The 144,179-nt window shown below is 37.1% G+C and overlaps 1 protein-coding gene, 1 long non-coding RNA gene and 1 other non-coding gene across 5 annotated transcripts; 2 read left to right on the top strand and 1 right to left on the bottom strand.

The window, feature by feature from the left end:
- The first annotated feature begins 32,567 nt into the window (after positions 1 to 32,567).
- On the top strand, positions 32,568 to 90,056 carry LOC134793431 (uncharacterized). 3 transcript variants are annotated; one of them, XM_063765000.1, is made up of 11 exons: positions 32,568 to 32,631; positions 60,671 to 60,829; positions 63,308 to 63,506; positions 79,587 to 79,725; positions 82,038 to 82,154; positions 83,746 to 83,994; positions 85,005 to 85,109; positions 86,492 to 86,716; positions 87,115 to 87,274; positions 87,845 to 87,998; positions 89,131 to 90,056. In XM_063765000.1, exons 2-11 carry the CDS (start codon positions 60,820 to 60,822, stop codon positions 89,144 to 89,146), a joined length of 1,374 nt encoding a protein of 457 aa, XP_063621070.1. In that variant the 5' UTR covers positions 32,568 to 32,631; positions 60,671 to 60,819; the 3' UTR covers positions 89,147 to 90,056. The 3 variants fall into 3 exon arrangements, with proteins under 3 accessions (XP_063621070.1, XP_063621068.1, XP_063621069.1); XM_063764998.1 differs by having other exon boundaries at positions 87,845 to 87,981; positions 89,077 to 90,056; XM_063764999.1 differs by having other exon boundaries at positions 87,845 to 87,981; positions 89,131 to 90,055.
- On the top strand, positions 76,751 to 76,822 carry Trnaa-ggc (transfer RNA alanine (anticodon GGC)). Its single transcript has one exon. It is a non-coding gene; the product is annotated as a tRNA-Ala (tRNA).
- Positions 90,057 to 103,147: 13,091 nt separating the features above from the next.
- LOC134793980 (uncharacterized) lies at positions 103,148 to 104,059 on the bottom strand. The gene is made up of 2 exons (XR_010144604.1): positions 103,385 to 104,059; positions 103,148 to 103,191 (listed from the first exon to the last, which is right to left on the bottom strand). It is a non-coding gene; the product is annotated as an uncharacterized LOC134793980 (long non-coding RNA).
- Positions 104,060 to 144,179: the final 40,120 nt, after the last annotated feature.

Here is a 144,179-nt window from a genome sequence, read left to right on the forward strand (position 1 = left end):
ACTATGATTATTGATTATTTTGTGCATAAACTAATTTACCAAATTAATCAAATACATTCCCTATTCAAATGCCCGCACATCACACTGCCAAAATGATTAAAAGCGGAATTGTGCCAATTATTGTAGATCGCCGCTAATGAAACGCGACCAATGTAAACCGGTGACGATTAATCAGCACTAGTAATTAGTCAGTCTAATGACTACTACTTGTATGTATTTACATTTTACAGTTCCTGTGATTTTGCAAAATTCCTTTACTTTTATAGGTACCTACTCGGTAAAGAGCTGCACATATTTAAAATAAAGTGATTTTTAGGGTTCCGTACCCAAAAGGTAAAACGGGACCCTATTACTAAGACTTCGCTGTCCGTCCGTCCGTCCGTCCGTCCGTCTGTCTGTCACCAGGCTGTATCTCACGAACCGTAATAGCTAGACAGTTGAAATTTTCACAGATGATGTATTTCTGTTGCCGCTATAACAACAAATACTAAAAGCAGAATTAAATAAAGATTTAAATGGGGCTCCCATACAACAAACGTGATTTTTGACCAAAGTTAAGCAACGTCGGGCGCGGGCGTGGTCAGTACTTGGATGGGTGACCGTTTTTTTTTGCATTTTTTTCCGTTTTTTTTTTTTCATTATGGTACGGAACCCTTCGTGCGCGAGTCCGACTCGCACTTGCCCGGTTTTATTTTTAAAAGTTCACGCACGTCGATGACATTTTCTTACATAAGTTAAATTGTGTTAAAAGTATCCGTTTTAGGATTCTGGATTTTTACACCACAATGGTGTATAAGAATTATTATTAGTATGTAAAAATAACTAATTTCGAAGCCGAAGCCAGTAAAATATTAAATAGAACCTGGAATAGAATATAATATAATCTTTGTTGGTCCTACACTACTAAATGAAAAAAGTTTTCAACTGAAACAGCTTCAAATATTTTTTTTGTTTTTTTTTTATTACTTACTGAGAATTTTCAACTTGCTGAGGATAAATTAAATTGACTACATTACCTAAATGCAAAGAAGGTTTCAATTTGGTCGGCTAGTATTTAGATTTAGATCAAGGAGTACAAATAGGTACTAGAATACAATGCTACCATAACGTAGTCATCAGACGACTGAAACAATATCTAAAATTAACAAATTTTGTCGAGCTAATTACCGCATGGCACCGTATTAACGTTTCAGATCAATGCAAAATATTTTAGTTGCTGAATCAGAGCATTAAAATTGTAGTCAAACTGAATAATAGAAGAGATTTGTTTTGGAAATGAGCTAAATTATTTAATTGCGGTTAGGCGCAGGTGCCAAATGGCTCTGCTATTAATTTTCCTATTGTGATTTCATTTATTTGAATGGTCGTATGTGTAATATAATTCTGTCGCATTAAAACCTTTTTTAAGTGGCTGAATAGAATTGGTAACAAATGCTAGCTCTATCCATTCCACGGATATTTAATGAATTTTAGTCCAATGGTATTAATGCGGTTCAGTTTAATGGTAACTTATACATACAAATGAGCCCGAATATTACGCGACAATTTGTTAAATAATTGAATTTGTGTTTGAAATTTAATAGACTGCGAAATTGTATTCCACAGATAGGATCACTAGCATGTACTTATATTTCGACTATACATATACAAGATGTAACAAAAATGGTGAGAATCAGTGTAAGGGTATATTCAGTATCGTGTTCTGGTTAGGAAAACGTAGAAGAAAGCTTTTTTGACGCGTCATCCGTCATAAGATTCAGATTGTAGAGCTTGCCAAAGAATTAGACACACATACATAACATACGCCTTAAAAACCTACCCTCCTTAGGCAGTTGGCCGAAAAGGTAGAGTCGTAAAGTCGTAATCTGTAATCCTTAATGCTGTAGGCAATTCATTAAACACGACCAAAACCAAGCCTAACCATCATAAAACGAACCATTTGATGACGCCGGTTGGAAGCCTTCAATGGTATAAATTGAGTTTGTTGAGCCTTTGCCCTGGCTATAAAAAGAACAGCCAATCGTATGAAGAAACACGCAAAATAGAGGGTTCCGTTCCGTACCCCTTTATGCTATTAAAAAGACAAACGTTTCTTTTATAAAGACTATGTGGTTTGTGTTGTTACAGCAGCAATAAACCTATTTTGTTAAAATTTTAATTTTAGTGACTATATACCTAACTAACCTAACCTAACGTTCCAAAACATACAAACACTGAGAAACTGAAAACTCAAAATATAATTGCAACATACTTAAAGTACCTATGTATTCTGTAACGCACTAAAGGCACTAAAGAAAATATCAGTTACCTCCTCGCTCGTGAGAGAATGCCGAGAGGAGCTCAACTTGATAGGCAAGCAAAGAAGTGTCACGGTGGCATGGGTACCAGGACACCAGGGAGTAACGGGAAACGAGAAAGCAGACGAGCTGGCGAGGATAGGGGCGGAGACGGAATACATAGGTCCGGAACCGGCTCTGCCTATGTCAGCTGATGTCACGAAGGGAGTCATAGAGAAGGTAAAAGAGATGAAAGCACAGAGAGAATGGGAAGAAGAGACTGGATGCAGACAGTCGAAGATGATGATCAAAGGTATAGACCACAGGAGAACCAGGTATCTTTTGAAACTAGGTAAGAGCAGTCTGAGACTACTGACAGGTATCATTACAGGTCACAATACTCTCAACAGACACGTTAAGATAATGGAAATCAGTAGAGACGCCTCCTGTCCACATTGTGGAAAGGAGGAGACCAGCTTACACTTACTAGCAGAATGTACTATGTACGCGGCACCGCGATATAATACATTCGGTAGAGACACACTAGAAGAAAACGAACTAAAGGACGTCGAACTCAAAGATGTCCTTCTGTTCTGCAGGAAAACAAGAAGATTTGAGGAGAATAGTGTGGGAATGCCGCCGGGACAGTAACCTGCAGCTCCAACTCCAGGGAACTGGGCTGAATGAACGCGACAAGCGATCGACAGCCCGCCTGCTTCCGGCCGGGCGTCCCTACACTACATCTACATCTACATGTATTCTGTAAAGATTTAGGGCTAGTTGCACCAAACAATTGACGAAATTATGAAGACTTTAGCAAAGATTTTACTAATTTGATTAAGCCTTGCGATATAAAATTTATTACTACTTTGATAGTCGGCTTGGTGCAACCGACTATGTATACCGACGAATTTACGAAATGCATTCAGACAGATGAACGTTACAGCTGTATAGTTAGTAAGAGGGTTCCATCTGACACTGAACCCTAAAGAACAAACTGTTTGTATCGAGCCATTTAGAAGACCAATTTCCAGCTTAAGCAACCTTTTGTGGGCGCATAAAAAGCGTTCCGTTTAGACAGTTAAACTACGAAAACGATAAAATGGCGGCAAAAAAGTATTTGCGTTGGATTGTCATTTAGATTCAAATTTGAGTAAACTTGGTGAAACAATTCCACGGAGTTTCGTAAAATTATCATAATAATACTATAAACGTGAATGCTTGCGCCGACGCCAATCGCAAAAGTTAATGAACGGATTTCTATGAAATTTTCCAGTAATTGACATGGCATTTCCAGGCTTGTTCAATGTAATTCGAGCATTGAAAGTTTTTCATATGCATTTGTTCCTGTCATTAGTTATGGCAATTTTTATTAAAACTTGTTTATTAATTATGAATGAATGAAAAAAATATTATTAACTATTTGCCCATAGATACCTTACCTTATGAGGGAAGTACATATAGCTACTGACAAAAGGTACTTTTTTCATTTTACCTATAAGTCTCGCAAAAAAAATTTTAATTGCAAATTTTAAAAATAAGAAAAACCTATAAACGTAAAAGTTTTTCACTATGTCAATAACATACAAAAAAATCATGGAAAATAGTAAGAAGTGGAAAAACGTTTTGTCTTTTTGTATGGACGATCACGTGCTATACTCGTAGGTTATATACTTCCCTCTTAAGACTAGCATACTATGTTTAAGTCACTTCGCTTGACAAGGTCTCCATATTCAGCGCTGTTGTAAACACCGCTGAATGTGTAATTATAGTTATAATAAAAATAATATGCAAAACGTAACTTTTTACATGCAGACATGTTTAACTAGATCCTTCAGGGAGCTCGCACTTGACCTGTTTAAAACAACACCGACCGTCCCCCGGTGTGTGAATTTCACGTGAATTCAGTTGAAGCAGTAAAAATATTTACGACCGTGCTTGTTTCAGCATGATTAATTCTTCGACTGAGTGAAAATATGCGGTGAACTCAAGATTTTAGTAACGATTTATAGGTAATAATAAAATAGGTGGCGCCATCTCTTGACAAGTTTGGGTACTACACCGTTATACAGATCTAATATGATGAATGATAATTGTTGTCCTTCGCGGCCTGATTTAGACGGCGCGCAAACTCGCATGCGATTTTAGTTACATTGCGGACTGTTGGTTACGTCGTTACGTCCAAATCAACCGACCGATCAAAACCCGCAATGTAATGAAACTCGCATGCGAGTTCTCGCATCGTCTAAATGAGCCCTATTTCTCGGAAACGTTCATATTTGTCATGCTACTTCAATCAACCTCAGTACATTTTGCACCGTAACTGACTGAAAAGTTAATACACGTTAGTACGTTTCCGTAAAAATACGAAGGAAAATAATTATGCTGTACATGTACCTACCTATATTAGGTGCTCTCAGTAAATATAATAAATATTCCTTTTTGATTTACTTATGAGATCGGATTCATGATAATCTAATAGACCTTCTCGAATTATAAATGCACACACAGAGTGATTGAAGTGTGAAGTGAGGGTCTATTATGACTGATATTTCGCTGGTACAGTCAACTGTAAAAATATGGGTGTAGCCAACTTATTAAAAAATATGTCCCATAGTTCTTAATTCGCTGACAATATAAGAGCTATGGGACATATTTTTGAGATGATTTGTGCACCCATATTTTTACAGTTGACTGTACTTACCATACAACATAGGTAAAATGTAGCATTTCCAATTTCAAGTGCATAATAAAGTAGAATCAAAGAGTACCGCGGTGTTGCCTGAAGTATTTTAATCTAACTTCCTAGTGAAGTTGATAAACTATTTATTGCTCGAACTTCGTAGACTGATCGCAGTTGCCGAACCCTAAAAATAACGGCAATATTGCCAGATACGATTGTTTACTTTGAAAATATTTCTAAGATACATTGTGTGGTAAGTATATTGTTATATTTTCTTTGGCACACGCGGCATTGGGTATAAAGTTTGTTATTTTCAATTAATCGTTGTGGCTGGAGTTTATTTCCGTTTATTCCTTATTTTCCTTTTTTTTATATATTACCGCTGTTTGGTCATATATTGTTTTAAAAAGGTGCTTGAAAAGTATACGTACGTAATGGGGTTGACATCTGTCAAATGTCAAAGGTTTGCATAGATGGCGCCATCATACTAGCTTTCCCCCGTCTCAAGTTTTTTATGAGATTTGGCTTAAAAGGCTGGCATTCAGGGCATAAAATACTTTGACTAGTCAATCCCATTTGAAAACCGCTTTAAGCTTTAACAAACTTCATTCATTGCTTTTTTATGAGAGTTAGCTATAGTCAAACGCTTTGAATGGAGCCATAGGTACCGATCACAATTAAAAACAGCTTCTGGTGATCAACAATATTTAAAAATAGGTCATTTCTGGATTGAGTTTTAAAACATACAGGCTGAACAGCCTGTATGCTCAAAAAACCGGTTCTAAAATTTATTTACTGCTGCATATTGTTGTTAATTTTCACAAAAGTATGCGACTATGCGTTTGTGTATCCTCTACAAAGACAATCCTTTTTTAAGTTAAATGCTTTAATTTAATTGTCTAGCCTATGTAAGTTGTTTAAAATCTTATTTTATTTATACTGTTAATAGTGATGTAACTGTCAAACACAATCTGCGTAGAGTCAGACCAAGAATAGTCTGCAGCGGATTTGATAGCCCACGCAGTGAAAGTGTTATTTTAAACGTCAAACTTCTATGAAAATATGACGTATAAATGACACTTGCACTGCGTGGGCTGTCAAATCCGCTGCAGACTTTTTTTGGTCCGACTCTAGCCGTTTATGAAATTCTATTTTTGTTCCGAACCAACATACCTACTTTCGTTGCATACACTGCATACACACATTTTGTTTGAAGTACTAAAACCTACGGGAGGTTTTTAACGTACGGTACGGATTTGTTCTGGTTGGATCTGAATTTGTTCTTAGTTTGTTGAAACTGTATTTTTTTATTTAAATCAAAGAAGAACAACTTAATACCTACATTATCATCGGACGCAATATACGATTCTATATACGATTATATATAGATACGACGCAATATTCTTGAATTAAAAATTAAAAATAATCTGAGTTACTTACCTACTTATTTAGAAAATTACGGTGATTTGAACTACTTTACTCTAAAATTTTACCGACGCAAAAGTTTATTGAGAAAGTACAGTATTTGAGAGAACACGATCTTATATTAGGTTCAGTTATCTATTCTTGTAGTTGCACTGTTGTTTGTACAAAAGAATTCTTACAATACAGCTCTAAGTCACGTAAAACTTATTGAAGAGCATCTTATAAGAACTCCAACTACTTGCTTTGTTAGGTTGAACGTGAAAGGTGGTCGCTATTGAATGTTTTTTAGAAGCCAGCACTAGATTTACATATGATTAAGTAGCTGGGAAATGCAGGAATAGCTGTGATTTCATCAATGATCATATCACGCAGGATGTCAAAATGGCCGCTCGATTTTATCAATGTTGTAGAAAAATCCCGTTGGATCAATTCCCTGAATCATTAAAATGAAAAATTTGCCAAATCAATGAACTCGCTATATTATTTCACTAGACCGGTTAGGTCTATTGATCAAATCCCTGAACCGCGTCAGCGAGTTCACAAAATGAGTTCGATAGGTAATTTGTTTTGCCGTTTCACTGCACATGCTTAGGAAAAGGAAAAATCACAATTCATGCATGGGCTTAAATGCTTCAGTGATTTTATCAAATTTCTGATCTGGTTCTGTGAAAAAACTCCTCAAATACACAAATATTGACAACAAATAATTGGAACACATAGACATATTATCAGCGTTAGAAGATACAAAAAAATCAGGACTATGAAATCTCGCCGCTTCACAGCTGGATCAAATGATTTAAAGCGATGGCGATCTCACGTATTCATGAGGGCCAACTTGGAGCTGCATGCATGATAAGGAGACCATCAAAACGTGCCGCCAATAAAACTTAGTGACAGCAACTATGTCTCTTAGATAACCTAGATTTACTGGGGAGATACTGAATAAAAATCTAACGACGTGGTTTAGACTAGAATCAAACCATTTTAATTACCTTGAATTGACTTTAAAAAGAGTAATTTTCCAAGATCGTATATCCTTGATTTTAGCAGGTGGATGAAAGGATTTAATAAATAATAACTCAAGGATCATTCCCGGCGGTGGTGGCCGAGTGGATATAATGTCCGACTTTCAATCAGGAGGTCGCGGGTTCAAATCCAGGCTCGTACCAATGAGCTTTTCGGAACTTATGTACGAAATATCATTCGATGTTTACTAGCTTTTCGGTGAAGGAAAACATCGTGAGGAAGCCTGCACATATCTGCGAAGAAATTAAAAAGGTGTATGTGAAGTTCCCGATCCGCATTGGGCTAGCGTGGGGACTATAGGCCAAGTCCTCTCACGCATGAGAGGAGGTAGGCTCCTAAAATGATTTCGGTACATTTTTTATAATAAAATTTCTCGGAAATCACAGACCGAAATGCCTAATCATGACTTTCAGTGCATCTCATGCCCAACAGTTGCGAGCGATATCATGTCATAGCAATAAAAAAAACCGCTCCTTTTATAATTAGCTACAAAATAACTGGGTGGCATCACATCATAGCTACAAAACAATCATTCATCCATTAGATCAGGCCATTAGCTATAAATAACATGACTTGGGCTTCACACGAATTTACCCTTATAAAAAGGTTCGACATCGAATCATGTAAGATTCCAAACATCTGACGTGTCTGATCTTGGTTGCGGTTTGCGGTTCTCTCGGGCCAGACCCTTTGAGTACGTGACTGAGTGAAGTGTCGGCGTGGCACAGGCTACACTGTAATCTTGCATTTAATTCTTATACTTGAAACACTGACTTAGTGCATGTGCCATTGACATACTTATCGTATCGGGCCATACCTACTTATATTAAGTTTGTGTTTAGTTCTTTCGGATCGCGTTCGACTAGTTTTTGATAGTGATAAGTGAATTCTAATTCGTATATTTTAATTAAAGCAGGCGTGATCCGACACGAACTTGGCCGGTTATTTATACCACATATTCACATGTCAAAAAAGATAGGCTACCGACAATCTTTTCAATGATTTTAACACGTCTAATAAAGGTCCGGTTTCGGCCGAAATTGAGTCAAAACCGACCAAAAATCCGGTATCGATCGGACACTAGATTTAACCCTGTTAATGCAACTTACAGAAAATCGAAGTTTGATAGCAAGATCACGAATAATACTCATGAAAGTATTTTATGTAAAAAACTATGTAAGCAGTGTACGCCTGTGCGGCATCCATTAGACCGCACGCGTGCTTCTGAAGTTATCTCAAATTCGTGATTGGCCCGGCCTCCCAAATAACCAACTCGTTCCTTATTCTTAAAGCTAAGTGCTGGATGGCTTGCATTACTTACTTAAAAAACCTATTCTTAAGGCTTTTTTGTTATGGTTAGGTACATTAAGTTACATTTTCGAAATATGCTTTAACCCTTAAACAGGCCTGACGCATTTTTTACTTTTGTTTACTGATCCGGATAGGTAAAAGCTTTTACTATCACTAATTCAATAAAAAAAACCCGGTGGTTTTTATATGCCCACTGCCCGTTACCAATAGTGCTACGAGGTCTTTATATGGCCACTGCAGCACTGCCTTGTTAGCCATACAGAGTAGTTTTAAGGGTAAGTCACGTGCACATCACATTTACACTTGCGACACAAAATGCTCTAACTGCGAGTACTTGCTTGGCTCGCGCGGATGTCGTGACTCGTAAGATTGACCGTTGAATAAATATTTAATTTAAAAACCAAAGGAAAATATATTACTTTTGTACTATGAGGGTTCATTCATACTAATAAATCTTAGCCTTAAATGTCACGCAAACTCCCTGCAGGGCAGTGTCTACTTAGATACTACTTGAACGTGCCCCAAACGGGCAGAGTGTTCATACGAACCACAAACTTTTAGAGCGAATATTTTATCAGAAAACAATAACTAAGTTAAATTATGACTTACTACACTTACATTATCTAATAATCTACCAAAAAAATACAACACAAAATACTTACAGTATTTTTTCACGGCGTAGCAAACTTTTATAGCGAGAGAAACGTACAAAAACTGCCATTTTTTGTCGATTTGAACTTGACAACTAAAATATCAAAGAAATTTGTTTTGACACCTCCCATTTTTTGCGTTCGGAAATCACAAACTTAATAGACTTTACGGCAATGACATTTTGCGGTCGTTGTATTTACTCTGCTCGTCAAAAAAATCATTTGTTATGTGGTACTTATAGATACACTACCTACCTGTTTAAGGGTTAAACCAAAGACATACTTCAACCAAATCAAAATGCGTGAACGAAATAGGTAGGTACATGTTTATAGTTATAAGCTGTAATGTGTGAATATCTGTCTGTAGGGCTAAGATTGTCGGTTTTTTATCATCTGTCATCATGGCTGTCACATTCTAACAAGTATGTAAGTGCGAAAGTGACGCTTAACATGACAAGTGTTAAAGTGCGACCATGATAACGCCGCTGCATGGTCATTAGTTAGAGTTAGACCAAGAAAAGTTTGCAGCGATTTTGATAGCCCACGCAGTGCAAGTGTCATTTATACGTCATAATTTCATAGAAGTTTGACGTTTAAAATAACACTTGCACTGCGTGGGCTATCAAAATCTCTGCAGGCTTTTCTTGGTCTAACTTTATTTACTATAAACTTCTAAACGTAATATAATTATTTACGATACAAGTGCGGAAAAGAGGTAATCCGAAACGAGTGGCGAAAAATTAAAACACGACCGAAAGGAGTGTTTTAAATCGACACGAGTTGCGAATTACCTATTCGCACGTGTATCGTACAACGTTTTACAGTACATATGGCCCTTTAAACTTTTGACATTCGCACGGAAAGTGCTCTTTCCCGCACTAGTGCGGGAAAGTAGGACCATATGTACTGTAAAAATCCTAAGTTGATACCTACTGTAAATAAAAAGTCACATACAGCAGTAACAGACCATCAGTCTCCGATTTCTAAGCGTCTATTCTTTACTAGAATTTTAACAAGGTAAGCCCTATAGAGCCCATGTTTAGGTGTTTGCCTATAATAATTATTGGCTACAAATATAATGACCACCAAAAAATACTTTGGTACCCTAAATAAAAAAATCATGCTTACCAAAAAAAAATACTGAACACCAAAAAAATAAGGCCTAAAAATACAAAAGTACCACCACTTTAATTACGACTGCACTTCAAATTGTATTCAAATACCAAATATATTGAATGATCACCAAAAATCATTAATGATCACCAAATCTTGAAGACCAAATTAATGCGATATTTTCACCTAAATAAACCACTATGATTACCAAAAAATGTATATATATTACCAAATAAAGTAAACTGATGCCAAAATTACTAGCCCCTCCCGCTCAACCCCCCGTAGCCCGCACCGCATACCTACCTAACCTAATCTACTTTCTCTAGTATCATTTCGTTATGCTACTAGAAAAGTAAGTTAAACTGCTATCAGTTAAGTGGGTTAGGTTAGGTTAGCACTGCGACCCTTACAGAAACGAAATGGTACTAGAAAAGTAGGTTAGGTTAAGTTTCACCTGCTACCCATACAGATACGAAACGCTACTAGAAAAGTGGGTTAGGTTAGGTTTGAACTGCGACCCTTACAGAAAAGAAATGCTACTAGAAAAGTGGGTTAGGTTAGGTTTGAACTGCGACCCATACAGAAACGAAATGCTACTAGAAAAGTGGGTTAGGTTAGGTTTGAACTGCGACCCTTACAGAAACAAAATGCTACTCGAAAAGTGGGTTAGGTTAGGTTAGAACTGCGACTGTTACAGAAATAAAATGCTACTAGAAAAAGGTGACGAAGTGGATTAATTAATTTAATAGGATAACGATATATTAAATGTTTGCACATTTTTAATTAAAATGTGGTTACAATTTTTGTGATCATTTACTATTTTTGCGTTTACAATGATTATTTTGGAGCCATTTGCTTTAATAGGATAGCAAGATTTAAAAATTTGGTTATCATTTTACATTAAAATGGAGTTCTAATTTTGGTGGTCATTTACTATTTTTGGGTTTACAATGATTATTTTGGTGTCATTTTCTTTAATAGGATAGCAAGATGTAAAAATTGGGTTATCATTTCACATTAAAACGGGGTTTTAAATTTGGTAATCATTGACTATTTTTGGGTTAATAATGATTAGTTTGGTGTCATTTCCTTTAAAAGGATAGTAAAATGTAATAAAATTGGTAATCATTTCACATTAAAATGGTGTTATAATTTTGGTGATCATTCATGATTTTAGGGTGGTAAAATAGATTTTTTTGGTATTAAATTTTACTAAATCTGGTGATCAGTTAAATAGCAGCCATAATTATTGTGTACAAACGCAAAACTGCGAACAATATAATAGAGCAACGACACCCGTTTTCCTAAGAGCGGTTTCGCACTACGTCCGATCCGAATCCGATCCGAACCCGTGAAAATATGGTCCGTAGTAGCCGTAGAATTATTTATATGGTAAGTTACGCACCGCATACGTTGAATGACGGAAAGAAATCGGATGACGGAGATCGGATCTAGTGCGTAACTTACCATAGAAATAGTTCTACGGCTACTACGGACCATATTTCACGGGTTCGGATCGGATTCGGATCGGACGTAGTGCGAAACCGCTCTAAATAGTTTGCCGGCGCATCTGTTCCCAACCATTAGAGGCACAATAACCGTATATCATGACATTATTAACAAGACCGATAATAGTCACATTGTTATGTTAATTTGCTATTGGGTAGATATTTTGATTCCAGAATAAAGAGTCCTGCGGCATCAAGAAATAAGTAATACAAGAGTGAACTAGTATGAAGGACTCAGTTAAAAATCTATATATGGCCATGGGTCATTCGTGCTTCAAGCTCCCGGCTTAACAAGAAGGTTGATAAAATAAGAGAAGAGTGTGTTATTGAAAGAAATACGTATCTTTTTGATTGTTTATGGAATTGTGAGGAATGCAGCCATTAAGAAAACTTTAAAATCTGTCAATTCTTGTTCTTTTTTTAAAAGAATATGCGGTAATTTCCAAGCTTGTATGTCTATAATTGCTTTTCCTAGATTCTTTTCAGGGTGCCTTGCCAACGTGCCAATCGTTTACGCTGCTCCGTAGCGAACGAAACACACCTGTCTCTGCCACACTAAACGATTCAGAGTGATATGAAATAACTACGCTACGCTACGGAGCGTAAACGATTGGCACCCAGGGCTTATGCTCTGGTTTCCTAGGATAGCGGTGCCGTCATATAGCGGCCGTCTCCATACAAATACTTCGACATTCATATTTAGCCGTATTATTTAGTATGAAGACGGACGCTATATGACGGTACCGCTATCCTAGGAAAACCGATCTTTAGATCCAATAAATACTAAACTGGCTGCTACTACACAATTTGCTACAAATCATTAGCAAAATGTCAAAATAAGTAGGTACTTGTATTTTACATTTTACTCGAAATAAACCTTAGAACTTCTAATAAGTATTTCTTATCACGTTCAAAGCTTTTGGAAGTACTTAAGGTTAACGGCTCATTATGAATATACGATGTAGGCTAGTCAGGTACTTACATAAATAAATCTTGTAATGCGTATTCGAAGAATTTCTTAATAATGTTTGAGATATTGAGGGGTTACCAAGATATAATTAATTAGATATAATTTCACTTTAGTATTTTATATAAAAAAAACTCGTAGGCTGGGCTTACTAAATTTAGTAGGTACCTACAGTAGGGGTCTACGTTGAAACAATTTGAAAATTATAGTATTAGCTAAAAATTTTAATAACAAAACTTCCGTGAGACACAGACATATTAAATATATTAAAAACGGGTCACTCGCGTATTTTAAGTCGAAAAAACGCTCGACATGTTTCACTCCGTACCGAGGAGTGCCATCAGAAGCTTGCGTTTACAGTGACGGACCGGCGCAGTCACGGAGTGAAACATGTCGAGCGTTTTTCGAATTAAAATACGTGAGTGACCCGTTTTTAATATATTTAATATATTAGCTAAAAACTTACAGATTTTAAGTGCGTTCATTTTCTTTATGATTTTCGGGCGAATATGTGTTGTTTGATTGCACAAGTATATCCTAAACAGGAAAGGACAACTGACAAAAACATTTTTTTCAGTTAAAGCATCACTTCGCTACTTTCTTCTATTTATAAGTCTTGAAGTAATAGTCGTAAACTTAAATTTTTACAACCAAACTTTTACATGATTTTACTGGTTTGGGGTAAAACATAGTCTCATACTATGTCCTTTATTAAATAAATAATACAATACAAACCTTCCTCAAGAATCAGTCTATTCATAGGTGAAAACAGACAGACGCGGCGGGGGACTTTGTTTTATAAGGTGTAGAGATTTAAAATTATGCATTAGGAGGAATAGCTTCTACTAATATTGCAACGTTACAGGTTGAAGATACAGAAATCGATGGGGAATAGCTTCTACTAATATTGCAACATTACAGGTTGAAGATACAGAAATCGATTAAAAAATCTCACTTGTCGAGTTTACTTAGTTTCTATACACCTTAGTAGCCCTGCCTAAAATCTCAGCGACTCTCTCCGAGATACCTAATAAATATTCCGAAATCTATTTGCCTTATCCACTCATTTGCATTTCATTTGACTCGTCCAATTTTTTATTAAATTTCGATCAAAAGATGGAAGGTGCCAGACGTTATGCAAATTGGATAAATACAATATTTATTTGATTTGGATATACTCATTTTGGTCTTATTAATGTTGTCTGTAATAAATGGTCTGTAATAGACATATTTCAAAATAATCATCGGAATACTTTGTTAAACATTACTAATATTCGGATTAAGCGAAAACTGATTTCCATCAATTTTCCCATCTTACTTTAATGCTAAGTTATGGTCACTTGAGTAACTTATATAGCTCCGATTCAGTTTAGGTCCTAAACAGAATCGCAATTTTAAGGACATCATGGTAAGGCCCCAGAACTGTTTTCCTACCTAAATTTTGACAGTTCCGAACAACTGACAGGCCGATACGTGCCGATACCGTCCGGCGGACTGTTAATCAGTGGGCCCCTTAAGCTGAGTTAGGATACGAATGAGGTCACAATTAATGTGGCCTGATCGTTAAACTTTGTACGACGTAGGGCTGCCACCACTGAATTACCTAGGTACTAGGTACTCGGCGGAGAGTAATTGCTGTCTGAATAAACATGAGCAAAATTCCGAAATTCTTGTAAAAAAATCGAATTCATAATAGGTTAAACTAAAACATTACTGAAATTCGTATATGTATTTTAAAATAACAATATTATACTTGGTCAAGCAAATCTTGTCAGTAGAAAAAGGCGCGAAATTCAAATTTTCTATGAGAAGCTATGCCTTCGCGCCTACATTTTTCAAATTTGCCGCCTTTTTCTACTGACAAGATCTGCTTGACCAAGTATATATGCTATAGAAAGAAAACGATGGTTAACGTTACTTATATCTATTTTAATCAATTTCATTTTCGCGTTGTCCTGTTTCATGAATGTAAATTAAGAGAAGAAGAGATTATTATAAATCATTCTATTCTTATAAAAATAATGTTTCTAATCTTGTACCCCGGAACTGCCAGGGTTTCTTCAAGGGACCACAGCATGTTCTCCAAAGAAGAAGTGCGAAGTGCTATACTTGAAAAAGATTAAAACGGCATTTTTTCAAATATTTCATAATGTTAATACTCATTATTTTCGGTAAACACGGCTCCTTAAAATATTACTCCGCATTACATCCTCGTCCATAATTTACCATGCCTACTTAAGAGTCCCCAGCAAGCTCGGTGCTCCATACAAACGTAGATTCGCTCTCATTATAAAACGAGTAGCTAAATTACACTGAAACTTTGTACTTACAATAGGATAAGGTATATCTAGTTTTGTATTAGTTTATGTAGCTTCAGATACCATAGTTAAAAAAATACAGCGAATTTAAGATTTTCGTACTAAACTTGTTTTTGCTCTATTTCGTTTGTTTTATAAACTGGAGCTATATAAACTAATTACAGAACTAGATATACCTCATGTCATTCAATCCGGAGGTCGCGGGTTCAAACCCCGGCTCGTATCAATGAGTTTTTCGGAACTTATGTACGAAATATCATTTGATATTTATCAGTTGCTTTTCGGTGAGGGAAAACATCGTGAGGAAACCGAACTAATCCCAATAAGGCCTAGTTTCCCCTCTGGATTGGAAGGTCAGATGGCAGTCGCTTTCGTAAAAACCAGTGCCTACGTCAAATCATGTCATGGGATTAGTTGTCAAGCGGATCCCAGGCTCCCATGAGCCGTAGCAAAATGCCGGGATAACGCAAGGAAGAAGAAGATATACCTCATGTCATTGTATGTGCAAAGTTTCATTACAATCGAACATGTAGTTTTAAAATGAGAACGAAACTTCGTTTGTATCGGAAGGTGAAATTTGGCCGAGCTTGCTGCGGACTCTTTAAAAAAGATTCTTTTTTTCAGACACGTTAATATATCGCCGAGCGTCCCGGAAGTTCCTTAGCGGCGTTTATTGCTCGAGAAATTTATCGCATGAAATAGATGGGCGGTGTTCTATGCGTAAACGGTGTTCATTCTGTGAGGCGAAAATTCGTTTAATCGCCATTGCTATATATGGGGACACAGTGTCGCGGTGGATGGGTAATGTTCGAACTCATAATCTTTATAACGGACGAGATACCTATACATACTGTCAATGTAGGTACCTAATTAACTAAATCTGAACTGATATGCTGACGTGCCTGGACCGAGGCGTCCGACATGTCATTTTATATGACGGCTAGTCGGTGATCACGTGGTGCTTTCCATAGAAAACGAAGCGCCGGAAGCTCCAACCCGGCCCCGGCCCGGTCTAACGTGAGTCATCCTTAATGCGCCCTCACGTATTTTGAGAAGCGCTATATACTGATACTAGCTTTTGCCCGCGGCTTCGCACGCACAGGAGAGTTTTTTTAATTTTGTTTTTTTTTTTTTTTTACGGACTGAACAGTGACTGACCTTAGTCTCACCTGCTGGAAAGTGATGACAAGGCCGAAGGTGTAGCTCACTATTTCAGTAAAAGCTTATTAACAGTATTCACTCTTGACTTGAAGACACCAGTACGGTTACCATCAGTTTGTCACTGACATAAACGCCGTCGAGAACGTAATTTACTTTCTATACATCTCGCTCGCACTCGCATATTAGTGCAAACGGGATATATAGAAAGTAAATTACGTTCTCGACGGCGTTTATGTCAGTGACAAACTGATGGTAACCGTACTGAATTGTAATTATGTATATCGATTAATCGAGCTCGACTTATTTAATATAATCTAATGTACGTTTTTTACCTAACACCTTTTAATTTATATTTTTTATTTATGTAGTTGTCTAGTTGTAGCCTTTTGTACCTATAGCACCTCCTTATACACTACATTAGTGGTTCTCCCTTGGATTGCTAGAGGACGATAAACATTGGGACTCAACTTTAGAGGAAGCTGCGTTGTGCGATTCTCCCTTCAAGCTGCGTGAACTTTTCATAATAATGTTAGTTTTTTGTCAACTTACTGACCCGTTAAGTCTCTGGGAAAAATATAAGGACAGTTTTTCGGACGACATTAAACGGCAACTTGAGAGAGAATTGCAAAATGGTGCGGAGTTTTACATGGATGAAGTGTATCAGTGTGTGTGATTTGCTGATACCTAGCGGAGGTGTCACGGTTTACCTCGGGGTGGGTTTGCTGATACCTAGCGGAGGTGTCACGGTTTACCTCGGGGTGGGCTTGCTGATGCTGATACCTAGCTACTGCTTCTCTGTGTACATCAGGGTTCATTTTTTGGTAATTGCTTACGGCAGCTTGGTGATCTGATGATTTGTTTTGCATATATTTATTTGCGGCAGCTTTTAGTTGTTTGTTCCGTGTAGTATTCGTGAACCTGGCACGGCGTTTTTAGTAACTGTTTTGGTAGCGGTAAGAGATAATGATGAGTCTGATTCTAAATGGGGTGGTAATCTCCTCATTCCTTCTCGTGGTAATCTTCTTGGCAACCACAGAGAGGAGTGAAGAAGGGGGCTCTGATATTGTGGGTCTTACGAGTAATTCACTGCGAATATATACGTCAAAATGACCGCTAGACAAATCACTTGAAAATCTTAGTCGGCCCACCCCGGATTACCCACAGTACCAACTCTCATATATAGCTCATTGTTGCGGTAAACTTCGAAAACCCACGGAAACAGTTGTCCTGCCGCTACCAACTCGCAGAGACTACCGTAAGTAAACGGGCGCGACATTTCAAGGCAGTATTCAACGGAGCTGGAGTAATTATCACCGTTACTGTTAATGAGACATAATAACAAACTCCTCCCAGTTGGCCACCACGTGACTAACGATTTGCTCGCGCACCTCCCTGGCCATCACCTGCGTATCATACAGAAGATAGGAGATGGCGCGAAACAGCCGGCCTAGCCAAGGTTACAATCGCTATCGCTTCGACAACGAAAAGCATTATGTCTCTCTATCACTCTTCCATATTAGCGCGACAGTGACAGTTGCGTTTCGATCGCTACGGAGAGTAAGCGATTGGCCTCTTGGCTACGCGGCCTGACAGGCTCCATCTCCAATTATAGGTACTACGGTGTGAGCCAACATGGTCCCATCAATATCCAACAATTCAACAGCCATTGCAGGTATTAGTGAAATTTTCCCTGAGCTAATAGCTAAAAAAATTTACTTTAAGGCATTGCATTCTCAAAAGTCTGGATCACGTGTGGCTGTAAATCAGCGTGTATGTTACAACCGTCTATGCTATCTTCGTAATTAGCATTCCCCACCAGGGGCCATAGTTCACGTCGGCTACGTTATATTTTAATTTTGATCCCATTTTTGTAATTAGCGTCCCACAAAACCATGGAAATGATACCCATATTGATATTTTGAAATTTCAACCCCATTGCACCCCCACCAGGGGGATGATTGTTCACTTCGGCTACGTTAATTTTAATTTTGATGCCATTTTTGTTATTAGCGTCTCAAAATACTATGAAAACGATACCCATATTGATATTTTGAGATATCAACCCTATTGGGGACTTTTCCCCCTCTTAGGGGTTAAATTTTCAAAAAACCTGAAACACGTGTTTACTCATTCATCTTTAGGAATACTCCTGTGAAATTTGGAATAAAATAGTCTAACTAATCTTGTTTCCCCATACAAACTTTGGACCCCCATTTCACTCCTTTAGGGGATGAATTTTGAAAAATCCTTTCTTAGTGGACCCCTAGACCTTATAAGGAATCTAGTTGCCAAATTTGGACTTTCTAGTCCCAGCGGTTTGGGCTGTGCGTTGATTTAAGTCAGTCAGTCAGTCAGGTCTTTCACGTTTATATATTTAGATTTAACTCGGATTGATATTGGTAGCTATACTTTTCTCAAAATTTCTTACTGTTGCTATGCCTCAACGATAGTTACACATCTTGTTCATTGATGTGATCGCAATGTGCAGAGGGTGACCTAATGTAAATGTCAAATCAACCCAATGAACCCAAAAAAAAATGTTTATAAAGTCGAATATCTTTACAAAATTAATTATTATTGGTTTAACGTTGATGGGCGTGTGTAATGAACAAACTTATACTATAGATATACTAACTTTGCACAAACTTGCCAGTAATAATGCATACATATCCCATATAAACTACATACTTAATGAAGCACTTGGCATGAAAACTTAGCGTGGTTCGACTTTGTTTATTTAAAATAGCCTCCTAAGGCCCAAGGTCCTACCTATAGTACCTCTTGAGTTCGATGAAATTGATATCCTATTCAATTGGAACAGAGTCGCTTTTGCTTTGTTTCGTTGAATTTTTCAACAACTCAAAATCAACTCTATTTCCTAATTAATAGGTTAAAATTTCAGTGGCAAATTTTGGATTTTTCATTTGTATGGCTGAGCCTTAGGAGGCTATTTAAAAAACATTCTAGGACTGGGATTGCTGTGTGTAACATTCGTTAATTAGAATTAGAATAGGCCCCTGAATTTGTGATGGCACTTAGAATTTCTTCCGCTTGGCGTTCGGTTGTGTAAAATTCTTACACGGATCCTATTATATACTCAATTAGGCCTCATTTTAGGTTTCATTAAACACAGGGGATTCGGTACTGGTAATTTATGTTCTGGTTTCACCTGTAAGAAGAAAATTCCAGTAAACGTTGTTTGTTACATAAAAATGTATTTATCATAGGAAGGATCTTAAAAATCAAGTTGCAAATATTACCTCTCCATAGATAAGACAAAATACTTCATAGACATAGACAAAAGGAAAAAAAGCACGTTTAAAAAATAAATAAACATTTTTCTTATGTAATATGCGCTACCTATTGATATATTATAAAATCTTTACAACATTAAAAAAAGTAGGAAGGTATAAAATGCAACGGAGCACATGAAACATGTATGTACACAATCCGCTTTATTTGAGCTCAAGCACCATACAATTGGCGTGATTACATTTGCTTAATCTGGACGACACAACGCTCACACTCACAGGAAGACTATTAATCTGCTTAGCATGTTGTTTGAGGAAGGTTATAGCCTATAGTACCAGTACATTTAATCTTTCACAGTATGAAATAATTATGAAGGCTTGTTAACTATCACTACATCAAAAACAAAGTCCCCCGCCGCGTCTGTCTGTTTGTGTGTTTGTTCGCGATAAACTCAAAAACTACTGAACGGAATTTCATGCAGTTTTCACCTATCAATAGAGTGATTCTTGAGGAAGGTTTAGGTGTATTTGTTAACCCGTGCGGAGCCGGAGAGGGTCGCTAGTTGGTATATACTAATAACATAGGTATCTATTGAAATTTATTCCGAAACGTTTCTTATTGATGCGGACATACCTATTAATATACAGCTACTACGACGGTCAATAGTCATAATATTATAACTCATATCAAAGAGAATAGATAGGTAGTACAGAGGGGTCCTGTCATAGTAAATTTTGTAGTCACAGTAAATTTACTGCCATCTATCGACACACGACTAAAACTCAAAATGAAAACGTATAAAATTATCAAATAAATGTATATATATGGATAAATGATTTTATTATTTTTATATCATTTTGACCCATGTTCATTCACTAATATCTATGTTTTAAAATTGTTAAATATGAAACGGTGTCGTCACGCCATCTAGCCGAGCATAGGCTAAAGGTGTGTGCGCCATCTATCCGAGAATGACTTTTTCTTGATTTCCGAGGCACGTTTTTTCCTTAGACTTTATTCATCTTATACGAAGTTACATATGTCTTTGCACATATTATCTGTTCTTCAAAATTCTACGTTTTTTATTGATGCGTCCTGCGAGCTGCGGCCATACCTACCTATTACGGGACAGCTACTACGGTCAATAGGCATAATATAACACATACTCGTACTGCCCTATTCGAACTTTAAGATACGTCAATTAATAGATCTAGAAACGATGTGGATTACTTGTGTCAGTGTCTAAAGTGACGTTTTTGTTTGATAAAACGTCACATTTGACATTGACATATCTAATCCATATCGTTTCTAGATCTATTAATCTTAAAGTTCGAATCGTGCCGGTATTATGTGTCGTCTCAATTAGGACAACGGTTATAGGCGCGATGCACTGATAATCCATTAATCACGTATGAATTGAATTGATGTCTGATGAAAGGCAGACGACATCAGTTCAAAAATTTATTAGGTAAATCAGTAGGTCGGTACATTTTATATGGGTTTGGAACATGTTGTACTTATATTAATAGATATGTTGTTCGATTTGCAGCAACTTTTAGCAAACCCAACCTCAAATATTTACATACTTCGACTTTCAAATGTAGCTCGAAATGCGGCACACTAACATTCGCAAATATCAAGAAAACGTTAAAGTTATTTCGCAATTTCTTCCACGTATTTTTGTTAGGAAAGCTGCAACGTTTTGATACTTTCGATAAGTTTCGAACTTCGCCATTTGGGAGACGGCCGGACGGTCTGCTTTGCATAGCCATTTCAACTTTGCCCTCCTTCACAAAAGGTCACATTGTAACATGAAAAGCATGGCAGTTGAGACTATCATCTAATGAAGATCACATCTTGTGTATTTAAGGATTATTTTACGCTTTTCAACTATGTAACATACTATGAAAGGGTTTGAATTTGATGTGAAGAAAATATTAGATGTAGGGTAGGATAAGATCAAATGGAATGAAATAGGAATATGTTTTACAACCTGCTTGGGAGCTGTTGATGTTTTGACCTCTCTTTGTGAGATATTGTTTGTAATAAGAGGCTTTGATCATCAGATGTTTGTATTGAAGCTTCTGACACATTCCTACTGTATTTATGCATGTTTTTGTGTTTTTGTGGGCTAGTAATAGCTATCGTGAGATAGTAATAGAAGCGTGTTCGAATAAAACCTTGGCCGCTCCGATATAGTTTATAGCGACTCTTTCATTCTTTTCTGCGTGAAAACATTGTTGGTAAACGATTTTCACGAACAATGAAACCTAACAGAATTCAAAAATAGTGTAGGTATTCCAACAGCCGTATTCGTACAATGAGATACGTCAAATACTAGATATTGAAACGATATGGATTGGATATGTCAGTGTCAAAACAAGTGTCAAAAGTGACGTTTTTGTTTGAAGAAACATCAATTTTGACACTTGTTTGACACTGACATATCCAATTTATATCGTTTCAATATCTAGTATTTGACGTATCTCATTGTTCGAATACGGCTGTAAGTGTAGCTGAATACATTTTCATATTTATATATTACATTATTCATCGTTACTTTGCTTTCTGAAGTATGTTTAGTATACATACCTATCTAAGCGCAAAGTATACTGTACACAGATTAAATTAAAAATAGGTAAGTAAATATGATACAAATTATTTCTCCCGTAATACTATCTATTATCTTATGCCTAGTTCTATTATCTAACATCTAGATAATGCCATGTCTACACTACTAATTGAAATCAATTTGCTGCTGCGCCGTGGAATCGTATTTGCTTAGCGTAAAGTAAATCTGGTTTAGCTGCTAACTACTGTGACATCCAATATGTAGACACAGCTCATACCCCGATGTATTAAGGTTAGACCAAGAAAAGTCTGCGGCGATTTTGATAGCCCACGCAGTGCAAGTGTTATTTATATTTACATCATAAATGTTTGACATTTAAAATAACACTTGCACTACGTGGACTATCAAAATCGCAGCAGACTTTTCTTGGTCGAACTCTATTAATCCCTTGTCGAGTCGAGTCGAGTTTTTTGATTAAGTTCTTACCAATTAATTCAACTATGATTGTCGGTACAATTTCATTGTAAAGTTCACACAAAAAGGCTTAAAAATTTCAATTACATTTTTAAATAGAAATACATATTCTTCAAATTGATATACATTATTATGAAAGAAGCGACCAATTTTAGATATAAAATGTTACAATCTCGCAAGCTTTGGGTAAGTACCTACTTAAAATACAATCCAATTACAAGTTTCCGGCTTAGCTCGTTAGATTCGTTAAGAAATTGGCAAAAACTTTGTATGACGTCTATCCGATAAGTCCAAACCTCAATCCTGCTAGGAACTGTACCTACCTAAGTACAGAATAGAGAATAGTAATAACTACTAGCAGAATTCTGTTTAACAAAGCGAATAACACTAAGCATGTCCGATCATGGCGCCGATGACGCGTCCTCTTTTTCGGTCACTAGAATGTGCTTTTAATGACTGCTTGGAGCAGTTAGACGATAGCATATTATCTAACTGTATTAAATCTACCTTAATTATGCAATATAACACATGTTTTCGACTTTGGTAACAAGACATAATAATTTATCAAATAAACTAGACCTGATTTTTTATTCTCGGGTACAAGGTAGGTTTAGAGGCGATATGAAAACAATTCTATACACGCGATACAGCCACAAAACTTCGAAGAGTGAGTGAACATTGCCAGATCTAAAAATAGTGACCCTCATCAGCATAGTAGGGAAACAAGAAACTAATGAGAGTTTGTTGGCCTCTGACCTAAGTTTGTTCCAGTATTATAAACCTATGAATAGGTATCTAATTAAGACACATAAGGCTTACCAAATTTAGCAATTTCCTTTTGAGTTTAGTAGCTTTGTTTAAGTAACTGTGGTTTATTATAACTAAGTGATTGGCGTTTTTGTTGCATTTCGGGGTGAATGACCTCAAATATGTTATATTTAATTTCAAATATTTTATAAATATATTACCTACCGATAATTAAATAGGTAGCATTTTTTTCGAGCTGTTTATCGTAGCTAAAAGGTATCGTTAAGGTATCGAAGCTTAAAGGCGTATGCAACTGTGCATGCATATTACTAAGTAAGTATTTCAACCTGATATACGGCCGTGTTGCATCCGAAACGCATGTTACTGTTTATAGCGCTAAGTTTGACATTATTTTATAGGCCTTCTTATAAAAAATATTGAAGAATAACACCGTTGTTACTTATTGCAGCCATAATTAAATGGTTTAGAATTTCGAAATCACCCATTTTTGGAAAATTACAAAACCAATGATAGTTTTGTTAGAATGGATAGAATATATAATTCTGTAGAATTTAAACTTTTACATAAACCTTTTAAATTTGGCAGGTAGTCAACAGGATGCGAAAATGTTTGTAGAAGCAATTTTAATCACGAGGTAATTAAAATCTTTGTTCTAACGGTATCTCGTTAATCTCCTAAAGCTCCGTATATTTAAATCCTCAAAACCTTATGAACTGACACTCCACCTTATTCAAACAAGAATAAGGTTTATTTTAGAAAAACGTTAAGGGTTATCAAGTAAATCAACTTAACGGTTAATTCTAGCGTGTGTTTGAAGCTTCGGATACCCGTTAATTGACGGTAATTTATTTATACAGGATAGATTTTCCAGGTAATCGTTCAACGCTGAGGAAAATCTTGTGGTTATATGAGAAAACCTTATATCACTAGCAAAGACATATGTAACTCCGTATAAGATGAATAAAGTCTAAGAAAAAAACGTGCCTCGGAAATCAAGAAAAAGTCATTCTCGGATAGATGGCGCACACACCTTTGGCCTATGGTCGGCTAGATGGCGTTGACGACACTGTTTCATATTTAACAATTTTAACACATAGGTATCAGTGAATGAACATGGGTCAAAATGATATAAAAATAATAAAACCATTTATCCATATATATACCTTTTTTCGATAGTTTTATACGTTTTCATTTTGAGTTGTAGTCGTGTGTCGATAGATGGCAGTAAATTTACTGTGACTACATAATTTACTATGACAGGACCCCTCTATACTATCTATTCTCTTTGATCACTAGACATAAATTATCAATTCTCATCTACTTTACCGCTGTTGAAGTCATAATCTGAATGTCACATTTAACGTGACATTGGGATGACAACGGCAGCTGCATTACTGTTGCGACATTACTGCAGCGGCGTTAATGACGCCGCTATATCAATCAATTTCCTTGATAAAACGAATGACGTTCGCCGCACAAATATCGTAAGAATAAAGGATGACTCACGTTAGCCCGGGCCATGTCCGGGCCGGAATTTCCGGCGCTTACTTTTCTATGACATGACGGGCGATCACGTGATGCTTTCCATAGAAAACGATGCACCGGAAGCTCCCGCCCGGACACGGCCCGGTCTATCGTGAGTTCATCCTTAATGCAACTGCAGTTGACACCCGACTGTCACCGTGTGCCTCATAAACACACCATGTAGCGCCGTTTTTAGCGTTCCGTACCCAAAAGGTAAAACGGGACCCTATTACTAAGACTTCGCTGTCCGTCCGTCTGTCACCAGGCTGTATCTCACGAACCGTGATAGCTAGACAGTTGAAATTTTCACAGATGATGTATTTATGTTGCCGCTATAACAACAAATACTAAAAACAGAATAAAATAAAGATTTAAATGGGGCTCTTATACAACAAACGTGATTTTTGACCAAAGTTAAGCAACGTCGGGCGTGGTCAGTACTTGGATGGGTGACCGTTTTTTTTTCTTTTTTTTTTTCATTATGGTACGGAACCCTTCGTGCGCGAGTCCGACTCGCACTTGCCCGGTTTTTATTTTTTCTAGACTTGACACCTCTTCTACAATCAATAACCAACTAAATATTCATATGAGTAATTCAATTAATTAATTCCAATAATACATACTTAAGCCAATATATGTACGTACATACCAGCCAAAGTTATTAAGTCAATTAGTACAACCACGGCACAGGGTGCTATCTACCCCATCGCATTAGCCAAGCCCTTGAGCCGCTAACCGCGACACAACTAACAACTACATGTTCACTATTAGTTTAGTAGTTTACCAAATTCCCTAACTAATTTTCATATTTCGAAGTAAGTACCTAGTTTAACAAGCTTCTGTTGAAAGTTAAGGTTTTGACAATTGATAAGACGTATAAATGGTAAATCTCACACACATGCTATGTACTAAAGTACATAGGTATAACTATTTTGTATGGATATTAGAAATTCTAAATCAAAAATAGGGCTGACAGTTTTACTTTTTTTTATATTCATTAATCATTATAGATGTGTAAAGCTGATGTAGATGTCGCTGTACAGCTTCATACATAATGCGGTAGTTCACTGGGTAGTTCTGGTTGTCGAAAGTTTACGTTTGTCACTGTTACATTAGAATACCTGAAATACTTCTCCAAATATAGATATCTCTATATAATAGTTCGCGTTCTAAAGTATCCATTTTAATTTAACTGTTACACATATATAGAGCCACATCTCTTTTTGTTAAGCTGTTAGATAATGTTATACTTTTGACGCATCGTTTGATACGCTACTTTTAATGCTGGCTGTGTTGTTAAAAATTCATATAACAGTTAACTGAAACATCTGGCGCTAGCAGTGCTCTACTTCAAGTCTGCGGTCAGGAACTAAGTAGGAGTGAAGCATCAAGATATCCTATTCATACAGGATTTAATGAACCCTACGTACCTTTCAACACTGTTCGGACGTAGATATGGGCCAATTAGGTGGGAACAGAAGCCGTTCGAATTCTGTAAATGTAATAGATGAGATAATTCAATCTATAGGTTTATCGTTTAAAGGAGGTGGTTGATAAAAAGTTATTGGGGTTCTCTCCCGGCGCATACTTAGTGTGTAGCAGACATCGCGCTCGCTATACAGCGAGGCAACGCCAGCAAAGTTACTGGCGTTTGGCACATTTATGCCGAATACCTTTTGGGCCTAGTTTATAGTTATGTTAATTGTAAGTACATATCAATATTATTGTTAAAGACCTGTCCTTTTGAGATTGGTGTTAATTTATTTTTAGATTTAGTTTTTAAGTTTGATAGTTTAGTTAATGTTATTCATAATACTTGTAAGTATATTATGTATGGTACTTAAATAAATACATTAATGAAACAATCTCATACATTTACTTCCCCTACTTTGTCGTGTCTATATAATCGTGTGGTTACCGTGGGCGACCACGATAAAGTGTTATTAGAACGCCCAATAGCTCACAACAACAATTCCACAGAACAAGAATTTAGTAGCTGTCCGACGAGAGTTAACAATGCTGGTGCAGTAGCTACATGTAGGTAAGCTAGCTGGCTAACCGTTTTCTAGACTTATTCGTATTTACTGTAGTTACTAACTTACCATAAACATGCGGTCCCCTTTTACTCTAGAAAGCGCATTGCAATTTAAAAAGTATGATCCTGAATTCGTTTTAGTCATCTTGTTTGCTATTTTCTGCCTCACAAACGCTATAAAGTGCATTCATTACGTGAAATCCAGAGGTCAAAAGGACAAAATGTATAGTTGAATAGAACATACATACCTACCGGTTAGAGTAGGACCAAGCTAACTCATCACAGAATTTCCAATAACAGAGTGTCAATGACAATGCAGAAAATATGATTCTATTATGGCACTGCCACAATTTGTCACATAAAAATCGGTACAGAGTTAGCATAGCTCGATGGATGATGGTACGGCACATGTAGGTAATTGGATTTGTTTCTCAAAAATAAAGGTAAAATCAAATCCCTGTATATCAAACACTCTTCGCGCTCGAAATTGTGTTCTTTAAACATGATCAATTTCTCATCAACCGCCATTTACATCAATTGCTTTATTTATCATCCTCATCACTGAGACGTATCGAACTTTGGGGATTTCACCCGAAAACACTTCAAAGCATTCGCTCCAATGTTTTCAAACCCCAAGTATATAACGTTTCTTCTTTCTCCCGTTTCTGGTATATTATCCCTAATAGCATTTTCTTGTAGGGATTTTGTTGGGCCTTTGTTTACGTATTAGTTGGGCAACCGTTATATTTGGCCGTACGATTTGCTGGAGGGCCCTCGACAAAGGCCCTCCCGAAGATTCCCAACAGAGGGCCATAAGAGTAATTTTTTCGTTGGGCCTATTTAAATAAATCATACAATTATTCAACGGTGGTGGTTTTGGTTGGGCCGTGGTTGGGCCTATACACATTTGTTTGATGGTTGGTTAATTGTTACATTTGGCCGTACGATTTGCTGGAGGGCCCTCGACAAAGGCCCTCCCGAAAATTCCCAATAGAGGGCCATTAGAGTAATTTTTTCGTTGGGCCTATTTAAATAAATCATACAATTATTCAACGGTGGTGGTTTTGGTTGGGCCGTGGTTGGGCCTATACACATTTGTTTGATGGTTGGTTAATTGTTACATTTGGCCGTATGGCTTGCTGTAGGGCCAACTGCAAAAAAATAAAAAAGGGCAATTTTTTCGTTGTGCTTCTGTTTGCAAATTCAACAATTACCCAACGGCAAGTCAGGTAGGTCGGTAGGTAGTCGTGCACCAGGTTGAAGGCCCAACACAGCTTGTCCCACAAAGGGCCAACATTGTAACTTTAACGTTGGGCCTTGTGTAGGATTCTTACAATACTACCGTAGGTAAATAGTTGTGTAATTTATAGTGTGCCTACAGTCTAATTATGTAATGGGCTTTTGTTTACGAGTCCTACAGTTACCCTACGTTAAGTAAGTGGTTGTGTAATACGACGTTGGGCCTTTGCTGATAAATATTACAATTACACTACGGTAGGCATTGGTTGTATCCACATGAAGGCCCTAGGCTAGGCAGCAGTTGTTGTTAATCTTCTCTGTATCGTTCCAGTTTTAGTATATGTACTGCCGAAGCAAGTACACTTACTATACACTCTAATTTGTATATATACTAACCGCACTTCGAAACTTCGTAAGCGAGATTTATGTTTTTTGAGATTTAAATTGAGAAAATGTTGGTAAAATACAATTTTTAAAATTTATGTATAAATTTTATAGTTATAGCTATTAGATTTATAAGTTACTTTAAAAAAATATTATGATTATATCCGGAATAATCGAGAAAATAACTATAACTTCGATGTTTGGAGACAGTAACGCCATCTAGTGACGCCACAAGCAAACTCAACTGGTATCGTTGGGCATCAGTACCACAGCAAATGTTGGTAAATGCGATATTTGTGCTCACTGGGCCAACGAATGTTATCGTTGTTTAGCCACCGGTACCAAAATACACAAAGGCCCATTGTTAGGCGTCAGTGCCACAGCCAATGTTGGTAAATACGATATTTGTCATCATTGGGCCATCGGATGATATCTTTGACTAGCCAACGTTACCAAAATACACAAAGGCCCATTGTTGGGCATCCGTGCCACAGCCAATGTTGGTAAATGCGGTATTCGTCACCATTGGGCCAACGAATGTTATCGTTGTTTAGCGAACGGTAGCAAAATACACAAAGGCCCATTGTTGGGCCTCAATGCTACAGCCAATGTTGGTAAATGCGATATTTGTCGTCATTGGGCCATCGTATGATATCGTTGATTAGCCAACGTTACCAAAATAAACAAAGGCCCATTGTTGGGCATCAGTGCCACAGTCAATGTTGGTAAATGCGATATTTGTCATCATTGGGCCATCGGATGATATCGTTGATTAGCCAACGTTACCAAAATACACAAAGGACCACTGTTGGGCATCAATGCTACAGTCAATGTTGGTAAATGCGATATTTGTCGTCATTGGGCCATCGGATGATATCGTTGATTAGCCAACGTTACCAAAATAAACAAAGGCCCGTTGTTGGGCATCAATGCTACAGCCAATGTTGGTAAATGTGATATTTGTCGTCATTGGGCCATCGGATGATATCGTTGATTAGCCAACGTTACCAAAATAAACAAAGGCCCATTGTTGGGCATCAGTGCCACAGCCAATGTTGGTAAATGCGATTTTTGTCATTATTGGGCCATCGGATGATATCGTTGATTAGCCAACATTACCAAAATACACAAAGGCCCATTGGTGGGCATCAATGCTACAGCCAATGTTGGTAAATGCGATATTTGTCGTCATTGGGCCATCGGATGATATCGTCGATTAGCCAACGTTACCAAAATAAACACAGGCCCATTGTTGGGTATCAGTGCCACAGCCAATGTTGGTAAATGCGATATTTGTCATCATTGGGCCATCGGATGATATCCTTGACTAGCCAACGTTACCAAAATACACAAAGGCCCATTGTTGGGCATCCGTGCCACAGCCACTGTTGGTAAATGAGGTATTCGTCACCATTGGGCCAACGAATGTTATCGTTGTTTAGCGAACGGTAGCAAAATACACAAAGGCCCATTGTTGGGCATCACTGCCACTGCCAATGTTGGTAAATGCGATATATGTCATCATTGGGCCAACGAATATTATCGTTGTTTAGCCAACGGTACCAAAATACACAAAGGCCCATTGTTGGGCATCTGTGCCACAGCGAATGTTGGTAAATGCGATGGTGGGCCAATACAAAATTAATGTTGGCTACGGAACGAACCTCATCCCAACGTTTTCCCTACCGTTGGCACCGTGGGCCCCAACGAAAATGCTACTAGGGATGTCTATAGGAATTTATCCGCGTACTTATCTTGAGCCCAGAGCTTATAGCCGGCAATTACCCTCAATGTGTTTTTGATTCACACAGTTGGCGCGAAATAGCGAAAGCATAAGGATGGTTAGATGGAATAGGCGTTCTTTCTTATCCTGTCCAAGACAAGTGTCCGATATATATAGTCTAGTGGTCCGAACGATATATCAGCAACGTGATGCGATGCGACCCATTTATGTCAAGTATATTATGGGTAGCTGAGCAGTAGGACTAGAGTTACATTTTAGCCTAGTTTGTAGTTGTACTGTTAGTTAGAGAAGAGTCTAGCTCGCATGCGAAATTTATCATGTACTTATAAATTATAATGACAGGTGTAACTATTCCGATTCTACAAATATTTGGTTTCTATCATAATTTAGTATCTTGTAACAATACTCTGAGTGCAAGCAAGATAGCAATATTTTCCTTAACTCTGCCAATATGCCTTTTGACGACCGGTCTGGCCTAGTGGGTAGTGACCCTGCCTGTGAAGCCGATGGTCCTGGGTTCGAATCCCAGTAAGGGCATTTATTTGTGTGATGACACAGATATTTGTTCCTGAGTCATGGTTGTTTTCTATGTATTTAAGTATATATATATTATATATATTGTTGTCTGAGTACCCACAACACAAGCCTTCTTGAGCTTACTGTGGGACTCGGTCAATCTGTGTAAGAATGTCCTATAATATTTATTTATTTATTTATTTATTATGCCTCTATAATAATATGTCAATAGTATCGCTTTACGACGGTTAGACTCTCGGTAAGTTTCATTTGTGAATACTTATTTCAACTCAATAAAATATGGTGTTGCAACATAATACGTTCTTATTATGTTTTATAGTATTTTTATTAAAATATTTCATATATATCTTTGGAATATCGTTCGCAGACGTATCTGCTTCTTTAAAAATTGGTTTATATCTAACCTAAATAATATATGAAGTTATCTTGATGTATGTAGTCTATAAATAAGCACAACTATCTCAGAAATAGCTCTCCATAATTCCCCACTTTCTTCCACCATTTTTCCTTTCCATTAATCCTCGTCGGCCCGTCAACTCGTGATCTTACTTTATCGGGCCACCTATACATAAAACCCGGAGAAAATGCCCTTCGCAGGTTCACCGTTTCAGAATTTTATGTGATAATTCGCACTTCTTTATTTAGGTCCGAAGTCGTAATGTGAGCGGATTCCTCAATATGAGGCGAGGCGTCCTAATATTCGAAAACTGCAATGTATCAAAATATTCAAAATGATATCAAATATGTATTCGAACTGCGCGTTCGTTCACTCTTAATTTATATGTAACTAGATGACAAAATCAAATCACGTTGCATATTAATTTAAATTATTTAATTACGCTCATTATAATATTTGGTTTAGAATACGTTGGCAGCCGTACCATTATCAGAAATGATAAATATCGTCGAATATAGTTTATATAACTATCTCGACAGTTCGCGTTCAAAAATAACTCTTTAAGTTAAGTTAAGCTATCAGAGAATAGATAGTGCATACTTGTAACGCCTAGACTGATCCGCTACTTTTGATAGGTACTGACTGAATCCCTGCTTTACGAAAACCAATTCCAAAACTGATATTTATATAAAGGACTTCACAACTTACGCTAAGCCGCACTATCTGCAATGAAGCACCTAATCCAAATCTCAGAGAGCAAAAAGGAATCACATCCTCCAAAATAGATCGGTCTTCATGTGAGCTCATCATTCGCTAGAAGCGTCAGCGTCACGACTGTAATTAATTAGGGTCCCGCAAAAAGGTGTCGAGGTCCAGCGACTGTGACGCAGGCTCCTGCGGCAAGGCAGTATCCGCCCAAATGCCGACCTGGCCGCCCGCGTCTCTGGCCGGGCGCGCCGCCTAACCCGCGCGAGCTTACAAAAAATAACGTTCCTCTTTTAAAATTCTCTTTTAATTTTGGAAGACTTTATAGTGCCAGTTACATTTCATAGACAATTTTATTGTTTATCGGTAAAGTTAAATCATGGTTGACTTTAGTTTGTTTTAGTTAACATTTATAATTACTGCATGCCGGTTTTAAAGCTTTAGAAATCGAAGTTCAATTTTCGATCATATTATTCACGTGTCCTTATAATCAAGATTAGAGTTTTAATTACCTGAACAACGTTACTTGTTAATATTATTTTAATTTAATGGCGGCTATTGAGTAGGTATGTTAAATAATTTTAGTACATATGTTGGTATTTATATTGTAAGATTAAATGGGGTTCCTTTTTGTCTTCCGCTTAATCGGAAAACCACAAAACTATTGCGTACAATTTAATAGCAAGCCAACATTTACAGTCTTCACAAATATGTTATCTTAGAAACTAACAGACTGGAAATATACAATTTCCTGAAATAACGCTTCATTTTCTCATAGGTACTTCGTATGACGTAAGACTTGTTCAGCGAAATCTTATAACAGAAAGTGCTATAAGTGCTACAACCCTTCCTCGTGGCGAAAATGTTTATAACTATCTCTCGCCTTCAAGTGTACAAAATTTTATTTTATTAAGTACTTTGTAATTTTTAAAACCCGAACGGCTTCGAACATATAATCAAGTTTTCTCATAAATAACTTTTAAGAGTTCATCCTGTTGCTAAATATTAATGTTAAAGATAAGTAGCGTAAACAACACTTTATAACTTTAAGAAGTTAATGAGATTTAATCTTCCTAATTATTTGAGTTAGATAAGTTTACTTAGGAACTTGGCTTCGTTATGTCAGCATAACTTCAGCAGTTCACGTCAAGTTTCTACTTAGTCAACGAGTTATGCGGAGTGCATACATCTCAGTAGGTATATAAAAGAGCCAGATATATGTATCCCATCAACAAACAAGATAGCTTCAAATTATTTTAATTTTGACATAGGTAATACATTCTTAAATTCCAATCCCTAAAAAAATATAGCCTTATGTTATATAATCCTATATTTACTATTAAACGAACATATGTTCCAAGCATATAATGAGCAATTATGCTTTAATTTAATGGTATGGCTAATATACAACGACATTATCTGATATAAATATGGAATGGTATATTATTAATGAATTCTCCACCCATTTCAATCATCGATATAACTAGCGACCTGCCCCGGCTTCGCACGGGTTAACAAATTATGTAGGTATACACTTAAACCTTCCTCAAGAATCACTCTATTAATAGCTGAAAACCGCATGAAAATCCGTTTAGTAGTTTTTGAGTTTATCGCGAACAGACAGACGCGGCGGGGGACTTTGTTCTATAAGGTAGTGATATCCTTACACTGTTTTTCGTTAAATATTCAAAATAACAATGATGCATTTCTTAAAAGGTATAACTTTTTTTTTCTGACTGTGGGCCCGATTCGGATTTTGAAATAGACATCTACTTACTAGATATCTTTTAGACGTCACCAAGATACGATAACGATATGTTTAAGATCTAACCTGTCAAATTTGACATTTATGCGATTCTGGAGATACTCTTGAACGATTTCCACAAGATATGACTTAAAGATCCAATTCACTTCTAATAGATAATTATCTAACACTATCTGACGTAAAAGTGACACGGTTGCCCGAATTGAGCTGCAAAAGAGAACTAGTTGAAATCTAAACTATAACATATCTAGAATGGATCTAGTACGTGTCGTGTCTTGTGAATATCTTGAAGTTCGAATACGGCAGTGTGACAGCAGTGACAGCTAACAAGCAAAGACTCAGCCGGCCTAGCCAAGGTTACAATCGCTATCGCTTCGACAACGAAAAGCATTATGTCTCTCTATCACTCTTCCATATTAGCGCGACAGTGACAGTTGCGTTTCGATCGCTACGGAGCGTAAGCGATTGGCATCTTGGCTACGCGGCCAGAAACCTCTCAAAATGCGAGTTTATAGCTTTTTAGCATACAGCTTACAGCAAATGATGAGTCAGGCCTATAAAACGAAACGTCTTTTTAGTGATGTGTAAGCTTACTGGATAAAAGGGTGAAGTAATGTCCCTGGTTACGGCACGGATCAACAATGTAAGTTTATGTTGCAGAGGGCCTACCGCGAAACACGTTCGACGTGTTGCCTCTCTGTCGCACTTGTAAATTCGTACGTAAGTGTGACAGGGCAACACGTCGAACGTGGTTCGCGGTAGGCCTTCAGGCTTCGTATCAGAATTGAAATCTACGCAGGTAGATGACATTAACCTTTTGGACGCCAATGACTAATATATCCGCACCGCAGGTTCAACGCCAAAGACCGATTAATCGGTCACATACCACAGAGCAACATATATCTACATGTATATGCATAAAGTTCATATTCAGTTTTGACACTTGGGTGACGTGGCGTCCGAGTGACAGCTTTTGTGTTTGACACGGCGGCGAAATGGTTAACGAGGGCGGCGATATTAGTCCAGTCATTATATCCAAAAAACCGACCCTACCCGTGAATAATCAGTTCTTGGATTTTTTTTTCGTAGGTCCCTCGGGTGGGTCACTGGGAGTGTAAATTCAAAAAGTAGATAGAATCAGGCTCCTGTGTATATTCGAAAAACGGTTTTTCTTGAATAACTCGGCCATTTTTGATTTTACAGTAAAACCGTGAGGACAAAAACTGTAGGAAATTTGATTCTCTACAAGTTTGGTCCTTACAATTTTTCTTCTAGGGTCGATATTTTGGAAATTAAATTTGAAAAAAAGCGACAAATTCAAAATTTGATTCTCTACAAGTTTAGTCCTCTTCATTTATGCCGTAAAGTTGAAAATAAACGAGATGATGAAAATATTTAATCCAAAAACTGATTATTCACAGGTCAAAATCTATAGACATCGGTTACACGCTAATTCTGGCGTCAGTTCAGTCCATCAGTCTGGTCAGACTGACGGGAGAATTATCGTGTAACACGCGGACTGATGGACTGATAGTCTGAACTGATGAAAATTTAAATTATTAGATAATATTCGTCAGTCTATTTTGAATGACAGAAAACTGATAGGAGACTGATCGTGTAACCTGTTTGTGTCATTCTCGCGTCAGTTACCATATTAGACAAGACTAAATGACTGTGTTGCGTTCTGTGTCCAAACGGCGACTGTGTCGTAATTTTATCAGTCTGTTGTCAGTCTGGACTGATCGTCTAACCGTGTCCATTTTCCATCATTCTGGCATCAGTCAAAACTCGAATGGACTGATGGACTGAACTGACGCCAGAATTAGCGTGTAAACCGATGTCATAATGACTGAACTATATTTCACACAAACTTTGCGTTGTTCGTACCCCCGTGTAAATTTCTATAAGTAATTTCATTCGATAGCGTTACGTGACGTCATTTTGTATGATTTTGAGTTCCCAATACGTCCCGCTTGGCGCGCTGTACCAAATCCCATACAAACATAGACATAACGCAAACGCGAACTCTCGTTACGCTATCGAATAAAAACACTAGACGTGTACCTTTATGTATTTTACCAAAGTCCCTGCTAACTCTTTTTTTCGCATACTTAACCTAAGTATGTAGTTATTAAAAAAATTGCATATTCAAATATGAAATGTTAACGTAGCAATAAATATGATATATTTATTGCTATTTAATTATAATATTGTACCTATTATAATCTTTGACTTCATAAATGGTTGTACTTAAATACAAAAATAATGAAGCACAATAACCATAGCAAAACCATAGTAACCAAAATATAAAGTCTTGTTTTCCTGTTTAATGTAATTTATCATGTGCTTTTGTACTGTTCGTTATATAAGGAGGCAACAATACGACGCTTTTGAATAAAATTATCATCAATTTCGACCTACATCATTTCACCCCTAAATAATTCACAGACAATACCTTAGTTATATACTGCCGTATTCGAACTTCAAGATATTCACAAGAGACGACACGTACTAGATCCATTCTAGATAGGTACGTTATAGTTTAGATATCAACTAGTTCTCTTTTGCAGCGCAATTCGGGGAACCAATGTCACTTTTACGTTAGATAGAGTAAGATATCTATTAGATGTGAATTGGATCTCTAAGTCATATCCTGTGGAAATCGTTCAAGTGTATCCCAGAATCGCGCAAATGTCAAATTTGACAGGTTAGATTTTAAACACATCGTTATCGTATCTTGGTGAAATCTAAAAGATATCTAATAGATGTCTATTTCAAGAACCGAATCGGGCCCATAGTCAATGAGGTTTTAGGTAAATAATATGTCTACCATAAAACAATATTTTACACAAAGGAATGAATTTTCATATCATTCAAACATGCACGTTTTACATAAACACTAAATGGAAAAATATTTGCTTTGCATCGCAATTTCAATTAGGTATTACAAAGTCCAATATCCAAAATGTAACACAGTTAAATATTAAACACATAAATATCAAGGAAAGATTACAGAGGTATTACGGTAACTGTACAAATACTAAACTAACGTTAGTACAAAATGTCCATTTCTTAATTTAACTAAATATACCAATTTTACTCTCTAATACTACTTGAGTACTGAAACTGATGAAGTAATTTTCACGTCAATGCTACGACGTTATTATGGCAATTAGTAATCAGTTCTAGTTATTACTGTAATACATTGTGTATGTTATTGTTGTATTCATTGCTGTGTTCTTGATTGTGTACTAATTAATTACACGATAATTGTCTAATTTACTTGACAACAGTTCGGCACCACATTGGAAACATAATTGATGATAATGATGATACCTACCATTTGTGAATAATATATGTTAAATAGCATAGGGCCTAAAATTGGCCCTTGCGGTACACCTCTGCCAACCTTCAATAGATCAGACTTAGATGATCATTCACAGCCGCAATGAATATCTTTATGATCTCAACATATTGATTTCTGTTTTGCAGATAACTGCGTAGTAGACCGTAAACAAAAACCTATAATTTCAATTCATCGTACATAATCATCAGACCAAACTTTTCCTGGCAAGAGTGATTGACTAAATGAAATATCGACTTGTATGTTATAGGTATGTAGAATGTTATCTCTCTTCCACTAGAAGCTTCTTCCCTCAAAGTGGCTACTTACCTGTTAATGAGTTGTTCGTTTCCCGCTACTCAAAGGTTGTCTGGAAGAGATCGCTTTTTAGCGTTAGCTAGTTATAATTTTATTCTAAATTTCATTGCAGTTTTACATGTAAAATATATTGTTATTGGAGCAATAATACTTACATCTTACATATATATTTAGAATGTAACTTGAATGTATCCGAATAAAACACAAAAACAAGAGATTAAAACTGCTACAGAGAGATTAAAAAAAAAATACTTATTCGATTATCAGACAAATCCGTCTATCCCAACTTAAAAAGATGGCGCACTGATCCCATACAACAACAATACAAAATTGAATTCCAATATAGTCCAACGGTGCTATTAAAATATTCCTAAACCAATAATGGCAGCCAAAACTTAGGCAGATGTTTACGATGGCGTCGCGGGCTCGATTTCAGTAAGTGCCTCTCTGGAGGAGTCACGCTTTGGTGAAAGCGAGGGAGGCGGCATTCGCACTATTTCCCCTCTGCCGAGGTACAAGATTAGCGCGTCAATCTAATCTAGCGCGGGTAATAAAACTAGTTGCACTTGGATTTTTCACTAGACCGAGTCCAGACGCGCGCGTGAACACTGCTGCACAAAAATGCCTGTTTGCTCGGTTTTTTGTTATAAAAAGAGGTCGGGGACATCAAATTTACAAAAAGAAAGTGTTACATTTTACATGTAATATTTTTTTTTACATATCATACGTTTAATTACATTCAAACACAATTATTATATTTTAGTCTCATGTAATTATTGGATTTATCGATTTTGCTCGCTCAGTACAAATTGCGGATCGGTCGAGCGACAAATCCGACTACTCATCTCTCAGAATACAATAACATACTTCAACGAAAATGTGTTAGTGTGCGTGTTGTGACACTTGTCACTCGTCCGCACACAAAAAGAGATCGAGGTTTGCAAGATTTGTCTTTGACGTGTGTCATTTTCTATGTATTTGTGTCGTCATTACAGATTGGATTTTGTATGTAAGTGTGTGAGAAGTGCGACTGTGTGCACCTTTCCCCCCGCGAAAAATGGCAGAAAGATTTGTACGTTGAGATATCGCTTGGGCCCCTCCCTTCCGATCTGTCGGAAGCCGGTGTTGCTCGAAGGCGTCGTATTCATTCCTACAGGGGCCAAAGGGTCTAACAGAAACCACGTTCGACTGTGTTGCCTCTGTCGCACTTGTAAATTCGTACGTAAGTGTGACAGGGAGGCAACACGACGAACGTGGATCGCGGTAGGCCCTCAAATTCGACATGTATAACTGTCAAATTTGGCATCCACGTCAAATCAACGGTTGATTTTATTGCATGTTGATTCTATCAAGTGTTGATTCGATAATATCATTTGGTACAACCAAAACTCAACTCTGAACTCGGGGTGGTTCGGTTTGGTTTGGTTGTCACCTCTGTGGATTGCTCATATCAAATTTTGGCTTTGTACCTAATTCGAGAACTTATAATTTTTCCCACATCAACGGGAGATCAGCAACACGATACGTCAAACGTCGCTTGTCGAAGAGGGGTCCTGATTTAGTGCATAATTATTGATTTTCATCGGAAACGTTCGTATTTGTCATGCTACTTCTATCAACCTCAGTACTTTTTGTATCGAGACTGACTGGAATAGCAAGACACGTTCGTACGTTTCCGAGAAAATACGAAAGAAAATAATTATGCACTACAACTGCAGCTACATTCTGTCATTTTAAACAACTCTTGGTCCTACTGCTGAATGTATTGCATGAAGACCTACATAATCAAAAATAGTATGTTAAAACTGGAGCAGTTATTTTATATTTATGAATTTCGGAGAGGAAACTTAGAAATTCTATAAAAGCACAGCGCAACTGAATCTAATTAATGTAGATATCCTTAAAATCATCTCGACCGATAATTTGTTATTATACAAAAAGTAAAGTCGGCTATAAAGCTTGATAATAAAACGTAATTTTTGACAGAAACGCTCAATCTGCCTAATTACGCCAAACACATTTCTAGTCTAGTAACAGCCACAGCTGTTTTTTTTACTGCGATTTATAACCGTTTTTAGGGTTCCGTACCCAAAGGGTATAAACTAAGACTCCGCTGTCTGTCTGTCCGTCCGTCCGACTGTCGGTCTGTCACCAGGATGTATCTCATGAACCGTGATAGCTAGGCAGTTGAAGTTTTCACAGACGATGTGTTTCTAAATATTGCCGCTATAACAACAAATACTAAAAACAGAATATTATAATAAATAAATGGGGCTCCCATACAACGTGTTTTTTGTCGTTTTTTACGTAATGGTACGAAACCCTTCGTGCGCGAGTCCAACTCGCAGGCCGGTTTTTTTATTTTTATTTTGAAGAGTACGGAATAAATGAGAGGACATAAATTTGGTTAAAGGAACAACGCAACCACATCATGCTTCTGCTAATTTATAATTGTAATGTATAATCAAACGCTCCTTATAATATAATAGTTACACATTCCGCTTATCGTCGTTAAACAGACGTAGCCTAATACAGAGGGCGATTGAACAAAACCTTGGCAAGAGTTTGAGCGCGTCTTGCCTTCAGCGGCAATGCCCTCTAGCCTAATTACCACAATCCTTGTCTCACCTTAATCTCACCTTCACAACTACATTTTAATTACAATTTCCATGTGCTTTAAAATGAAAACAGAATATGACTGAATTTAACCTTCAACTTAACCTCGCTTTGTCTTCTTCAAAGCTTTTGAAAAATTTGCAAAACGTAAGGCTCAATTCTGTGTTTTTAAATTTATATTTGAACACGACAGTTTTTGCTCATTTATTTCTTAATTCGTTTAACACTCAAAGAAATTGGTGTTTTGTGAAGCGAATAAATATGAAGACAATGCTTTCATATTTCTTTCTACAGTTAGAATTACTAAACAATTTGAAAAGCCTTTTTCGATTCTGTAATGATATTAAGCCTAATCTTTAAAATATTAGAACTATTTTTGGTGTAAAACTGAAATACTGTGTATTACATTACTTTTTATCGCGATTGCCAACACTAGGCTAGAATGGTAATGTTTTTATACCCTTACATACGGGCTACCGCAGACCAGCAGTGTTATTTCAGTTGCTTACCGAACACGGACGACTTTGAATTACAGGCGTCTAGTATAAAATGGCCTCGTCGAAGACGTGAATTTATATCTAAAGACGTAACTTGAACTGGCGCAGAGGAACAAATTTTATTCTCGCTCGTTCTCACAACCAACGGGAATTAAGCGGTCTGATTCATAAACTTGGCTGCATTAAAGTCGTTATAAAATAAACAACAAGTAGTTTAGATACTAACCCCCATAAACGCGCTACAAACCTCAATTAGCTAATAATCATTTGTCCTTATCTGTCATTTTGACTTATGTATTTGTAAGAAAGGGATAAAACATAATATAACTAAATCAAGCCCGTAAAGGTTTATGAATAAGGGTAAGGCTTTAAAATAGTTTTTGCGTAGGACTATCACTTAAAATACATGTAAGGTAAGGTGAGACTATCACCGGGGTAAAACTATCTCTTGTATGGAATCCTCATTGTTTGTCTTGCCCCGCTCAAAATAATAGTACATTACTACAGAGGCCGGGACGAAAGGGGTTGCCGGCCGAAGACATATAGACGGCCGAGCGAAGCGAGGACGAATATAGGTCTGAGCGCGGGCACCCCCATTTCCCGCCGAGGTATGTATAGTGCTTTTCTCAAACATGCAATGAAATAAATAAAATAAAAAATCCACGAAACCCAAGTTTTATTTATAGAAAAAACTAAAAGTAAAGTACACCCAAAATATAACCAACACGTACCTATATCATTATCACGCGTCTGTTTTACACGAGTCGTGTATTTTTACTACCCGTATATTTTCATGTATCTTTGATTTTTTCGCCTTGTATCCGTCTGACTGTCGTTTTCGTCACATAAGTTTACATAGTCTTTCATGTTGATATCATGTTTCACATACATCGTTGCTTTATGCACGGAGTAAATAAGTATAATTTCCACAGTGTTGACGAATTTGTAGTTACATCCATTTAAAATATGCCACAAAACTGTTTCTAATAAACTGTAAGCCATTTTTCTTAGTTTCTCAAATAATAAAATTTCCATAAGCAACCATATACATACTTCGTCTTTGACTTGGCGGCAGAGGCAGCAAGTTATTAAAATCAATTCTGCTTACGCTGCCAATTCCAACGCCTACGATTACAATTAAATTAATTTCATTATTTCGTCGGAACTCATATTAAAGTCAAAAAATCAACAACGCACCATAAATCCAATAAAACAGAATGAATATTTTTCAACTTTACCTCCATAACAATTTAAAAAATATAACTACGCGTGTTTGAGTAGACCTTTTTACCGCTAACGTTTAGATGAAATATTTTAAATGTTTTTATTTGTGTAGTTAAATTTATGTTGATTTTATACAAATAAAACTGCAAATTATAGCAAACATTGTTTTTTGTTTTTTTTTATAGGCGTAGTGGCAGAGTGTCATTACGAACCATAAAGCAAATACTGCCTCTAATTTTTTTTAATGGATGAATGCCACGATGCTGTGTCACAAATATCTGTGAAATGAAAATTAAAAAAGAGGACTTTGCCGGCCTAGGCCTGCAATATGTGTATGAAATTCCATTAACGACCTTTTGTCCTAGCCGCACCTGAAACGTCATACTTCGCAGCCTATTATAAGGAACATAACATCAATATTTCATTGCATGTTTGAGAAAACTATGTTACTTTGTCTTACCCCACCTTACCTAGCTTAGGTGGGTACTTTTGTGTGACGACTGTAGGTACGTATTATGATACATAAAACTTTAAACATTGCCGTCACACAGTTCTGGGTGTTCGTAAGTATACACTTAAAACTTTGAATTGTTCTCAAACCTTAATAGAGGTTTTAATTGCAATAACTATACGCGTTAAATCTAGAAACACGGGAATAGTGACATTAAAACGTTAATTCTGCAATAACCAGAGTAACCAGACTTACAGGCTAATTCGAACGTACCCTAACATCAAAATGATATTTGAATCATGTTATTTAGCTATCGTGCGTCTCGCCCACTCCAATACATGTACGGACAAGTACGAGCGAAATGCACGATAACTAAATAAAATGATTCAAATATTATTCTCATTGTGTACATACATTCCAATTGGCCTGTATCTATGTATGAGTTTTCAAGCTTTACTATAAAAGTATTATAAATTATGTATAAAAGCTTTAATGCAGACAACAATGTCGTTCTTACGTGGCACTTAATTGAATTAAGTTTCCTCACGTCTTTGTATTTTTGCGAACAAAGGAACACATGAGCCTTTGTATGGAGTTTAATTGCTTATTAGCCCTTGAGACAATCCACCGAGCTGGAATAAATACAGCTTCTGCAAATAAACATTATTGTTTCTAGCAAATGATCTATGGTTAGAATTTAACAATTATATATAAAAAAAGTTTGTTATCCTTTATCAAGTAGAAGAACGGGCTCAAGCTGGCTGTGGTTATAAGCCTTTACTTATTCTTCTTTTTAAATCGTACCAACGTATTTTAAGTGGACAAACCTGGTCACACACACTTACAAACACACACTACACATACTTGGAAATAAATTCCAATCATATTTCTGGCAAACCTTAGAATTGATCTCCAAAATTAAATTAAATAATAATATTTATAACTAACAAAACAATTTAAATTTAAATACGTAATCTGAACATTACTGAAAAATAACAAATACCTACGAGAAAATACATACGTTGTCGCGTATTTTGTTTACCACATCCTAACATAAATTCTGGAGTCTGTTCTCACTTGTGTAAAGCCTCAACTCAAACAACATCTTAAAACCTCTGCCGGTACATGTAAACTCAATTAAAGTTGTGTTGAAACTGCACCTACAAGTTGTACTTAAAACTAGTGCCGCCCGAGTTTGTGATCCTGGCAACTTGAGGCTTAAACTTATCTGCCGTTGACCAGCACACGTTGCTTTGTTCTGGCCGTATTCAGAATAAAATATTCAATTTTTAACACAAATAGTACCAACTGAATATAAATCAGCGCATCACGGTTGCAAGCGTCGGTTTAGGAGTAAGTACCTAAGCTGGCGCGTTAAATACGTTTTCGATTTTATATTAAGTCACCAATACATTCATTTAACAAAATAACCTTCTCAAATGACTTATATGGCAATACAAAGTTGTGTTATCGGCACGTTTTCGGTTTAGCGTCTAATGGAATGACAACATCTGTAAATACTTTCGTATTTTGTTATTACCTACTTAAGGTCTAGTTTTACACGTCGATATAGTAATGTACTTAAATGTAACCTATCACAACAATCAATGCCTCTGTTGCATTTTGAAACTATTAATTTTAATCGAATTATGATTAAAAAGCCGTTTACAAGTGTAATCTATTACATTTTTCAATAAAAACCTTAAATAAAGACACTATGACTTCAAAACTTGTAACATTAGATTTGAAATAATGTTTTATATTATATTTGAGCCTGACATCAATTGCCTTATGCCACTGCCTTTCCAGCTCAGAAAGTAAGTGCATTTTCCTAGCAATTGTAGCATCATCTTCAGGAAGATACATTTTCCGGGATCTTTACGAGCAGTCGGATAGGTTTTATTTGCAGTGCCTAGAGTGCCGGAACTCTAGAATTATTAGTATAATTTTATAATCCAATCAATTTTTTTTTATGTCCAGCACAAGGAGTATTAAAAAAATCGAGGTGTGTAGGTATTGAGTTCGCGCGCCCTCTAAATCAGCCTTTATATTTTGATTCGAGTTCCCGCGATAAATTCGTTAAACTTTCATCACATAGGTACCTACAAATCTCGCTTGGTTTTCTTAAAGGTGACTTTCGGTTGGCAACTGCAACTGCATTTGTTGCGGCGTTCGTAGAGCTGCCGCGATTAGTAAGGGTGTCCCCAGATATCTCAGGCGCCGGCTGATGCGAGCCGAGCCGAACTACGACTTTTTGGCTCTTATTGCGCAGATATAAAGCTTTTTACTATCGGCTTTTGCCGATTGCGCGGCCATATATCTGGCGAGACCCTTAAATCCCTCACGCATTTTATCAAGAAAATTGACAGTGACAGCGCTCACGTCAAGGCCGCAGCAGTAATAATGCAACAGTAACGCAGCTGTATTGCAAAACCGAGATGTGACCTAAAAATCAGATTACTTGCGGCGCCGATTCAGACATTTGTCTGTGGATACACCACTGCACCAACCCAAATTCCAAAGTTATACTCTGTATCTTTAGACCAGGTATTTAAATAAAAGTAAATAAAATCTACCATCAAAAATGGCTCCTTAAGCCAGTTGAGGGTAGATGAAACATTACATGATCAAATAATGTACGTTAAAGTCAGGTCGTTCAGTGACCGATCCAGGCGGTTTTGTATTTGGTTGGTCAACCAATAAATGTTATAATTTAACTACCCGAGAATGTACTAATTATTTGTTTACTTTTATTTAAATACCTAAAGGTACAGAGTATAGTTAGTTACCACTGTTAACACTCAATAACCTTTAGTTTAGTTTTATAACTACAGTCAAAGCCTCCAAGAACCCATAGCAATTCCCAAAGGCAATTTTATGTGAAATTAAACTTGATTGTTACTTGAGACAACGTTTTTACGACCCCATTAAAACAGAAACCTTATTAACAACGTAAGTGTGTCCTTGTTATTTGGTCTAAAAGTGTTTAGCAGTTGTAAATAGGTTTTCTTATTCTCGTGGAATTTTACTGAGTGGATTGTTTCTACGAATTTTTCTGACATTATTGTACTTATGCAAAATATTTAGATTTAGATCTACAAAGTGACAATATTACATTCTTGTTAGCATTAAATTTCCTTATGCTGGAAGCCGAGCGAACATGCGCACCAACGAAATGTGCACAAACGCTATTTGCGCACAATTTTTCTGGCCCACTTCGTAGTGTTCGTAAGGGCCCGTCTTTACGACTAGATTGTATAAGTCAATGCCAAAATGTAAATAACTAGGAAACAAAAATATTCTGCAAGAATGGCCAACAGCCACCTGGGACTTTATTGTGCTGACTTGACATTCCCCGAAGGAATTGAGTGCTTATTTTGCTTTTCTCCTGTTCCAATTGTTGGGAATGTAACAACTTCAGCTACTTTTCATTCTTGTGGCTTTTAAATAAGAGTATGTCAAAATTCATATCGACGGTGGAAAAGTTCTGTCTTTAAGCGACACTTTGGTAGAAATCGAGTTAGATATACCTATCGTTGGACTTGGCGTCTACTGCGTCGATTAAGCTGGGTTTCATGGCGATGTAACAACAGTCGCAATAAAATATATTTATTTACTTAAATATCTACCTGCAGTGCCTATTGCTTACATCAATGAGCCAGGAGTAGCTCAGGGTGGTTCCATCTGTAAAATATATTGGTCCAATGTGTATTGCGTCTCACATTTTGCTTAATGAGAGAGTGAGACGCAATGACATTGGACAAAGAAATTAGACAGAGGTGGAATACCACCCTCACATACGACAAGTTCATTATTTGAATTTTTATTAACGTTGCGATATCTTTAAATACACTTGAAAAAAGTTATAATTTTAATAAGAAAAAAGTAACTTTAAAACGCTCTCCTGTAAAATTCACAATATGTCGCATAAAGGGTCTTTCCACCGTCGATAATAAGGGTCAGTCAAAAATACTGTTTGGGATTTTCACCTAACCTTAAAATTTATTTGCAGATTAAATCAAGGTTACACTATCACACCTGTATCATGAATTTAAAATTATCGTAGTTAGATGTCATTAATTAATATCAAAGTTAGTATCCATGGTTTGATCTCAAAGTTAATGATGATGTCAAACCGCTCGGCGGTGAGGCAGTTATCCGATTACTCAAATTGCCTGTCTAAGTTTGTCGAGAGACGTGACAAGGAAATATGTTATTAATTACGAAATTGGTTATGTTCTAAGCTAATATGTATTATCTTTAATAATTAATTGTTTAGGTTTGTTTATTATTTAGCTGAAGATAACAGTTAGGTACAATTGTTTGTACATATGATTAAATTGTTAAATTGTGTGTATATTACGGCGTTGTCCCGTCGTCGCCTTACACTACAGAGAGAACATCACGATATGTCTAATTTTACAGACCTATTTTTTCGTATTGGTTAAATACATAGTTTAACCTAGCGAAATCTCATTACTCAACCGATTTTCGTGAATTTTATCAGTAGGTTTTTATAATTACATATATGGAATTTTTAGATGATTCAGTTATTGGCAATTTTTCAAAATGGAGGAAACATGGGGCTTCGTGAGGTCTACAGCTCATATTAGAGCTACTAGTATTAATATTAACTAATTCCTGTCTGAATATAAAAATTCACTTTAAGTACTGTTAAAAGTTAATGTAACATAAACATTTACGAACCACTACATCAAACAAGATGTCACATGGGTGAAACATGCAAAACCCCGTAGTTTGAAATATGTTGGACACGCGACGCCTCTGAAATTATAATGAGCCGCCTTTCTCTCACTTCAGAGCAGGCCTTGTCCAAACTGTGGGATTAGCACGAGCACCTAAGATAGGTAATCTTTCGCGAGTGGTATAATTATAACGATTATGATTATATCAAAGACAAAGACAGTCGGGGATGTCAGGATACAGGCCAACAGACCAGCACTTGAGGCATCAATATTTTATCGCTATACAGGTTGTGTCTGACTATGGGGCTTTAAATCCAGGGCTCGATTCTACTTGCTAAACTGAGCTACTTTTATTACGGCACCAACCCCGAAATCCCGAAATTTTTTTTTACTTTTTCATACATTTTGTTTGATCAGATGGCGACGTTTTCTATGGAAAAGCCAAAAAATTTTCCCCGATTTTAGGGTTGGTCCCATAGTAAAAGTAGCTCAGTTTAGCGAGTAAAATCAAGCCCTGGATTTAAGCCCTATGGTCAGACACACCATGTAGATACTGAATTTTTTGCATGTGTTTCTAATTTATATTTCTATCTCTGTAGCTTGTGCCCTATGTTGTTTCGTAGATCTGTTACGCACAAAAGTCGCTTTCTTCGCTCAATTAGGACAACGGGTAAGGCTTTTTTTACTCTCGTCATCTTTTACAGCTTTTGTTGGGACCGCGTCGGGGCGTTTCCAACGAAGGCCAAAAAATAAAAACTTTGCCTGTCACGTTTGATTTTATTCCTGTTAGTTATAAGTTGACTTTGCTCTAGTTTTTGTCTACGTGATCGTAAAGAGGATACTTAACCTTGTAATATTTAACACTGATTATAATCCGATTGGGATGTTCATTAGTTCAAAATAATGAAAATGTAACTTTAACCTAGAACCTCTATTCGTAAAGACCCGCATTCGTTAGTTTCTTTGGTCACTTCTCGAGTCGAAACAATTACTCCATAGAGCGTCTATTGCTGCAGGGTAGAGCAAATGGAACAAGACGCGTAAAAGGCCACCTATACGATGGACTGACCAAATCAAATCTGCCATGGAAGGAACCCTGAACCCTAAAAATGGCGAGAAATCGTACGGCAAGCAAAACCTGTGTGTGTTGACCACGACACTTTGCAAAGAGTATAGCGACAAAGAAGTACTCTTCTTAATATACGGCAAATAGAGGTACTCCTCTATTTGCCGTGGGTGTTGAAGACAGTAATCCCACAGTTTGCTAGGTTCTATCGCGTATAATTTAACTAACCCATTTCTAACGCTACATTAAGCTCAATGACTCTTCGTCGAAGATCTAAATGTGGTTTCCAAGTAATTTCACGATCTGCTCGTTAAAATGTTACATTCATCATTGTAATATGCATATGGTGTTAGCGATTTGATGCATAGTAATACATAAGTACTTATATTTAATTAAATGTTTTTTTTTGTGTTTGGGTATACAAATAAAATAAACTTAAAGGATATAGTTACGAGGGATATTTGTATTCTTGTTTCATCTAATATACAACGTTGTATGAAAGATATTCATTGCACATCGGGCTCGCCTCAAGCTTGCTCGATGCTCATTGCTCGCGCATATACATTTTATTATAAAATCTATCACCACTATACGCATTAATATATACCTATGTATGTATAGCATTCGATATGCATGTGCTGAAACACACCTGCTCCATATTTATTTATTGCATATCGTTGAAAGTCCGCTCCATGCGCGTTGAAAGGCTGACTGCAATTTGTATTTCTGGATATGTTCTCCAAAACTGTCTAATAAATATGTCCTCCAGAGGCTCGCTATATTCCTGTAACATACTACATATTATATCATCCATTCAGACGGATGGTTGTTTACGGAAGCCGCATGGATGGAATACATTATTCCGTTATGTATGTTCTATTTTCTGACGAAAAGCGTGAAAAGTGTTACGGAAGTTTTGAATCTATTTTTGAGTCACCGTTCTCTTCTTACGTTGTAAGTTTGTAATTTATTACAAATAACTTCAGAACTAAAAGTAAAGCTGCAGTGTCCATAGTTTCAGAAACTCGTGAAAAATTATTAAAAACGGGACTCTTATTACTAAGACTCTGCTGTCCGTCCGTGTCTCTCTCTGTATATCACCAGGCTATATCTCATGAACCGTGATAGCTAGGCAGTTAAAATTTTCACAGATGATGTATTCCTGTTGCCGCTATGACAACAAATACTAAAAACAGAATATAATAAATATTTAAGTGGGGCTCCCTTACAACTAACGTGATTTTTTTGCCGTTTGCATAATGGTAAAACCCTTCGCGCTAGAGCTGAGCGTTTTTTTCCGTAAGTGTTTTTAAAAACACTTTCTTGTGCTGTAACGAAATAACAGTTTGTGGCAGGAACGACAAACTGTTTTTATAAAAATGATGACAAAGAGGCGGCGACTTACGATAACATAGTCGCGCATAACGGACGCAACTATCGCAAAGCAAAACGCAGCTCTTAAACTGTTTTATTCGTTTTCCGATGAGCAGGGACAGATATAGGTTATCCGCTAACGAAAGAGCGAGATAGAGATAAAAACGAAACGAAACGGATTGAGCTTTGTTCAAGTAGACGCTAGGCACGCTTTTTACCAGGCCATTATATTCAAAAACTTTAATGTTCGTTAGACAAATAAGTGCTTTATTTTCTAAGCATTAGGGTTTAAATCAAGGAATCTTTTAATGCGTAAATTTAAATCAAGTAGCGAAAGTAGCGTCAATTGAACAACATTAAAAATGATTCACGACGCTTAACGAACCCTCGCTAGCATCATGAATTGAGAGGCCATTTTATGTGTGACCTATCGATTGATCTTTATAAAGTACTGAAGTTAGGGGTCAAGTTATATTAGACATTACTGAGACGATGCAAATTAGGTTTTTTTGAAATGTGAATTGCGTATTTTACGTTTTATTACTTCAATATGCGATTTCGTTTCGTTTCGTTCGACACACACAGGGAATCCAGTTATTTTAGAAACTGTTTTTGAAAACAGTTACGTGGTTAAAAAAAACTGTTACGTTTCGTTTCACGGAAAACTCGAAACGACCCAGCTCTACTTCGCGCGCGAGTTCGACTCGCACTTGGCCGGTTTTTTAGTACTCACTTCTATATATTTTAATAACCGTTTTCCAAATTGTATTAAAGTTTCGTCTAAGTAAAAATACCTTCATTTATTCCCCAATAAGCACTCTTCTGAGCAAGTCTATTCACACAATGTGCTTAGAGGTGTAATACATTTTCGCGGTAAATTGTGAGCCCATTCTTAGTATTTTTATTGCGTCTCGTGGGCCGCTATATATTCAGGAGAGGGCCACTTAATAACGTCTGGCGGGACAAGCCGCGATACCATCAACGTCTCAACGTCAAGTAGACCTGTTATGTTGCTACACGGAAAAATGGAGGGTAAAAATAACCTTATCATCGTCGTTATTAAATTCGCATCATTGCATCACATTCTTAGCTACAAAGATTACACCAATGGTGAGCTGAAGACCTTGCATAGCTTAAAATTGAATAAATGCATGCCTCAGCCATTTTGGAAAAGACGATCAGACAAAAAAAATATTTTTAATGCTCTCATTAACCTGCTCGCTACACTTCATGAAAATCGACCGCGACCGAGCGACCTGTAGAGGAGAACATCCGGACATACGAAAGCATTTCCGAAACGGAGACCTTCGCTAAGGCTCGTTCAATAATGTAACAAAATAAAAAAACCGGGCAAGTGCGAGTCGGACTCGCGCACGACGGGTTCCGTACCATAATGCAAAAATCGGCAAAAAAATAAATAACGGTCACCCATCCAAGTACTGACCCCGCCCGACGTTGCTTATCTTCAGTCAAAAATCACGTTTGTTGTATGGGAGCCCCACTTAAATCTTTATTGTATTCTGTTTTTAGTATTTGTTGTTATAGCGGCAACAGAAATACATCATCTGTGAAAATTTCAGCTGTCTAGCTATCACAGATCACGAGATACAGCCTGGTGACAGACGGACGGACTGACGGACGGACGGACGGACAGCGGAGTCTTAGTAATAGGGTCCCGTTTTACCCTTTGGGTACGGAACCCTAAAAAACGTCATACCTAGACGTGTAACGTAGCCGGGTAGAACCAATGAAAACGAATAGTCATACATAACTTTGCATATCCCTAAGGGATAAGCAAAAATCACGTATTACCCTGGCTTCGACCCTGACCCCTTTCGCCTCATTTGCTTTCATAACTTGCTTGTGGGTTTAGGATACTCTTGACCGGCCAGAAGTACCTACGTACATGTCCTACATAACTAAATATACATTTTGTTTGGAAAGGACGCGCCTATTGTAGTAGGTAATGAAAGTGTGTTTTCTGGTAAGTTTGATGAATTTTTTGTACGTTATGATATCGGTGATCTGGTCAAAAATATAGATATTAAGTATTTTTGATCTATTTTGTACAATTATCAATTTACCATACCAGTATAGTAGTCAGACTAAAACGAAAACCAAGTAAAAGTTTTAAATTGTATGAGTGTGACACTTACTTAAACCTTATATTTATCGTTTTTTAATGAGTGAGACGTGAGAGTGAAACGAAGTGAGATTAATTAACTATAACATTTTATTATTATTATAAATACTTATTAACCATAATTCAAACCACTCAGTTTCATATCATTCCTTCTAAAAATACACAATTCCGCCAGCCCAATCGAAAACTAAGAGCTGAGCGTTACAATCCTATTTCTTATTAAGGCCGGATTACATTTATTGTGTTCCTTATTCTGGCACTGGCGTAGCGGCACAGATTGCATGACACTATAGACGATACTACACTTTTGAATAAACTCATTGTCGATTCTTTCAAAATACTTTATAGTGCAGGGGCCTTACCATGATGTCCTTATTGCGATTCTGTTTAAGACCTAAACTGCTAAGGGACGGAGTTATGCGAGTTATATAGCTCCGTCCTTTAGCAATTCAGTTTAGGTCCTGTTTGGGGCCTTAGGTTGGTATAAACAGACTACTGCTCGTTGAGCAAAGTTCCATTAAAGAGCTCCGATCTTACGGCCCGATTCTAATTTGAATATACGTCAGAAATCACGACAAGATAACGATATGTATTGGATCTGTCAGTGTCAAAGTAACGTTTCTTCAAACAATAACGTCACTAATAATTTTTGACATATATTAAAATTAGAATCAGGCCACTAGGCTGCCCTTATTTATCTGTGTAGCAGTGCATCTTGACCAGATAGCTCTTGAAACTTTTTGGTGGCCTGTAGAAAGAATTTCAAGATTTCAATCCACCTTACTTCTGTGGAAACATTTTCAAGTACACCGGACAGACTTCAATTACCAGATATGTACAATAATCATCAAAAACACTATAAATAATCACTTTTAATAAGAGTAATAGAGTATCTGCACCATCGCTATGTAATCTATAACAGTGGGAATTGCAGTGTATTTTCCGCAGTTGGGATAAATGAGCGCAGTCAAACTAGGTGATCGCGGTGGTTACCGAAAGCGAAGGATTATAGCGGGATGAATCGTAAGTAGGTACTTTGCTGGCATTGGGAGAATTTGGGAAGCGACGATAAGTACCTTAAAGCTATTTGTGGCGTAATAATGATTATTAGGGCAAGTAGAAGCAGAATCATTTTTTATAACAAGTCAGTTGTATATTTGACTCTCGCTTGATGATTAGCAGTTAGCGTAGCTTATGAATGCTTGGGATGAAAGAAGTGTTGACGACATTTAAATACTTACATTTAGTATTTTATTCAGAACTGTGAGCTGTGGTCCCTCGAAGATCCTCGTCCATCTTGTATATTATCAAACGACCAACATAATACCTAAACTTCTTATTCGATAGTAACAGCTGGGACAGATTTATTGTATTGCGGAAGTAGGTATATATTACGAGTATTAACTCACATTTATAAATGGGTCTATCGCGAATTTAGCCGTTAGGTTTAGGTAGGTGTGGTAAGCCGCGACCACGACCAGTGAAACCTGTGTCGAAACGTCGGTAAATAAAGGTAATAAAACAATGCACTCTTTTTTTGGGCAGTCGTGTAATAAATTAGCGATAGACCTGTCTATAAATGTTCAAAACGCGAAAGTTTTAGGTATATATTATAATATGCTAATCAAAATGATAATTAAACTCTACACGAACAAAGTGACTTTATTTATTTCCCGAGATGTTCTATTAAACGGTTCCCAGTTCGACTCTGCCAAACTAAACATAACTATTGGATGTGCATAAAAATCATTGAATTGTATACCCTACTCTCACGCAAAAAAAGTACAAGATCTAGTACCCTAGCGCACATACGGCAATGCTGCAGAATTTGATGAATTTCAATGAATTGAATCAGCTTTATAGTCGGCCATACTCGTAAACATCTCGAAACGACTTCACATCCTCCGATTATTGGCAGAGGTGCGAACCGCGCGTGTCCAATTTGAATAGGTACTTTGAACGGTTCGTAGCGTAGTAGCGGATATTATGGGAATTGCCTTTTCTAATTCGCCACCTCATAAACGCTAGGTAGTAGGTCCACACTTTTCGACATCGTCTCATATCATCTATCTGATCCTTTTTCACGAAGCTTGTATATATAACAATATTTGAAATCATAATTCATCCTTTGAAACTAACCGCCTAATAACTTTCTACCGAATTAAGAACTACTTAAACTAAATGGCGTTAGCATACCTATCCTAAGTTTCAATATCACCAAGGTAAAACGATTAAAATGATGTTACAATGATCACGCTATAAATACTTACTCACGTCGACTATTTCAGCCCCATTCTTGTTATTTTGTGTTATACTTTTTCAGTAGTGGATAGCAGCAGCTCACGGGCAAAATGATGAATAGCCTACAGTACAGGCTCGAGATATACTGTTATGATAGTCCACTTGGGGTTATTGCCAATCGCATTCAGTCGTATATTTTCGTGATATTCACCCCATCTCTGAATAACATTATCGGTAGGATCTAAGTTATGATTTGTTTAACGCTTCTTTATATTTTTACGGGATTCTGTTGAGATTTTATGTTTACAATTCTTCTTTCGTTTAAAAAAGTTAGTATGTCTAGTAGCTATAGTAAAGTCAGCAGCATACTTGATCCCAGCTCCATAAATATGGGTACATAGACCTGCCCGAAGGACTTTTAACTAGGTACCGGTCGAGCGCTGCGATGATTCCATGTGGTCTTAACCAGTCGGTCTACCTTGTCCATCTTACTAGGTTCGTGAAATTTTAAGAACAACATGATTGAATTTCGTTTTGTTTTCTTACCAAAATGCGAACATGTCTGGGATAATGATAAAACTTCCACATATAAGTATCCATGTGATTCGTTTGCAAGATTAAACATAGCGACTTATATTCCAAGTTTAGAGGTTTCAACTCCAAAGTGCCTGTCCACATCTGTGTACAACAAGACATAATATCTTTTACTTTTGAGATACTAATGTTGTGCCTCTGGGCCTTGCTCGAGACTTTTGGGTTCTTTCACCGGATCCTTTCATTTCCTGAGATAAATCTCCGTCCCATTTATCTTCAGCTAAACAGTTAACTTATGGATACTTAAGTAGGTACGTAAGTTTAGTTGATTGCATAAATACATTTAGCATAGCCTGATAGGCTCTTAGTTATCATATCATAGCTGCGAGATCTTACGAACAGAGTGAATTGCAAAAAAATTGTACGTAATTAAGCGCAGTTAAGAAGCTGTGCTTAGTCTTAACTTAATTGATTCATTTGAGTTACGAAATTTAACTAAGTAAATTGTATTGTATTTATTGTACTGTATATAGCATACGCTAACACACTTTCATGCATCTAACTTAAATAGAAATGGCTTAACTATAACACAATGGAATCAATTAACTTTAGACTAATTACAGGTGCTTAACTATGTACAATTTGTTTGCAATTCACTCGAAAACCTGTAAATTCACTAGGTATGTGACAACGGAACCTTAAAAAAACCCGTTAAAATATAAAAGAAATATGATACAAGTTCCATGAATTTCATATTTAATACACTTTTCAGGCCTCCTATATACACATTATACCACCAGGCAGAAATATATTACACATTAGATATTATCCCTCGGCATTTAACCGGATTCACAAAAAAGAGTACCTGCCTGCTTCATGTTAAGAAACCTTAACAATGTTTATTTTAGGTAAAATTTGGCTGTCTAGAGTTTAACACTAAGATTGTTACGAAATTAACGATTTACAATCAATTGCTTTGCCACCTGTATGTCCAAGAATACTACCTAGAATTACAGTTAAAAGAAAGAAGAAACCGGTAGTAAAATTCAGTACTAACTACAGGTTAAAAACCCTTAGCCTTTCATCTTGACCCCGATTGTCTCAGTCAAGAGTCTTGACACGTTCACGCAAGGCATTTGCCGTTCATACCGGCTAAAGTCGAAGGAGTTAAGAGGACATTCCTAATTATAATATGTTTTGAACCCTCGTATGTTCGAATGTTTTTTATTTGTAAGTATAACATCCTGAGACCCAGAAGCAATTGTTTTGTTTTTGAAATTGGAACCCTTAGTTACCTACACAATAAAAATTGTACGAAGGGACTTAGGAGGATAAGTACTAGTACGTATATTTATTCATAATTTTAGTCTGATTTTTGTTTAATAATTGTCTTACGACGTAAGATTCCCTAACTCATATATGTATTATTCATGTATTATTCCATATTTTTCCTTAGGATGGAAACGGCATTAAGGGATTATGGTGTGTGGTCGCGAATGGCAATTCGTTTTATATATAACTGTGACTTGTGACGCTCGCATTGAGAAATAAATATTGCATAAAATAAAAGATTATCGGCAATAAAATTAAACAAACGAATTAAGTACTGGTAAAAAATACAAATAATTTGATTTTATGACTTGAAAATTGCAAAAGTATCTATAAGTATCGGGGGAGTTGAATTCCAAGCAATAAACATTGCAATTCGTGAAGTTTGACACAACACGAGAAATTATCAACATTCGACTCAGCAAAAAACTAGTTCAAACGATTTATAAAGGGTATATTTGCCAAGCTATCGTGAGAGCAAATTTGCTCAGTCCGATATCAAATTGCTGACAGTATGTGTAACAGTTCCATTTATTATTTTTATATATAAGATAATCACACATACAGTAGTTTTTTGACCTAATTGTGGTTAAATTTTGTATTCAATATACAAACATTTTCGACAACCACATACGTTTCTTAGAAGAAAAAAAAAAGAATCGACAGGTTAACCATTTATCGCTCGGCGGCATTGATATTATTATGTAGTGTAGAAGTAAAGGATTAAAACTAATATTACAGATAATGTCCGATACATTATTACATAAAAATATAGGTTAAAAACAGAGAGAGAATCTTAGATTACTCCGATTTATGGCAGTAAAAAATTTGCGTGAAACTGAAACTAAACTATCGTTGAAATTAGTATGTCCATATTCTTCATTTATGACACCATGGCGCCCAAACAGGGGCCCGATTTTTGAATTTCGACCACTCGATTTCGTGTATTTCCTTCAATAATATCTCCAGTACCCGGCATTTAAATTCTACTAATAGAATTGACTCGATTTCCAATTCGCTCGTATTTCAAAAGTTAGCATTTCGCTGTTTTCCACCGATTTTCGAGTGACGAAAGCGAGCGCTCGTTTTTCAAAAATTGGCCCCCAGAAATTCTCATTCAATCAATTAGGATTTTAATTCGGGCACAAAAAGCGAAATTCTTTATACTGAGTTACAAAACAAGAGCTGTTTGTGCTAGTTTTTTGACTAAATAAACTTTACGCTCAACTATAAAAAAAAAAATTAGCAGGTGAAGATTTCTGCTAGAACTCTTTCGGTTTTCTCGTATAAGAAGCTGGCGGGTTACTAGGTCGAAGTGAGTGGAAGTCGGCGAAAATTTATTTAAGTTAAATACCTGAAAAGTTGTGTATTTTAATGTCGTTTATTTTAATTAAACGTTGTTCCCGTTTGTGGCAGTTTTTAACCGCATTAAGCCGCAATGGATTGAATTAATAATCACGAAATTGTGTTCGTTTTCTTGCAGTTTTTAATTGAATTGGTGTGTCGTTGAGTTTTAATGCAGAAGGACACATGTGACAATGACTTTGTTGTCAATTATTTTAAACTACAGTGGAAACTGGATAAGTGGAATCGCAAGGGACCGGCTGTTTAGTCCCGCTTATCCAGGTTTTCCATTTATCCAGTTTTCCACTAAACCAGGTTCAAATAAAACATTTTCTCACTTACAGAGGCTCTCGCTAACAGAGGTTGTGGATGCTAGTAATGTCGCTTATAGAGGTCACGTATGGTATGATCAAGACTTAAATAATCATCTTTTATTAAATATGTATGTAGATATGTATGTATTAACAAAAATAGGTATATAATCCTGACTTTAAAAAAAGCAATACTGTAAATAATCCACAGTACCTACTCGTATACAATTTTCAAAATTACAAAAACTAAATCACTCCTAATATTTATTTATGCACGAGAAACCAGTATGGTTAAATAAATCAATGTACCGATTGTACTTTAATGCAAAAAAAACTGAAAGATGTGTGATCTCATACAAAATACGTAGTTAAAACACGAACCATAATGAACTAAACAAACTACCCTCCTTGTGACGGTTTAATAAAAATACACATTTTATAACGCCGAGCTATTCCACTCATAGAGGTTTCGGAGACGGCTGCTTCCAGTTACAGAGGTAAAAATAAGAAATTTTCGAAAAAATGGATTCCGCTTATAGAGGTCCCAAAATTCCACTTATAGAGGTAATTGGTTGCCAAGGGACTGGAACCGAGAACTTGGGTCCACTTAAAGAGGTTTTCCACTAACCCAGGTTCCACTTATCCAGTTTCCACTGTAATAAAGAACTAGTGTGTTCAGTTAGTCTTATGTTTTAATATGTTTAGTAAAAAGTTCTCCAAAAAGTTCTTCAAAAGTCAAGAAGGGACGCGATTATTAAACCCTTATCAAAGTATCATAATACTAAGATGTCACCGAAAGTTTATGACTCCTATGTAGCTTGTAGCTTCTAGAAGGATAAGAAGCAATGTTGAGATCGTTTGCCAATCCAATCTACATTCAACACTCAAGTTTTCTATATTTATTCATTCGTGGATTGAAGACTCTCAGACCTTTATAAGGGCTACTTCTTGTAAAAATAAGTCAGGTCAATGTTTGTTTCACCTAAAAAAACATCTTTATCCTCGTGCCGCCCACCATACAAAATTATAGCCAAGGAAGTTAGAATCTTGTTGTATTTTCAATTAGGTCGAATTTAATTTCCTCGAAAATTTAACGAGATAAATGAAACTTTGTCTTTAACCCTTCAAGTGGCGCCAGCGAAAACGCGAAAAGTAGTCAAGTGGCGCCGCGGATTTGCGCAAAAGCAGTCACGTGGCGGGCCCCGATGGGTGGTCAGCGCAGATTAAGAGAATTTTACAAAATCGTCGATTAAAGCTTTTCTATGTTTTAAAGTATATTAAATCACATATTGTTAAAATCAGCGTTAAATACGCTATTTGAAAATAGGAATTAAATTATTATAATGTTTATACATTTGGCCAGACCTAATCAAACTTCGGAAGAATGACAGTTTTCCAGTTTCCTTGTTAAAAATTATTACCACCATAAGACAAATTGATGATTGGAGGTAATTGCTAGTTAATTAATTATCAATATAAGACTTTTATTTTTAAGATTAGTAAATCATTAAAAGAGACCTAACATACAATTTATTTACCAAAACCACCACTTAATAATCAAGACTGAACTCGTTGAATTAACGGGTTGACCGCCACTTGAAGGGTTAATTAAGGTAGACATTCCATCGAAACTGAGTGTACATCCTAATGTACATTGGGCGGCACGAGGTTAAAAAAATATCGACAGACTTATATTTATTATACAAGTAGGAATAAAACAATAACTACGAATTTTTATGAAAGATAATTTAAGTTTACTTTAGTTCAACATGTACAACTGGTGATGTTATGTACTTAAATATAATATTAAATGCCATTGTAATATTGTTCAATTCACCTTATTAAATACCTAAAGATCTTACCCGTTTGTTCCAGAATGCAGAGTACCTAAATAATTTTCATTTACATATATACTAATCGAGTTCCTACTTTGCCATCATAACAATCATAACAGATAAGACTATAACATTTTTGAGATGCGAGTAGGTATATTTCTTTAATATTAAGGTATAAATTAAATATAAATAAAATGCACACATTTTACCAACTATGCACACATAAAATTATTGTGCCGGTCACGCATCGCGCATTCAGTCTAAAATTATATAAAATTAAAAGAGAAACTTCATATTCAAACTGAATTCGCTCTATCCTACTTAAAATTCAGTTGGTTTAAACTTCCCCTTTATATTAAAATAACTAGACCCCTTTGTCTAAGTGGCGAGAATAAACACTACTACAGGTCTAAATGTACCTAGTAAAGAACGTTTATTTTATTTTTTGCCATTTTTAAATATTGTGATTTTTTTGCCACTTTTGTGTTATTTCTACTCAGAATCATGAGCTCTTTCAATCCTAATGGGATAAAAAAATGTCCCAGAGTTTTTTTCCTATTGTGTTACCATTTCCCCATATACTTTGTATGGCGGTAACAAAAAGGAAAGTATGAAAAATGTATAGAAATTTTAGGACACCTTTTTTCTCCTAAATATAAGGATGAAAAGGGCTCGCGATCCTGACTAGAAATAACACAAAAGTGGCAAAAAAGGTCACAATATATAAAATGGCAAAAAATAAAAGAAACGCTCTAATAAAGAGGTATTCAATGATAAATTTTACTTTTAATTCAACCATTAGGCAGATGCCTATATGCATCTTCGTACGTTACGAACATAGCTAAACCAATCGAAGACGTATTTTAACACCTGAACTGGGGGCCGATTTTTGAATTTCGACCGCTCGATTTCCTGTATTTCGTTCAATAATATCTCCACTACTAAGCATTTAAATTCTACTAATATAATTGAAAACGAGTGATAATACCACTCGATTCCAAATTTAAAAAATTAGCATGGCGCTGTTTTCTACCGATTTTTGAATAGCTCCCCAGGATACTAAATTGTCAACCACTCGCTTTAACATCAATCTATCTATATATGTAGTCTGTAGTGTATTCTGTAGATGTAAATCTGTAGATTTATTAATCTCAGGTAGGTACTTAAAATAAATTATCTCGTGATGAGACTGATGAGGTGATAGCAGATTTAAGACATACATTGCTATATAGAAAAATTGCTCAATCAATAAAACTTATAAACCGTACCTATTTTTATCGTAAGAAAAAATATTCTGGGCTTTATTTCAAAAATAAATAAACGCGCGGCTGTATGAAGCATTACACTTACACTTTAATTAGTTGCACATTTTTAATATCATTCTTTCATCGATTTCGTTTAGGAACTAGTCTACAGATAAATTTCAAAAGACTAAGAAATCAATTAATTCGTGCGAGAGTTACAAATAGATTTCAAGAAACTAAATCAGTTCGTTCCTTTACAGTGCAAAAAGTGACTGAAACAAAGTGTCGGATTGAAAAAGTGCAATGTCAGTGAAGAATTACGTGATTCGTTCTAAAGTGCAGTGGGCCGGAGGGGGGGTGCAGCTGACGGTTCGACATTGAGTGATCTGGGACCAGTGACGCCAGCAGAATGTCAGCAGGTAGGTACTTTTTGGTTATAGTATTTTTTCAAACTCGATGGGTAGAGTGTTAGGTCTCATCTCAATATATAATGTATAACCTAAAAACATAAAATCCCGCAAAATGGTATTGGAATGACACCAGCTGTAAGCGTAGGTAACCCATCGAGTTTGAAAAGCACTAGATTTTTTAACAGCACGAGTCCGGGGCGTAAAATGTCACAAATATCACAGTTTTTTTTACAGCCCATACAGGCATCCATATTAAAATGAATGTCACATAAAAGTCCTGTAAAATTAAAGAAATTACTTTCTCAATAAATATTAAAAATAACATTCTAAGTAATAGAACACTGATCTTACGAAAAGTGTTCCAAAAACATTTCTCATTTTAAGCGTTAATAAATCTCTAATTTTTCTGTCATCAATAAGTCGAACCTTCGTTATATTTTTAAGAGCAAAGTCTTGTTCTTTTACTTACCCGCATTTCATTAAATAATATAGTAACATTACGGCCCTATATGTATACGTTTGTTGACATTGCTGTCCTTATTTTTTAAAGTACCTAATGACTTAGAAGATTAATTAGATGTGCTTGAGTGTCGAAGAATAAAGGTTTAAACTAAACGTCTTTCTAGAAAATAGTAATTTTATTCAATTAGTAAAACAATAAATTAATTATGAATTGCCATGGCTAATGCAGTGAGTATAAAAAAGTATAAAAGGACTTCTTCTTTATCTGCCATGCCCTAACGGACGTCGGCGACCACCTTTGCCATCTCTCTCCTGCTCTTAGCCATTCTTGCCAGCGTGGCTGCGTTATCCATGTTCGTCCATTTTTTTATGCTGTTGTAAAAGGACTAGTATGTAGTTATATACCTACTTGATTAATGCCTATTTGGGATACACTTTGTAAAACAACGTCAACTTGTGATACACTTTTAAAATCAAACATAAAGATAACCTAGACATATTAATAATTTATTGTTATTTTAAATTCAGCAAAAGTACTATAGCTAAATTTAGCAAATGAAAGGATAGTAATTTTAATCCTATTAACCGGCCAGTCGAGCACCGGAGACCTTTGTCATTAAATGACTTTTTTTAAACAACCTGTTGTATCACCGTTTTGTTCAATTGTTGTATTGTTATATGAATGAATAAATAATAATAATATAATATTAATTAAAAATAAAATAGACCAAATATCGTCCTTATAATTAGGTACCTACTTGAATTATTAATTTTTATTTATACTCGTGCTGAGGTTAGCAACATTCTCATTTGTATTTTCCTGTATTTCATTAACATTTTCGTCTGGATTCTTCTTCTCCTTCATTCTTCAATTGTATCTATGTATAGAACTGCGTCTCATTGTGTCTCAATTGACCAATGCCAACTAAACTTTTCTAAAGATCTATATAATTTTTGAGTTTAATATTGGATCGAGTCCTAATTCCTGTTGAGTCTAACAGGCCTAAGAGAGGTTGCTGGCCTCTAACACGACGCCATCGGATTAAGAGCTCGGCCCATCATCTGTCAAGCCTAAATCGTCTACATTAGGTCGCCGCCCGCATTGACACGTCCATCCCCGCTGGACTGGAAACCACACAAAAGGAACCATCAATTTCTTGCTTTAAATGGGATACCATGGAATATGTATGTTTCATAGATGACCAGTCGGATTTATAGTCTGTGGCAGTATTTTATAAATGCTAAACCTGATGATATGTATTTGTAAAGTTTGTGGGAAATCTATTCACTAAATGAAAATTATGTAAAGTAGGTAAATTAATCATTAAAGTATGTAAGATAAAATCTGGGGCATGATTTTATACAAGAATAATTTAGAATATACTTAATATATCATTATCATTTATTACCACATAACGTAGCCGTAGCTACATAAATCCAATATGCCCAGTAACCCCTTTTCCTTATCATAAAAAAGCACACAATACATTATGCTGGCACGATATCCAGAGGCCCGAGATTAATCAGAGCGGGTCCCACCCGCCAAAAAACCGCCTGCAAAAAACGAAGGTTCGCCGAAGGGACAATTAAACTGCTCCACTGCATTGCAGTATCACGTAGAGTTTATCGTTGAGATGTGGTTGAAGATATAATCATGTTTAGGCTATAACTCTAACCCGTTTAGGCCTTGTGCTAAAAGCAACGTTACATACATTTTTGCAAATAGGGGACCAATTTGAACGAAGGTCGTTAAATTGCCACTTTATAAAAAAGAATGTAAGTCACATATAGGTAATTTGGTCTGCTTTTATCGACCAAGCAACTGTTACCGCAGTTTGCTATTGTAACGTGACACATTGAGATATTGTGAGTTTTTGTGACGAAATGGCAAAAAATGCCTCTAATTTTTCCCCCGATAGTGAAATTGTATTGAAATCACAGGTCATATTTGTGATAAAGGCCCAATAGACCCAAAAACATATAGTGACGCAAAACATTTGCAATAAATATCCATGTATTCCTCAGGATCGGCAGTGGCCATGATCGGCGCAAACCTGCGTTTCGGGTCGGCCGGTGCGACCAACTCATCCATCCTCAACCACACGCGGCACTGCCCGCCGGGCGGCGCCGCCAGCGCGGCGGCATTGCTGGCGCTGTCGGGGCTGGGAATGTCTGCCAATCTAGCGCTGATGACGGTTATACTTAGCAAGAAGCAGTTGAGGAGGTCAGTACGCCTTTGGTATCATTAGTCACACTTCAGATCTGTTTAAACTACTACCAACTCATCTTCCTTCATCCACATGTGAATCGTTCTGGAATCGATCGTTATCTATTTATGTATGCGACATATATTTCATACTTATGTATTGTGAGCAATTCTTGCCTTTTTTTGAGAGGAAAATCCGTTGTGGATACCTCCGCACCGCAGGGACAGCGCGGAGGTTATGTCGGACTTTCACCGACTAAAAACCTCTCAGTTGTCCTCCTCGGCGCATTTTGGAAAGCTCTGGCATCTCCAATGAACGCGCCAGTGCCGTCCTAGCGTTATGCCCCTTTGTGGGTCCCCTCTTTTTAGGGTTCCGTACCCAAAGGGTAGACCCTATTACTAAGAATTCGCTGTCCGTCCGTCCGTCCGTCCGTCCGTCCGTCCGTCTGTCACCAGGCTGTATCTCACGAACCGTGATAGCTAGACAGTTGAAATTTTCACAGATGATGTATTTCTGTTGCCGCTATAACAACAAATACTAAAAACAGAATAAAATAAAGATTTAAATGGGGCTCCCATACAACAAACGTGATTTTTGACCAAAGTTAAGCAACGTCGGGAGTGGTCAGTATTTGGATGAGTGACCGTTTTTTTTTTTGCTTTTTTTTTTGTTTTTTTTTTTTTGCATTATGGTACGGAACCCTTCGTGCGCGAGTCCGACTCGCACTTGCCCGGTTTTTCAGTCGCTGTCCCTAGCTGCGATCGTCTCCGACCCCGAGAACCCCTTTTAGTCGCCTTTTACGACAGGCAGGGGATACCGTAGCCGTATTCTTACGCCCGGGCTACAGGGCGCGAGCAATTCTTACCTAGTGTTTAAGTTGTAAGGTTAACTAAAAAATAAAAATACGAAGTTTATATGACAGCTAAAAACAGTTTTTAATCAACTCTGCTTAACCTTTCACCTTAACCTTTTGTACACGTTTACCTTGGTATATGACCACAATATAAAGATGGGTATAGAGAAGAGCCGATATAAATAAAATAAACAACGAACATGTAATCAATGTAATCAGTCTTACTAATCAATCAACTGTATCTCAAGGGATGATTATGATCCTGCATGATTTCACAAACTTACCTATAGGTAAATACCTATGCCAAACTGCGAACCGTAAGTGTGAAAGCTCTATTTCTCGCCTAATCATCTATTTTATCGGTCCTTCTCTCTTTTGTCGTTTGACAACAAAAGAAGGCGCAAACTTTGCTATTACGTAACAAATTGTAATACCTCCGCGGTCTCACTCATAACAGTCATAACATTTTTGCGCGGTTCGCTCCATAAATGTAAACGAGCCTTTAGTCCTTTACATACTTTCGTAGATAAAGTTATCGCACAGATTATCCCACTGAATATTGAAAACGGCAAGTTATAATAGGATCGGCGATAGATTTGAATTCTAAGTAGTATTAGGTTTAGGGCTTATAATACACAAGGTGAACTTGAGACTACCTATTAAAAAGTCTTGATATTATTCGTTGCTAGAGTCATACTGTGGCCCTGATTTGCTCTCTATAATCATTCTTCTCCTTATTGTTATTTTAAGTCGAGGTTCTTCAAATGAGTCACTGACAGTGTCAAGACTGACATAAACGCTAACGTCTACGTAAATTGCTTTCTATACATCTCGCTTCGCAACTTATGGTTCCTCTACACGATGGGCCAGCGCCGGCCACTCCAAGGGACGCAGCCATGCGGTAGAATGAGATAGCAATTTCACTTGCTCCCTCTAACGCATAAATGCGTCCCCTGGAGTGGCCGGCGCTGGCCCTTCGTGTAGAGGAGCCATTAAACCTAATATGCGTTGCTTAAACACGGGCCTCCAGTCATAGAAAAACGGCATCAGCCCAAAAATAAATGAAATAGGTAATAAAAAAACAACGAGTTGCACTCCGGGAGTGCCAACAGAAGTGAAAACTCAATGACTAGTCCTCCTTTCTATTGAAAAACTTTAGTTCCGAAATTGCTGGTTTGTGAAAGCTGAAAGTGAGTTTGTTTAAAATTCGAAATTCAAAGGAGATCGTCGATTTTCTTAGGCGTTTGGGCCCACTCGCAAATTGAACGTATACATGTAATATATATAGGAAATTAATCGTTATAATTACTAGATCATGATGATAAAAACAGAATCACGAAATATAACGGGAATTTTGAGAAATACTGCAATAAAAACTTGAACAAGACAAGAAAAACTTTTATATACAAAAGCGTATACTACTCACACTGTTCTGTAAAAGTGTTTTGACTTTTTAAAAGAAAATAGACAAAGTCTGACATGTAAATGAAACTGAAATCGTATCCGCGTTCAATAAAAAGTTATATTTTGATCTTATTCGGAAGTTCATTTTTACTTCTACGGAGAGTGAACAGATTCATTTTAAATCTTCTTTCAGTGAAGTAAGGTTTATTTAAGGTTGGCGTTACTTGAAAATATTTGACAGATTGATAAAAATGGTTGCGTTTAGTTAAATAAAAGTAGCATGATATCGTCGTATTCTGAACTCGTTTAAATCTCCAAACTATGTAACTAAATAAAAAGTCAAATGACTATATTTCTTAACTACTTATTTTAGGCATTTTTACAGTCGATTTAGAATTTAAAAGTAGGTATATATTAAATAAATCATAATGGTTACTGAGTGGGACCCACGGAACACAATAGACGGTGCAGGCCGGAGTTTAGGCAGACCGAAAAGGAGATGGCGGGACGACTTGGACGCATTATACCCCAAATGGTGGGAAAATGCCGATGACAGGGTCGAGTGGAAAAAACGAGGGGAGGCCTTTGCCCAGCAGTGGGACACCAAAGTAGGCTAGGGAAAAAAAAAATAATGAATGACACTACTGATATTTTGAATAGTATCGAAACGCACTTATGTCAACTATGACTTATGGCTACCCACCTTATAGTTTAATGCAATGAAATTTTATAACTCCTTAGTGAAAAAATCTCGGTTTGTGTGAATTTGAGCGTTATGTCAATGCTAATAAAGATGTTGACGACGGCAAGACTTTTGTTAATATATAATACATTGATTTACGGAAATGAATAATATAATGTCTTTTAATTATATATTTCTAATTCCCGTTTTATTTTTACCCAATATTATATCTTTTTTAATAATAGAATGCGTATATAATTACTGTAATAGTCTATACTATATACGTGATGGTTTACTCTGGGCCCAAAATCGACGATCTCCTTTGTAGCGTTAATTGTTTAAAATTCGAATAGAAATTGTAAAGTTACCTTGCAGACCTCGCATCTAAATATATTTGTCATGATATTTTGAGTTTTATTCACCAGTACAAGAGTTCACTTTTATTAGCAAATTCATCAAGATGTAGCTTTATTGAATTATATTTGAGCGATATAAAGTTAGAATGTAACTGTGAGGTCCTCGTATTTCAACACGTAAAAGATTAGAACCTTTTTCATGTAATGTCATTGAGTTTTTCTTTATTGATTTAAATGCCATTTAAATGAGTGGCCATCTAAACGTTACGGTCACGTGATCGCGTTACGCGTTACGCTGTCTCGAGTTTATCATTTTTTCCCCACCTCAAAAAGTGCCCAGCGCCGCTAAAGAAGTTTTCACTTCAAAAATCGGTGGCAATTTAAATATACCTACGCTAAAGAAAAACAATATCAACGCGTTATTTTGAACGTACTGTTCATACGAGTAAGCTTTTGAAAAAGCTGCGCAATTAATCGCGAGGCGGCGGCTGCAATTTGCTCTCTGCCATGTTTAACTAAGCCAGAGACGCATTGAGACCACCAACGCTGAAAAGTCATCATGGTTGAGGATTTAGCGCTTCATCATCAGCACGCCGAGTGCTTTAAGCCGGTTATTAGCTGTAGGCTATTTGATAGTCTATACCTATAATTAAATTATTTGTATTAAATAGTATCTGGTAACTTAAAAAACCGGCCAAGTGCGAGTCGGACTCGCGTTTCTAGGGTTCCGTACATAAGTCCGGCTCACGCTTGATTGCATGTTTCTAATAGGTTTTCCTGTCATCTATAGGTAAAGGACTATTTTGTGTGTTTTACCAAAATTTTAGACCCAGTAGTTTCGGAGATAAAGGGGGGGGAATGGTCATATTTTGGCTATTTTCTTAAATAACTTCGAACCTATGTATTTTAAAATTATAAAAAAAAAACAAGTCCATCTTTGGGGCACTAATTTACATATGTGTACCAAATTTCAACTTAATTGGTCCAGTAGTTTCCGAGAAAATAGGCTGTGGCAGACGGACAGACAGACAGACGCACGAGTGATCCTGAAGGGTTCCGCTTTTGAGGTACGGAACCCTAAAAAAACGACCCCTGAAAGTTCATAAGAAGGTAAATACAAACTTACTATAGGTAGAACACTGGTAGATATTATACAACGTAGACTTGAATTTCTATTTTTTCTGATCTGACACTTAATCCGGGGACTCAGTGGAACTGCAACTTAATGAAACGCACCTTGGCGTGTTACCACAGAATAACTAATAGTACTACCGTACAGAAAATTCACTCCTTCACAAAAGTCAGATTTAGGTATAAAATTATACCTATACTCGCCGCCTGCAACAAAATTGAAACTCATAATCGCGCACGAACCGTGAATCTTGTTTGCGCGAGCGCCACGTGACACGACTATCGTGCGGTCGAGCGGCAGCCCACTGCCATACGCCTGCCCTGAGTGCCCTGCCCGGGAGGTGCGCCGGCCAATGGTACCTAAACTGCGTAGTGACACCCCCCTGGTGTTACATTGTATTTCGCCAAATAGGTACTAACGCTTTCAGCACCAATTACCTATATAGTTTCGCCTAACCTAGGTATATGTATAGGTAGGTCAGTAGGTACAGACATAGGTACGTACCGTAAAACGGGGTGAGTAGGTTTCGCGGGGAGCTATGGGTTATGAATGGGGAGAGAAGGTTTGAGAGGGGGGTGAGGTGTGTTTTTAAGGCTACTGCTACAAAAATAATGTATTCCAATTTAAAATGGGGCTATAGTAATACGCATAATAAAAAAAAAACGATCCAACAATCTTCCAAAATCACCTTTGTATGAAAAACCCTCTCACCCCAAATACGAGGCACTATGGGGTGAGGTGGGTTTTCCTCTTTATCGTCAAAGTTATGAAATGGAACTACCCAAAATAAAACACAAACTAAAATACAAACGTCCGAACCACTTATTATATACCTACACCATTCAGTTTTCACATGTAAAACTTAAATTTTATCGAGGTTTGAAAGTCAAATTTCACCCAACTCACCCCATTTTACGGTAATCAATTTGACATTACCAGCGTTTCAAATTATTAAGTGCCTTACGTTTAGTGAATTACCATAAACTTTGTTTAGTGAATTACCATAAACCATATTCTTTTCACATTACATTTGTAGGTATACCTTTTTTGCCATTTTGCTAAATAACAGAGTAATATTTAATAGATAAACCAGCTCGGCGAGTCGTTTTGTAAATGCCTATGTCCAAAAACGAACATTGCCTTTACGCAAATTGAATTCGCAACGAAAAAGCCAAAGGCAAAATGAACACTTCCAAAACCGAGAGAAATATAATATTAAGGCAGGTAAGTACCATGAATCGTATTTGATAAATCCGTTTCAATGGAAGTTCTTCAGGGGCTTTCAATGAATACAATAAGGCTTTAAGGATTCATAAGCCGCTTCCAAAGGGTTAGGTATTTATTTTAAATCCTTTTAATCTTGGATTTTTCAGAATATTGAAAGTAGCATAAGAGATTTGATCAAAATTGGGACCATTAATATACCCAAGCAGCATAAGTATATTATTGGCAGCGCGTGGCTTGATATCAAAATGATATTATAATCGATATATTGCAATGTATTGTAATAGTACATTATGATACAAGTGCGAAAACTAGGAAATTCGCAAATCGATACGAGTACAAATATTTTGATATCTGTCCATGATTACAAAATTATGGACATGAGTCCAAATTAAGGGGCAGATAAAAATACAATGTAAAAAGTACTTTCTACAGGTAATAATAATATTATTTTTTGTGTAAGTATGCACCAAAATCCGCAATTGTCCAAAGGTTAAAACTTCTTGTTTTTGTTGGATTCTGTAGTATATACCTAAACAAAACACAATAATTCTTACTGTAACGAATACAAATCTTTCAGACGAGTCACTAAATGCCCTAACCTTTCTTTCAAGGATTCAGGCCGAAAGTGAATAGAAGAACGCGTAAGAAACAAATGACATAATATATTTCACTTTAGATGAGGTACCTAAATTTAGTTTACTTATCATCATCATCATTTTCATCATTCTAGCCTTCAGTCGCCCACTGCTGAGCATAGGCCTCTCTTCGTGTACGCCACTTATCCCGGTCCTGGGCTAGTCTCATCCAAAAGTGCCCCGCGATTTTCCGAATGTCATCCACCCAACGAGCTAGCGGACGCCAGGCGCTTCTTTCATCCGAAAGCGGCCACCAATCCGTCAACATTTTGGTCCACCTGCCATCACTCTGCCTAGCAACATGTCCCGCCCAACTCCATTTAAGCTTGGAGATGACGTCACCCACGTCTCGTACCTTGGTGCGGCGTCGGATTTCGACATTCTTCACTCGGTCTTGCAGTTTAATGCCGAGCTTACTTATATGTTGTGTGAACAATTGAAAATGAATAGTAATATATCGTGAGGAAACCTGCATACCTACATCCGCGAAGAAATTCAAAGGTGTATGTGAAGCCCCCAACCTGCATTGGGCCAGCGTGGGGACTACCTATAGCCCAAACCCTCTCGTGCTTGAGAGGAGGCCTGTGCCCAGCGATGGCACGTATAAAGGCTAAATTATTTATTTAATAATATATTATTATGCTAAATAAATAGACTTAGGTACCTGCTTGTAATTTATAATAACATTTCATAAAATAAAACAAATATGCAAATAAAAAAATATGCTTATTTTAAATATAATATAGCGTGATAATATCATTTATAGGTACACGATACAAAAAACAAGAGTAACGACCTAACATTGTTTTGCTTTGTCCACATACTCTAATTGAATACCTACTAGAATTGTTCGAAAAGTAGGTAATATGTATACTAACTAAAATGTATACACCGTCAATCATTTTGCCATGTATACGATAAAACCGGTATTCGGTTTCTGTAGAACTGAATGCACGTAGCCCACGTAGTACCTACCTCTTTGTGTTGTCAGAGCTTTGTTGTCAAGGACTTCCGTGTACGTACGGTGCATTGAATTAGGATTAAAGAGCTGAAGTAGAGAGTTGATTAAACTGGAGTAGGGGAACAATCCACGTTTCTGACATAGCAAAGTAGCAATGTATGTTACACCAACCTTTTGTTATAGAGTTTGAATTGTTATTTCTAGCTAAAATCGGCTAAAAAGGTTTCGAATGAATTTGGTGCTGCAATTTGGTATTCTAATGGTGATAGATTGTATGAGAGTGCCATTACCGAATTCCAAGTCGCTGGTGGCTTTCAAATTATGAATGTCACATTCTCCGCTGAATTATAAAGTCAGACACTACATTATTATCAACGTCTTTGGCTGGTCTGACACTATCGCGTGCTGGATATTAATCAAACGTACCGCTTCCGGTGCTATCCTGCACTCAAGGCAATAAAATCACGTGGGAATTTTCATTATGACACTCGTTTCGATCGCCTGCCATGGCAAAAGTGTTCAGGAGCGGCAATCAAGTAAGGAACACGCAAAAGACCAGCAATAAGATGCATGGAAGAAGAGATGGTCAGACGACTTGGTCTAGGTCCCAGAAAACTATTAGATGATGAGTTGATGACATCCCAAGAACTTTCTTCATTTGCCTAAGATAAATGTTGTAATGTCTCTGTGAGGACTTACGTGAAGTCCAACAACCCGGCCATTTTTAAACTGGAAGTTAAATATGGAAATTGAGAAAATTTTGAAGATATTATAGATATGCTCTTTGTCAACTTCCTCAACAAATACAACTTTTTGTGTCACTGTGTGAACAGCTGCAAGATCCAGTGATCCAACATTAACCTGGATAGGGTCCTGCATATAGGACTCTGCTAAGCGCCGCACACCTGTGGGCCAGGTGGCTGAGGTCATTACTGTCCGGCGGTCAGGTCTGACATCAAACAAGGATTTTCTGATTTGAGGTTCAAAGCCCATGTCTAACATTCTGTCAGCCTCATCAAGGACAATGTACGAGAAGTTTATGATGTTCAGGTGCCTAACCATTATAAGGTCATTTAGTCGTCCAGGAGTAGCAATGACAATGTCTACACCTTTGGACACTACTTCGATTTGTTCTTTACGGTCTCCCCCTCCATATAAGCACACTGACTTAATGCCTCATCATGGACATATAAAACGAAGAAAAAAAACAATTGTAAGATAGATATGAATTCCTGGTGGTTGGTTCCTGATTACTTACTAATACTTAGTAAAGGTTAATTCACACAGTCCTATTTTTACACGACTGCCCAAAAAAAAGAGTGTATTGTTGCTCTTCGTAGATATGCAATAGGCAACCAAACTTTATACCAACCTAAGCATGACAGCATTCAGACTGGAACCAGGTCAGCTGAAATTAATCAAGCCTTAATAAAGTGATTGAGTAGCAAAGTCAATTGCCTATAATTTACGAGCATTGTAATATCAATATATCTGTATGTCGATGTAAGTGTTCCGGCATCGTAAAGCTCCGTAATGTCGGATGTCATAACAACACTATAACTATTCATGACACGGAATAGTGGCAATAAATCAATACCTATTAGGTATAATAGAAATATTCACACGGATTTTAAGAAAGCAGTTTAAGGTTGAAAGTGAATCGGTTAATTCAGAATCAACCAGTCACTATGAAATTAATAACATGAAATGCATTTATTCATATGGTTGTTTTCGAATTAACCTATTCAAGTGACGATAGATAGGCAAAATGAGGTTGAGTTTAAAGGGTTGTCTATTGTTTGTCCGAACATTATATAAAATAATACTCATATGCCCGAATTTCATTTGCCCGAATTGTTTGTTTACCATAAAAATGATGTGACATACTCTTTGTTTACCCTATTATTAGATTCCAGAACGTACGAGTGCCATACGTGTTGTTGTCCATATTATTAATTGTAATAATATTATTTAAAAGAATATTTAACCTCACCTAACCCACTTTTCCAGTAGTATTTCTTTTCTGTAAGGGTCGCAGTTCAAACCTAACCTAACCCATTTTTCTAGTAACATTTGATTTCTGTAAGGGTCGCAATCCAAACCTAACCTAACTCACTTTTCTGATAGCATTTCTTTTCTGTAAGGGTCGCAGTTCAAACCTAAGCTAACCCACTTTTCCAGTAGCATTTCTTTTCTGTAAGGGTCGCAGTTCAAACCTAACCTAACCCACTTTTCCAGTAGCATTTCTTTTCTGTAAGGGTCGCAGTTCAAACCTAACCTAACCCACTTTTCCAGTAGCATTACTTTTCTGTAAGGGTCGCAGTTCAAACCTAACCTAACCCATTTTTATTATGGCTAGTGATAATTATGGCTTACAATGATGATGACAAATGATATTATTGAAATTGATTTTATGGGAAACAAAGTTTCTGGCACGTGACTAATATAGTAATCAATAAGTATTGCATATGTAATTATGGGAAACAATATAATGGCTGTTGACTATTATGGCAAATGAAATTCTGGCAAGTGGGTGTATACCAGTTTAAAGTGACCGCTTACTCGTACCACCTGAACGTTTAGTAGGTAGTTATATTCTGTCAGAGTCGCGCATCAAACACGACTTCAGTATCTTCACACAAGTATTATAATTACCCATTTCGTTCTCACGAATTAAAAATCATCGGGTTGAAAGAGAACAAAAATCTTATTACTTTCCACTTCTACCACCAAAAATACCTACCACCAATAAAGAAGCAACCCTAACGTTTAATTTCTTTTACTAGCATTTTGCAAACTTCAATCCTCCGGCTTTAAAGACAAAATAAAGCTAATTTAATTTTAAACCATCCAGACAATTAATTACATAGAGATAAACATGACATATAATAAAGATTGTCATTGGATATTTTTCAAACGCAACATGGTAATTAAAATCTAATGCGCTTGAAACAAGATTGTTTTTGATATTAACACATATGCAAATTGAATCTGCCTTGAAACAACATAAATCTATTCGTACAGCCCCAACTTAGCCCCAAGATCGGAAAACGCGATTGGTCACGATTCTATTCAGGAACACTGAATTCAACTGTTTGAATCACTCCTAAGGCTCTTATTGAAGTCCAGTTAATCTAATGATGCTGAACGATATGCGCCTCTATTCTGATTGCCTTAATCTCGTCCCAATTATAAGTATGTATTGAATAGAATAGAATAGAATAGAAACACTTTATTGACAAACTGTGTACAGAAGATGACATTTATACAAGAACATTGTCCCAACAGTTACCCGACATGGGCGTGCAATGTTTACTTACATCTACTTAATACCTATATTTACATGCAAATTATGTCTTAAACTAATTAGTTAGGTACTACCTAGAACTAATAGTTAGTTTTCGTGACTTAAAAGCTAGGTGTTATACAATATTACATATCTCTATCATATTCAAAATATTCTTTAATGTTGTAAAATGCTCTCTGTATGTTGGTGAAATCGTAGCCTAAAATTATCAGCAATAGCTAATAAACATGGACCTCTTCCAAATAAAACTGTAATAAAGCCAACAGAATGTGCCGCCATCATATAAAATAATATAACCCTATAAACATTTTATTATGCCTAAGGGTAACATACCATTTCTGACCGCAGCTGCACTACTAGTACGAACGCGTCGGTGTTATTGTCAATGTCCATAGTAAAATGAATGGTAAGGCTACTGTAGTTGGAAATGGACTGTCACCTTTACTTGGCCGACTGTCCACTTACAACAGGACGAAGATAATTTCTGTACGATAAAGTTGGTTAACAAACTTGGAAACTTTTTTTAGTTTCATGCCAACTCTGTGCTATTAAGGCAGGCCACGGAATAAAAGTTTATGAACTGAGAGATAACATTTATCTTTCATTTTAAGACGAAACAGGAGCTGAGTTTTAAATATTTTAGGTCAATATACCCGTCTCGCTAACGGAAGCGGCACCTAAAAGTAGTGCGATAAGGACAAGGCGAAAACTCCTGCGTAAAAATCTCAAAAATCGAGGTTTCGTACTCCTCTGTTTCCTCCTCCAAAACTTAACCAATCGTAACCAAATTTGGAAATCTAAATGATTATGAAATTATCTGTGTCGGACCGTTTTGCTTTTTTGGCTAATTGATATCAGTTTTGAATGCCACGCCTTTCATTGCGGCATAGTCAATTAGGCCATTTTGGCCATTTTTGAAGGTCTCTAGCGCCTAAAAAAACAAAAATATCAAAAAAAGCAAAACGGTCCGACACAGATATTGACAATATTAATCTGTGTTGAAAAAATCATTGCTCTAGCTTCAAAAACCACGGAGGAAAACGAGGAGTACGTTTGTATGGAGAAATGACCACTCCTGTTGGCTCTTAACGGTCGAACGCGAACGGCAGCGGCGAAAGATCTACAGACCTAAACTACCCCTTTGATTTTAGTCTTGCCACAAAAGAGTAAAAAGTATATTTAAAAAAACATTATAAGGCTGACTGACTAAACTTATGGCATTAAACAAACAAACAAAAATAAACTTAAGATAAGGATGAATAGCAAACTTGTTAAGTACCTATTTAAAATTTATGAAAAACGCGGTTTTTTTCCTTTGGATACTAATTTGCTATATACCTTTAAATAAAATGGTAATTTAGTCTGCAATATGCACACGTTGGAGACAAAAAGATGATTACACTTAACATTCGTAATGCGTAGCAATACTAACTAACCCGTACATAAAAGGAATAATTTAGTGCTTTCGTAGAATACTGATTAGATTAGGGTCAGGTTTATTATTCAGCATAAACTGTTTTGAGCTAATATGATACAATAACAAGATAGTCAAAGGGTTTTCAGCATTTGAATGGATAATTTAAATGGCCAATATTATATACAGTCTAACATACCTACGCGTATTCTATAGGTACACGATGGCTAAAAAAGAACTGCATTCCCGTTGCCACGGAGGTTTTGGGATTATACTGAGCAACTTTTACTATAGAACCAACCCCAAAATCGCGAAAAAAAATTTGGCTGTTTCATACATTTTCGCTGGTTCATTTTCTATGGGGGGTCATTTTTATTTTTCGCGAGATCGGGGTTGGTCCCATAGTTAAAGGTGCTCAGTATAATTCTAAAACCTCCCTGGCAACGGGAATGCAGCTATTTTTTGGCCACCGTTTATAATTTATGTTACCTAATCAAAAATATATCTATGAGTCCTTGCTGTGCACATTTTCAAAACATTCCCTCTTAAACGCTTACAATGAAACAATTGAGCCGTAGACACGGAAACTATACAGGTACCAAATTTTAGTGAACGCCCTGACCTATTTTCTGGCGAAGACAGTGAAATCGAAGATTGACAACACAAAAGGTATCAGTTTGGGAGCTCGTTATTTTCGTCTTTTATCTCCAAAGGGTATCGGGCTACACGACAACAGAATTGGAACAGATTTCCAGATTGCTCTTTTCAATCTAATTCCTTATTATTACTTGAATAAGAAGATTAGATACCGCATATTAAAATATTAAGTCGGAAATATTCCTTGATAATATGTTCCTTTTCATAACAAAGAGCTTCAACTTGCGCGAAAAATGTTTGACCCGTTTTATTAATGTAAACAAGTATTAAATCTGTGTGAGGCTCACGGAATTTATTAGATAGGTACCTCATTGTCCGATGCCATGGGGTTATTTGGAACTATAACAAGAACCATCGGTTTTCCTCAATAAACATAATTCAGAAGACAAGCATCTTCGCATGCTTAAACATCATTATCATTAAGATTGAACGAGAAAACTATTATCGTGCCCAAAGATCTTACAAAAAAAACATTTAATGGTTATCTGAAACGCATTAGGGAGCTTGTGCTGTGTAATCGTTAGGAAGAAAAAAGAATATAACTAATCCTACTCTTATTCTAATACTTAGTACTCGGTATCCTGAAAATAATAAGAAATACAAATAGTAGTTAGTATGCGTTGATTGACGGATGGTCAGCTGGCGGAATTGGTAACGCATTGGACAGGCAATCCAAGGATGTGGGTTCGAATCCCATGTTGGCCAGAATTGATATTCGTTGATTTTTTCATTGTGATTGACGTCTGTATTTACAATTTATAGATATTATGCCTACAAAGTTCGTGAAACCTTGGTATTAAAGAATTTTCTGCCATAAGAAAAAGTGAAACGATTTTAACTTACAAGAACTTAAGGCCGCCTGTAAAATAATTTGACAAAACTAATAAAACTCTCAATCGGGACCATCGTGTCAAGGTAACTTAATATTTAGCACCGCAAGTGAAGCATCATAATAGCAAAAACATTTCTCCCGGCACTTTCCTCGTCAATCACGAGGGACGATGATTAATGGATCGAGCGATAAAGTATTTCTTCTTTTAACCACTTTCGTGACGCAGTGATAGGAGGGATGACGGTAATTGGAGAGTCGTGGGCGTGATCACAGGTTGATGTCATCGCTATTTTTCGTTGAGCTTGTCAAAGTTCCTCGAGAGCTGATGTTATTATTTATTAGAACGATTTTTATCAATGGACATTGCTTCACAAGTTCACACTCTTTATAAAAGGAAACATAATGAAATACTGGCTGTTTTTCCGTACTAAATTGTTACTGAGAAGTGGAAACAAGCAATACACATGTAGATAAGTTTTATTATCACACATCACCTACATCATTAATTAATTTTTCCAGGCATGTGGAGTCAGGTTACAATTTACTTATCGTCATGTTTATTCAGTATCAATTTATTTTCACTTGCGTGATAAGTACCGACACTACTGCTGCTGTACCTTACGCTAAACACTCCAAATGTGTCAAATGCGAGGTCCCGAGTAAGTCCGGAAATATGTTTCCGAAACAAATTTTCAAATAACAGATTTTAATGGCTTAAAAAAGCTAAAAACTACCAAACTCTAAAGATCGAGTGCTTTTAAGATATCACGGACTTTTATTGTTCACTAAACTAGCTGACTTGTCCAAACTTGACACTGACATATCCAATCCATATCGTTTCAATATCTAGTATTTGACGTATCTCAAATTGTTCGAATACGGCTGATACTCATAAAATACATTTCATAACCCTTGCGTAAAACTTTCTGTGTTGGGCATTCAGCCTTTTATATTTATCTTGTATAAAATACTTTCATCTTTTCTCATTTCCCGTCCACTTAAATTCGCCTTAAACCTTCCTATTGTTGTCGAAAAATGGGGCCCATAACTCATACCAGCCGCCAGGATGTAGGTACTTAAACTCAAGGTTCATTTTTGCTTCGATTAACGTATTTCACAGACCACTGAAGGTTAATTGTTCAAGCACTTAAACTAACCAAGTTCCCAACTGCTCTATTATTCCACGTATTGAGGAATTAAAACTTTGGATCTATTTTATTGCTTGGATATGAACCTTATTGTGTTAACAGTAAGGCAGCTTTTCCTTGATTAAATAGAGAAGTATAGTAGGTGCTGGGATGCTATTAAGTACATGTCGATAGGGTTCGATAGGGCTATTAATATCTAATTCAGAACCAGTGAACTATTTCAACTGTTAAACAACAGTTATTAATAGCTTCACAAATGCCTTAAAATGGAGCTTTATTAAGATGAAGTATCTATTCTTAAGATAGCTGCATTATCAAATGGACTATACTCTAAAAGTTAAGGCACAACTGGATCTTTCGAAACGATTTTAATATTGGCGCAACTATTAAACCCGTTTCGAATTTTCACTTTAAGAATGGAATGGTGGTGGATGGAAGCTCCGGCCCGGCCGCGGCCCCAGCCCTGATCGTCGAAGCGTGATCCTGATCATCCTTTAGTGAGGATCTGTACATTATAAAGTAAGCTGAGAATACACATACGAGCATACGAGTGTACGAACACTGGATTTTACTGGCTAAAAAATAACGGAATAATCTAAGACTGAATGAGGCGTTCATATGTAATGTGCGTGGGATGACGGACTCGTACTGCTTGAAGTATGGCTCGTGGCTCGTGGTTTAAGTTATACTTACATTTTAAGTTCAAGTATATGTAGTTAAAGAGTTGAACTTACAAAGTAACTTCATTAACTGACCGTAATGTTAAACTTTCTTACCACATCCATGCGGCGATGTCCACTAATTTGCGTACGTGAACTTCCAGTGAACTTCCTAAAGTCACCACGTGCATGTAGAATTGCTTTTATATAGCTCTTCGTAAGGTTAGTTTACTCCACTGTAGCCTTTGACAATGTCTGTAGCTCCTGATAGGTACTTAGTCTACTTCTGCAGACACCAAGAAAAAGCTATGCCCGCTTTTTTTGGTGTCTGTAGAAGTAGACTTACGCTTATTTTTCTTTATAATAAATAATGAACTTACCCCCAAACCCAAATATCCCCAACCAATCGCGAGGAAGACGAAGACCTCCTGGAGGTCAGCCATGCAAAAAAAATTCTGGAAAGAGAATCTGTGTACAGGTGGCCTAGCTAAGGTGACAATCACTTGCGCTTCGCTATCAAATCGCTTTGTGCATGTCTCTATCACTTTTCCATTTTAGTGTGACGGTGACAGTTGCGTTTCATTCACTACGGAGCGTAAGTGACTGACATGTTGTCTACTTGGCCAGGCATCGTACGCAGGATCACTATCGACTAGGCTAGAAGTCCGGTAAATGAGCGGATAAACCTCAGATCATAGAAGGTACCTACTAGATATCTGACGGAGGCGTGGCGCGTGTCGCCGTAACATGGCCAGGCCGGCCATACCTATGTCCGCCGTAAGACAGCCGTAATCTCAGATCTATGTTAAACATGTTGTTACTTGTTGCAGGTGGTCACACGGGCTACTGTTCCACCAGGCAGTAGTGGACTGCGCACGCGCCGCCATTTTGCTGCCGCTCGGCATCGCCGTCTTCCGTTGCCAGCCGGTCTACAAGTGCTCGCTGGTCGAAACTGCGTTTCTACTGTTGGTATGTACGACAAAGGATCCAGTTTAGCAAAAATGTGTCAACACACAATCTTTTCAACTTTAAGCCTCCATTTTTTGAATTCACATCTTATTGCTAAATGGACGTGGGTTGACACATTATTGCTTATCAGCATCCTTTAAGATTGTTTACATTTTTCTAATGATTTAAATAGCGTCGAGCTGTATGGAGACAGGCCTTTCGTGTAGTGTGAATAAGTTAACATTGAAATACGAATGATATGAAAATCGTAATAATTCTAAGTATCAATGTACACCAATAGATTACATACCTTATTTATTGAAATCCATCTAGTAGCTTAATAGTTTCGTTGAATGAAAAATACCACATCCTCTATCACATAACCTAGGTACCTAGTCCTACGCAGCGCGTAGCCTGGTATTAATTTGTAATTATATTTAAAGGTTAAAACCTCAAACATGAACTGACACTAACATGAGAGTAGGTGAATACAAAAACGCATTTCATTTCAAACTAAAATCCCATAGCGTGAAACACGCTTAGGTAATATTTTCGAATCAACGTTATAAATCCGTGAAAAATATTCATAGTCACAAACCGAGGCTCGAATTCCTTTTCGGAGCGTTTGAAACTAATCCTCCATCAATCGATCGTTCACATCTAGTTTTTTCCGGTTTTAAAATTTGGTGAACAGTTTTGCGAAATCTCAATAAACAGCGATGCAACAGCGTGGCTCAACTGTTTAAATGTTGACTTATAAATTTTTAGAATTGTATTCCTTTGGACCCGTTTTATTAATATGAACTATTACATCATGTTATTCAGCCAAAGGGATGCTTGACTAAATGTTTTTGAGTACCTAAACTATTAAATAAACTTTGAATAACCTGACCTTAACTTACCTTACTCGGAGTGAGACTATGTCCTCCACAAGGTTAAAGACATTAACTTAATTAAATTACCGAGCTGAAATTCTAAGTGCGCAAGGCACTTGAAAAACTTTACCTATTTAATAATAGCATGACATTTTTTATGTAACAATATTGCTAAGCATACCTACTCGTAAAGTGAAGTTTTTTCACTCTCGTAAATTGAAGCTTTTTCACTCTGCCCAAGCCACAAAATTTGACGCCAACAATTTAAGCTAAGTGCCTATTTATTACAGGCTTTGTTAAGAAACAATTAATCTACCGCTGCAATTTCCACATTCATCGCTGTAATTGTCGCCACAATAAAACTTGTACCTAAACGCTAAACAGTAAATATATGTAGGTACATATGTCTCTAACGAACAATTAAGAATTGTTTAAGGTATAAATACTAAGTTGGATGTATTACCTCACTAACAAAGAATGCCCCACTGTTGAACACAAAAGCAGCAATTTCCCTGAAAAGAATCTTATAGCAATTTTTGATATCATCAATAATTAGAGGTGACAAAAGTTATTTGCGTCATCAAAATTAAGCGAGGAATTATTCCAAGCCTGGAGTTAAGTGCTCTTAATGTGTCCACTTATAACTTCTCAACAAAAAAGCGAATTCAGCGTTAGCTTTTGTCTTCGTCTTTAACTATTGTCCAACGTCATTCGGTTTGGGCTACCTAAATCATGCGTAAAGTAAAAATCTCATTTCATTTTAATGAGCTCGATTTCACCGTGAACCAATTCTATTGTGCAAATTGTAATCATAACATTGTGCCGCCATACCTACTTTATTACAACATCATTAATTTTTATTTCGTCAGTATGTGAACCGTCATCGCCTAAAAATATAATTTTATGGTCAGTGTTTTCTCCATTTTTTTCCACATTTGTTATATAAAAAAGCAACTAGTTCTGCAATTTTTGCGTCCTCTGTTTAATATAAGTGACCTTTGACAACTAAATAAAACTGTGCGCACTGAGCCTTGGGTTTAATGAAAAAGTCGTTTAATTCTAAGCATGATTACTTTTTTCATAACATTTGTGTTGACTTAAATATAATGTTTGTGAATGGGAGACCCCAGTAATTACAAACGACATAAAGACTCACAATAAAGCCCAAATGAAATTGCTGCGACACGATAAAATATTCTTGATATAATAAAATAAACGTGAGCATATTAGGTATTATCATTATCACCTTGCATACTCGCCATATTTAGACGAAATTTACCTCATTTATATTGGTGGCCACAACATAGCACCAGATGACCAGAGGATTATCGCATATTCAGAAATATAAAATATTGTACAGATTTAAAAGATTTTACGTTTTTACGGCTACAGATTTTACGGCTTTTCCCTTTCGTCAGACGGTTTATAAACGCGTTAGTTACATATCCTTTGTTTCAGGTAACGGTATCGACGGTGAATATGTTGACTACGGTGTTGAATGACAGCCCCATATTTCCTGAAAATGAAGAAGAACAAGCCGATTTATCTGCACCCCTGCTAATGGACAGCCCGCAGGTACAATTATATTAAGTACTGAATATTAAACACATTAGGTGCTAAACATTAAGCTCAAATGGAATTAGATAAGAGATCCATTCTCGAAAACCGACAAAAATTGCGACTGGCATTATGTCGTTTAAAAATCAGTAGTTCAGTATTTCACCAGAGCACTTACAAAATTAATATTTTCTATCACTTATTTCATTCTTTAACCTCTACGGTTTTTATAAATCAACCGGAACATTTATACCTACTGTAACTGTACTTTCTTTTCAATGTGCATTTTGTTAATATTCCTTCTCATAACCTCATGGAATGAGGAGAAGCAAGAGATTTTATCCCAGCCCACTCTAATGGACACCCTCGAGTAATGATCAGCTCCGAGATGAGCCATTAAGCTTCATAATGAGAGAATTTAAACGTACGACCGTTTCATAAAGGCACAGAGTATAACACGGTACATAATGCATCGAAATACGAGTATACATGGCAACATTTTTAAATCATTTAAGGCAATTTTTTTTAAATCATTTAAATTTGGAAAATCTTGCAAAATGTCAGAAAGGCACGATTTTCTAAACCTGCTGAAACAGAAATACAGGTACTTGCCATTTAGAGGGTGGCCGTTTAATTAGTAATTACACAAACTGGTATAAAATACTATATAGAGATGAGAATTCTAAGCTTAGAATTACACTAGACATGACTTTACACGACATAATGTTGTGACCTCTATAAGTAGTGTTAGCTATACTATACCTAACCGCCACTGGAACCATCCCACTAACCCGGGATTAAAGGGACCCAGTGTCAAATTGTACTGGTAACCATGGTAACTCCAGGTTTAACCGGTTAACCCCGGGTTAGTGAATGGTGCATAGTAATTAAAAACCACCTACATTTTAATTTACGAATACAAAATGTTACCCATAAAAATCAAAGAGTTTTCACCGCGATTCCCTTGCGGCTTAGCACATTAATAATAATAACAGTCAACAAAAAACCTTGCCTCAATTCGTAACATTTAAAACCTTTTTTGTAATTGAATTTGTTTTGTTTTCCCTTAACTTTGTGGGCAAATAATAGAAATGCCTTTGGGACCGTAATAATAACATTAAAAAAGGAAAAGATAGCCTTAAAATAAATATGTTGACGTGTCTTTGTATTTACATAATTAAAACAAAACACAATAGAGCAAAGGAGTTCTTTATAGGTATAAAGATGTCATATTCTATTACCGATCGCAAGCAGCAACTGCACGTTACACCACATCGTGAATTGAACCAAAGTTTGTATGCACAATTAAATTTAAAGTGTGAAAAAAAGTCGCCGTGGATTCACTTCACTTCACTTTAAATTAAAATTAAATTTGGAGCACCGCCTAACGTGCCGTCGTTGCCTGCCGTCGGAAATTAGAAAACACCTTAAAGGTGACAGTCCATTTCCAACGACAGCAGCAGCACTACCATTCATTTTACTATGGAAATTGAGAATAACACCGACGCGTTCGTACTAGTGCAGCGTACCTAAGTAGTAGTGCAGCTGCGGTCAGAAATGGAATGTTATATACCCTGATTCTTTCTCATTTTTTCTTCACTTGTTTTAGTGCGTCCTCTTCGGCACATTCATGATCTGGTTCGCATCCATCACGATCAACCTCGGCCCGACGTTTCTGTCAGGCGCACTAGCAGCAAGCGCCGGGCACTACGGATCCTACGGGCCGGCTCCATCTTGCCCTCTTGTCCGAGGGCCTTTCCGACACTACGTCCTCAACGCCCTCTGGATCGGCGTCAACGCCGTATGCGTAGGCCTCACGCTGTTCCATCTCAAGAAACTGCACAGAGACCTCACTAAGGTTTGATGATACTAATTTAGGTTTGAAGATACTTGAGCGACGGACACAATGGCATGGAGAAGTGCTACTTAGCAGGATAGTCGCTTAGTATGTTTCATTTGCGTTATCATGGTCATTATCATTGTCCACGTAGACTTCTCCATGATCATTTGACCATATCACTTGTTGATCGTAATGTCATTCACAGCTTTTAATTAAATAGTGATAGTTTTTGTTTCAGTGAAACAAAATGGTGTAATCGTAATATAGTTTTTTGGAAATATTAACGCAGAATGTATCGTGTATAAAATGCATTATCAGTGACTACCATAGGAGACATCAACATGGTTAAATCGTTTTGCAACTAAACTTACCTCTTCCATCATGCGCTAGTCGACAAACACCAACGCTGGAGTTAGGAGTTTTTGGTACTTTGCCAATACGCCTCGCACCACAAATAAGATTTAAATTCTCCCGAGTCAGTTTATACTAAATAGATGCAAAATCGGGTGGTCAAGAGGAATTTGCCTGGTAAAGTTTTAGGATGTGCGGGATACGGCATCGGAAGTTTATGGGCTCGTCTGTTATTTGAAGATAGAATTGTGGCCGGCACTTTTCTGACATCTTGTATGTTACAGTTTTTTATCCACATACAAGAAATCAACGAATCCAATGAGTCTAAAATCTAAATATATCAAATCTTACGGATATATAAGCTCGCTTTATCTTGAACTTGTGTCGCATTTTATCAAGTTAAATATCCAGAGGTAGAATTTTCAAAGAATCTAAGCAAATAATAATCATTAAAGCTATCAAACATTAAAACTATTAAATTCTTCTCTGTCGTCTGTCGTCTCTTCTCTTGACAGAGCAGTCGTGGTCACGTTGAGGCGTCCACATCGCTAGTAAAGGCGGACATAGCTCGTTGCACGATCTCCCGCCATCTATTAAAGATAACAGACGTTAAATATGCCTGTAACTTCTAACGGATCTTCACACAGGGGGGATAATTTAAATGTTATCGCATGCAGGCTAACGTAGAGGCAGTGCGAGTAGCTGGTCTAGTGACCACGCTTGTCAGCATGGCTGCAGACAACAGGCGCATGGACTCGCTGCCTAACAGCGTCGGACCAAGGGTAAGTACTAACAACTATAGTCTGACAAAAAAGAGTGGAAATTAAAAAGTGACAATACTGTAGTGTCGTCCCGTTTTCATAGATTGATTTGAAAGAGACGACAGTAGTGTCGTATACTGTAGAGTATTGCCACTTTTTCATTTCTACTCTTTTTTGTCAGACTGTATGCTCCATCAACGCAAGATTCTCACGATCAGTTTGCGAGACAATCGAAATAAACTTGGTTAAGTAGTTGGTTTTCTGGTGCACGTTTTGAAGTACCACAAGTGTTTATACCTGCAAAAAGCTCTTGAAATCTTCTTGCAGAATAAGGTTGTTTTTTTATTTTTTTTATAGGTGTACTAGATACTAAGATAGTAATTCCGGAGTTTAATCGGCAACCCGCCTAACAAACATCGTTTTTATTGCACGCCTTGGTCCATTTTGTCATTGTAATACAATAACAACAGATTTATCAAAATTAGGTAGGTAAATATAATTATGGAAATAATCTACTATCGATAATAGCGTCACGTTGCCATGATTTGTCTCTTAGTTCTCATGAGGTTCTTGCGGATTGTCTGGAAGCCTTCTTGTCGCATGCACACACCTATCACATTAACCTAAGCTGCAACCGTAGACTGTTGACTGCACTGTAGAAATTGTATATTAACGTCTAGCCGCGTGAAGTTTTTAATAAGAAAATACAATTCAGTTATTCAGCGAATCCAAAATTAAGATCTTTTAAAGCCTACACTATTGCTATACACACCCGTTTCGCGCTCCTGTAGACATAAACCTAGTGGTGAAATTCATGAATTTAACAAAAAAAATCCAAAATATGTTAGCTAAACTTGAAATATTCCTCGGTTTTATACCAAACAGAACTGTCTGCTTCCGAAAAATTCTATGGGTTCAGGTGAAACGCCCGTTCTTTCTAACCATCTGACCCCCGAAGTCAGATGGTTAGAAAGAACGGGCGTTATTCCGGAATGACGGAGTTTGCGCGTTCGAACCTTGCCCGAGATGATGAACTTTTTAATTTTTTCTGTATTTCAACAAGATTGTTTGAACTTAAATAATAAGCTGAAGAGTGACCAAAAACTCACGCGGCTGGAGCACTAGAACTTAAATAAAGTTTTTGAATTTAAACTCTCGAATCTTAAAAAAAACTTAAATTTAACAGTATCCGCTTTATTTAAACTCTTAAAAAGTAACTTATTACCTTACCTTATCACATCTATTTTAACTTTTTTCCTACACGCCCTTTACCTTTTTTAATATTTGCCTTAAATAAAATTTAAACAGAGTAGCTATTCGGCTTTAAAAGAAAACTTAAAATTAAAAAATAAAACAATTCATATTGTAATGTGACTGGGTATTAAAAGAAGTATTTTTCATAGACTGTAGATGGAGCATTAGCGGACGGCCAGCGCATGCATAGCTCGAATCTGCCGCTGGGCGGCGGACGTCGCCTGCGGGGGTACCTGGCGCGGGTGGAGCGGGAGGGGGTGCGCCGCGTGCGCATGTTCGTCGTCATCACCGCCGCGTACGTGCTGTTCTGGGGACCGCTGTTCATCGTGACACTGCTGCACCACCCGGCGCTTACGTCGCATATAGCGTATGAGGTAAAAAATACAAACGATCCATTCGATCCCATATTCATACGTCGTCATTGAGTTTTCATAATCAACTTCGATTCAAATCCGGCAGTAACGACCTCCTGGGTCTGTCTGTCACTGGTTCTTTGGTTCCCGCTGCGGTGGACCGCGCGTCACAAGCACGAATGCTAAGTTATATTGATGTCGGGTTGTAAAAGTATCCGACTGAGATAAAATGTGATCGATCCATTTGAGTAGGAGGTGTATTTTTGTAGTAAAATTACATAAGAGGTATCAGATGTATCATAAGATTCATTAAAGCTTAATAATAAAATGGCCACAGACTCCCGATGGTTTTCCACCAGCGCAGCCACTACCATCTTGTTAGGCTAATCAATGAGTACCAACCTTTCGTATGTCCACAGATGTACTTCCAAATCTCGCTGCACATCTCGTACGTGCACGCCGCAGTGAACCCTCTGCTGTTCATGGCCCTGCACCGCGCGCTGCGTCGAGCGGCCCTGCAACTGTGCTGCGGGTGCTGTGTGCATTGGAGCCAGTTTGTCCTGGCACTTACAGCTGCTGGTAATTTACATTTTTGAAGCTCTTCTAGGCTTGATCGCGATCTTAATAAAATCTGGAACAATACATAATATTGATGCTCAAGAGTTCTAGAATTTAAAATAGCGCAGTGATTTTGAGAAGACAAAGATAGTTTCATGAGGAAGGCACTGATCATAGCATAGTCTTCGGCTGTTGTGATATTCAAGAGATAGCATTATTTTCAGCATATCTCTTTGCTACAAAGTACTTATATAATTCATACTGTCTTTCCCATCACGGAATAATGGTGTTACGGACCTTTGAGAGGCGTGTTACGCGGAGCCGAAGCCAACACGTAGACACTTTAATGAAATGTAAGGGGTACACCGAGCTGATGCTGCCCTTGCCCGTGCCATGGGACGCACGCAGAGGAGCACCCGCCTGTAATTCATACTGTAATTGTTACATATATGTTTGGTCCAGTTGTCTGTCCCTTATCCGCGTGTTGTCATTATAAGATGTATCTAAGCGGCACGTGTGCTCACAATTTTCCAAAAACGTGTTTGTACCTTGAATTTTTTTCAAGAATCTAACCTTTTTTCTGTCTTACAGCTCAGTCACCACTGGCACCAGCCTCCTTCTCCCCAGCCGCAGCATCGCCCGAGCCTCCCCCCGCACCACCCCCACCCATGGCGCCCCCCGCGCCCCCGGCGCCCTCGCACTCGGTCCCCGCGCCTCACACGATGATGGTAATTACTTCTTATATGTAAGTGTTGACACCGTAATACGTGGTTTACTCACTCGCACTGCCCCGCACGAACCCTTAGGCGGAATCCCATTAGTGTGCGCCATTGTGCCTCATATGTCTACTACCTATAATTTATGTATGTCTGTACGTATATAAACACCTTATTGTACATCCGCTTATCGTCCATTTCATTGGCTATTTAAACATGTATTGTGTTAAATACTAGAAAAATATGCAGCGATCAAAATCAAAGCCCTCAAACCAATAACCGGGTTTGGTTTGAAGTTGCCAACATGAAATGAGTTTTGCAGGGAGACATTCATCAGTAAAATGGTGATTTCGCTTAGTCCTTGCATCCCCGAAAGCTCTAATACAGCGGTTTAGTAACGATGTGTAAGCTCGATTTGATCAGACTTTTGTCAGAGCCCGTGAGCCACAATGCTGGAATGTGATAAATAGGTGGTTAGCCTACCCGTTCTCTGCTATTAATCGTCAATACTGAACTGTTTTAATTAAATAAGCTATAATCATCATGAAAATGCAAAGATTTCTATCATACCTTAAAGTAGTAATAGGTTTGAATAGCACAATAGCGCACAATGTGAATGGGATTCTTCCCGTAGTTCCCTCGCGAGTTAGACACGGAAGATCCGCGGTGTTTTTGGTTCCTTAGGCTTTTTTCCAGGGGATAAAAACTTGATACTTTTCTACTAAATCTTAAGGCGAATATGTCATTAATACCAATAGCATTGAAACAATCGATATCACATCAACACAAACTTATTTGTAATTTATTGTCTAAGTGATGAACTAATCGCCTCATTTTTAGCTGTACCTGTTAAAGAAGCTTATTGGACCAATAACTTTTAATAATTATGATAAATAAAACTGCATGGAGAGTTTCGGACTATTGACTCAATCCGAGGGATACCTAACGAAAAAAGAAGAATGGTATAGTTACCAAGCAGTTCCAAGGCCGATAACTCTCGGATTGATCCGACTGTGAGCTTCAATTCTTCTGTGATAGTGGCGTTCCTATTAGACATCCCGTAGCTACCCTACTCTAAGTTAAATGATCTCAAAATCTCGATCTCAGAGTTGGGAAGTTGAGGAGTGTGACGCTGAGAGTATGTCGAGTGCGCGTGTGCAGGGAGACGAGGATATGATGGGGGAGCCGTGGAGCGGCGTGCGCCGGCCCCCGCGCTCCCCGAGCCCCCTGCTGCCCGCGATCTAAGCGGCCACGGCCTTCGACGTGGCCATTCTGCACCATGCTGCGTCCTCGTAAGCCGGCGCCCGCGCCGCGGTCGCCACACATATCCGCCGCGCTGCGTTTACTATCGTCCGTGTCCAAATATCTATGTAAATATACCTGAAACATCAACGAATTATGTGTATATAGTTAGTAAATTAGCGAAACATTTATGTACGAAGTAGTTTCTGGTTTAGTTACATATAACTGGTAAATAATAACGGTTCTCTACAAGAGACTTGCAAATCTTACAACCTCAATAAAGGAGATAAAAGTGCAAAGTTCTTTGATTAAGGTAAAAACTATTACGGGACTAATTGGCTATTGATAAGTGAACCTGAACCTGGAATTAAACTTGTTATAAGGTTGTATAATGGAATAAGAATTATTCTGAGGCTAACCTATCGGAATGAATCTAATTTTATTAGATTTATTCGGACTAAGTATTTAAAGCACAGAGTTAACCTAGTACTTTAAAATTATGAATGTTTATGGTGTATTCGATTAATGTGTGTTCTAAAAATTAAGCACTTAGACAAAGTTTATAGAGATCTTATTGTATCATAAACGTATGTAGGTATTTTAAATATTATACACTTGTAACATTTTATGGGAAGCTCAAATTCTAAACATGAGGACATAGCATACATCTCAATCATATGCACTAGAAATAGTACCGACAGGAATCGGTCGTAGTCTAAATAAAGATTATATTTTTGTTAGTAAAAATGCAATCTCCTACTATGTAAGCAATATGTTCTCAAGACACCAATTAGATAAGGAGTGTAGTATAAAATAAAGAAATATATTTATTAAATTTAAAAAATCTCCTATCACATTGTTTTAAATTGTTGTTTTGTAAATACTAAAACGTACTATCAATTTATAATCTTAAACAGCTTTATGAATCTTTAACTATTATCCGTTTTCAAATTATTCGTGTGTGTTTCTGTTAATATGAAATTATCACTAAACCTCTGTTGATTGTTAACATTTATCCCATTTATCTACTCATGTAATTTTTATGCATAAAGACTGACTAATTTTATTTTTCTGTTTAACTGTCCTGTGTGTATGTATTCCTATGAACTTATGTAAGTATACTATCTTAGTTTTAAATATCAAGTATATGGCTCGATAAGTGTATCACTCTTAGTATTAAGTTTCTTATGAGTTTAGATTTTTATGCATATAGGTAAGGTATATCATGTCCAGGTTGTTTTCTCAGTCAACCGTTCTTTTATACAAAAAGTACATGTGAAGAAATTTAATTGAATTGCAAATATTTGGTGACGATACGACAGATGGACCTAGTCCGAAACTGAGCAAGGCTTGTAATATGAGTAGGTAGAAACGAAAGTAAACATACAAATCTATATATTATTTTACAACATATAAGTAAATCAACACCGGGTGGAAATTAATACTTTGGTTTTCGACAATTTATTGTTCTTCTTGTTAAAGAATTAATTTGATAACAAATACGTATTTAGGCTTATATTAACACACGCCAAATACTTTGGCAATCTAGCAAATAAATATAAACCATATTTGAAAACCTGGATGTTACTTCGACAGTGTACCGAAACACATATAGGCATTATTGGCGCTATGGATGCGGCGCTACTGACACCTTTAACCTCCTAAGGCCCAAGGTCCTACCTATAGTACATCTTCAGTTCGATGAAATTTAAATCCTATTTAATTGGAACAGAGTCGCTTTTGCTTTCTTTCGTTCAATTTTCCAACAACGCAAAATCAACTCTATTTCCTATACCAAAGGTTCTAATTTCAATGGCACATTTTGGATTTTTCATTTGTATGGCTGGGCCTTAGGAGGTTAAGGGATATTAGCAGTTCAAGGGTTAACTTGCTTAAAACAATACCATCCATATAACCAAAATGCATGTAATTACTTACTAAATGACTTATCTGTCTTTAAACTGAATGAAATACGTGAGACATGAAAAACAGTAGGGTAAAATATAATTTAACTGAATAGAAATTGACTTTTTAAAAATCATTGTACATAGTAATGAAGAGACATAAATCGTCCTGTTTACATTTTCGTATTCATTATACAATTTTTTCTATAGTTTAATGTACCTACGTTAAATGTGTCGCAGTGGTGTATAATGTAAGGACCTATGTCTAAAATAAAATGCCAAATTAAGAGAATATTATAAAATCGTGATCTTCACGTAATTATTAAAATGAGACTATAAAAGAACAAAATAAAATGATTTGACTAAACATGGTTTGTATTTTGATTTTTTAGTCTATTTAGGTTTCAGTCCAAACCATACTCACAAATAATCAACTGGATCAAAGTCAAAATACAAATATCACTCATCAGAGCGGTCTCTCTAAGAATTAGAGGAACGAGAAGAAGGATAGAAAGATTTGGATCTGAAGACGGCTGTGGAATACCCATCCTTGAAGATTAGATTTCTCTTCTTTCTACCGTACAACTGTTTTTAAATACGTTTAAAATTGTATTATTTAATGTAATAAATGTTCTATAGTATATATAGGTTTCAGTTCTCAAAATAGCCCGTATTTATTTTTGTTACATATGTTAGTATATTATACATACAAGGTAAGTACGGTAACGCGAAACGACAACGCACACTATTCGTAGGACTGGCACGTAAAACCTATGCTAGCGCCAACTATTAAATACTTCGACCGGCTTATCCCATTGGAACCTAAACTTTAGCCATGTAAAATTAGGTAGGAAATGTACACTGGCGTTCAAAAGTGCATTGAGATGTTTCAACCGTAATATTAAGGCATTACGGTCGACATCTATCCATGCACTTTTGAACGCCAATGTACCCTAAGGGGTGCTTTTGAATTTCTCATTGTGATAACACTAACATTATAATTTCAGTGCTCCCGTTGAGGACAATTTTAATCATACATTAATTAAAGCTGTTCCAAAAGCTTTCACAAAATAATGCGATGATGTGCTTAATTGGCCCGCGTTCGAAACAATGCTAGCTGGCTACACAGTTAAATGTACCTAACAAAAACAGTATTTTAACATCAAACAAGTAGGATAATAAATAAAAGATTGTCACTGAAAAGATGCACATAGTCAATAGATCGTGATGGATATAGTTTCTAATTTCACTACTTCGCGATCAAGGTTTTTTTTTAAATATATTTAATATTTATAAACAATCTAAGACATAATATTATAGTGTCGTTTCTACATATAATGGTGTGTTTACAGTACCTAACTAAACCTGCAGTAAAGTAACAGGCCTTCGGCCCTACGGCCCCTACGGGCCAAGATCCCGTTCCTGTAAAAAATACTTACCTACTGATCGTGAGTTGTTGGTGTGGTTGAAAGTTCGGCGTTCGGTGAAACTGGTTTGTATTGTATTCAGTAAGTAAAATCAAAAATTAGACTTTTGTCCCACCACGCATAAGGACCATTAGATACAAAATATTGGTAAATGATTTATTAAATCAGTTTTAAAGTGGAATTTCTTGAGCTTAAATACGGAAAACTGTTGAATGAGTTCTTTTATAAGTGTCGTGTTACCGATGGTTTTTATTTTTATGCATGGTGGGGTACCTATACCTTTCCTTCCTTTTCCAAACTAAAATATCTTCTGTAAAGGGGCCCACTGATTACCAGATCGCCGGACGATATTAGCCTGTCAGTTAAACGCAAAATTTGATAGCTCCGAACAACTGACAGGCTGATATCGTCCGGCGAACTGGTAATCTGTGGGCCCCTTTAGAAGACAAACCATATCAGTTAAGTATTAGGACCTAACTACTATAAATAATGACAATATACTGCTTACTCAGCTGCTCTGTGCTACCGAGTTCCTTCCAGTCGATAACTAGATTTACTTCCACTAAGCACGTACGAACCCGCCAAGCTCGAGTGACATGAATCAAGCAATTATGAACTTTATATTAATGTGATAAGTGCCCTCACAAGTTTACCTCATAAACTGGTTAGCACGTATGGCGAACGTGACGGTTCACTCTCGTTTCGTGGCCGCTATTGAATTCAGAACATTATTTTGGGTTTGAAGTCATGGAAACGTGATAATTTTTAGCGTTCCGTACTCAAAGGGTAAAAACGGGACCCTATTACTAAGACTCCACTGTCCGTCTGTCTGTCACCAGGCTGTATCTCATGAACCGTGATAGTTAGACAGTTGAAATTTTCACATATGATGTATTTCTGTTGCCGCTATGACAACAAATACTAAAAAGTACGGAACCCTCGGTGGGCGAGTCCGACTCGCACTTGTCCGGTTTTTTGTTGGTTGCCGAATACCATGATCGGTCTACAGTATGTATCAGAACGAAAGGCAAAGAAGGAGACCCATTAATGTTTAGGTCATACTGAGCAACTTTTACTATGGGACTAATGGGACCAACCCCGAAATCGCGAAAAAAAAATTGACTCTCCCATAGGAAATTTCAACATCAGACCGGCAAAATGCATGAAAGATCCAATTTTTTTCCGCGTTTTCGGGGTTGGGCCCATAGTAAAAGTTGCTCAGTATGACCTAAACATTAATGGGTCTCTTTCTTTGCCTTTCGTTCTGATACATACTGTATAACGAATCGAATAGCGATTTACATATTTTTAATTTCAAAAAGCTTTCAATGTCTCTTTTTATACTAATTTATTTAGAATTTCATCATTAATTTTGAAGGAATATTATGTTAGCTTTGACCTTCAGTTATGAGAGAATTAAAATGAATGAACGTTTCCGTGGTAGCTTTATTAATATTCATTACTGGATTCTTCGGTCAATGAATCACTGTCGTCCGTTTTGTTTCATTTATATGCATTTATAACAGCCTTAAAGTAATTAATTCAATAAATTCATGCTTGATATCAACTGGTCTAAAATCTCAAATAATACAATTATGTATACCTAAGTTCAAACAGTAAAAACTATTGGAGGTTCCACACGTGTATATTGGCGCTAATCCTATTACGACACAGTCAGTAATCGATTCAAATTACTACTGAAATGGTTTATCTATAGGTATTTGTAGGGTTCCGTACCTCAAAAGGCAAAAACGGAACCCTTATAGGATCACTCGTGCGTCTTATCTGTCTGTCTGATGTCCGAAACTACTGGGTCTAAAATTTTGAAAAAAAAATACACAAAATAGTTCTTTACCTATAGATGACAGGAAAACCTATTAGAAATGAGCAGTCAAGCATGACTTGGACTGGACTTAATTACTTAGGTTTTGATCCGACCCCTACAGGTTTTTTAAAGGCATTTCATTCACGTTCCACATAAAAAATACATCGTTAAAAATTTAGTACTCTACGGAATCCTTGGAACGCGAGTCCGACTCGCAGTTGCCGGTTTTTTACTGATGTCTTTTATCAATTGCAATTTAAGCTTGTAGCATTAAGTCCGCCTTTTGTACGTTTGTATTTTCCTTGTGCAATAAAGATTAAATAAATAAATAAATATTACTCCCCACGTAAACTAGTGTTATATCTATCAGACTCCACTAACTCTGTGGCTACATTATGTAACTTTTATTGGCAAAGAGGACCGGGTAGATATTATGTTTTTAACAAATAATTGAATTTGTTATATCTTTTGTTTCTGAGAAAATTGCCTTTTCGTTCAATTTCGTATCCAATTTGTTAGCCGTTACGGACTTCGAAACTAAATTGAATTGTATAGGAAACAAGGAAACACCTCGGTTCTCCATAGTTTTATTGAAAAATTGTACCTAAGCAATTTACGTCAGAGTAAAAAGTTTAAAAACTCAAGCAATTTTAAAATTTGCCAATGGTCTTTCATAAGTCACATGATTGATATTTTTCAGTGACCTCTATTATTATTATAAAATAAGGGTGACAGCTGGCAACTACAGTTGCCAAAAGCATGTGAGTGGCTAAGTATGTAAGTAAATATTGTTAATCAAAATGATTTAAATGACTAGACGAAACTTTGCGAATACCTACAGTCAAGGTCTATATAATAAGAAACCCATTGGTACGAACAATTTAGCATAAATATGTAAAAAATATATATACAGTAGATATATTAGATATTAACTACGTTTGCTGCGCTAACGTAGTCGTTACATCCGAATGCAAATATGCCTAATTGTGATGTTAACTAAATTGCATAATGGTCGCATCGATATTTAGACACACACGCATTGACTTGTGTACCTACGAGGGCATTGATAATGGTATCATTTGTCATGACATTATTCACATGTCTGATAAGGTCCCTGTCAATGTTTTTGACAGCAAAAAAAAAAATAGAGATAATACATTCATAGAGTGGGTACTTTTGCAGCTTATATGCCTAGATTACTTCGCCACGAGCAGTTACTAGAGTCATCATTCACTTCATTGGGCTTATTAGGATCTCGTGTTCATTGGAGTAGGTAGTCAATCGAGCCAAATGTGGTTATAAATCACTTTCAGGGCTGCCCACGGTGCCCCGAGTAGGCTGGGCAACGCGTATGATTCGCGAACCTGATAAGAGATAATGTGCTATGCGTTAGAGATAAACAGGTCCTTGAGCTCTTAAACATTGGCAAACGGAAAGACTTCTTCACAAACTCCTATTATTATTCTATGCCTCCACCTTAATATCATTTGACACAAAATAAATAGCTAACATCTTGCATACGGATCCTGCAAAGTACGACCATTAATTATAAGAGGCAAAGTGCTCAGGAAGTTTTGAAAGAGCCAGCAATTTATTTTAGACGCTCAGCAGCCTAGAGCCGGATGGAATTACCGGAGCTTTTATTGTTTACTTGTTATCAATAATGCATTTAGAACTTTGTCGTGGATGAAAATCAGAATATGTATATGTATACCTGGGTTAGAAGACGTAGCTATGCAAAGATCTCTTCGACTTTCACAAAATGAGTCAAATTTAAACTGTTGTGAGACACTAACATTAAATAATTTTACGGTTTTGACTCACTTGTTTTTAGTCACTCGCGCGACTTGTACGCGAAGCACGGCCGTCGTGAACGCTGCTCGCATTGTTAGTGCTTGGGGAAGGAGACCTAGGCTCTCCGAAACATGTCGCGCGAGTGACTAAAAACAAGTGAGTCTAAACCATAAAATTAATCGCTTACGTAAGTGTTGGTCAACAATCTTGGCCCCAAATTTGCCATCTTCCCTAGGTAAGGTCAAGTAGGTAACCGGGTTTATTTCATCCTATACGAGTAAGCTATCTTTAAAATTACAGAAATCAAACTCAATAATAGGGGTGGATTTTTAACAAGGACAAATTTAGGCTGCCTGACTGAAGAAAGTTTGCATTACTACCATCTACGACTGCCTATTTGAATATAAGTTATTTTTGTAATTCTAAAAGATGGATTTTCCTCGGTCACTTTCACTCGACATTGAATGTACGACTTCAAAGTCAAACAAAGTGGACAGACGTTACAAATTTCACAATGACAGTGCTATTCAACTTACAATATTATCATAAGCGACCCCATATGTTTTAGTCTAATAGGGGGTGTTTATACGGTTTAGGTATGGGAGGAGTGTGAAACTTTAGCGAACTTGAGGAGTTGGTGCTCAAAACTTGCTGAAAGCTCGGTTTAGCCAAGAATTATGAATAAGCTAAGCCCGGGGCGGTGACCGCATTATCGTGTTAGCAAATTTCTACTTTGCACACTTTTCTCTTCAATATACATACCTACTTATATTAGATAAATACGTAAGTATATCAACTTTCTTTCATTCATATTACAGACAAGTGTAAAAATGGGAGCACATATCTTACTTAAAAGTATGTCACATAGCTCTTATATCGGCGAAATAAGAACTATGGGACATATTCTTGAGTAAAGCAGGCCACTGACGAGCCTTCCAAATGGATGCCGTTACAATGGATTCATCCAAATGGACGGCATCCTAATATTAAACATTCACGGACGTTTTTGACATTCACGGACCGATTTTGGATTGCAGCCACGCTATTTGGACTGTTGGAAGGCTCGTCAGTAGCCACCATAAGCATGCACCCATAGTTTTACACTTGACTGTACCAAGGTAGTATACGTATCTAATGATGATTCAATTTCTAGATAAAGTCATTTGAGTTGGGTGGGACAATCGCGCATCAATCACTTAAGGTGGGATCAGACGGTTCATTTTTTGTTCATTTTCTAGTTTCATTATTCATCTTTCACTCAAAGTGACACGTCTGAACACAAAATGACCCAAAAACGAAAAATGAATTCATTAGTGAAAGAATCCAACAATGTTGGATATTTTCATTCGGCATCTTTCATTCGCACTCCGAATGAACAAAAAATGAACAGTGTGAACACAGAAATGAACGTACATTCGGATTTTACATATTTTTCTCGAATCCTGTGGGTATACTACCTACTATCTAGCTAGACAAAGATAACTTAAAATCAATAAAATGGTGTTCAAGTGGAACGAACAAAGTAAGATATATGGTATTTCTAGGTACCTACTCTGTAATCTGTATAAATATCTCAGAGTTCCAAAACAATCGCCAGTAGTAAGGTATCGCAGTACAATTTGGAGTTTTATTCGGCTAGGTATACTGTGTCTCATTAAAGTGTTTGCTTTCGCTATTAACGGACCTATTACTAGTAATAGAAGTTCTACAAAATTACTTGAAGTCATCAGCAAATGATTGCAATACGATTTCGGATCTTCATCGGCTAGTTCTCTCAGCAATGTATTCTAGGCTCCAAATAAATTTCTTCTTGCGATCCAAGGTCGCAGCCACTACCGACGACGTTTTCTTTGCATCTTGTTTGTTAAAATCTTTATTAAATGTTTGATCACAAATTAAACTTATACCAAGACGCACAACTTCATTCGACGCCATAGTGAAAGAAAAGAAAAAATGAATAATCTTTCCAGCAGCCGTGTGAACGTGAAATGAAAGGAAGATGAAACATTCACGAGTGAACATTCATCCGAGTGAACCGTCTGATCAGACGGTTCACTCCGTCCTTTACACCTTTCACCTTTAGTCAGATTTCAAATTATAAAAATAAAGAATTAACCCCCTTATTCATTAACGTCTACTAAAGTTGACATGCCGATAATAATCCTTAGTCGCTTTCCGACGTATTGGTATGATGGAAAGGGACAACCGATTATTATCGGCTTGTCAACTTTAGTAGACGTTTATGAATAAAGGGGTAAGTATATAGATAAATAAATAAATATTTAGGGACAATCATACATAGATCTACCTTCCAAACTAAGCAAAGCTATGGGTAATAGGCAATATACAGACGATATGGGTAATATGGGTATGGGTGGGATATGGGTAATATACAGACGAGATTCATTGATTTATAGGTGGCATTTGTGGTGTTTTACTATTCCTAATGTTTTACTTTCCCTGCAATTTTTATCCTTTTCCAAAAGATCCCATAGGGTATAAAACTCCAATAGGTAACACTTATTTATGGAAGCAAAACTTATCAAACATATACTATGCTATAGCTGCTACTAAACTGCTTATTAAATACATTTCTGAATGTCCTATATCTATTATAATGTACTCCTATTTAAGCCGTGCCAACTGAGTTCGCGCCCCAAATTTCATAATCACATCTTTATGTCGCACATAAAAAAATTCATCGCAATGCAGTGAAATTATCCGCCTTATCGCATTTACGCGTTCAAATCCTGTAATAATAATGAGGCGAAAATACAATGGATTATAAACCTTCCTCCCAAGTCCTAAGGGTTAGTAAGAGTGTTATAAGAAAAAAACTCGTCAGATTTTACGAGAAACATGATTGAACTGACGCCCACACAAAATTAATGCTGGAAATAAGACAGGATTGCTGCATCAGTTTTTATTACAGAATCCTGTAAAAACGAGGTTCCCTAATTTCATTACGCGACCCGCCAACTTGTGAATTGTGTGAATTCATCAGTTCCATTCGTGTTCGTGTTTGCATTCATAATGAATTTCGTGTTTGTAGCATCCAATTTAGTATGACACTATAAATATAATATTGTTAATTGACAATGTAGCTAGGTACGAGTTATTTAGGTATGCAATTGAATTCACCGAGATACCTAAATTTATTGTCCCTTTTTCATGCATTCAAGAAATTAATAATAAAATCGTTACAACACTTGTAAACGTAAAATACTTATAATAACTTAATTAATGTCATTAACGGGTCTAACGCGATTAAATTTAATTATTACGGAAGACTGAGTACAGCCTGAACCTGGGTTAAACGTCGGAAAAAAGGTAAAATAAAGAAATTTAATTGCGTAAATTGCGTTAGACTCGTTAATGACATTAATTATGCGTACAAAACGCGACAGTTTTAAGTGTTATAATAACTTGTTTTACATACAATTTCGTAATTATGTGAGCAAGAGTATCATAATTGGTATAATACAGTTATTATTTAAATTCTATTTAGCTGTGCGGTACTAAATTCGGTTCTTGCCTAACAGCGTAAAGGCTTTGTTCATAAATCCTCCATTTCGCGTCCGCAAAACGGTGCATACACGCAATGAACAGCCGAGTCGACTAAAACCAATCCGTTTATTATACCGGGCCAAATAGTTAACTGGTGAAAGTGATAGAAGGCGACATGGCCTCTAAAGTATAGCTGTAATCCCTATGGTACCCCTGTAAAAAAAATTTCATAACCAGTCTGTAAAATTTTACCAGACGCATACCCATTTCTCAAAAGCTTGTAACTTGTAATATAAGTGGAAGTCCCTTTCTAACAAAAGCTGTCAAAAAGTGACATCCGCTTGAATTAGGTACAGTCACCTGCACTAATATGTTACACAATGAAGGCCGCAAAAGTATCTGACACAATCTTATTTGTAGAGCCATAAGAGCGTGTCACATATTTTTGCGGCGTTCGAAGAGTAACATATTATTGCAGGTGACTGTACAAGTTACAAGCTTTTGAGAAACAGGCCCCATAAGGCGACAAATAATATGGCAAATTTTAACACTACCGTGACATCGCATTTTCAATCTTATCACATAAAGTACTTACCTTTCGATATGATAGCAACATGGTCTCAATATTCTTCTACTCTCTCGTTTCAAATAAAGCCCGAATGGCCGTTTACCTTCAACGGTTTAGGCTATTCAAATGAAGTATTAAAGTCGATTAAGAAAGGCTGGCAGAGAGAACTCAAGCTTATACATATTAGAAGAACCAGGGTCCTGGTCTCCAGCAGAATAAATGGAGCTGATAGTAAACGCTAGTTTTGGGTAGAATCAATATATTTTCTATTCAAACATATTCAAACATTGACATTACTTTAGACGTAATATGTTTACAGTATATTGTGCCAGTTCAGTACATATGCAACCTCCAATACGCCCTCTTAAACTATTACGGACATACATAATTTACTTTTGTACTCGTCTGTACTCGGTACATAAAATAAAATTTCTATGCTAAACTATCGTGACTGACTTTACACAAACATAGAAATCCGCCAACAAATTAAATCGCATAAAAAGCAAAAACTAGAAAATTATTCTATTACTTGACACAAAACATTTAAAAAACATATAACACATAATAATATCAAACACCTAACTACTCTAATCCGCCCTCTTAATAGGATAATTTGACAGGGATAAATCCTTCAAAAAACCTTTTAACTTCGGGCCAGAAACACTTTTAGTTAAAATGTCCGCTATCATTTTATCTGTTGACATATACCTTATTTCAACCTTATTAGCCAGTACACACTCACGGATAAAATGATACTTAATGTCAATGTGTTTTGTCCTATTATGCATCATTTTGTTGGCTGCAATTTTATGTGCCGACCAGTAGCGGCGCGTGAGAATTTTTGCTAGGTAACCCGTAGCAAAAAAAAACACCTACCTAACCTAACATTAGGTACTTACTTCTTCTGCGCTAGATGTGACCTTGGACGCGAACCGTTGCAGTTAGTGTAGCCCCTAGTAGTATATAATATAACCTTACGTACTCTGCCTCTGTAGAGCTCAATGATACTGTCGCCTGTTTTTTGCTTTCCCAAGAAACAATATTGTAGCCTAACTTGAAAATTAACCCCGTGAAGGATTTGCGATCGAGCGCGCCACCCCAATCTGCGTCTACATAGCCACGTAAGTCTAAATCACCTGTTTTTCGAAAAGTGAGACACACGTTAGACGTACCTTTTAAATACCTTAGGACCCGTTTCGCGCACTTAAAGTGTATTTCATCATAACATGAATTAAATTGAGAAAGTACACTTACGGCGTGTGCAATGTCTGGTCGCGTATTATATGCTAAATAATTTAGGCATCCTATCAAATTTTGGTATGGTAGGTGGCATTGGTAATCAGTCGATCTCTCTAATTTCATTCCTACTTCCATTGGAGTAGTTACCGGCTTAGCTTCTGTCATGTTAAAGTCCCTCAAGCAGTCCAAAATAAACTGTTCCTGATCGAGATGGATAAGTCCCTTCTCTCGTCTCAGTCTCATGCCTAAAACATGTCTAGCCGCGCCTAAGTCCTTCACTTTAAACTTGTCAAGCAAACCTGATTTTAATCTTTGCTTTTCCTGTTCACAATCGCCAAATATAAAAAGATCATCAACATAAATCACGACAATTAACTTCTTTTTACCTTTAAGCTGTTTTTGATACAAACACGGTTCTATTTTTGATTGTACAAAGCCTAAATTTAACATTTCACTGTCCAACTCTTTGAACCAAGCATTAGACGCTTGTTTCAAACCATACAGAGATCGCTGCAGCGTACATACCTTGGTTTCTTGACCTTTGGCGACTGCTCCTTTCGGCTGAAGCATGTAAATATCCTCTTTTATCTTCCCGTATAAAAATGCAGTCGTGACATCCCATTGGTCAATAAACCAATCGTATTCAGCAGCTAGCGAGAACAATAATCGTAGAGTAGAGCTTCTAACTACCGGAGAGTAGGTCTCCGTATAATCTACACCACATACCTGTGTGAACCCTTTCGCTACGAGTCTAGCCTTGTACTTCGTTACCTTGCCGTCGCTATCTTTCTTGATCTTGAACACCCATTTGCATTGGATTGGCTTCTTATTAGCTGGTAGATCCACTAACGTCCAGGTCTGGTTCTCCTTCAGTGACGTAAGTTCATCATCTATAGCTTTCTGCCATAATTCGCTGTCCGGTCTCGCCAATGCTTCCTCTATGGTGACAGGATCTCCATCAAGATTGCTCTCTTTGGCATACATAACATTGCAACCGTACCGATCAACTTGTCTGCGTTCTCTCTGAGGATACCTCCTGTCTGATAGGCCAGGTATTATCACTTCGCCGTTGGTGACCACCTCATCAGGTACGTGCTCATGCTCAGGTATTTCAGGTTCAGGTCCTTCTATGTTCTCGTCTACAGCGTCAAGAAACTCATTCTCGTGCACTTCCGATACTTCAGGAACACCCGTGGATCCATTTGATAAACAGGGCTGACTATCAGAGTCCGTATCGAGGTTAATGACGACTTCTGACGATTTATTGACGTTCTCTTTTTGTAGAAACACATTTTCTAAAAATTTTACGTCTCTCGCAGTTGTCACTTCACCCGTCTTTGGATTCATCAGACGATAACCTTTCTGATTGTCTGGATATCCTATGAAAATCATTGGTTCTGTCTTCATATCCAATTTACGTCTCTTTTGTTTTGGTATAAGTCGATAAGCCAAACAACCAAATATTCTCAGATGACTGACATCCACGTCCTTTCCAGTCCAAAGCTTTTCAGGCACTGCATTATTCAAAGCTTTCGTGGGGCTCCTGTTCTTCAAATAAACAACAGTATTTACAGCCTCCGCCCAATATTTTTTGCTCAAGTTCGATTCTGACAGTAGTGTTCTTGCTTTTTCGATGATCGTACGATTAGCTCTCTCAACAACAGAATTCTGCTCAGGCGTGTAGGGTACAGTCGTCTGGTGTTTTATTCCTGCAGACTTCAAGAAAGCATTAAATATTGCATTACAGTACTCTCCACCTCCATCCGATCTTAAGATTTTAATCGATTTACTCGTCTCATTCTCTACTTCCGCCTTATATTCACGGAACTTATCGAAAGTTCGACTTTTATTTTTCAAAAAATAAACATGAGTCTTTCGAGTATAATCGTCGATAAAAAGCAGAACATACCTCGAACCTCCGAACGACGGCTCTTCCATGGGTCCGCATAAATCAGTATGAACGATTTGCAGAACATCCGTGGCTCTCGTACCTTTGTTTTTAAAGGGACTCTTGCACGTCTTTCCTTCAATGCAGGGAATACATGGTTCGCACAAATCTGTGCTCTTAAATTGCATACCGGTCACGATGTTTTTCATTTTCAACATATAATTTCGGGATAAATGGGCCAAGCGCTTATGCCAAACGTTAGAAATGTTTTCATTTTGTTTTGACAGTGTCAAATACACGACGTTGTTTTTCTTTTCTGTCAACTCGTAAATGCCATCGACCTCTTTACAACTTGCAATAGTTCGGTTCTTCTTTTGAATTACGCAACCTTTTTCGTCGAATATAACTTTACATTTCTTCTTGGTTAAGTCGCTTACCGAAATTAAATTCATGGACAAATCGGGAACATGCATAACGTTTTCTAAATTTAATTTTTCGTTCTCGCTGACTTGGGGCTCAGCGTTCCCCCGTCCTTTTACTTGTAATTTCTCACCGTTTGCTACCGATATTTTCATGCTGCCTCTTTCAGGTTTATAAGACAACAACTTACTCTTGTCATGGGTAAGGTGGTTAGAGCATCCACTGTCAAGATACCACTTATCTTTGTCAATCGCCTCCTTAGTGTTCAGGCACACATTCGCGGTCTTGGTACGCTCCTTGCACTCGGACGCCTTATGTCCTTGTTCGTGGCACTTGTAGCACTTATAAACAAACTTCTGCTTACGATCGTTAGGTTTAGGTGTAGATCTGGGATCGTTTCGTGCTTTACGTGTCACTAACGCTTGCTCGTAGTCCGTGTTCAACTTGCTTTGACGACCTCCTTCTTGCAACAATTTCGTCTTAATTTGCTCTAACGTGATTGGTTGGCCACTATTATCTACAGCCATTATGAGGGGGCTGTACTCCGCCGTCAAACCACCGAGCAAAATCGATATCAACCAATTTTCTTGGATTTTTGCGTCAATATCATCCAATTGCTGTGCAAGGTACGTCACTTTGGATATGTAGCTCTCCATAGAATTGAAATTCTCCAACTTACAGTTAAAGAGCTCTCGCTGTATGTGGATACGTCTGCCCCAACCTTTATCTTCATAGGCGTTCTTCAGGTTGTTCCAGGCTTCTTTGGCAGTCTTCGCATTGTAGACGTGGGTAAAGCATTCTGGCTCTAACAACAGGCAAATAGTTGTTCGTGCTTTCCGGTCTATGTCAGCATTTACTACATCTTTCGATATTACCTCCCACCAGTTTTTATTTTCAAGGTAATTACGTACCAGGAACTTCCAGTTAGGGTAGTCCGACGATCCCTTCAGCTTTTTTGTACCACATATGCCGTTTTCTTTGTCTTCAGACATTATTTACATTTACGCAAGTTTCACTACTACTCAAATATTTCTACCACTCTTTTATAAACTAGCACTATCAGTGCGTGAGGCACATGACCTATTAGAAGAACCAGGGTCCTGGTCTCCAGCAGAATAAGTGGAGCTGATAGTAAACGCTAGTTTTGGGTAGAATCAATATATTTTCTATTCAAACATATTCAAACATTGACATTACTTTAGACGTAATATGTTTACAGTATATTGTGCCAGTCCAGTACATATGCAACCTCCAATAATACATACCTACCTACATAATGCCTACATACTGTTCTTTATGTGTAAAATACTCCGATATAGATTTCTACTTAAACTATGCAGACTACGGCGACAGACTTGTCACGAAGGTTTCGTACGCCACAAGGGACCAAACTGAGCGTCCCCTGCCTTCAGTCCCACAAACTTGACCTACATGTTGCCCAAATAGTTCAATCACGAAGCACAACTTCGCAACTGGGAATCTTGAAGATATTTATGGCGAAAACGTTGTTTTAGCTATACTTGCATAACTTTAAATAGATATGAAATAAAATACCGTAATAATCTAGCTGCAAATGTCATGACAACCTGTTTAATGATTTCCCATTGCCGGCCAATGTTTTCCCATTTGTATTTGAAGTATAATTCTTCTCCATATAAATAAATGCACGTAGAGAGCGCACATACGTTCTATTTTATATGTAAGTATAATGTTCTGAAATAATTAGAGGATATTTTGTCTTGGTTCATAAGTATTTTTGGGAACACATAGGCAATTTCATTCATGTATTTAAAAATACTTTACTTCGCTTATTAAAACCAATTCTAAAAGCTGTTATTCGTGGATTATGGAAGCAAAAAGGAAGCTGTATTGAGTGATTAATGTCTGTACATATCATCGTTTTATTAGCTTACTATTGACATTTTATACCTAACGTGGTTAGTCTCCCCCCTTGACATAATTCCCGGACTACCTCTGTCGTTGTTTTTCTAAACACCGTAGTTTCATCATGGCCGCCGCAGAGGGAATAGAACGCTCGGTTAATCTCGATGATATACCGGCCCGTCACTAGGCTCTGTCCGTACTGTCTGCCAACAGACATGATAACTCTTATCAACAAAAGAGCCTAAGAGGTTACACAGCTCCATCTTTTGTGATGTTTCAGTTTTACACACATGATACAAGAGATCGAAACGAAGTTTATCGAAGCTTCATACTGTCTCTCTCACGACTGTACTTAGACTATTTATCTGTAGAAGACAGCACGATTTTGCCTACGAAATTCTAGCAATTAAATTCTGAATTGATTGGCAGTTTGACAAGAGTATTTATAGCCCCTTGGTTTGCGAGTAGTAAATTTATCACAGATTCTTCTTCTTCTTCTTCGTATTCTTCATTACTGAAGGTCGTGCCTGTCTTGAAATGCCTTCACCGAGGCCTCGACGAGCTGCTTCCATTTCACCCTGTCTTCGGCTTGTCTAAGGGCAGTAGTGACAGTAAGTCCTGTAATGTTCCTTACTTGATCGGACCAACGGGTGGGTGACCGTCCTCTCGGCCTCTTGCCATCCACTTTTCCAACAACAACCAGTTTCTCTAGGTGACCTGGCTGCCTTCGAGCAATATGTCCAAAATAGCCGAGGACTCGTTGGTAACAGATTGTGGATAGTCTAGATTTGATCCTGAGTTGGTTGGTTGGTTGGATCACAGATTAGCATAATATTAATTATTAATACACTTGCCATCGTAATTTAAGGGTATCATGTTCCGGTAATTCCGAGCAAACACACAGAAGCGACGCACTAACCATATATGTTCTATGTTTTAGTTTGTATTTACCGATTTAATGTATTCATTACGTGGATCTCTGGCGCTTTAAAATGTTTAAATTATTGTTCTATGCTAATGTATTTTTTATTCGTTACATTTTAAAGAAGTATTTACATGTCGACTTTATCCTGCTTAGTTTGCAGTGCTATTGTACATGTACAGTCAGCTGCATACAAACTTGCATGCCGGTTCAACTATTGTTGCAGTTTACTGTAACTATGCGACGGTATCTAAGCATTGCTTCGTAGAAGTACGTATACTAGACGAGTATACGTACAGATTGGGAAATAAATGGTAAATGCGGGACAAAGATATATTCTCTTTTTAACTCCGATCATGTGCAAAATATAATAATTATGAAAGCACAAAAATAAACCTCTTTAATAATGGAAAGGGTTAATCAACGCCATTTGTCAACGAAACATCCGCCCACTATCTGCACAAATTCATTCGTCATTATTAGGCCTGACAGATTTATTATCGGACAAAAATGCATTCCAACACTCTACCATTTCATTTCAACTTTGCTGGTATGATTTAATAAAATCTAGACGGGTCACTAAAGTATTTTAGTTATTTAAAAAAATGTTTTCTTCAAACAAAAACGTCACTTGCGACATTGACAGATCCGACCCATATCGTATAGAGGTCACGGCAAAAAAGTAAGTAGGCAAATTATAGGACTACACATAATACATTTATGTGTACATGAGCAACACATGACGTAATACATTATTTGTTATAAAATTACATTTAGTTATTACGCGTGTATCGCGTGAGCACTTATAGCACTAGCCAGACTACCACGTTTCACGTTACGTAGTCGGTTTGCGTATACAATGCTACGGCGCATTGTAGCTCCTTACAATAAGCAGTGTGACGTGAAACCTATCTTGAAAAGCTTCTTTATTAAAACATGAGCCGTTTAAGAGAAATATGTTAATATTTTTTCTCGTTTAATAGAATAGGAGGAATACTTAAAAATTTTGCATATTTTGAAAACCCAAGTACAAACGTATCGTTCATCCTACCCGCATGAAACGCAAATATGAACAATAAAGAATATACCATATACTGAAACATAAAGTGTTGACTATCTTTTTCCCGGAACGCGCCATGCGTGCCGGCTGCGAGACTAAAAGCGTAAAATAACGTGAAAATAACTAAAACCGGGAAAGAGTTAGCCGGACTGGCGCTCAGAGGGCTCCGTAGCATTAAAATAGTAAAAAGTAGTTAGAGTTAGGCCAAGAAAAGTCTGCAGCGATTTTGACAGCCCACATTGTGCCAGTGTTATTTATACGTCATAATTTCACAGAAGTTTGACGTTTAAAATAACACTTGCACGGGCGTGGCCTATCAAATCGCTGCATACTTTTCTTGGTCTAACTCTACAACCGGTGATGAAAGCTTGTAATATCAGACAGTAAATATGGTCAAGAAACTTATTTCATAACATTTTTTCATTTTTATGATGAAAGAAGCGCCTGGCGTCCGGTGGCTCGCTGTGTGGATGACGTTCGAAAAATCACGGGGCACATTTGGATGAGACTAGCCCAGGACCGGGATAAGTGGCGACTGAAAGCTAAAACGATGATGATGATGATGATGATGCAATGGCATACGGCTGACATTTTATTGTTTTACAATTTCTGTTCCATTTTCTGTGCGCTGTACCCTAATAGCGATGTGAAAATAACGAACGAGATTTTTCACCGAAATGCCGGTCCATAAACATTAGGTACAACAGCGATGAAAACAGTTGTGCACTTCATTCGCGCTGTCGCTAGGTCTAACAGCCGTATTCGAACAATGAGCTTCAATATCTAGTAGAACGATTTCGTTTCAATATCTAGTATTTGACGTATCTCATTGTTCGAATACGGCTGCAAGGCGCTTTCGAGAAATGGGTCATACACATATTATTGTATGCTTAAGAGCGCTCTTACAAGAAAAGTCGAAATAATGCAAAATTGATGATACTAGTCGACGAAATTCAGGACTTTGCGCTCATTATTAGAAACAATGAGTACTTGTTCCAGTAAAAGCGTCTTCTTATCTTTATAAATATCGTTGTAAATATTAGAAAAAGGACTTATTAAATTAGTAATGATTTTTTTTCTGATGGTCGTTTCCGAAAAACCCCGTGAAGCACTGAATGGCGAGCTCTTATTTGGAAATGTTGAGAATTTTACTCTGCTAAACCTGGCTATTTTGTATTACTAATACCCTGTACTTTAGGCATATCAAACTATATTTTTCCTACATACCTTTGAGAAAGAGAAAATCAAAGTAAAACGAACTCGATTTTCTCTCCGAAACAAGTGTCAATTCCTACGAAAATCTACTTAATATCGAAGTCATTTTCATACTCAAGCAATCTGCAACGTTTGCTTATACTGTTGGTATACATTAGTGTTTATGAAATTCTACTATAATTTTTTGGCAATTTTTTGAAAACTACTCTATATTACCGATGACGCGCGCTGCGCCAGCTCAGTGCCGCGGCAGAGCTTGTAGAGGCAGGACGTGTGTCGGTCGACTCCGCACATTTTCAACGGCGACGACGAGGTTTTTGACATTGGAAATGTCTTTTCGTTCGCTCCAGTATACGGTCCGATTTCACGAAAAAGTGCGATCCCCTTATATCTCGGAAAGTTGTGAAGATATGATATTAAAAAATAGGCTCAAAAGACGCATAATCACGAGAGCTGTAAGGTGCAAAAATAATTATTCGAGAAAGTCAAAAACAAAAAAAGTTATGGTCGAAATAGTGAAAATAAAATTCAATTTTTTCCGAATTTTTGATTTTGGTGCTCGATAATTTGGAAACGAAGAATGATATCAAAAATTTGAGAAAAACGGCTCTGGACAATTTAGTCAGCTACAATTTGAGCCTAAAACAAAGACGATCGGGTTAAGGGTTTGCCCTGTAGCCTAACCTTAAAATAGTCAAAAAGTCAGAACGACATTTTTCACAGGACATTTATGACTTCATGTTTCGCAGAGTTCGTTATCGGTGTTTGTTGTGAATTATCGGGATTATGACGGCAGAATAACACTTGCACTGCGTGGGCTTTCAAAATCGTTGCAGATTTTTCTTGGTCTAACTCTATCTATCCTGTTTGAGACGGGCGTAGATAACGCACTATTCGACAATCTATGCATTCTTGTGGTGGTGGTGGAAATAGAAATAGAGGCAGAGGTAGAGGGAGAGGGAGAGGGAGAGGGAGAGGGAGAGGGAGAGGGAGAGGGAGAGGGAGAGGGAGAGGGAGAGGGAGAGGGAGAGGGAGAGGGAGAGGGAGAGGGAGAGGGAGAGGGAGAGGGAGAGGGAGAGGGAGAGGGAGAGGGAGAGGGAGAGGGAGAGGGAGAGGGAGAGGGAGAGGGAGAGGGAGAGGGAGAGGGAGAGGGAGAGGGAGAGGGAGAGGGAGAGGGAGAGGGAGAGGGAGAGGGAGAGGGAGAGGGAGAGGGAGAGGGAGAGGGAGAGGGAGAGGGAGAGGGAGAGGGAGAGGGAGAGGGAGAGGGAGAGGGAGAGGGAGAGGGAGAGGGAGAGGGAGAGGGAGAGGGAGAGGGAGAGGGAGAGGGAGAGGGAGAGGGAGAGGGAGAGGGAGAGGGAGAGGGAGAGGGAGAGGGAGAGGGAGAGGGAGAGGGAGAGGGAGAGGGAGAGGGAGAGGGAGAGGGAGAGGGAGAGGGAGAGGGAGAGGGAGAGGGAGAGGGAGAGGGAGAGGGAGAGGGAGAGGGAGAGGGAGAGGGAGAGGGAGAGGGAGAGGGAGAGGGAGAGGGAGAGGGAGAGGGAGAGGGAGAGGGAGAGGGAGAGGGAGAGGGAGAGGGAGAGGGAGAGGGAGAGGGAGAGGGAGAGGGAGAGGGAGAGGGAGAGGGAGAGGGAGAGGGAGAGGGAGAGGGAGAGGGAGAGGGAGAGGGAGAGGGAGAGGGAGAGGGAGAGGGAGAGGGAGAGGGAGAGGGAGAGGGAGAGGGAGAGGGAGAGGGAGAGGGAGAGGGAGAGGGAGAGGGAGAGGGAGAGGGAGAGGGAGAGGGAGAGGGAGAGGGAGAGGGAGAGGGAGAGGGAGAGGGAGAGGGAGAGGGAGAGGGAGAGGGAGAGGGAGAGGGAGAGGGAGAGGGAGAGGGAGAGGGAGAGGGAGAGGGAGAGGGAGAGGGAGAGGGAGAGGGAGAGGGAGAGGGAGAGGGAGAGGGAGAGGGAGAGGGAGAGGGAGAGGGAGAGGGAGAGGGAGAGGGAGAGGGAGAGGGAGAGGGAGAGGGAGAGGGAGAGGGAGAGGGAGAGGGAGAGGGAGAGGGAGAGGGAGAGGGAGAGGGAGAGGGAGAGGGAGAGGGAGAGGGAGAGGGAGAGGGAGAGGGAGAGGGAGAGGGAGAGGGAGAGGGAGATCTTGCAGCAAATGGGCCGCTGCCGATCACCACTTCTCGAGTTGACTACGGATTTGCCGTATAATAATTTTCTTGTACTTTGAACATTAATATATCCTGCTTATTAATCGAAAAATGAAATATGTACCTATACTTATGCGCCACGGCGACTATTATTCAAACTTGGATACGCGTGTGGAAATTTTGCAATTAGTTTGTTCACATGCGTTATGTCCAGGATACTTGTGTTAGTCTAAGAATAAAATAATTATCATTCAACGTTGTAGTTTTATTTTGTAACTTTTTCCTTATCCAGACTTTCTCGTCGCTCAGCGACAATATTTTTTCGAATTCCGTAGATTCATTTCCAATGTGCTCGACAGTCGTGTGAGGCACGAAATCTGTGAATTTTTTATCATTGTGTGCGGCGGGCGCCGTGTAAAACGCTATACTGTGTGCGTGTAAACCGCAACGAGAGACTTTGATCCTAGCACTGTTTTTATAGTATTATAATTTATAATGGTACAGTTTAATAAACTACCGGACAGGATTAAAAATATTTGAAACGACCTGACATTCTATATGTATTTATTTGACTCAAGATAGTACTCAGGGTCTGATGATGGAGCCGGAAGGTGGTCACCGGTACCAATCAACCATGCAACTAAACCACTTCGTGTTTAGGCTCGTTTTATTCATCTCAACAAGATCTTTGACACAAGATAGTACTCAGGGTCTGATGATGGAGCCGGAAGGTGGTCACCGGTACCAATCAACCATGCAACTAAACCACTTCGTGTTTGGGCTCGTTTGATTCGGCTCAACAAGATCTTTGACTTAAGATAGTACTCAGGGTCTGATAATGGAGCCGGAAGGTGGTCACCAGTACCAATCAACAATGCAACTAAACCACTTCGTGTTTAGGCTCGTTTTATTCGTCTCAACAAGATCTTTGACTTAAGATAGTACTCAGGGTCTGATGATGGAGCCGGAAGGTGGTCACCGGTACCAATCAACCATGCAACTAAACCACTTCGTGTTTGGGCTCGTTTGATTCGTCTCAACAAGATCTTTGGCACAAGATAATACTCAGGGTCTGATGATGGAGCCGGAAGGTAGTCACCGGTACCAATCAACCATGCAACTAAACCACTTCGTGTTTAGGCTCGTTTGATTCGTCTCAACAAGATCTTTGACACAAGATAGTACTCAGGGTCTGATGATGGAGCCGGCAGGTGGTCACCGGTACCAATCAACCATGCCACTAAACCACTTCGTGTTTAGGCTCGTTTTATTCGTTTCTATAAGATCTTTGACACAAGATAGTACTCAGGGTCTGATGTTGGAGCCGGAAGGTGGTCACCGGTACCAATCAACCATGCAACTACACCACTTCGTGTTTAGGCTCGTTTGATTCGTCTCAACAAGACCTTAGACACAAGATAGTACTCAGGATCTGATGATGGAGCTGGAAGGTGGTCACCGGTACCAATCAACCATGCAACTAAACCACTTCGTGTTTGGGCTCGTTTGATTCGTCTCAACAAGATCTTTGGCACAAGATAATACTCAGGGTCTGATGATGGAGCCGGAAGGTGGTGACCGGTACCAATCAACCATGCAACTAAACCACTTCGTGTTTGGCTTCGTTCGATTCGTCGCAACAAAATCTTTGACACAAGTTAGTACTCAGGGTCTGATGATGGAGCTGGACGGTGGCCACGGGTACCAGTCTACCATGTAACTGAACCACTTCGTGTTTGGGCTCGTTTGATTTGTCGCAACAAGATCTTTGACACAAGGTAGTACTGAGGGTCTGATGATGGATCCGGAAGGTGGTCACCGGTACCAATCAACCATGCAACTAAACCACTTCGTGTTTGGCTTCGTTCGATTCGTCGCAACAAGATCTTTGACACAAGTTAGTACTCAGGGTCTGATGATGGAGCTGGACTGTGGCCACGGGTACCAGTCTACCATGTAACTGAACCACTTCGTGTTTGGGCTCGTTTGATTCCTCGCAATAAGATGTTTGAGACAAGATACTACTCAGGGTCTGATGATGGAGCTGATGATGATTGACAGGTACCCGTCGCCACCTTCGCGCTCCATCATCAGACCCTGAGTACTACCTTGTGTCAAAGATCTTGTTGAGATGAATAAAACGTGCCTAAACACGAAATGGTTTAGTTGCATGGTTGATTGGTACCGGTGACCACCTTCCGGCTCCAACATCAGACCCTGAGTACTATCTTGCTTGTGTCAAAGATCTTGTTGAAACGAATAAAACGAGCCTAAACACGAAGTGGTTTAGTTGCATGGTTGATTGGTACCGGTGACCACCTTCCAGCTCCATCATCAGACTCTGAGTATCACCTAGTGTCAAAGATCTTGTTGAGACGAATCAAACGATCCTAAACACGATGTTGTTTAGTTGCATGGTTGATTGGTAATGGTACCTTCCAGCTCCATCATCAGACCCTGAGTACTGTCTTGTGTCAAAGATCTTGTTAAGACGAATCAAACGAGCCCAAACACGAAGTTGTTTAGTTACATGATAGACTGGTACCCGTGGCCACCTTCCAGCTCCATCATCAGACCCTGTGTATCTTCAGTGTCAAAGATCTTGTTGAGACGAATCAAACGAGCCTAATCATGTTACTACATGGTTGATTGGTATCCGTGACCACCTTAATCATCATCAGATCCTCAGTACCAGTTCGTTTTTAAACCCTCGTTGATACAAACTTTACAACCTATAGGTACCAAATGCAATGACGAAACATGTAAATAAGCGAGTAGGTACCTATAATTTCTTTCGAGTAATATACCTTCATAAGTACGAGTATGGGGCTATTCATAAATTACGTCGTTTCAAATGGGAGGAGTGGGGGGGGGGGGGTCTGGACATCGGATGATGGTAACATGACGTAGGAGGAAACAGATTCATCCGAAGCTTGATTTTTGGATGATTTGAGGGGTGGGGGGGGGGGTCAAAAATCGTCAAAAATAGATGACGTAATTTATGAACAGCCCCTATGTACATTTGCACTGCATTTAGTATTTTCGTACTTACCAAATAACAGTTTTAGAACTTTAAAAGTTAAGTACAGTTAGTGTTGTTATGGTTGATTTCAATATGCTTCGCGAAGGATCAAGAATGTTTAATCCATCATTGTAGTGCGAGTGTGGTAGAAGGGATCGGCGTACTGAGCTCGCACGGCCTGCCGCAGCGCGTAAAATACCTAAACTCGCTCAACGCCGAAATGTAATAGCGCTCTTAACTCATTCGCATCTTTCCTGTAGATATCGAGAAGTCGAGAGAATCAAAAGGTAAATTTTGTACTGCAATTAACAGGCGGATACTTAAATTTTTTCAGCACTTTAGACTCAAATAGGGAAACCGTTATAGGTACATACATGCACCTATATATTCCGTACCTGAGAAGCATAACACTGTAAGTCCATTTTTTGTGATTTTCGGTTTTTACAGTATCGTACATAATTTCTGATGCACCATCGATCCATAAAACTATATTTATCGATAATACTACCAATTCCAAGTTTTTCAAATGCATTTTACTGTAAGTGTATAATTCTCTGGGAAACATTTTGATGTAAGTGAAATACAGTAAAATGCTACTAGGTTCATTTTAAGGTATGTCCAGAGAGTTTACGGTTCTGAGTGCACATACACTATAATACTAGGCATATTGTAAGGCATATTACTGTATGTCCTGACTAAAACTTAAAATTTCCATATTATAATCAGTTTAAGTTGATTACAATGGTCATTTGCATTTAAACGGACTTGTTTATTGTTATAAAAATGATATTACAGTATTTTCAATCACGTTAAGGATCTTTAATATTACTGTAACTCCTCGAATTTGAAATAAGCTTAGAAGCAGAATACTGTATGTTGGGTAGTTTTTTTAGTTTTATTGTAAAATATATCTCATAAGTACAAAATGATAACTCGAAAGTAACACATAATAATTTCAAATATATTTACTGTTGATTAATTTAACAAACTGTGACACAAACCTCTTGTGTGTCATTTTATGTTGTTCGACAATCCTTGTAACACAAATTTTGACACAAAATTGCTTCTCCTGTAAAATTACTAAAATGGCACTTACAGTGTTATGCCTCTCAGGTACGGTAACGGTTTGATGGTTTTTCCACAGAAGTGACATTTTTTTTCCGAAATAATTTTGACCCAAATTGCTTTGAGATTGAAATTAAATCAATAGCTCGGTGTCTTCCTATTTACTTTGTGCATGTTTGCGGCACCGCTCTGATGGCGTGTATTGGTTATATATGATCGCAGCGTGTATGGGACACATTAGTTATCTGACAGTGCACAGCTGTCTTAAAGTGTGATGAACTGATGACATGACTGTTGTCACAAGAAAGTTCAAATTTTAAGGTTGTATTTTCCTGTCTATCAATGCCATCGTAGTATGCTTAAATCATCTTGTATGAAAATTTTTGCTATTTTATATTTTTATATTTGCTAGGGGCGCATTACCACCACAATATTCAAAGTTAATCAGTTCGGTCATTGCGCGTGGTGTAACATGATCTTAATTTTTAAAATTATATAATTTGATTCCATCAGTTTTTCTTAACTAAATTGGTAAGCAGATACATTATAAATTCAATGGCAAAGTAAAAATGTTTACCTACTTAGGATGAAGAGATGACATCTTTCTAATTCAGGGTTCATTTCATTCACCCCGTCGCGTCGCTACGTTACTCATAAATATTTTGCGATCGTTTTGGAATGTAATATATAATCAGGCACTCGCTTCACTTATTGGTTTCATATGAGACATTCGTCAGATGTCTCTGGATTATAAATCAAATAACGATGCCTATGTGCTACACACTCTACTCTTGAAATGTGTAGATGATATATTATATCTTGTAGGCAAAAAGGACTAATTTATTGGTTTGGCAGTAAATCCGAGCTCCGACCTTTTTGCTCCCCGCATTAAAGAACTCCCGAACCGTCTAGACCTACAATCAAATTGGAATTGCTCTCGTTAATCTTCAAACAAATTATTTGCAATGGAATCCGTTTTAGTACTACCTACTCCTGGTGACGCACATGCTATTGAATCCGATATACGATTAATACGTTTTAATAAATCAAACAAGGAACGCATTCTAAGAAATGAGAAAAGTGTGATTGGGATACAGATATGTACTTCTGTAATAAGTCACAAAATAGCTCTCATCAACAACTTAATTGCGTTGTTATCTGGATTGCGAACTGTTTTTTTTTAAATATATATTGATAACAATCTAAAAACAAAGAAATCTCAGTGGGAACAATACAATGTTATGACATTTCATTAATAATCATCACAGAAAAGGGACATCGCAATCAGCCATTGGAATTCTCATCCGCCCGTTTCTGTCAAGTCGAGAATGATTTACTCATCTGAAGTATGATTAATTTGATTTAATCACGAGTATCACGACACAACACAAATTAAACAATTTATTGGTTCTATACAGTTCCGATATACAATATATACATCAACGGTGAGGCAGTTGAACAAGTCGAGCGCTCTAGAATGTTAAGCCATTTTTAGGGTCCTAGCTAAATTGGACATTCCATAGGTCAAGTATTGAAGAACCAATCTAGAGGGCCCTAAATGGCATAACAATCGCGGAGGTACCTAGGGATGGTACCTACGGCTCGATTCGGGAAATGAATTAGAGATTCACTAGATATGAAATAGTAAAGATAATATATCTTTACTATATCGTATCTAGTTAATCTCTAATTCATTTCCCGAATCGCGCCGCTAGGGAGTGTGGTCGATCCGTCAGGGGGAGCGATTAGCGATGTCGAGGCGCGAATGAACAAGGGGCGCGAGCAGTAAGTATGGACATGATATCTTGGTGTACGAAAATCAGGATATTCAACTTCAATGATATGTGAGGTTTGCTGTTGTATTTGTGAGACATGACTTGTAAGGGATAACATTACCAATCGTATTACAGAAGTGTCATTTATTCAATTATTTACTCATCATACATTATCGGTGTACGTGCCAGATGTACAAATTGTCAGTTCAAAATGGGGAATTAACCCAAAAACTAACAATTCTTAGCAGTCGGTACATATGCAACAAAGTATGAAACTGTTTTTATACAAATAAATTAAAGACCACCTTTGTAGTAACCTCGCTTTGCTTAATATTCTAGCTATCCAGTGAAATACTGTCTTTCAGTGACCAATGGCAATTACGGGATATTAGCCAATAATTAGCCAATATTTACCCGCCATGCTCGATAGATTTATGGAGGGATAACATACGACACTAATTACTATTGTGGTGTTAGATAAATGATGAGATCCGTTCCCAATCATGTTTGATTAGTCATTCTTGAAAAAAAAAACTAAAAAACTAGATAGTTCATGTTTTTGAAAGGTCAATGAAACTCATTTACGGTAGAGTCATAATTATGTTTTGAACAGACATTCATAATGTATATGACATAGCGCTGCCCCAATATTACAGGGTTCTGTGTTAGATTTTCAGATAATAGAAATTCGACTTAATGTCACTATGACAATGTTCAAATTTCAGTTCGATAAAAGTAAAACATAGAACCCTGTAATATTGGGGCGGCGATAGGTAACCTTAACCTGTCATAATTATAAGCTTAATAGGGCGTATGAACAAACTTTTTTTTAGTTCAAAGCCCATGAGAACTATGCGTAATTATCAGAAACATCAAAAAACCCCGAGAGCGCATTTAATATTTACGATTTATCCAACAACATAAAATTTTATTAGATAGAACACTGGAATAATTAAGCCGATATATTTGCAATATCGGTTGTTCCAAAAGCCACAACAGGATATAAAATGGTACCCAATACGCAACGCAGCAGCCGAAATCAATCGGCGATCGGCAACAAAAAAAGAAATATGAACAAGCATTTCATTAATACGTATTTGATACGTATAAAACACCTTTAATTCTTTTCCATATTATCACGCAAGAATTTCAAATTCAAATTGGTTTTTCAATGGCTGTACCTATGGTATTGATTCTCTAATACCTTAACAAAAAAGGTAATTGGTACATAAGTCTCTAAAGTTAGACCGTAAAAAGTCTGCAGCGGATTTGATAGCCCACGCAGTGCAAGTGTCATTTTAAACGTCAAACTTCTATGAAATTATGACGTATAAATAACACTTACACTGCGTGGGCTATCAAATCCGCTGCAGACTTTTATTGGTGCGACTATATCAAGAACAATATACATGTAGAACAATTATAGGTGACAGATACTTTAGAACGCGAACTGTAGAGATAGTAATAAATATATACCTATATATTTGGAAAAATAATCCAGTATGAGAGATAGAGTTAGACCTAGAAAAGTCTGCAGTGGTTTCGATAGCCCACGCAGTGCAAGTGTTATTTTAAACGTTAAACTTCTATCAAATTATGACGTATAAATAACATTTGCACTGCGTGGGGTATCAAAATCGCTGCAGACTTTTATAGGTCTTACTCTAGGTACTTTTGGAGCGTTATTTCATCCACTACTATTGATGCTGAGTGTACACGCGTCGTTCATACGTACAGTAGATGTCAATGGTTACGGTGTAAGGATCGATACGTTATTGCCGGCATGTGTACACAACGACGCTTATCTGACTGTTTAGAATAGGAATCGTCCTAACGGTGCGTTTACGTGCATGCCATTCTGCTTGCTGCTGCGTTACCTATATCTAGGGCTGACATACGTCCGGGTTTCCCTGAATTTGTCCTAGTTTGGAGGCCGTCCGGGGGGTTTTCAAAAAGTGTCCCGGTTTCCAAAACCCGGACACTTTTTATGTGAGAGAATACCTTATTGATTTTAATTATTTACCGGAATTGTGTACAAAGTAGGTAAAAACCGTATAAATACACGCCCGGGGAAAAAAAGCGATTTACGCCAAATGTCCGGGTTTTTTAAAGTCTTTGTCCGGGTTCGGCGAATTTAGAGATGGCAGCCCTATTCAGTTAACTCATACAGTTTTATACCTAGTTCTCAAACAGTAAGTTACAAGATCGAGTGTATTTGGAAATGCAAACATATATTATATGTTAACGTAGTTTGATCCAGGCTTATCCATCCTACGATAAGCGATAATAGTTGAAGCAATGATCTTTGGCAAGAACACGGTCTGCATTCATAGATAACTGATTCAATCCATATTTGATCCAAAGCAAATGTACTGCGCTAAACCTATTGAAAACGTAGGTATAGAAAGTTAACGATTCTATATGTAAGATTCTAGACTCGTGAGGAAATCAAAACTACTAAGATTTATTTAGACTTAGTACCTAGTAACTTTCATTTAACGAAAACTAAATAATTTTAGTCACTTTTGTTTTGTTACAGTTTATTCTTGCTACTAGGTATCACGTACCTGCGTACAAAAATCGGAATAAATGATTAGTTTCTGTTTTTTGGGCATTCAGCAAACATTGGGAAAATAAACGATTACGCTTTCAAATAGGGTCACGATCATTAACAATGAGGCGGCCAATATCGATAAAATACTAACAGGAAAATATTTCCATGGACCGTAAAAATACTTTCCATTTTTGACACCAATCCAAGTTATTATACAATGTTTGAATTATTCAAATATTCCGCAACGTAACTACGTACCTACTCGTAGAACTTTTAGCCGCGAGCAAAAACAGGTTGGAGAAATATTAGGTACGATTACATTTCATGCCTGGAAAAGTAAGAAAGTAGTTTCTTTTCATTATTAATCACTAGGTACTCATAATACCTACTCGTTCCATGCTAGTATACTTGTAGCCGAATTGTAAATAAGATAAATTTCCATACGGAAATAAGCTTAGTCGTGATGTTAAGGTTAGGTAGTTCTGTAATCGTTTTTCATTAAAATAAAGTTAAAAAAAATATTAGGGGACATCTTATGGCTCCTCTTCACGTTGGGCCAACGCCAACGCCAACGAGGGACGCATTTATGCGTTAGAGGGAGCAAGTGATATTGCTATCTCATTCTACCGCATGGCTGCGTCCCTCGTTGGCCGTTGGCCCAACGTGAAGAGGAGCCATTACACAGATCAACCTAGCCCCAAACTAAGCAAAGTTTGTACTATGGGTGCTACTGCTAGGCGACGATATATGTACATACTTATATAGATAAATACATAGAAAACACCCATGACTCAGGAACAAATATCTGTGTTCATCACACAAATAAATGCCATTACCGGAATTCGAACCCAGGATCATCGTCTTCACAGGCAGGGCCACTATCCACTAGGCCAGACCGGTCATCAAGATCATTCAAGATGAACACAAACAGCAGTTCCAACCACATACGACTTTAGTAGAGTCCATCTTAGCTTTAGTTCAATAGGCCACAATAGACTTCACTACAAAGCGGTAAGTGTTAACAATGAAAGGTATTAAACCGAAGGTTTGCTCGTGTAGATTTACTGGTTCAATAGCTAGAAGATTTGAATAGTATAAACTAGCGACCCGCCGCGGCTTCGCACGGGCTACATACAATTTTAACAAATTATACACTTCTCAAGAATAATTGTATTGATAGGTGAAAACCAAAGGAAAATCCATTCGATAGTTTTTGAGTTTATCGCGAACATACAGACATACAGACAGACAAACGCGGCGGGGGACTTTGTTTTATAATATGTTAATGAAAAGAATTTGTAGAAACAGATAAGAAAAATGTACGAAAAGATAACAGTATGTTTTTTACATACACCGACGTTTTATATAGGTATTCCCTTTATGCGCCTAAAATTTTTATGACAAGGAAATGAATAAGTACTTAAGTACCTAGGTAGAAATAATTTTAATCTTACTTACCTGGTTTATGGTTTAATTTATAATTTTAAGCCGCATCCGTAGTTTATGCGGGAGTTATAGTGCCTCTTAATACCCACGTCAAACTATTCAAACAGTTTGTGTTTCGAGTAGATAGTTAGTAAACTAAATATATATAAATTAATAATAACAAATCTGTTTACAATATTAATAACAAACTTAGAATAAAAAGTAACCTAAAATTAATACTACTTACCTACAAAACTAAAACTAATAACATTGACCGGGGTGACTTTCAAATGCAGGGGCGACTTTAAAATTCTAGTTTTTAAGCCATAATATATATTTATGCGAGATTTTTTACAGTAGGTGAATATGAATATATAGTAATCTAACTAGTTACAGGAACATTTTCAGTAAATAATGAATAATGGTAATTCTATGGCCGTTTTAAATCTATCAAAGTAACCCCAAATTTTCCAAAGTCACCCCGGTCTACGGTACCTAAAAAAATATAGAACTACCTACAAAACTAAAACTAAAAAAAAATCCTAAAAATCGATATCTAGAGAGGGCCCCTGGGGCATAGTGCCAATATATATGTAATATGTAGTACCTCAATATTTAATATATTTGTATGAAAGCGTCTGATAAGAATCGCGCTATACTTAATTTGCCGCCAACGTGGTATAAAAACCGGTCAAGTAACACGAGTCGGACTCGCGCACGAAGGGTTCCGTACCATTACGCAAAAAACGGCAAAAAAATCACGTTTGTTGTATTCCCAGCCCCACTTAAATATTTATTATATTCTGTTTTTAGTATTTGTTGCTATAGCCGCAACAGAAATACCTACATCATCTATGAAAATTTCAACTGCCTAGCTATCACGGTTCATGAGATACAGCCTGGTGACAGACAGACAGACGGACAGACAGACAGACACACGGACAGACAGACGGACAGCGGAGTCTTAGTAATAGGGTCCCGTTTTTTACCCTTTGGGTACGGAACCCTAAAAATACCTAGATGACTTATTTCTACTTCATTGTCAAACTTTAATAATATTTTTTATACAGCTTACATTTTACTTTAGATAACTCCTTGTTTCCTTCAAAGTTAATTAACAAGCCGGGTTGTTTAATTAAAACATGTAATATTTTAGCCTTCCACAACAATACAGCTGAGACACTTCCCGTTCTTGAAAAGTTTTTAAAACTTTTCAAGATTGTAATGAATACAAAGAGATAACGACGAGATGAAGGTCGCCCATTTTTTTGTTAATTGATGTGGAGGGTACTTCTACTATATAAAGATTACTTCAGTTAGAGATAAATTAAATGTTTAATAGGTGGGTATATTTTTTATTGTTGTTTAATTTTTAAGTAGGTATTAGGTTTATTTTAATGTTAGCTTAGTTTTAATTTTAGGTTACATTTATATTATACGCTGTATTTACTAATTAAGTGTCAGTTTGTCCCAATTAATAAAAAGTCCTACTTGAGATTTTCTTCTCGATACCTTTACGTACTAATAAATGATTTTAAAAATTTAAATAAATACCTATAAGTTTGTAGGCACCTAATTATTTCAAACAAATAAAAAAAGGTGCAAAGCTGTTGTTAATATAAATCAAATTGTGTAAAACGATTTTCTATAATGTTAATATCCAGGGAAGAAAATGGTTACTACGTTTGTAAAGACACGGGTAAAAATAAGACAAAATTTTATTCTTTATTCTTTCATAATTGCATAGGTACATGTAGGGGAGAGCAGGTAGGATTCGTACACTTTTACTCTGATCTTATAAAAAAACAACTATTAGCTATTACAAATTGATTTTGATACCGCTATATTACCCATATATCTGGCTTTATAACTGTGAAGTGTAGTTTTCATATAAAGTAGCATGGAGAAGCTACGAAGTTTTTCAAAAAAATGAGAAACGTGCGAAAGCACCCCATGCATGTGGTAGCTTCGTACATAGCGTGGGACACTTTCGTATATAGTGGGGAATTGTATTACCACTCGCCGAGATGATTCCTATAAATGTAACAAGTTCACCTCTCTCAGCCGAAACAAGTTGGCCTATTTGTTTTTGTTTTTTTTTCAGCTAGAACCTTAGGCGTATTCATCACCGTTGATATACCCGACTCATCAGAATTGTATATTTGGTCAGCAGATAATTTATATTTCTTGAATACATTTTCAAGGTTTTCGAAGAAATCATTTACGGCAGTCCTGTTAAAGGCATAAGACCTTGCTGCACTCATACTGCACGAAAGTACCCCAACCCAAAAAAACAACAACAAAAATTTGAATAAAAATTACCGTTGTAGTTAGGTTAAAATAACCATTTAAATCTGACAGTCTTTCTTTAAGACTGACAGATATTAGAAAGAAAACTAAAATTAAGGATATATCAGTGACTGTAAAAATTTTAAAATGGAAATGGGCTGGACATATTGCAAGAAAAGGTAAAAATAAGTGGGATAGAGAGGTAGCGGAATGGTATCCTAGAGATGGAAAGAGGAGAGAAGGGAGACCAATAATGAGGTGGTCGGATGACATCAAGAAGCATGCGGGAGTAAATTGGATTGGGACAGCACAGAATAGAGAGCTATGGAGAAAGCAGAAGGAAGCCTATGCCAAGAAGGCAGACTAAATAATTAATAAAAAGCAATGACATTAAAATCTATTTATTAAAATGAATTAAGAAAAAATGTTAATACAAACGAAATGTGATTTAATTTAAATGTAATATGTAATGAATTTTATTTTTTGGTCAATAAAGGCTATTCTTATCTTAACCATTTAAATATTAAACGAAGATTCTAAGACACAAAATATAATAAATTACTTGTATAATTTGAGAATTATTTATACCCGCCCAGCGTGCTCGAAGATGAATACAAATAATATTTACGCAGAGCGAAAACACGTATCGACTTCCTCCATCGAAACCGGCGGCCGCACTGTCTTCCCGCTCGGCAGGTACCCGGCGCGTACCTATAAACGGGAATCACGCACACAAACACGAACAATGCTCCTTGTGTACGAACCCTACCTGCTTTCCCCTAGTAGGTACAAAAGATATTAAATATTATACGTATTAGGTTCTTAGATGCTACCCGAAGGTTTTTAACACTCAACTACTAATTATATTTCATTTTTATTCCATTAAAAAATGTCTACACACAAGGCTTCTGTTTAAATGAAATAGAATAAGTTGTTGAGTGTTTAAAACTTTGTCTTATTTTTACCCGTGTCTTTACAAACGTAGTCGCCATTTTCCTCTCTGGATATTAACATTATAGAAAATCGTTTTACACAATTTGATTTATAATAACAACTTATATTTACCCCACCTGACCCGACCCAAAATAATTATGAAATTTTGCCATTATAAAAATTATCTCTCTCTAAATCTCTCATCTCTAAATTCAATAGGCGTGCTCTTGTGTAGGAGGACAAGACTCATTTTGGGTCATCGCGCCAACCAAGTAAGTGAGTAAATTCAATTTTTGGATAATACCTAGTAACTGTCAAGTCAAAATCCAGCTGATAATACTGAAGTGATCTAATAACGTGGCTCGACAGAGCGACAGATTGGGCCAGTAACGCGGGATTAAGTATTGGAAAAAGTTCGCAGTTGAGCGATGGACCGATAATAACCAGCCCACTAATCCGTCGCAAAAACTCTTGGAGTGCTCCATTGATTAGGAGTAGGCACTTAGATTTCGTAAAGTTAATACGCAGGACATGAGGAGTAAAAAACTGGTATCATAAAATAAAATAAATGTGTCACTTTGACAAACGAGACGATATTAATTCCATCCCCTTAGGGAATGAAACCGGAAATAAAAACATTTTAATCTGGGTCATAACTGTCACAAGATAAGCTAAAATTAAGTATAGCAAATTTCACCTTAATAATTATATTATATCAGCTGTTTTTACGTGAATAAGAAACAAACACCCAGATATCCAAACATAAACATTTACATTTATAACACTCTGCTTGGCATTTGCAATGACAAAGTGAGACAATGTCATCATTAATGTTAAATTTCTATGAAAATATGACGTTTATAATGACACTCCCTCATTTCATTATATTCAAATCGGTGCAAAGATGACGGACTCTACTAGGTATTCGTATAAAACAGATAAGGTCCATGTCATTAGCGCAAGTTGGCAAGACGCATTAATCAAGAACTAACGTGACGGCCTCGCGCCATGACTCGCTTATCACAGGGGTTGAGCCGCTTTGTGAGTGAATACTTAATTGCAGGCCTAACGTGGGAAGACGCAAGGAGAAGCTATAAAGACGTATATCCACGAGCTGAAGTAATTAATGACGATTATATTGCTAACGATGATTGCTGGATGCGTCACATTCATTCAAGCTTTTATTTAAGTTACTTTTTAGCTTGAATCTTGCGAGAAATATTTATTGTGATTGTGACCAAAGAAAAAGATAAACAAAATGATATTACCTATTAATAAAGTTTAGGCTAGAAATTGTCACTCAGGTAGATATTATAATACAAATTAAACGTGGCATTACGTCACCGTCAGCGTCACCCTCATTAGGCAGGCATTTATACAGTTTACCAAATTTTCAAAAGAAATATTGTAAGTAACAACAATCTGGTTTTATATCACAATTACGATTGTTTAGCATATGGCAGTCACAGTATACCGTCATCGTCAGAACTAAAACATATAGAGAAAGATTCAACATTCTTTAACAAACTAAAAAAGTTCTTGGTTGAAAAGTCATTTTACAATATAAAGGAGTATCTTAATTATAAGTCTTAATAATATTAATTGCTAGTGTGTACTAGTTTTTAAGTATTAGTTTTTAAGTCTTTATGTATATTGCTGTGCCCCAACGGGGTTTATGCTGGAACATGTAAATATTTTAACATCTTGTAAAACCCATAAAAGCAATGAATAAATTATGAATTAGAACTGGCGAACACTCAGATTTCTGTCGCCACGAACAAGAAAAGAAGCTGTAAGTAGATCTAGAGTTGCCCTCAGATAGAGTAAGCAATAAGAGCCAAATACTATTTTGCGAGTCAACTCAGGTGGTGGGTTAGTTACGCGGTGGTTTTCTAAATGGAAGTTAGCTTAGTTTAAGAAACTAAATCTAGTTAATTTTTCATTTGTTACTGTTGTTGTGTGTGTTGTGTTTGTTATTGTGTTTAAGTTACTTTTTAGCTTGAATCTTGCGAGAAATATTTATTGTGATTGTAACCAAAGAAAAAGATAAACAAAATGATATTACCTATTAAATATTAATAAAGTTTAGGCTAGAAATTGTCACTCAGGTAGATATTATAATACAAATTAAACGTGGCATTACGTCACCGTCAGCGTCACCCTCATTAGGCAGGCATTTATACAGTTTACCAAATTTTCAAAAGAAATATTCTAAGTAACAACAATCTGGTTTTATAATCACAATTACGATTGTTTAGCATATGGCAGTCACAGTATACCGTCATCGTCAGAACTAAAACATATAGAGAAAGATTCAACATTCTTTAACAAACTAAAAAAGTTCTTGGTTGAAAAGTCATTTTACAATATAAAGGAGTATCTTAATTATAAGTCTTAATAATATTAATTGCTAGTGTGTACTAGTTTTTAAGTATTAGTTTTTAAGTCTTTATGTATATTGCTGTGCCCCAACGGGGTTTATGCTGGAACATGTAAATATTTTAACATCTTGTAAAACCCATAAAAGCAATGAATAAATTATGAATTAGAACTGGCGAACACTCAGATTTCTGTCGCCACGAACAAGAAAAGAAGCTGTAAGTAGATCTAGAGTTGCCCTCAGATAGAGTAAGCAATAAGAGCCAAATACTATTTTGCGAGTCAACTCAGGTGGTGGGTTAGTTACGCGGTGGTTTTCTAAATGGAAGTTAGCTTAGTTTAAGAAACTAAATCTAGTTAATTTTTCATTTGTTAGCTTAATACAAATCAGCTGTACGCACTACGCAGTCAAGCTTTCAACCATTTTAACTTTTGACCAACCGTCTGAGTTAGCTGGCATATCTATAGTCTCAAAGATTTGCAAGTATACCTACCAATTTTGTTCCACACCAAGTTCCTAATCTGATTTGAAAGTAATTTTCATAACCTTATCACCGCTCCGGAGGCTTTGTTTGAAATAACAATGTGTCGCAAACGAAGTTGACGCTTGCTGTAATGAGAAATTCGGTGTTAGCATTGTGAGGCGAGTTCATTTGTAATGTGCAAATTGGAATTACACAAATGACAGCACAATATGCCTCGTTATTATAGTCATTACTGCGCTTTGCTTTGTTTTTTTTTTGTGTCTACAAAGGCTGATATAACAAAGGAACCTTCTTGAAAAATTGCTTCGTGGAGGTTAAATATGTTTCAAGTAGCGTCCATGTCATCAATAGGACAGAAAACCACCGTTTCTAAACAACATAGTTTTCTTTGTGCAAAGCAATAATTTTGTAATAAAACCATACTTTAAACAGACCTTCATGAGTAATAACATAACTGCAGTTTCAAGAACCGCAAAGTAGGCACTTTGAGGTTCTTGAAACTGCAGTTATAACATGAAAACTCGTTTAAATTCCGGGCTTGTGCTGGTAAAAACTGTAATTGCCTGGGACATGAGGCGTTAACACAAAGTAACACGTTCCGAGTTGGGACAACATGTCCGACAAGGTCTCGGACAATGGCACTTAGAATATGACCACCCTACACACCGACACGACATATACAGGCCAATTCGATTGTACACTGGTATCAGAATGACATCTGACTGATGTCATTCAAATATCGCGCATTTCGATCGTACTTTTCCGTACATGCTAACATGATTCAAATATCATTCTAATGTACGTTCCAATTGGCCTGATAGAGAGACCACTGTAAGTAGTTACTATGTCCCGTATAAAGTAAGTAGCATGTGTTTATACCTGAGTAGGAATACAAGAGAAGAATACTTTAACACATTCATTGCCACTAAGTGCTACGGGTTACGCTCGTAGCGCGTAGCCACGTCTTTACCGTATGCCCAGGGGTGGCAAAGGGGTGGGGTCTCTCCCAGAAGTCGTCGGCAACGTCAAGGGTCTGCTAGGCTTCTTGGTAGAGTTGGGTTGGCAGGAATAGTGCCGCCAACACATTACGCAAAATAGGCGCGATATTATGACGTCGAGTTGCGGAAACCAAGCCCGCGAAAACCTATAACCTATAACCTGAGCCTTAGCTTCGATCGCGCCACTACGTGCACTTCAACTCTTTTGTGGTGCGCGTGCCGCGACCGCTGCAGGGAACCATCGAGTGCGTCGACTTCTGGCCGAAAGGTGTCGTGTTTCGGAGGTTCCGGGGCAAACTGCCGAATCCGACACAAGAGCAGCCGATGCAACGGAGCCACGCCGTTTTGTCGACTAAATAGTGTTTAGTTTTAAGTTTATAAAATACATATGTATGTTAGTCTGTAAGGTATTTGTAATATGGGCCTTGTTGCCTGAATTAAATTTCTAAATAAATAAATAAATAAATAAATAACCTACCTACCGTATGGAGCGCGTAGTCGCTACGAACAGTGTACCGAAACGAACGACAGTCGGGTTCTTGGTGCTGAATGTGTTTAATAAATCTTTTATTTCGGACGATTCAATCCATAGTTGTTAGTTACAAACTTACAAATAGACTTAAATTGCTATGTTAGAACTTAAACTAATAAATAGTCTTAGTTCTCTTAGGTCTCGCTCAAAAAAAAACAAGATTATGCTATTTAACGTTTAATTTATACTGAAAGACCGCATCCTTGATTGTTAATATCACAATTTACGTTTCCAAGACCACCCCTGTTAAAGTACCTACATTTTAGGAAAACACATCTCATTCTCGCGATACGGGGTGGAAGTTACTTTGTGCCTAAAATAACACTCGGATAAATGGATGAATATGTATTTTAATTGTCATGCTAGATGGTGTGGAAATCCAAATTAATTTGCAAATTGAGTCTGCCTGTGAAAACAATGTCGTAGAGACGTGTGTAGTCCTACACATACACAAAACCTCTCGCCTCTCGGAATGTACAAATATTAGGGAGTATTTTACGTGTCTTGTATAATAGTATTACCTAGCTACAAATTATGGGCATTATTTTAAAAGTAACCGAACTTATACGTAAGTATTAATTTTCATTTTAAATCTTACAGTTTATACCGTTTTCTGCTCCGATAACTGCTTCAATTTCAAGTTATCTATCGTAAGACGATGCAAGTTTGTAATAATAATAATCAGAGAAAGATACCGACCAACGAATGCAATGTCACGTTTCAAACGTCGACGCTAATTTTCAAGTGTGTTAAATACCGTAAAACGGGGTGAGTAGGTTTCGCGGGGAGAGGTGGGTTATGAATGGGGAGAGAAGGTTTGAGAGGGGGGTGAGAAGGGATTTTAAGGCTACTGCTACAAAAATAATGTATTCCAATTTAAAATAGAGCTATAGTAATACGCATAATAAAAAAAAACGATCCAACAATCTTCCAAAATCACCTATGTATGAAAACCCCTCTCACCCCAAATACGAGGCACTACGGGGTGAGGTGGGTTTTCCTCTTTATCGTCAAAGTTATGAAATGGAACTATCCAAAATAAAATAAAAACTAAAATACAAACGTCCGGAACACTTATTATACAGGGTGGAAAGGCACGACGATCCTTCCCGGAAGTATTAGGTCGTTTAAGTGATACAGAGACTATTGGTAATGGTAAGAATCGTTAATTGAGTAAAAAATAAAAATTGCAAAAATACTACTTTTTAACTGTGGTGATAACCCTATAGCATGTGCACATGACGGCTAGATTAAGGATCTCCGTCGGGAAAGCTCGGGACTTTACACTTTTTTCCGATCGTTGACAGTATCGCAATGATGTATGAATGACGCATAAATGTCAAATAAATCAAATGCATGCAAAAATATTACAAACAATTTTATTACTTTCTTAGATAATTACTTTTTTCCAATATTTAATACTATCTTCTTTTCACATACGGTGTTCAAATGTACCTCCGTGTATTACAACGCCGCCGCAGCCCGTACCCGAGTATGTCGATGCACATGCGATATAGTGTATGCTCTTCGTCATTTATCCTCCGCAGAAAGCACCAGTTAGCCTTTGTCTCATTTCGTCCGCAGTTTCACATTCCGTTTGGTTTGGTACACCATATCTTTTACACAGCCCCACAAATTTAAATAGCCACGAGCATCTAACATTTTTATTTGAAGAATATGACATTCAATAAGTATAGTTCAATGAATATTTAATTTCAAACATCAGACGTCTTGTCTATTTCCTACCACGCAAGAAGGTTTGTTAGTTTGGTATTGAAGAAGTATTTATTCTTGATTTATTCTTAGTATTTCATTTTTGCAAGTTCATTTGGTGCAACTAACACAACCTACTTGTTATTTTTAATTATTTTAGATAGTTTCCAATTATTCGAAAATAATTTTGTGAAACGTGTTAAGAAACTAAAACCTTTTTATCAGCAAGGAAACCAGAGATATTTATAAGACGATTGCGTACTTTTGAGTGGTTGTCAATGTCACCATTTGAACTGTCGTTGTAAACAATGTTGTGGTTAGTATTATTAATATTAAGGAATAACATAACTATTTCATTCAAGTATTGAACAAGTGGAACCACTAAGAAAGCGAAAATCCTGCAATGATTCTTACCGTGCTGTAAGCAGACCTAAAAATGGTTAGATGGCAACAAATTAGCATAATTTCCTGTCGAATACTGATTGTTTACAAGTAAGTTCATTGACCCTGTCACCTGTTAGGGTTAGAACAAAGTAGTTTTTTGCGTGGATGTTTAAAAGGTCATAATTTAGAAACGGTTGCCCATATTAACATAGTTTCTATGGAGAAAATATAGAGCTTAGGCTAAACTATCTCCCATTTCCGGAAAGGATCGTCGTGCCTTTCCACCCTGTATACACCATTCAGTTTTCATATGTAAAAATAAAATGTTATCGAGGTTTGAATTTCAGTTTTGACCCTACTCACCCCATTTTACGGTACGCATTTCAGAGTCCTGTCTTACTGTATGTATAATTATATTATAACAATAACGTTGTTTATTTTAATGACCAAGGCCTTTGATATGTTGAATATTTGCATGATTTAGATTTAGATTTATTTATTAAGTAGGTAGGTACATACAGGCCTATTCGGATTTCGAGATAATCACAAGATATTGAGACGATTTAGAGATCAACTAGATCTACATTAGATATCGACTAGATGTGACTTGGATATCTAAGTCATAACTTGTCGAAATCGTTCAAGAGGATCTCCAGAATCGCGGAAACGTCAAATTTGACATATCTATCTTACAAATATCTTTAAATTATTCGTATCGTAACTTGTTGAAGTCTAGTAGAAATCTAATTCATTTTCCAAATCGAGCCGATAATATGAAATATTACCTACAATATAAATTACACTAATCTATACGAATTTATAATATAATGCTGCCAGCTGCTTTGCATCTACAGTGTGAATGGCAGCCCTATTTAAAGAAGCTTAAAGCCAGGACACAGCGTAAATGTCAAAGGGCGGCGTAGAAAGCTAATTAGTCGACGAAATTGTTATCAAAAGTAGCGGGGCGGGCGCCGCTTTTAATCCAAGATGGCGACAAAACTCGTATATTTAGGTAAGTACTAAAATTAACGTAGATATCTAATATCTGGTTGGACGATAAAAACAAGAGATAATAAATTTTCCCATCATTAAAAAAATATACTTTTGGGGACAATCTTACACAGATCGACCTCATCATTTGAACTAACAAACTGGATTTTCAACACACTTGTAAATTTTTAGAACCATCTATACATATAATAAAGCTGAAGAGGGTCGAAAGTCTGTACATGGAAGATATTCGAAAAAAATTTGGCTGGGGATACTTAGAATCGATAACAGAACACGTTCCAACAGTTTTTAGAATTTTTGTCTGTTTGTCTGTTTGTCTGTTTATCTGTTTATCTGTTTGTCTGTTTATTTGAACGCGCATCACGTGAAAACGGCTGAACGGATTTTGATGAAAACTTTACTAATCTGTCGAGAAAATCTCCGGCCAGGTTATAGGCTATAAAAATTCTACCCCTAAAAGGGGGGGTAGCCACAACACTCGATTGACTTAAGTTTGCCCCTGAATCTTATGGCACTACTTAGGAAAAAGGGGCAAACTTTTTCGCGCCTGTTTGGGACTAAAAGTAAAAATGTACAACTGTCTATCAAATTGCTTTTTTTATGTCGAAAAATTTTCGCGCTCGCTTCGCTCGCGTTTTCAATAACATTCTAAGATATGATAAAGGTGATATTCGGGTGGCAACTGCAGCAGCATTACGAGTACTCTGTTGCAACGTTACTGCTGCAGCACTGTCAATTTTCGTGATAAAATGATGTGACTGATTTCCATACTAAAAGTAAAAAAGTACATCTGTCTATCAAATTGCGTTTTTAAATCGAAAAATTTTCGCGCTCGCTTCGCTCGCGTTTTCAATAACTTTCTAAGACATGATAAAGGTGATATTCGGGTGGCAACTGCAGCAGCATTACTCTGTTGCAACGTTACTGCTGCAGCACTGTCAATTTTCGTGATAACATGACGTGACTGATTTCCATAATAAAAGTAAGAGAGTGAGGGTACGTATGAACATCTCCAACGTAGGCATTCGATTTGACCTAACGCGGGGGCCCTTAAAGTCATGGAAAAAATCTTGCTTTCGGGCTTGCGGCCAGCCGATTTTATCGACATATGTTACCGATTTTATAGCAAATTTTGCTCTCTTGCACGGCAGATTTGTCGGCCAAGGCGAGTTGCTCCTTAGCCGCGATCCTGAGACCTAACTGTCGAAGTGATAACACTTTGGCAGTTAGGTCTCAGGGGCCCCGTGAAAGCCGAAAACTAAAAGCATCCTATCAAGTAGCGCCTTCGAGTGAAGCCAAAGAGCGAGCAGTAGAAGAGTCGTGATTACATGCATAGATTCAATTTCAAGCCACTCTTTTGCAGTTCGGCGTGAGGTCTTATGCGAGGCCTTCTGCCTTACGGCAAAGTTGATGTTCTGCCTTAATTACACTCGGGCGTGGATCCAAATCCAAGCTTTCCTCTTTCGCAGCTGGGCCTTCTGCCATGCTCACATTTCGCCAATTCAATTCACTTAGTCAATTCCAAGCTCTGCTTTCTTGCATCTTTTCTGTATGAAAACAACCTCGCTGAAACCCTTAAATATCGAGCCCTATGCGAAGCTAGGCCGATAGAAAACTGTCCCATCCCTTGTCTGTTTGAAATCCTGGATTCGCGCCTGGTTGGGACTAAAAGTAAAAATGTACAACTGTCTATCAAATTGCGTTTTTTATATCGAAAAATTTTCGCGCTCGCTTTGCTCGCGTTTTCAATTACATTCTAAGATATGATAAAGGTGATATTCGGGTGGCAACTGCAGCAACATTATGAGAACTCTGTTGAAACGTTACTGCTGCAGCACTGTCCATTTTCGTGATAACATGACGTGACTGATTTCCATACTAGAAGTAAAAATGTACAACTGTCTATCAAATTGCGTTTTTATATCGAAAAATTTTCGCGCTCGCTTCGATCGCGTTTTCAATAACATTCTAAGTTATGATAAAGGTGATATTCGGGTGGCGACTGCTGCAGCATTACTCTGTTGCAACGTGACAACGTGACTGCTGCAGGACTGTCAATTTTCGTGATAAAATGATGTGACTGATTTCCATACTCAGCTGTAATGCGGCAATGAACGTCACTCAATTTACCAAAAAATTCAATATAATCTTGATGACCCTAGGGAGACTTAGGGCATCAAAATATCTTAATCCGGCACTGGTCGTTTGCGGAGTCAAACGATTTGGGACTCGCATTTTATACGTATTACCATGCCTTCCCGAAAATAATCGAATGATTCGCGAAAGTCTCGCAACGCATTAAGGTTACAAGGGGCACGTGGTCTTCCTCGGGAGTCAAGGAAGAAGACCACGGTGGGTGGCGCTCTAACCAGACAGGCCGCTTCGCTTTCGCTCGCGCGCGTATACCTTACTGTATCGTTCGATATACACCTACTACTCTGTCGTTTAAATCACGTGTAAAATTTGAATAAGGGCGAAAAAAACTATTGATTTTGGAGTGTAGTTTTATTTAGTAGTACCTAATTGTAAAATATTTTATCTCGACTACAGTCCTCTAGCATATCCATCTGTCAACTTTACTTCAAGTTCCGCCTCCAAAGGAGAGGGAGAGAAACAGAACAGACCGAATTCCACGCGGGCGGAGCCGCGGGCACAGCTAGTAGATAATAATTGCTTTTAAATGCATAAAAAGGTATATCTGCAAAGTGTAATAGAAACAACTTTGACTCAAAGTAAGTACCTAACCGCAATATTGATTACTTAATTGAAATGGAACTAGTCCTATTCAAACATACGTATTATAAGTATTATGTACGAACAGTGTTGCCAGATGAAATCTGAAGTATTCAGTAGAAAAAAAATCGTTTTAGCAGTAAATAGGGAAAAAAAGCAGTAGATTTAAAAAGTGATGTCTGCAATAGGTAAAATTGAAAAAAATATATATATTTTATGCTCTGACCTGACACAGCAACTTTGTTAGTAGAAAAAGGCGGCAAATTTAAAATGTGTTGCCACGAATGGTTAACCTCCCAAAGAAAATTGTTTTAGTTTTCCTTTTTCTGCTGACAAACTGGGTGTGATTGAGTAATTGAGTATAGCTGGCAAATCAAATAGTCAGTAACAGTAAAATGAAGAGTTCTGTCTCTTACTTCTGTTATTATAATTAATAAATGAGCACAACTTTTTTTTCTACTATCACTATACAATTTATTTGCCGGGCTATAGTAGCCATAACTTATTACCTTGTATTAGTTACTGTAGTGTAGGTACATGCTGCCTTATGCTTATATTAATGTTGAATGATTAATGGTTACTTCTTATGATTTAGAAGTGATCAAAATCTGAAAAAATATAATCATGTTCTGAGCTCTAATACTTTATACTTTCCTTATTGGTCGTAATGGTATAATCCACAAAATATTGTACCTTTAACTATAAAATTAAAATATTCTAATCATTACAAACACATAACACATAATTATAATGAAATTAATGAAGTGTATCATAGTCTCTTACTTATGCTAGTATTGTTCAGAAAAAAGAAGAGAATAGGTTGTTTTTCAGCAGAAATAGCAGAATAACAGAACTTTTACCTTGTATTGTATTAGTTACTGTAGTGTAGGTACATGCTGCCTCATGGTTATATTAGTGTTGAATGATTAATGGTACTTCTTATGATTTAGAAGTGATCAAAATCTGAAAAAATAAAATCATGTTAGTTCAAGCTATAATATTTTCCCTAGTCTTATTGGTATAATATTGGTCATAAAAACAGTTAATAATTCTAAGCATTTCAAACAATACAAAATACAAAGAATGAAGACTATCATAGTCTCCTACTTATGCTAGTATATACTTATATACCGAAAAAATTAGAAGTTGTTTTTTTCTACTTTTGTCTTTTACTGTGAAATTGATTTGCTAGATTATAGTAGCTATAATTTATTACCTTATTATTAGTTACTGTAGTGTAAGTGCATGCGGCTTTATAATTTTATGTTTTTTGTTTGATAAGATGATAAGTTATTGAAACCTGAAAAAAGTTAAGTACATCATTTTATAACTGCTGCGAGCAAGGAGTAGTTGAAGTTAAAAAAATCAAATTTATTTTATTTGCATGCATCCAACCCAACTATCACAATAAAAAACATATGCTAAAGCTCATACTTGCTCACTCAGAATCTGAGTCATACATGCAGCTCGAAAATTTGGGTAGATACTTTTTGCAGTCATGGGAGTAGCATGTTGACTTTTTATATATTCTTTTTGTATGCATTATGCCACATAGAGTTTTTGGAAGCAACCTGTTCCGCAGTTTTGTTTTATTTATGTTCACTTGAGAGAAAACTCTTTCAACTGCAGCACTTGAATGTGGCAAGGTCATTAAATCCTGCACAAATTTGTTTAATGTGGGGAATGCTTCATTATCATCACCACATTTCTTTTTAAATACTATTTTCCAGAACTCTTCTGGGTCATTTCCTTCATAATCAATGTTAGTATTTTGAAGTAGTCGCCAATCATTGTCCAATGCCTGCAAGTTTTTCTCTTCTACTAGATTTGGGAATCTAGCAGCTAATGAAGCCAGTGACGCATATTTGTTGCTCTTGGCGATTTCTGGGTCCAATATCTCAATGTTTTCCAAAATTGGGTCATCAAAAGAAAATCTTTTGAAGATCTGAGTGACTCCCTCAACATAAAAGTCCAAAATTCTAATTTTAAAATGGTGAAAATCTTCTGCTCGCAAATTGACCCCCTGTAGAGATGCCACAACGTTTGCACCCAAATATATATTTTCCAAAGGAAGATAATGCCTTGGATTTTTGTATTCAATCTCTTTTATGTTGGTTGCTCTCAAGTATTGAAACTGCATATAGTTACTAAGAATTGTCCTGACAACTGCTTCTACATTTTTTCTTAAGCTGTGGACCTGGATTTTCTCAGACTGCATCAATTTATTTAGTTTATTAAAAATTGGCAACACATAGTTCAAAAACTGTAAATACAGTTTTGTAAATGGATTATTTAATCCTTGCAATATATCTTGAGGGGCAGTCAGTCTCTCATTGGTAGCCGCATCAATGAAATAAAGTTTTAGAGCCTCATACTGTTCAAGGATGCGGGATACAGCTGCTTCTAATGACAGCCACCTGGTTTGTGAGGGATGTAGAATCTTATGGGGTTTGAGTTCCAAAAACGTTTGAAATTCTTTGAATTCTGTAATTCGCTTGGGGCTCGTCTGAATGTAATTGTATACTCCCCTGACTAAATCTTCTACAAATCTTGGCAATTTTTCTGCGGCATATGAGGCACACAAAGCAAAAGAGTGACATATGCACTTCATGGTGTACAGATTTGGGATTTCATTTTTTAACAATACATTTACCGAGTGATGTGCCCCCATCATCACGTTGGCACCATCAGCAGCATATCCAATTAAATTTTTTTGCCAAGGAATGTGGCATTTTTCAAGGCTTGTAATGATTGACTTATAGATACCATCAGCTGTTCCATCACTTACAGGTACCAAATCAAAAAATGCATCGGTAACTTGATCATTATGTACCGTCCGAACAACAATACATAGTAGTTTTATCGTCCCATGATCAGTTGACTCATCCACAATAATGGAGAACGGGCGTGTTTTCATTATTGCGACCCGTTCTTCTTTTTCCGTAGCTCCCAATACGTTTTTAACAATTTTGGTTGCTTTGGTGCGACCAAGTGTAATACCTTTGGCAATTTGGGAGTCGGGACATATTGCCCGAATCAAATTGGGGAGGTGCTCCGCAGCCAAAAATGGCAAATTATGTTCTGCAATGTATGAAGCCAGGCGTATTTCTGCTTCTTTTATTTTATTTGGAAGATCAGAATTGTTTGATGATGTGGATGGCAATGCATCCTTTATATTTTTCTGCCCTTTTATTGCTTTGCAGTGTCTATCATGTTTAGGTGTATTTTTATGTTTGTGGAGATCATATTTTCCACTATTTACAATTTTAACATCGCACCCGCAAGGTTTGCAATATCCATATCCTTTACCTTTCTTGCTCTTTCTTAGCCATGCAAACTCTGTTAACCACTCATCGTTGAACTTGTGGTCACTTCTTGCTTTTTTAGCACTCATTTTGAATTAAAACACGCCATGCAAAACGTAACATAACAAAACCATGAAGAGCGAATTAATGTTAGTATGTTATTTTAAAAAGCCTGAAACAGACAAACCCCAAGTTATACATGCGCGTGCATATATTTATAGTTAAAAGTTAGCGTTCTCAAATATATTTTATAAACCTGGTTCTAAATTTTCTTTAGCCTGTACGATATGTACGCATCGCAAGCAACTTTGCAATTGTATATATTTGTGCATTAATGTTTTTAATGAGCATAAATCCATTTTCGAGAAAACCTTTACATAAACCTTAAACTATTTCATGCAACAAAATTAAAAATTACCTTGACAAATATTATTAGCGCAGTCCAGTCCATACACAACACAAATCTCCGTAGTCGGCGTAGTCCATAAGCAGTAATATCTTCTTATTAAGTTTTAACTAGTTTTAAGTTTAACTTTCAGTTCAGCAATTTTACGGATTTCAGTTGAGAGCTATATGTCACTTGTCACTTACAAAACCGCCAAAACCGACGACGCCGACCAATACTACCAACCTACCTACCTACCACAGATTAGTAAAATAAAGCCTAATCACAATATAGATAAAAATTAACCGCGGTTTCACAAAACTTCGTATGTCATAAAGGCTAGACGACACGATACGACGGTATAAAGTAACTAGATGATCCGATCACGAAAAATAATCATTCGTTTTCGAAAAATCAGTAGATTTCTTAAATAATAACAAAAAAAGCAGTAGATCAGTAGATATTTTTAAAATCAGATAGATCTACTGCTTTATCAGTAGATCTGGCAACACTACTAAGGTATAACGATTCCAAATTAAAATCAGGGAGATGTTTAACCTACATGTTTGAAACGAACGCCGGAGACAGTAAAATGCCTAAAGCCATATTCAAAGAAAACGTTCTTACAAGAAATTGAAAAGAAATCCGAGGTCTTGGACAAGAATCTAGTTGGTAAATTGAATTTGAGTCTGAGCATTTAACTCACTTATTTACCGACATAAATGTAACTTTGTGATTTTTACATGATTCTTTCTAACTGCGAAAAACCCACTATGTACCTAACCTATTAGGAATCAAATATTGCTACTGATAGCCAAATAGTTTAACTTGATAGTAAACAGGTTTGAAGTTGAAATTTACTAAAAGTCCCTACGTAGAGTACCTAGAGTGTCATTCTATGGAACTTGCTAACTATGTAAACAAAAGTCACTAGTAAATTCATCATTCACAGACAATTTCAATATGGCGGTTTGTTTACATAGTTAGCAAGTTCCATAGAATGACACTTTATATAGGTATATGTGTGTACATAGAGTAAAACAAAACACTTTCGCAAATTCTCATGCTGAATAATTGACCGCAGAAAACTTTACGTTTACAGTTAAATTCCTAAACTAATTGCTTCAACTCCGTAAAAGCAATCTCAGGTCACGCTCCCGGTGAAACGGTAAATTGTCGTAATCACAAGCGGGTCAGGCTGTTTGTATTCATATTTAATTCCGACAGAAGAATACGCTATCTTAATTGGGTCCCATAAGTGAAGCGTCACGGGTATTCTAGGAACGAAAAACATGGAAAATGTATTAAAATTTCAATCAGGTAGATGCATTATGATTATATTATGCAATAACGCAAATGCAATAAAACCATGAGATACACTGATACAGATCCTATTTATCTTTCTGTGGCTCTATTTGACAATAATCTGACCAGTTAATAATCTAAAACGAATCGAGTAAGTATCATACTTGTCTTATGGACATTAATATTGCTACATTTGAGTCACTTATGTAATATGACTTCCCAAGTCAGATTGGGCCCATATTTTCAACTTGTTTTTGCCCAACATAAAGAAACAGTAGCTACAAGTATCTAGGGAGTACCAGTGTTGACAGTTAAAAACGTTAGCAACATTTAAGTTTTGATACAAAGTTAAGCCTTTATAAGGCAGAGGAAATATCTTTTCCGCCTGATTTTGAACTTTATTTTTTAAATGATAGTGTTCAATTTTGCATAATTCGTTAAACTTGTGGTTAAACAATAGGTAGGTAGCGGTTTACATAATGTTCACGGATGCGTTTAATGCTATAAAAAGGGATCTGTAAATAATCTTGTTTTTAAACTAGAAGATTGTTGTCTTTAAAATTAGCTATTTTTTAAAAGTCATTTGCTACTTAGGTGATGATGATTGATGTCTGATCGTTAGTATAATACTTAACATAAATAAATAATTTGTTTTCTAGCTCGATACCTTTATGATTTTGTTAGACTCAAATGGCTTGATGCAATGAATTACTTGGCACTCATGATTCTCATGAAATTTTCTGCTATCGCTCTTTTGCTTGCTTTACGTTTCTATACGTTATGACAATACACTTCTACAGGCTTCGAGCAACCATCAACATACCACTTATAATATTTCGGTTGAAAATTCTACAGTGAAAACAAAAACTTTCGTGATTTGGGATTATCGTCCCCGATGTAGGATTACCCGGATGTCGTGCGCGGTGCGAGTCGCGAATTCGTAAAGTTTAAAGGTTCCGTTGAACATTTCTGTTTTTATAATGCGGAGGCTATATTCGGGCGGAAACGGGTCAGGTGTTCTTGTGATTAACGCGACTGCAGTTTAAATATATTTTTGCTTAACTTGAATGAAATATCGTGAGATCGTAAACGATAAATATGTTTAAAAACATATTTAGCTAGTTACATACATTTTATCTAGGTAGGTACAGTGAGAAATTATACATGCATACATATAATCACGCCTATTTCCCGGAGGGGTAGGCAGGGACCACGGATTTCCACTTGCTACGATCCTGACATACCTCTTTCGCTTCCTTCACTTTCATAACATTCCTCATACACGCTCGTCGGTTTAGGGTGCTCTTGACCTGGCCTTTCTTCAGGATATCCCCGATCTGATCAGAGAAAGTCCGCCGAGGTCTACCCCTTCCAACTCCTACTTCCACTTCTCCCTTATACATACACTCTCTTTGTTAGCCTTGAGTGAGAAATTATATATACATATAGTGAGTACCTACCAGTGGCGGCGCGTGGAATTTTTCGCTAGACAACTCGGAGCAAAAAAAAAACACCTACATGAAACACCTACATTATGTACTTATTTTTTCATGATAAGCGAAGGTAAAGTAAAGCGCTAGGTGTGTCCTTGAGTTCGTTCTTTTGCAGTTAGTGTATAACCACCTTTGCCATACTTGTCATCACTGACGTCACATAAACAGTGTATGTCGTGTATGACAAAAGCGGATTCCTACTCCTAAATTCCTAACAATCCTAACTAATAAGTTTTTTGCAAAAATTTCATTTTTGGTACAAGCTTTTATCGCTGACTATACTTTTCTTACGACAGACAACTAATACTCATCGAGACAATTCTAAAAACCCCTAACACAATTAGGTTGCGTTGTTTCATCACAGAGTTCTTATGGCGACCTCCTGTCTCCATCATCAGATCAGTTCGACAGTATGATATTATTGTATTGTCAGCAGAACTACATACAGCTGCCAATTTTCATGACGCTACGATCCTTGGAAGATGTTTAAATTAGTTACCTTAGATTCCATTACATTAGTTACATACAGATCGACCTAATAAAAGCTTGTTAAAAACAAGGACTGACCTTGAAACACCTGCACGAACAATACGCAACACTAATAACACTCAAAAATTCACTGCTTTAGTCTTTATATATAAATATATGCACACAACTAATAAGTGTTGTCATAATATTATTCAATTTTCACCCACGACCTACGGACTTCCAAAACCTATTACTACAAATTTATAAACAGTACTTTCTTCGAAGAAACCCTCGTTATCAAATTACCTTAACTAAACTTGCGACTCCATAATATTCTTAGATTTTGTAATAAAATTTCTTTTTTTAAAGGTTTTTTGAAAATTTGGTATTAATGATAGCAAAATACAAAAAAAAATTACCCATTAATTCAATTCAATGTTTTGGTACGGCAACATTAACCACACGAGCGGCAAACGCGACTCGATTCAAAATTGTGAAACATTACACTCCAATATAAATCTTACCTATTTGTATTTACGGTTTAAATTCAAATGAAGCATGGTGTACAGCACTTACGCCACTCGCGGACTTTGACTGTGTGCGTGCATTTTTCCAATATAAACCTTATCATGTTACGTTTAAGGTTTTTATTTAAATGAATAACTCGATACAAAACCGTGTTATTTTGATGCGTAAATACGCGGACTTTCTTTAGCGAACTTTATGAGCGTGTGCGTGAGTTTTCGTATGTGTGTGGTGGCTCATGAATGAATACTCAAGCTTAAACTTAGTCGCCCGCGCGCCCGCTATGATTAGTTGAAATTTAATCAATAGTGAAGCTTTAGTAAATCGTGTTATCGATTACAAGGTAATACGTAGTGTTTTCGTTATGGATATATATGTAGCAATAAATTTTAGGCAAGCCGGTGGGAATCGGGTTGTATGAAGCCGCCGCTACTGGTACCTACCTACGTAAAGTGATTTCGATTCCTTCAAAGCAGGTTATTTAGAACAAGATATAGATAAATATATGAATCTAACTTCTTTGTTGTACAACTAGTAAGTGACTGTATAATATGATATGATGTAGGTACTTATAAGTAAGCACCTTAGCTCTAGTGGAGGCAAACATATTCGTACGTTTTACGACATACAAATTAAGAAAATAAGTTAAGTATATATTCAAAAATAAGTCCTCAGTAAATTAAAGAACAACCTTCCTAGTGAGCTGTCTAAAGCAAGATTTTCCTTTACGTCTCTGTTACAAAATAGCGTATTTTTTTAAGAGATTGGCAGCAGGCAGCAGTTATGTCAGCTGTTAGGTCCACGGTAGGGGTGGTAGTTGATTGAACAAACTAGTTGATTTAACCGTTCCTCGCTCGTGGATTCGTACCATTGATTTAACTAGTTAAATTTTAACGTAATATATATATAAAATGAAACTCTAACGCCAAGCAGTTAAGTTGATATTTAAATGGATCAACTATCAGTCCTCGACGTTGAAGTTTTGAGCATTTCGTTGAATTTCCTAGCGAACGCAATACAACTAATAGGTTGCTGATAAGAGAAAACGAGAGAGACAGTGCGTTGCGCGCAAAATGCAGTGGTTAACGAAATCCAAATAAACAAGTCAATGTTTGCACTCCACTCGTTTGCCTAGTTGCAAGCAAGTTTACGAAATCAACTAGGTAGTTGAAGACCTCAGCATTACGTTTCGCTGAAGTTAAAAACCCACGGTACGGTTACCTGAGATTCCTAAGTACTTGTAAATCTTGGTTGCAACGCCAAGTTTCAAATAGTGAGTAGTCAACAAAAGGAAAACTTCAGAATTGTAAAAGCATCTTTCGGGAACCGCTGTTTAGACTGCAGAAAACTCAAGTTTCAATGCATTTCCCAGTTTTAAATTAAAAGTTGTTGTTTTTACCAGACTTTTACCGGACATTATACCTACCTAAATCTTATTCTAATGCGGTGCCTAGCATTTGACAATGTAGGTAAAGAACTAGATAATTCAAACACTGTCAGTGGTAATGAAGATTTTACCTCACACAATTCACACATACCTAACCTCATTGATTAGGTACCTGACACCGATATTTTGTGCGAAGTGACGGGGAAAGGCTAGTGAGTACTGAGTATACAAAGCATTTGTCTATTTCTGTTACAGATTAGTAACAAAGAGACGGATGCTTAGACAATTATTCAATTTTGAGGATTACGAGGATGAGAGTTGAAGATATATGTATGTAAAAAATAAAACTTTCCGCCCCATACTCTACACAAATGTACAATTTGTACAGTGTCAACTATACGTATTAAGGCGGGATTCCACCAGTGTGCGGTACTGTACGGCGCAAGCATACATAATACAATACAAAAATGCTTGTGCCGCACAGTACCGCACACTGGTGGAATCCCGCCTTTATACATAAATGCATATTAACAGTCATTTCCACACCTTCGTATGAAGTAAGGCTGTAAAATAATATTTAACATCCAGAGAAGTTATGCGATAGAAAAACTATTTCAATTTATTGGCAATAAATGTTAATAGCGCTCTACGCTCCGGGCGGGAGTGTAAGTACCTACTCTGGCAAATTGCAATCAGTTTAGCAAAAGTTTCATTCGCTAACTAATTAAAATTGATATTGTTTGTAAATATTAAATGGAATAGTTTAGTAACCTGGTATGGAGGATAGATTTTACATTAAACAATCGTGAACAAAGCTGGATGTGTTGAGTCCGATTCCCGGTAAGGGGTATTTACTTACTTATTATTGTGTTAATCACAACATCTTAATTTATTTAAATACCCATAATATCTTTTTTTGACAAAGATTTACGTAGGGTGTTTAATCCAAAAGGGACAGAAAAACTAGTAAAAACTAAATTTATTCTTAAATAGTAACCAGGAGCCCTATCCCTACACCTTATAA

This window comes from Cydia splendana, chromosome 9 (assembly GCF_910591565.1).
Source record: "Cydia splendana chromosome 9, ilCydSple1.2, whole genome shotgun sequence".
Lineage (NCBI taxonomy): Eukaryota > Metazoa > Arthropoda > Insecta > Lepidoptera > Tortricidae > Cydia > Cydia splendana.

Coding starts and splice junctions, on each gene's coding strand:
- LOC134793431 (XM_063764998.1), top strand. Junction 79,726..82,037: donor AAACTGCGTTTCTACTGTTG/GTATGTACGACA, acceptor CCTTTGTTTCAG/GTAACGGTATCGACGGTGAA. Junction 85,110..86,491: donor CTAACAGCGTCGGACCAAGG/GTAAGTACTAAC, acceptor TATTTTTCATAG/ACTGTAGATGGAGCATTAGC.